General features: G+C 38.8%; 2 protein-coding genes across 4 annotated transcripts; one reads left to right on the top strand and one right to left on the bottom strand.

Moving 5' to 3' along the window:
* The first annotated feature begins 1,301 nt into the window (after positions 1 to 1,301).
* MED23 (mediator complex subunit 23) lies at positions 1,302 to 64,015 on the top strand. Of its 3 annotated transcripts, XM_010592320.3 has the most exons (30): positions 1,302 to 1,500; positions 1,817 to 1,848; positions 2,009 to 2,096; positions 5,872 to 5,996; positions 7,001 to 7,112; positions 8,912 to 9,010; positions 9,740 to 9,841; positions 10,275 to 10,344; positions 12,468 to 12,580; positions 16,547 to 16,642; positions 17,186 to 17,203; positions 22,751 to 22,951; positions 24,485 to 24,628; positions 26,441 to 26,586; positions 28,375 to 28,620; positions 30,475 to 30,617; positions 31,581 to 31,755; positions 32,413 to 32,576; positions 34,920 to 35,044; positions 38,182 to 38,387; positions 38,479 to 38,659; positions 39,592 to 39,762; positions 40,120 to 40,336; positions 45,958 to 46,194; positions 50,504 to 50,669; positions 51,630 to 51,702; positions 52,913 to 53,127; positions 53,782 to 53,902; positions 54,616 to 54,747; positions 56,523 to 64,015. In XM_010592320.3, the coding sequence occupies exons 1-30, from the start codon at positions 1,453 to 1,455 to the stop codon at positions 56,688 to 56,690; spliced, it is 4,134 nt and encodes a 1,377-aa protein (XP_010590622.2). In that variant the 5' UTR covers positions 1,302 to 1,452; the 3' UTR covers positions 56,691 to 64,015. The 3 variants fall into 3 exon arrangements, with proteins under 3 accessions (XP_010590622.2, XP_003404184.3, XP_023412832.2); XM_003404136.4 differs by lacking the exon at positions 17,186 to 17,203; XM_023557064.2 differs by lacking the exons at positions 16,547 to 16,642; positions 17,186 to 17,203.
* A 2,289-nt stretch (positions 64,016 to 66,304) lies between these two features.
* ARG1 (arginase 1) lies at positions 66,305 to 82,253 on the bottom strand. Its single transcript, XM_023547162.2, has 10 exons — positions 82,226 to 82,253; positions 81,024 to 81,118; positions 76,563 to 76,635; positions 74,621 to 74,632; positions 73,598 to 73,784; positions 72,239 to 72,398; positions 70,464 to 70,558; positions 67,351 to 67,455; positions 66,971 to 67,107; positions 66,305 to 66,471 (listed from the first exon to the last, which is right to left on the bottom strand). The coding sequence occupies exons 1-10, from the start codon at positions 82,251 to 82,253 to the stop codon at positions 66,305 to 66,307; spliced, it is 1,059 nt and encodes a 352-aa protein (XP_023402930.1).
* Positions 82,254 to 121,896: the final 39,643 nt, after the last annotated feature.

Genomic DNA, 121,896 nt, shown 5'->3' with positions numbered 1-121,896 from the left:
ACAATTAAGTGCTCTGGAGCTCCCATTCTTTGCAATGTTCTCCATAATTTGTTACAATCCATACAGTCGAATGCCTTTGCATAGTCAATAAAACACAAGTAAATATCTTTCTGATATTCTCTACTTTCAGTCATGATCTGCCTGACGTCAGCAATGATATCCTTAGTTCCACGTCCTCTTCTGAATCTGTCTTGAATTCCCTGGCAGTTTCCTGTGGATGTGCTGCTTCAGCCACTTTTGAATGATCTTCAGCAAAATTTTACTTGTACGATAAATGGAAACCCTGGTGGTGTAGTAGTTGAGTTTGGCTGCTAACCAAAAGGTTGGCATTTCGAATCCACCAGGTGCTCCTTGGAAAGTCTCTGGGGCAGTTCTAATCTGTACTATAGGGTTGCTATGACTCAGAATCAACTCGACAGCAATGGGTTTTTTACGGGTGAAATTAACGCTGTTGTTTGATAATTTCTGCATTCTGTTGGATCATCTTTCTTTGAAATCGGCATAAATATGGATCTCTTCCAGTAAGTTGGCCAGGTAGCGGTCTTCCAAATTTCTTGGCTTAGACAAGTGAGCACTTCCAGTTCTCCATCCATTTGTTGAAACATCTCAGTTGGTATTCTGTCCATTCCTGGAGGCTTGTTTTTCACCAATGCCTTCAGTGCAACTTGGATCTCTTCCTTCATACCATAGGTTCCTGATTATATGCTACCTCCCGATATCGTTTAAAGTCAACCAATTCTTTCTGGTATAGTGTTATTAGTACTTAAAAAATGGTAAATATTTTTATTATTAGATGACTATAACTAAAAAGGTAGATTTTATTCTTTGATGGTTCGAATTAAAATTCAGTAGTGATGCATTCATATGTCCTTTTTGTCTGGCACTCTGTTAGGCCACCTCGGTCACCATACTTAAAAAGTCATGGTACCTGTGAAGAGAAGTGTTGTTTCACCTCAGGGCTCTAGGCTGCACCAGAAGGCCAGGTGCTCACAGAAAGCTGGTTGGTCCAGGCCGTGGCAGAAGTTGTTTTCTGCGGGCTGCAGCCCCTAGGCTCTATACCTTCTCCCCAGTCTAAGAGTTTTAGGAAGCAACTCCTATTCCAGCCAGAGGGTGGCGGCCTGCAGCCGACAACGCTTCTGGGTGTCTTGGGCTTGAGTATCCGCTTGAGGGCGCGCTCGCGAGCAGCCCTTCTGCACAAGCGGAACTATCTGGCGGGCCTCCTGGTTTGGGGGGGGGTTCTGTAATCGGCGCGTACCCACCTCTCCGGGCTTCCGTGCAGCCTCCAGTTGTGTGCGGGGCCCTGGAGAAGACGTTTCCGGCTCGGTGCTTGGAGAGGAAAGTGACGCGGGTGAGAGCCGCGGTTTCTTCCGGGCGTCTCCGCCCCTTTGGCCCTCCGTTCCCGAGGCTCGGGCCAGACCCCGGCCGCGCTGGGACCCACAGGAAGGTGGGGCGATGGTGCAGATGGAGACACAACTGCAGAGCATTTTTGAGGAGGTGGTGGTGAGTGGAACTAGTCGGGGTCCCGGGCGATGCAGCGGGAGAGGCGGGGGCAGCGGATCAATTAGGTCGGCCTGGGCAGCCGCCTCCTCCGTCCTCGTTGCGACGCGGTGTGAGTGTGCAGGCGTTGGTGGTTCTCAGGCTGGTGTCACGCTCAGGGTCGCCTTTGAAATCCCCAGCTCTCTGGTGACAGGCGGCGGGTGCCGGTAGTTTCTGCACGTTGCCCATTGAGATGCTTGTACTGTGTCGTTAGGGGTACCACCCCCTCCATTTTTTATTTGTTTACGTGTGTCTTTTTTTTTTTTTAATTGTTTTACAGAAAACGGAAATTATAGAAGAGGCGTTCCCTGGGTGAGTATAATGCATGGCAGATTTTTATGTTTTTACGTGAGGGTGTCTTTGTAAGACAAGTTTTTCTTGGGTTCTGTAAAATCGACTGTTCTAGTTATGATGGATTGACTTTTTAAAGCTAGTGGCAAATAATATAATTTTGGTTTTTTTGTTTGTTTAGCATGTTTATGGATACCCCTGAAGATGAAAAAACAAAACTTATAAGCTGTTTGGGGGCCTTCAGACAGTTTTGGGCTGGTCTTTCTCAGGTAAGCACTGCATTTTTAATATATTCAGCTGATGATTTGGGGGTTTCCTCCCCCGTTTTATTTTTTACATTTACTTTGATGGTATTGTTAAGTTTTTTTCTGGAAAAGGGAAATCAAATCGTTATATTTTTTCTCTTATTTGTCTCTTTTGGTTTCCATTTGTTTTAATTTGTGTACTTCCCAGTGGAAATCTGTATTGAGAAGTCATGATGACAGCACAGTGTGGGATGTCTTTATGATGCTTTTTAAAAAGTTCCTATGTTAGATTATGTAAGACATTTTCATCCTATTCTGATTTATTTGGTGACTTGCAAACAGCTGTGTTAGGCATTGTAAAGAATATAACTTTCACTCATTTATGGATAAGAGGAACTGGCACAGTATTGAAACAAAGACTATCATGAAGATACAATAATCCTATAGTAAAGATACAAAGATACTACAATATAGATACAAAGAAATTATAATAGGGATACATGCATAGTATAATAAAAAATGGGGAGAAGAGCAGTAAAACTTAGTTAACAATCACCAGAAAATGTATCCATGAAAAAGACAAAATGTTTGATACTTAAAGAGGTCATGTTGGAGTAGTGCATTACGGGTAGGGAGATGAGAACTGTTTGCAGTTGAGCTGCTGCTGGTAAAACATGCCACTCAGACATAGATCACGCAGTGGCCGTACGTTAACTTTTTGTTTGTTTTAATTGTCTTCTTATAGATAATACAAGCATGTGGTTCAAAATACAAAGGAGTAGATCCAAAGAATAGTTTCTTCGCATCTCTTTTAGATTGATCCCCTGTTCTTTTTCCTGTCTGCAGTCATTGTCCCCAGTTTAATAATTTATGAATATAGAATCATTTTATAGGGTGGTCATATACTGTGGACACTGCTAATTACCAGCTTGGCTTCCCCCTTTAATGATAAATTAATGTTTATTATTAATAGATATTTAATAATATTCATTGTTATTAACGAATAATTTTTAATAATGACAATAAATTCTCTTTTTGCCAAGGCTTAATATTCCATTGTATGTCTGCACCTTTATTTAACTGGTCTCCTACAGACTGACATTTAGGTTGCTTCTTTCTTTTTCCACTTTAAACAATGCTAGAATGAATGATAGTATGCACAGGACATAGGATAAATTTCTGGAAGTGGTATTGCTGGCTTAAAGGTTATGTCTGTTTATAATTTTTATGGAAATTGCCAAATACCAGTTTCTACCTGGTTAACAATGTCTGAGGAGCCCTGATGATGCAGTGGTTAAGTGCTCGGCTGCTAACTAGAAGGCCTGGCAGTTCGAACTTACCAGCCACTCTGAGGTAGAAAGATGTGGCACTCTGCTTCTGTGAAGATTTCAGCCTTGGAAACCCTATGGGGCAGTTCTACTCTATCCTATAGGGTCAGTATGAGTTGGAGTGGACTTGACAGCAACGAGTTTAGCAATGCACGAGAGCCCTCAGCCCAGCAATTCAGTAGAGACAAGTTCTGAGAACCACTAGTAGAGCAGTAATTCTTAAAATGTATCATATGTAAGAATCACTGGGAATCTTGTTAAGAACGTAAGTTCTTATTCAGTATATCTGGAGTGGAAATAACAAATTCACAGAAGGAGTTTAAACCAGAATGAACCATTTTGAAGCCCTGAAGTGCAGTTAATAATAACTGCCTTCAGCAGTTATTAAAACTATTTGGACAATGTACAGCACAACTTGATCAAGACAAGGTCACAGAAGCTTCACAGACAAATGCAAACTCCTTGAGGGACCGAACTGTGGGGCCACGAGCTGGGGACCACAGTCCTGGGGGATATCTGGCTCAACTGGCGTTATATAGTTTATAAAGAAAATGTTCTACATCCTGCTTTGGTGAGTAGCATCTAGGATTGTGAAAACTTGTGAGCAGCCGTCTAAGATACTCCGCTGGTTCCACCCCATCTGGAGCAGGGGAGAATGAAGAAAACCAAAGATACAAGGTAAAGATTAGTCTAAAGGACTGATATATCCAACTACCACAGCCTGCACCAGACTAAGTCCAGCACAACTAGATGGTGCCAGGCTACCACCTCTGATCTCTCTGACAGGGATCACAATAGAGGGTTCTAGGCAGTGCGGGAAAAAAATGTAGAACAAAAATCAAATTCACAAAAAAAAGACCAGACTTACGGGTCTGACAGAGGCTGGAGGAACCCTGAGACTATTGCCCCCAGACACCCTTTTAACTCAGAACCGAAGTCACGCCCAAAGTTCACCCTTAAGCCAAAGGTTACACAGGTCTAGAAAACAAAGAACACGTATGAGGAATATGCTTCTTAGCTCAGTCATGTAATTGAGACCAAATGGGCAACACTTGCCCAAAAGCAAAGACAAGAATGTAGGAAGAGATAGAAAAACAGGATGAATGGAAACGGGGAACCCGGAGTGGAGAAGGGGAGGGTGTTGACGCATCACAGGGCTTGCAACCAATGTCACATCAATTTGTGTATAAATTGTTGAATAAGAAACTAATTTGCTCTGTAAACTTTCACCTAAAGCACTCGCACGCACACACACAAATTATGTAAAAATATATATATATAAAACATACACACAAGAACATTCTATGAGTTAAAGTATGGCTGTTGTTTTCAAGAAATTTGCCTTCTAAAGGAGGAGCCGAGAAGTAGGTAAATATTTTGAAATCAGTGTTAGCATGCAGTAGTACAGGTACATCTGAGGGACAGTGGCAGTGCACAGAGCAGGATCTACAGGCTCCTCCTGGGAGCATCCCAGGAAACAAGTGTTGATACGGGCAGGTAATATTTTGGAGTAGATTTAAAGCTTTGCAAGTCTAAACATTTGATATGTCATTGGATTCGTAACTGATTGGGCTCTTAGGAATCAGATTCACTGTAAGTCCTCATGAGGCTGTTGTACCAACCTCTGATGGATATTTTTCCCCAGTGACGGGAATATTTATACCTGCCATTAAGACTGCTGCTTTATAGAAAACCAAATTTACAATCAGTGTTGACTAGCTCAGAAAGCTTGAGATGCTTTTGAGTTTCCTTCCTCCTACAATATGGATCTTTGTGATTTGAGTCATTTCCTGCTTGCTCCCATCATTCAGTTGAATTCTTTCTCCCCATAAGACCACCACTTTCAGTTCATGCAGATTTTATTGGTACTACTAGTTAAGTTCCAGTTTGCTCTCACATTCAAAGCTTGATTTAATTTCCAAGTGGCTCCTTCCAAAAGTATTACCTGCAGGTAAGTACTCTCATCCGTTGTATGCGTTTTTACCAATTTTGACTTTTGGAAGGCAGCCTTCCCTATTCTAGAGCACTTTACTTTAGCTTCCTATATACTTTTCACAGGGTGTGTTATGTCATTCACATAGTCCAACAAATTCCAGTACTATCCAAGAAAGGAGCATATTAAAAAAAATTAAGGAACTTTTGAAAAAGTTTTTCACTGCATTTTCTTCCTACTTGTTTATACAATATGTGTTATAGTTTTCTATTGGCTTTGAGTATGTTAATAAAATCTTACTCCTTGTAAGGAGTCTCAAGGTCCTATGTAATAAAAATGGTGCAGTTTTGATCTGTATAATTGTATAACTGAAATACCAAGTCTGAATTTTTTGTTTTGCCTTTTATTTTCACCCACTGATGCTTTTGATGGAACATTTAATTTATAGTCTTTATGTGCTCTCAGGTATAGTATTAGCCATTTGTTAAATCCAAGTATCACAGTAAATCCCAAATATAATCATTTTCTAATTTTCCAGGAGTCTCATGAACAGTGCATCCAGTGGATTGTTAAATTTGTTCATGGCCAGCATAGTCCTAAAAGAATTTCTTTTCTTTATGACTGCTTAGCAATGGCAGTTGAGACTGGTCTTCTTCCACCCAGGTATGTTTAATGGTGGATCTGAGCAATCCAAAGAGTTTTCCTTTATATGAATGTTTCAAATTGATTGAGGTGGCAGTTATAAAAGGATAAAGAAATGAGGAAGGAAGTTAGGCTCATCAGTTATTTCTTCATAATAGTTTAGGTTGTAGTTTCTAGGGTGCAATATTCTTAGAATTGTGTACTTATAAGCTGAAAACCAGGTAGGCTCAGCCTTTCAGCTGAGGGGCTGAGATCACTCATTTTGATGAGCTTGTTCCAGTTATTTCAGCTGCATAATGAATTACCCCAACTCTTCCTGGCTTTAAACAATAACAGTCACTTTATTATTATCTTTGATGGTTACGGTGGTTGACTGGGCTTAGTAGGCAGTTTTTTGTCAGGATGTCTTATTGATTGCAAGCAGATGGTGGCTGTGGCTGGAGTTGTGATAAAGGCGTCCCCACTTATACATCTGGTGATGCCTGGTTGTCATCTGGGACTGCAGCTGGCCTGGACTTCCTCATAGCATGGTGGATTCCAAGAGCAGGTATTCAGAAGAAGGCTAGGCGGAAGCTGTATCACCTTTTATTACTTTGCCCTGGAAGTCCTAGAGTGTTATTTTACCAGTCTTAGGCCTGCCCAGATTTAAAAGGAAAGAACATTGACACCCCACCCCCACCCCCTGTGGGAGTAGTGCCAATGTCACATTTCAGAAGAGCATGTGGGATGAAAAATCTTTGTGTCACTGTTTTGGAAATATACAGTCTGCCACAAACTGACGTACTTGGTAAACATTTAACCAGTAGCCTTTGGTAGGCTTCCTTCTAGTAAAAATATAATGAATATTACATAGCTCTACTTTGTGTTTAATCTTTCATATAGATAATATAAAATGCTATGCATACAGTTTTAAAATTATCTTTGAGTAATAATGTACTTTCATGAAAAATACTTGCTATGACGAATATAGCACCCAGAGTATTAAAATTCTCTTCATAATTGGATTGGGTATTCCTTTTTTCTAGGATGGTGTGTGAATCCCTGATAAACTCTGATACTCTTGAATGGGAAAGAACACAGCTTTGGGCGTTAACATTTAAACTGGTTCGGAAAATAATTGGGGGAGTGGATTACAAGGTATTTTTTTCTAATTATAAAAAGTGATCTCTTTCAGACATGATTAATATTTCAGTGTATATATCGTATTTTCAGGTAAGAGAAATGAAGTGGAAGCAATTTGAAAACTTGTGTTTTTGTTGTATATTTCTTAAGGGGACTTAAAAGAGGTTCCCACAACTTCTCTTCCCTTCCCTCTTTCTTAAAAATGCAGGTAGCTAATGTATTTTTATGATGAATAGGGGAAGCACAAAGCAGAATCTGTGTTCCTTCATGCCACGGGTGTTATGATGGTGGGATCCCTTCTATATGACACATGAAAGAGCACAGGGCAGGGGTACGTGGAAACTGAGAAGGGATGTAGGCGTCAACTGATGAAGGGAACTAAGTCCTGCCTCACACCTACCTTGATCTTCCTTGGATTGGGCCAGCCTTAACAAGTGTCTTTTGCACTCTGCTCTCCAACAAAAACAACGTGTGTTCTCTAGTGTCTTATGAAACAGCTTAGCAGCTCAGTGCTGCAGAGCCTCTGTGCTTTATGTCTTCTGCATTCTCTGTAATCTGAAACGACTTAACAGATAATGCACTAATAGATAATTATTGATTTGAATCATGATTTAACACAAAATTAATCCTAAGAAGCGTTTTCTAATTGTTTTTTCTTTATCATACTTTAATTTCTTAGCAGTTTACTCTGCAATCTTTACCTTCTCATTTACTTGTATGGTTATTTATGATTCTTCCTCATTTCTTCCATGTATGTTTTGTCTGTCTTTTTTATAAAACTGGTTGCAGTTTATAGTCATTAAATTCATATTGAATGAAATTTTGTCTGTATATATCAGATTCTGCTCTGACGTAATGCAACTGGTAGTAGGTACTCCACTAACTGAATAGCTTTGTTGGATAATCTTGCGAAGGGGGGGATAAAATTAAAACATGCCAAAGGGCGTGAACAGAAAGGATCATCTGCCAGAAAGTTTTTTGTTTTTTTATGATTATGCATGTTTTCAGAGCATTTTTAAGTCTTGTTCAAATATATTCCTGTCCTTAAGCAGAAGTTAAGCTTTTTTTGATCCTTGTAACATTAGAAAAGTAACAAAGAGTGTAGAAAGCTTACTTTTCACTTTTAAATGACTTTGTTCATCCATATTATGTAACATTCTTTAGAATTCTGTTTTGGAACGTGGCTCTTTTCATGGGTTAATGTTACAGACTTAAGTATTAACTCTGATTCAGAAAAAATTAAAGGGGCGATCTTGAAGGTAACTTTTTTGCCTAAGTGCATAACCCAAAAACCTTTTGATTATGCACAACTAGGAAGTAAATGGAAACCCTGGTGGTGTAATGGGTTAAGAACTACATCTGCTAACCAAAAAGCATTCTTGGTTCAGTGGTAGAATTCTCGCCTTCCATGTGGGACACCCAGGGTTAATTCCTGGCCAGTACACCTCATGTGCAGCCACTGCCCACCTATTGTTGGTGGACTGCATGTTGCCGTGATGCTGAGCAGGTTTCAGCAGAGCTTCCAGACTAAGACAGAGTAGAAAAAGGGCCTAGCAATCTACTTCCTAAAATCAGCCAGTGTAAATCCTATAGATCACAACAGCCTTGTCTGCAACAGAACACAGGGAAAGCATAGGATCGAGAAGTGTTTCATCCCGTTGTGCAAGGGGCTGACATGATTGGGAGCCGACTTGACTGCAGCTAACAACAGCAGAACAGATAAATCATATTTTCAGTATTAGGGCATATCTTGATGTTAAAACCAGCACAGGGATGTTACTTAGTTTTAATCTATGTCTTTCTTCTTACATCAGGGTGTTCGAGATCTCTTAAAGGTGATTTTGGAGAAAATCTTGACGATTCCTAATACGGTGAGCTCAGCTGTTGTACAGCAGCTTCTGGCAGCAAGAGAGGTAATTTAAACATGTCTGATATTCATTGATCTTTAAAAAACTCTAGTTTTGTTTAGTTCTGTGTTTAAATTTCGGGTAGTTTATGGAATGGTCTGTTTATTTCTACAAAAGTCACTTTTGTAGGGAATTTTAAACTGATTATAGTTTTTAAATATGAAAACAGCAGTATAGGTATTGAAATATTTTAAACCATTACAAGACAGCAACCAATGGACCACATGAAAGATCTTCATGCTTTGTAGCTCATGCTGCAAGAATAGTTACTCTGGGCTGTTACTCTCCTCCCAGGTCTACCAATTTTTAACATATATTTCAAGGCTCTTTACTAACCATCAGTAATCCATTCCACTGTTTATTAATATTAATTTTTAGAGGTTCTTTACATATGAATGAATTGCCTTATGCCATATTTTAAGATCAGTGCATCCATGAAATAATGTCTGTACTTTTTAGTAGCCCTTTGGTTGTAGCTGTTGTTGTATTTAAAGGACTTATATACAAGATGAAAAAAAAAAAACCAAAACTCATTGCCATCGAGTCAGTCCCGAATCATAGCAACACTATAAGACAGAGTAGAACTGCCCCATGGAGTTTCCAAGAAGTGGCTGGTGGATTTGAACTGCCGAACTTTTGATTACCAGCGGAACTGAACTCTTAACCACTGCACTACAGGGCTCCATATACAGGACCAGTCAAGAATGATAATGTTACCCTTTTATTTTTTCATAGGTTATAGCATATATCTTGGAAAGAAATGCCTGTTTGTTACCAGCTTATTTTGCAGTCACTGAGATTAGGAAACTATATCCTGAAGGAAAGCTTCCACATTGGGTAAATTTTGTATTTTCTAAAATTTTTAATTGAAATTTAATCAAAAATAGTTAGAGTAATTTATTTTTGTGTGATTTTTAAGTCATGGTCACTATTTTCCTTAAATAAGATATATTTTTTTAATCATTATGATGTATTTCTTTAATTCCTCTGCTGTCCCACTGAAACAGTTTATATAGCATGTAATAAAATACACATAGCTTCATCAAATAGCTAAGGATATGATGGCATAGCTTGGGTTAATTCAGGGATGGCTGAACTGGTAAGAAATTGTTTGAAAAAAAGCAAAAGGGAACAAATCTTTGAATAGTTATCAAGTGTTAGGTACTGTACTAAAATCTTTACATGTATTATCTAATTTTATGTAAATGGTTATTGTGTTCCTAGAAATCTTGAGTTTATTTTTATATTTATTTGCTTGTCTTTTTTTTAGTTACTTGGAAACCTGGTATCAGACTTTGTGGATACCTTCAGGCCCACAGCAAGAATAAACTCCATTTGTGGTAGGATTATAATTTAAAATATACTAAATGGTACCTGATTTTTAACGGTTGTAGAAATGGCTTGCTATTGGTGTCCGACCTCCTGCAGCCCCACAAAGGAGAAAACCAAGATCAACAGCCCAAGGCTGATTCCTATGAGGCGAAGGTCAGACATGCCTCCTCTCTTGGCCATCTTTAACAACTCTGACACCAGCTGTCCCTCCCAGAGCACTCTGCTTCTCAGCTGGGATCGATAATTCATTGCAGTGGCCACACAGAACTCACAGACCATACTGACAAGTATGGGGCTTATTAGAGAAGTAACAGATTATAATTCAGGCTCACAATACTCAAGGATACAGTTCTTCCATCAGGACAGCCTTTTCCCAACCATGCTTGCAGGCATACCTCTCCCTGGCCCTCAGACTCTGCACAAAGGCACTCAGCTTTCTCTGCCCCTTGGCCAGGTTAGCCCACCGTGCTGTCTTCTGCTGCCAGGTCTCTGCTGCAGGGTCTTTCCTTCTGGTTTCTCATTCCTTGGTGGTGGCAGGCTCTTCCTCTCTGCGCTGGAATTGGCTCTTTGAAGGCAAAACTGACCAATCGCCTTTGTAGGCCACAATTACCCCATCACACAGTCATCTAGGTGGGAGTTACAAGACCATGGCTAGAAAGGCCGCACACAAAAATAATGGGATTGCACAGCAGCGATCTATTAAAGATGAAGGATGGTCTCTTAAAGTCTTGGTGGCTTGTCATTTTAGTAACTTTCTAGGAGCTTAATAATAGCCTTTTCCCTTGTTTTTAGGTATCTTGTGTGGTGAGTATAGGGAGGGAAAATTAGCTGTCTGGATTGTGTCTGGGCTTCAAGTAGAAGCATTCTAGAAAGTGCTGTTCCTGGTCATTAGGAAGACCATTTAATGCAGTTGGTAAACAACCATGGAATCTCTAGTTAATCGAAGTCTCAACAAACCTGTCTCTTTGTGGCCATGGTACATGAGAGTACCAGGCTCCTTCAGCCCATTTTAATTGACACCTTTGTTCTTTTTTTCATTTATTTTGTTTTCCATTTTGTCATGGTTTATTAGATTCTCTAAATTTTCTTGGAAAAATAAGCATGTAATTTGGCAGTTTTTACAATGCCCACACGTACTCATGAATTATTTCTAAAAGTCATGGTGGCCTCAGAACTGTCTTAAAATATAGACCATTATTTATTCATTGATCAGATGTTGAGTGCCTTATGAACCAGGTGCTGTTCTAGATACTGGAAATACAAAAATAAGCTAGACAGAATTCTCAGGCTTCTAGCTTTTGTAACTGTGTAGATATGATGTCATTTAATGGATTGTGGAAGTGAAGCAGGTTTAAGAAGAAAGATGATGAGTTCAGTTTGAGACATGTTGAATTTGAGATGCTTATGGGATGTCCAGGAAACTCTGGTGGCGTAGTGGTTAAGAGCTACAGCTACTAACCAAAAGGTCAGCAGTGTGAATCCACCGTGCACTCCTTGGAAACCCTAGGGGGCAGTTCTACTCTCTCTTATAGGATCGCTATGAGTCGGAATAGACTCGACAGCAATGAGGTTTTTTTTTTTTTTTTTTTTGGCTTATGAGACATCCCAAGTAGTAATATTTGTTAGGCAATTGGATATGTGAGCTGATCCTCATAGGCTACATCTAAGGCATCTAGGGGGATCCTGCCTGTAGTTAATCATCTTGACCCTAGACCAGGGGTCTGCATACTTTTTCTGTAAAGGGCCATATTGTAAATATTTTTGGCTTTGTGGGTATACAGTCTTTTGTAACTACTCAGCTCAGCTGTTTAGTGCAAAAACAGTTGTGTTCCAATAAAACTTTACAAAAACAGGCGGTTGGCTGGATTTCGCCCACAGATTACAGTTTACTGACCCCTGCCCTAGATACTTGGACAAAATGGAAACATTTTTGAGTTTGAAAGGCCTATGTAAATTGGTCCCTAACCATCTGAACTAAAAATAATCAAAGAAAACTCCCAGTCTTCTGTCTTGTGTCTACCTCATCATTCACTCTACAAATATTCAAAGACTATCCATGCTGAAACAGGCATGATGTGTTCACTGTGTTCATATTTATTTAAAAAATTTTATTTTTTTTTAATGCATACAGGTCGCTGCAGTCTTCTGCCAGTTGTAAATAACTCAGGCGCCATTTGTAACTCATGGAAATTGGACCCTGCAACTCTTCGTTTTCCTTTGAAAGGCCTTTTGCCATATGATAAGGTATATTGCTAATAACAACAACAATTTAGTTCATCTGACAGTATTCACTCTGAATTATAAAATGTGTGATGCCAAATTTTATCTTCATAGTCTAAGGAAGTAAATTTTTTTTTTAAGTCCTTAACCAATTTTTTTTTTATTTATTTTGTTATTATTGTTGAAAATATACACAGCAAAACATACACCGATCCAGCCATTTCCACATGTACAATTCATTGACATTGATTACATTTTTTGAGTTGTACAACCATTCTCACCCTCCTTTTCAGAGTTGTTCTCTTCCATTAATGTAGACTGACTGCCCACTAAGGTTCCTGTCTAATCTTTTAAGTTACTGTCGTCACTTTGGTCCCAGATAGATAGTTCTTAAAAGAGCGTAATGCTCAAGGCACGCAGACATTTTACACTAGTTACACTAAACTATTGTTTTAAGAAGACTTAAGGGGATATTTTTGGTTTAAGTTTTAAAGATTATCTCAGGGGAGTAGTTCCAGGGGTTCACCCGGTCCCAAATCTCCAGAAAGTCTGGAGTCCATGAGAATTTGAAATTCTCTTCTGTATTTTCTCCTTTTTGATCAGGATTTTTCTATGGAAACTTTGGTCAAAATGTTCAGTAATGGTAGCCAGGCACCATCCAGTTCTGGTCTTATGGCAAAGGAGGCAGTTGTTCGTGGAGGCAGTTAGCCACACATTCCATATCCTCCTCGTATTGACTCTCCTTCCTCTGTTGTACCAGGCAAAGAGACTATTTGCCATGCCTTGGATGGCCACTTGCAAGCTTTTAAGAGCCCAGGCAGTTTGCAAGGAACTAAGAGGTAGAACAGAGGCACTAAACATGTTATTAGGTCATTTAACTGGGTTGTCCCATGAAACCATGACCCTAAATCTCCAAACCAAAGAACTAAATACCGTGAGGTTTTTATTTGTATGTAAGCAGTCTCAGCAGCTATTCCTTTTTTTTTTTGTCGTTGTAAATATATCTATCGCACAACTTTTACCAAGTCAGCTTTTTATAGTATACAACTTATTGACATCGATTATAATAATTGGCTGTAAATATTTAATATTTAATGAATGGTAGTTTACGGTTTATCATGTTATTCCAGTATTCAGGTATACCCAGTAGTTTGTGATATGGCAGGTGTTTACGCCCCAGTAGCTAGTTCACCTCTGGCAAAGCACTCGGAGATAGAAAACTGAATTTTTAAATTAATTCCTTGTTTTTGTGCTTCCTTTTTTACATGCAAGAACTGAAAATGTATATATGGTATACTTAAAATTTGAAGAAAGAGTAGATTAAAAAAAAAGTGGGGGAGGGGATTAAAAAGTGGAGTAGAAAATTCTCAAAGGAAAAATCTTGAAATATCAGTAAAATTAAATGTGGTATAAACATAAACCTATAAAGAAAATTGATAGCTTCATGATATTCTCTTGGGAGTGGGCTGGTGAGCAGGGAATGGAGAATGATAGATACTTTTCATGTAATTTTTTTTTTTTTTTTTTTTTTTTTTGGCAAAAATGTACAGAATGATTAGGTAACGCATCCCAAACTGAGAATGGTGAGATAGTGAAACTGATGTGACAGTTCTGGACTTTCAGGGTGCTACTCAGCAAAACTTTAGGATATAAAAAAGGTCGGAAACTGAATGGAATTTGCATTTGCCGTGTTAGCAACGATAATGAAAACAGCTAACTTATTGTGCACTTACTATGTGCCAGGTACTATTCCAAGCTCTTTATTTTACAATAATTCTTAACTACGGTCTATTATCTCTGTTACATAAATGATGGAACTGAGACACAGAGTAGTGTAGTAACTTGACTGAGGTCCCACATTTAGGAAGTGGTAGAGCCAGGATTTTAACTCTAGAATCTATACTCTTAACCCTTGTCACCTGTCCTCTCTAAATTTGGAAATAAGTGTTTATGTTTACACTGTATGAGAGTGATTGGAAACTACCTCCATTCCTCTTTGATTAGAATTCTGAGCAGAAAATTCTTTTCTTTTCTTACAGTGATGCTTAAGACTTCAGTGTGACTGTAGCTGACATCATTTCTCAGTTCATTCTGAAGGGAGGAGGGCTTGCTTTTTCAGATCACTGAAATTCTGATATGCCCTTTAAGGGATACCACTTCTAAATTGTTGTAATAGTCTTGCTGATTTGACTGAAACTTTTTTTGACCTAGTTGCTCTTGTTGCAACTGCCCAGTAAGTCAACTCTACCTATAAAAATTTCTACATACAGCATGTACTTTGGTTGCTCTGCTTTAAAATGTCCCGAAGGAATACTTTAATACTAGTGCCGACGTTCTGGTACTGGGATGAAATAAGAGAGACTGGTGGTGCAGTTGTTAAGCACTTGGCTGCTAATGGAAAGGTTGGCAGTTCGAACCCACCAGCTCACTGTGCAGAAGACAGACATGGCACTCTGCTCCCATAAAGATTTCTGCCTTGGAAACCGTATGGGGCAGTTCTGCTCCGCCCTACAGGGTTGCGATGAGTCTGAAGCAACTCAGCGGCAGTGGGGTTTTGGTATAGCCTGATAGAAATCAGGTGTTTTATTGTGTGTGTATGTTTTTACAGTAAAGAAATTTACCACAGTTATTAATTATTCCTAAGGCTTTTACCTCACAATTGCAATTGTACTATCTTTTATAATTTCAAAAATCAGTACATTAAGTGATTTTATATACATATATGTGCATATGTGCATGTGTATATGTGTGTCTGCTAGTGTATATGCGTGTACATATCTATGGAAAGTGCACTGGAGATACGGGGAATTGGAAGATCTCGGCTCCAGATTCATCTTCACTGTTAACCTTTGTATGACCTTGTGCAAGACCGTTCATGTCACTTTTATTACTTAGTAATTAAGGGGAATGAGCAGATTAACTGTAAGCACTAAAATCCTAATTTTTTTTCCCTACGACATAAGAGGCAATTAAAAAAAAAAAGCTAATATTATGCAAATGGTACTTGAAATAAACTTTCCATTGACTACATCAACATGGTGTGTCTTCAACAGCATAGATGGAAGTGAAACGACGTGCCCTGGGATACTTCAGATGATTCAAAAGCTGTCTAGAATGCCTATAAGAGTTAGAATGAACTAGAATAAATTCTTTCTAAATATGTTTTAGTAAGTATTTAGATACTAATATTTTAAAATGAGTATATTTAAAATCTGGACAAACTAAATTAACAAATATAAAGAGGCATATGACGATTTCATCTGCTTCTCTTAAAGTTTATATATTCAAGAGCCAAAAAGCTCTTTATGAGAATCTTACTAGGGAAAGGGGATCTATCGACTTATAATTGCTTATAACGTAATAGTGCTTTTGTTGGACATATTCAATAACTTTTCAGGCTGTCATTTGGAAAAGGGCTGTAAACTCTGAGATTTTGGTTTTCAATACAGCTTTATAGTATCATTTATTATAAACTTAATTTGCTTGCTAGAAATTGTACACTTAGATGCCTAGAAACTCTTCTAGAAAATTTACTGTCAAGGTATAACAGAAAGGAAGCAAAGACCCTGTTAATGATGCTTCTTTATGTCTAAGAAACAGTATTACATAGGACAAAATTTGTGTAAGTTGACATCATGAGGCTCTACAGTTAAAAAAAAAAACTTTAATCTTTTGTATTTTCAGGAGAGTAGAGTGGAAAGCACACTGGAGATGGGGGGGTTGGAAGGTCTCTGGCTTCGTCTTCACTGGTACCCTCTGTGTCACCTTGGGCAAGCTCCTTCACCTCATTTTCATCACTTATTAAATGAGGGGTTTGAGCAAATTTAACTGAGCACTAAAATCCTATGGTTTTTTTTCCCCTCACTAGATACTGCCTACTATGTGAAGGTAACAGGTGCCTTTAGAGGATTTTTTAATCCCAGTTTCAAATAATTTGAATTAACATTTATCTTGATCTTGAAGCAATAATTTTCTTTATTTTCTTTAAAGGATCTGTTTGAACCACAGACTGCTTTGTTGAGATATGTATTGGAGCAGCCTTATTCCAGGGATATGGTCTGCAATATGCTAGGTTTAAATAAGCAGGTACTGTATTGTGCTGGAAACCTAGTGAATTCTGCATAGAATCTGCACTCTTCCTTTCTCCTTTCTTTGCTATAGCTAACTGAGCAAAACAGTTAAGAACTATTGGGTGATTTTTTTTTTTTAATATTTGGTTTATAAACACTGTATTGTTCCTATCATTTATATATTGCTTTAAAAATATTTAAATTAAAAAGGAAGTATTTTAAAAGTTGGTTTATTTTGCATTGCTTTTTTTTCTATAAGGCCAGTTTCAAGAATACCTTTTGCCAGAGAAACCTACACATGACTTAACCATAATTTTTGACTTTTTTTTGTTTGTATGTTTGGGTGTCTATTTTTGTAACCCCTGGTATCTTCAGCGTGGCCTCATTGCTGATTTTTGTTTGGTGTTTGTTTGTTTTTAGTGGTTTAACATGTGGGAGGGTTTGTGCTGACTCTGGGTTCCTTGAGGCTGGCCTCATAGTCACTGTTTTGTCTTTTCTTTTTTTCTTCCTTTATTTTTGTTCTGTCCTGTCTTGTCCTGCCCATCCTCCAATGCTCTAGACCTTGAACATTGCTCAGGTATGTTCACAACCTTACTGTTGTATTGTGACTAACGATACGCTGGCCGCTTTGTAGCCACTGATTCCATTTAGAGAATACGTGTATGGTCGGGGCTTGAAATTGGCAGGACCATGCTGAGACCAAGGCCACTAAAACAAATTTCTTCTTGGGATATGAGAGTTATTTTTGCTGGATTGTTTTTGTTTTTATTTTTTTGGTGTTTTTTTTTTTTTTTTTAATTTTTTTTTTTTTTTTTTTGAACAAAGAGACAACACCTGGCACTCAATAAAGCCTGTCATTTTTTGATGGGTTGTTTTTCCTCCCCACTCCATTTTCTGTTTTTCATATATTAGGGCTAAAGCTAGCCTGCTGGAATTTTCAGAGATGGAAAGATTTGTGGTGGCCTTTTTATCTTTCCAGACTATAAAAACAAATAAATCAATAACAACGACAAAAATACTTATGTTGCTTTGCCTTAAAACAGAACAAATTTTAAAAAAAGGAAAGAAAAAACCGCTTGAATAGATATATGCTGCTTTTAAAAGTTGGAGTGGTAAACTTTATACAGGGAACACTTTTTTGGAAACATGGGGATTGACTAAGAAATGTCACACTCTTAGGTGGCCCCACACCTATTTGACAAACACCCTTCTTGTCAGTCTTTGCCACAAGTGTTCTCCTCCTAGATAGAGCTCCTCTCATGGAAGCTCACCTATGGTGGGAGAAAAACACTGTGGCTGCACTTTGTAAACCAAACTCTTATACAGTCCCAAGTCTGTTTCTAGGACTTTTCACCTTTGAGCTTTTAAGCAAAATAATGGTTCCAATTATTTTTGTTAAAAATTTTTGAGCCCAACATATTAAAATAAACCAGCTTTTCTTTTTTAAAAAGACATTCTTGTCTAGGTTATATAAATAGCGTTACTGTTTGCAATACTATAGTGAAGGTTGTGCCAGTGCTTCCATTTATAAAGCCCTATTTTTAAGGACATATAGCTTGGCCATAAAACTTGCTCAGTGTTGAAACTTTGCATGCCAAACCTCACCCTAGTAGCAGTATCTCTTATTATTTTAAGTTTTTTCTTCTGAAAAGTTCACCAAGTTTCCTTGTTTGGACAAGCCTTTGTACATGTGAAATTGAAACTGCTTCATGCTACAGTATCTGACAGTTGCCTCATACAGTCTGTCAATTTAGCCAGGTCATTTAATTCTGATCAACTTTCACTTGAGTTAGAGGTAAGTATTCAGTTTGAAAAAAATCCTTCATGCTGTCTTAAAAGTAGTTTTTGCAGTGAGCTTTAAACTTTAAGTCATACTTGACTCAATGTTCTTACAGTTTGGTGGCTAAACGTATTCATGGTCATCTGAGCTGCATGTTCCTTCCCCCAGATACCTTTAGCTTTTTTCTTTTGGGGGACAGCTTTACTCAAACTAGAAACTGACAAAACAATTCAAAGAAGAGCATATCTGATCTGATCATTTCAATAACAAGTTTCAACCTAAAAAAAGTTTATGACTAAGACATAATTCCATAAAAAATAAAGTTTATAATGGAAATGCTGACAGAACATTATTAATATTGGTCCCACTGTAGTGTAAACATTGTCAAAAATTCACATTCCATCGGTAATTGTTTTGATAGCAAAGTCTGTAGTGAAGTGCCTTGTAGTTTAAAGATAATATGCTCGATTGACTGGATATGTTATTTTTATTTCCTGGAATGTAGAGTAGAAAATGAGAACACACAGTACAAGAAGCATATGATTAAAAATAACTAAGTCATCTTATTACATCTTTTATCATTACAGAACTATATCCTGCACTATACTTTCTGTACTTCTTCTAGCAATGCAATAATTTACTTAAAAGCTTGAAACTTTTTAAGAGCTGTGCATATTACATTTTCCAGTAGGAATTGGGCTGTAATTTATCCTATAATTGGTCACATTCAGAAGGTCATAAATAGCCCAGTTCTGTGACCAGTAAGGTGGAGGAGTGTTAGACTTAAACACACAGTGGGAAAAAATCTTATTTTGTTACACAGATTTTGTGTTCTTTCTTCTGAGTAAAAGTATTACAAAACAGATACACTCCTTGAACTCTTGTAGTAGATGAACTCTGGTTACCCTGAGACAATAAAGTACTAAGCTGATGACTCAGTTTATCAGTGAAAGGCATCTTTGAAAGTGGTATTAACTGGCTTAGTGCTTTAGTTCTTATTGGCAGCCTTCTCGGCTAAAGCAGAAAATAGAATAAATGACAGAGAAAGGGATTTTCCTTCCCAGTGTGTCATAAATAGGGTATTGCTTTAAAATTGATTTCTAGCACTGAAATAAAAAATTTAAATGAATTTAAGCCCACCTAAATTAGTACGGAGCCCTGGTGGTGAAGTGAACAGTATAGGAGCCCTGGTGGCAAAGTGGTTAAGAGCTTGGCTGCTAACCAAAAAGTCGGCAATTCAAATCCACCAGCTGCTCCTTGGAAATCCTGTGGGACAGTTCTCCTCTATCCTTAGGGTTGCTGTGACTTGGAATCGACTTGACAGCAACGAGTTTGGAAGTACAGTATAAGGAGCCCTGGTGGCACAGTGGTTAAGTGCTTGGCTCCTAACCGAAAGGTCAATGGTTCGAACCCGCCAGCTGCTCCATGGGGAGAAAGATGTGGCAGTCTGCTTCTATAAAGAAGTATAGCCTTGGAAACCCTGTGGGGCAATTCTTCTCTGTCCTACAGGGTCATTCACTATGAGTCAGAATTATCAGTAGGTTTGACTTGGCAGCAGTAGGTTTGGTTTTCTTGGGTTTAAGTACCTTGTGCTAAAATATCACTGCAAAAGCAGTGCCAGAACTGATAAGTGAAAAGTGTCTGATGTCACTTAGTATAGGATGTGGGTTACTAAGAGTGAAAAGCATTATCATTTGCTATTTGAAGTAGTGGAGGGAAAGTATTAAGAAGTATGTGTGGGGATAATGCTAATGTTCCTATTAATGACTTGTACCTGATTTTTAGCTTTTATTAAAGCTGAAAACTTAAGGTAAGGTTCCAGTGCAGTTTTTGCCGTTATGTAGGAATTGAATTATTAAAATATCATATTTAGATATTTTTATTGTTAAAACAAGTTTTAACTAAAGATACGTCTAAATGATGTAGACTAACAAATTCGACTATATATGCCTAACTAAGGATACATTTATATGTGATGTAAACTAACAAAGTTGTCTATGTATGCCTGTATTTTGTAGCCTTAAATTTACTAAATCTCTCAGAAACCTAAATGTGAATAGCCACAGAGACAGTACCCATTGGCTTATGGAGTTAGCCTAGTGATTGCTTATTTATTAACCTTTATTTCAGATCACTAAACTGCTTTACAGATTTTCATTTGTTCCACCTTGTAAAATAATCTTATGTGGAGGGAGTCTAAATTTTAATGTCCCTGTCTTTTACAAATTGAAAACTAAAGCAAAACTTAGAGTAAAATAGTTAGCAACACAGATATTTTATATTTAAGACTTTTCTTTCTCTCTTGGTACTGTGATAATTGGCGACAAAGCAACATATTTAAGCTATCTGTAAAGTTGGTTGGAGAACTAACCTTGGCTTTAACCAAAGTCACCTCAGAAATTTGGAATTAATTCTGATAAATGTTCTGCTGCCCTCAGACATGAAGGCATTAGGCACCATAGAGCATCCTGGCTGATTTAATACTTTGTAGAAAATTTGGGGGTAATTTTGAGTCATTGCATATATTGAAAGTTCATCAGCTTTAACTGTAAATTTCCTGGTGCGTGCTTTGTAAAAATCTCAACATATTTTGGCTTACCTCTTAGTCATTACACCCCTCAAAAAATGTAGGTGAAAATCCATTTAAAATAATAATAACTGACACTAAAAAGGGAAACTCCAAAGTGACTCAGGTGCTAAAAACCAATTTTATTTAGTTTGCTCTTTTTTCCTGAAGCAGATTGATAGAAGACCATTGTGGATGGAGGAATAGATGGCAGATTCGTTAGTTTCCAAACTAGAAACAAATAGCCATCACTAGTGAAAAATTCCTACTGGAAATCCTGGCTTTACTTCTTTTCACAAATTTTTCTGACTCTTGTATACTTTGAATGATCTCACTCTCAATTTGTGTTGTCTGACACATTTCTTAGGTTGCTGGTGGTTGGCAGAACTAGTGAATTTCAAGCCCTGTACAAAGTAGTTTTGCATGCTGATTTAAGAAATAGTCTGTAGTGTTGTCTGTTGCACTTTGCTCTGCTTCATAATGATAATTACATTTGGAGGAAAAAAAAATGTAGTCTCTCAACTGGCGGTGTTAATATTGCTATCTGTAAACCTGTAATGTGGTTGAACTGTGATCATGGCATTGTGTTTTTGGAAAAAAATATGAAATAACCATTGATGCTTCCTGTTTTGGTTAGATGTTTGTTTTATTTGCATGCATTAATAAAGTGCAGCTATATTGAAGCTTTACAAGTTTGAAGCTGGCAAAGAGCATGCAAAAGAGGGGATGCTGTTCATTATGTTTTATTTTTCAAAATTCGTCCCCATTTTGCATTTTTTCCCTAAATTTGGAGAAATCATATCCCTTTTTCATGGCAAAAGACTAAATAATCATAAAGTCTAGGGGGAAAATGTATTAGTATTCACTAGAAAGGCTTCCAACTGCCTGGCTACTAAGTCATACAGCTTTATAAAGGGAATATGAAAATGGCTTAAAATACGACTTAACATTTCTTTTGTCAAAAATATACTTTGTAAAATCACTTTAAAAAGCACAGATCTTTTTGCCTCTAGAAAGGGAAGTTGCATTTTCATTTTTAGTGTTTAAACTCAATTCTTTTTCTTGTTTTAGATTTGAAAATAGTCTAATTTTAAATTAAAGCTGCATTATGTTTGGCCTCCAAGAGGGAAGAGTAGAGGTTCACTGGGAGATCAGTCCCCCCATCCACCCACCCACCCAAAGGAAGTTTTCATTTCAGAATTGGGAGTATTATGGTCGATACCACAGATTGAAAAACAAAGTGGAATAATCTGGCGGCTGTCTAGGAATACCTCTGTATGTAAAGTTAGTGTAAGCTTGTTGTGTTTACTATAAAATAAATAGATTCACACACTCTTTTATTTGCTCTCCTATCACAGTATTTGATCCCTGGAAATCCAAGGTTTTCATGTTTTGAGTTAGATTGCAAAAATTAATACTGCCAGATTTGTTTTATATACCTTTTAAAGTGTTACCATTTTTCAAAGGATAAATAACAAAATTTTCTACTGTGCATTGCCCTTTGTCAAAGTGATACAATAATATCTGGAGTGGAAGTCAAAAGTAATGGAAAGTTTGTTTTGTGAGAGAGCTGAAAAAATAATTTTTTTAATGAAACTCATCCTCCATGATAATGTAACATGATGCAGCTTTAATGGACTAAGCCCAACTTTAACTTCTTAAGTTCAACTTCATTCCATGCTTCCCAGCCTCTTGTTACAATGAATACTCATTAACTGGTAACTTCTGAAACTAACCGGGAGGCTTTTGGAATACTGTATTTAATCTCTGCCTTACAGCACAAGCAGCGCTGCCCTGTGCTGGAGGACCAGCTGGTGGATCTGGTGGTTTATGCTATGGAGCGATCGGAGACTGAGGAGAAGTTCGACGATGGGGGAACAAGCCAGCTCCTGTGGCAGCATCTCTCGAGTCAGCTCATTTTCTTTGTGCTTTTCCAGTTTGCAAGTTTTCCACATATGGTTCTTTCTCTTCATCAGAAGGTATGTACTAACTCTTTTAGTCAGAGCCACTTCCCTTGTTGATCAGTATGTTTTAGACTGGTATGGGCGTTGCCTACTGATTTCATTCTGACAGTGCCAGAGGTTCTGATCCTTTATTTCTGTTCAGTGCTTTTATGGTTTCTTATATTTTCACTCTCTTGTCACTGTAAAAACAGGATTCATTCATTCATTCTGCATACTCATAGCGCAAGAACCAGAGGATACAAGATGAAAAGCCGCTATGTGTACCCTCAGGGAACTCTATACTAGAGGGAAGATATATTTATAAACAATTTGATTAAAATAAAACCGTCGCCATAGTGGCAGTCCATTTCCCTGCAACAGAAACGGAGGGAAATAATTTCTATCAAAGAAATCAGGGGAGTCTCTGAGTGACGCAGATGTTTAAGTGCTTGACACTAGTGGAAGTGTTGGCAGTTTGAAGCTACCCAGAGGCACCTTGGAAGACAGACCTGGTGATCTGCTTCCAAAAGGTCACAGCTTTGAAAACCCTATGGAGTGGTTTTACTCTGAACACATGGGGTCATCATGAGTCGGAATCAACCTGAGGGCAGCTAACAACAACAACAAAGAAATCAGGCATGGTTTTATCAAAAAGATCTGTAAGCTAATATTTGAAGGACGAATAGAAGTTTGCCAAGGGGGAAAAACAGGAATGCATTTCCTAGCAGTAAGATCGTTTGGGAAAGAATAGAGGTCAGTGACAACTAGGATAAAAAATATAAAGGGAAGAGCCTTGGTGAGCTGAGGAAGGCAGGAAGAGACAGAACTTTCTCCTGTTAGGTGTTTGCTCCAAGGAGTTTAGATTTTCTTTTGGAGGCAGTGAGGAGAGATGACATCATCATATGTAAGTTGGAAAAATCACTGCAAATGCTCGTGTGTGGGAAGATGGCAGTGTGGAGACAGATAGAGGCAACACCAGAGGATATTAAGGATATTAGTAAGGGAGACACTGCCATGGTCCAGGTCAAAAATGCTGAAGATCTAAACTAGGGCCATGAGGAGGAGCCAGATACCAATTATGCCAAAGATGTTAATATAGGCCTTGGCACTGACCGATTATAGAGGAAGTGACTCAGTTTTCTGCTTTGGCAGTGAATGAATAGGTGAATCCAAAAAAGGGAATACAAGTGGAAGACATGATAAGCAATGCTTGAGAATTTAAAAAATGCTTTTAGAATAATAAAATATCGCCTGTGTTTTGATGAAATATTTTTGGTAAAAATGATTCCATATTAAACTTGATTCTCATACATACATGATCCATTTAATTATGTTCTAAAACACTGAATTTTTTATATGTATAGCTATTTTGGGGGACAGAGAGGAAGTATATATATATATATATATACACACACACACACACACATTGAGACCATGTAGTAACTAAATGCCAAAATTAGATGTCGACTTTCTGAGAGCAGAAACAAGGGTTTCTCTCTTTTTTGACTTTCCTGCATTCTTCTTTTTTGACTAGCCATATACAGATGTGTATTTAAACATCTTTTACAGTTAGCAGGGCGAGGACTTATTAAAGGCCGAGATCATCTGATGTGGGTTCTGCTGCAGTTCATTTCTGGAAGTATTCAGAAAAATGCACTGGCTGATTTTCTTCCTGTTATGAAGCTTTTTGACCTTCTGTACCCAGAGAAAGAAGTAAGTTTTATTGAATAGTTGAACAATGGGTTGAGTGAATTATGTTTAATTTATGTTTAAGGGTTTTCTTGTGAATTTGTGAAAAGAGCACTGGATTTGGAGGCTGGAAACCTGAGTGCTTTTCCCTTCTTCTGTAAATAACCATCGTCAGGGGATGGACTTTCAGTCTTTGTTGACATTTGTTTCCTTTTATGGAAAATGAGGAAATTGAACTAGGTTGTTTCTAAAGTTTATCGTGAGTCACAACTGAACATTTGTATAGAAGCTCTTTCTCTGCATTCTGAGTAGATCTACAGTTTCAAAAAAAGCATGAAAGCCGTTTTAATCTATATATGGCATTGAATGACCAAACAACAATGGTGTCTGCCAGTTTTTGCCAGTTGAGTCTCAGCATATCCCCTCAGTCTCTCATTGTATAAGATGCTTGAGTAAAATGTGATATGTTTTGATAATTGATATTTTTAACAAACATTTTATTATGGAAATTTTTAAACATAATAAAAAAAGAGTGACTAGAATAGTAAACCCCATATACCCATCACCAAGAAATGTTCTTGTTTCTTCCATCCTCATCTTTTTTTATTAATGATGGACAATTTAATGCAAATTCTAGACACCATGTCATTTCACCAATCAATATTCAATTTGCTTAATGATAGTTATTTAGATTGTATATTTCTTCAATTTTTTTTTTTAATAACTTTTATTAAGCTTCAAGTGAACGTTTACAAATCCAATCAGTCTGTCACATATAAGTTAACATACATCTCACTCCCTACTCCCACTTGCTCTCCCCCTCTTGAGTCAGCCCTTTCAGTCTCTCCTTTCTTGACAATTTTGCCGGCTTCCCTCTCTCTCTATCCTCCCATCCCCCCTCCAGACAAGAGTTGCCAACACAATCTCAAGTGTCCACCTGATATAATTAGCTCACTCTTCATCAGCGTCTCTCTCCCACCCGCTGACCAGTCCTATTTCTTCAATTTTTATGTATTCTTGAAAAGCATGTATGAGGCTTTTAGAAATTCCATAAATTTTTAGTACATCTTTCACATTCAGTAAGATTTCCCAATAATGTGATTAATTTTAAAACAATAGCATAAGTATGAAGGAAGTTTGTCTTTTTTTTTTTTAAATGAAAGAGTTATGGCAGAATTTGTGTATTAGTAACCTTTTTTTTGTTTGTTTTCAAACCTAATCCAGGTTGCTTCAGATTCTTAAATACTAATCAGTAGAAAAGAGATGAGTAGGTTTTTTATGTAGGAAGATTTTTTGAAGGTGTTGAATTAAGGAATTTGAAATAAGTGTTGCTAGTTTTTTCCAAGAGATTTAAAAGAATAAATCATTGATCTGGGATAATTTAGGTAAAAAACTCTCAGCGACTTAACCTTAGCATTTCTCTGCAAAATGAGTCGTGGCATTCCTCGATATGATGAATATTTGAACATCTGTATTGCTTCATTATTTTTTATAAAAGATGATGTCTTTTTCAATATACATTATTGACCATTTTGGAAAAGTTTGCCATTAAAAAATTATTTTTGTTAGCAAATACTCTGTGATAGCAGGAAAAGCTTGACTAAGCACCTGTGAATTTCTTTTAGTCTCTTTCCAAGTAAAAACATGGCTTTATAATTGTATCAATATTTTATGGGTGTTAGACCTTCTGATAAAAAAAAAAAAAAAAATGCATTGTTAAATAGTCAAAGAACCGCTGGGATGAAATTAATATAGGATATTTTAAAAAGATATATATCGGAAATAGATTAATATAATTCTTCTGTTTTTTATAATATGCAAGTTGTTATTTTTCAGTGTATCCCGGTTCCTGATATTAACAAACCCCAGTCAACTCATGCCTTTGCAATGACTTGTATTTGGATTCATCTCAATAGAAAAGCCCAAAACGACAACTCCAAGCTACAGATTCCAATACCTCATTCCTTAAGGCTCCACCATGAGTAAGTTATTTATAGCTTCACAGTTAATTTCATTGTTCAATAGATAGGAATTGTAATCTAATGTTGATCATAGTATTAGTGTGAAGTTGGAGAATACCCCTACTCCCACTGGGAATGAGGGTAAATATTTAATGTGTATACTGTAGCAAGAGAAAACTGACCAACTATTACCTGCATCAGAAAACATCTAGAAGATTAACCCAGTGTGTGTATGTGTATGTTTATCTGTTTTTTTGTTTTAATTTCAGGGCTGATCTTTATCTTTACATGTTGTACTTTAATTAAAGTTATTACTTCCCAAGAGTATGTAAAAATGTTTTGAAATTTCTTAAGTGTTTGGGATTTGAGCATGATTTTACTGAGATACCTTTTACTCCTTGGGCTGCCAGAATTGACTGAGCTGATCTGGCTGGCATATTCCCTTTCATCTCCTCCAAAGTTCTGACTTTGGAGGAACAGGGCATCAGAATTGGAGGAAGTCTCGTTAACAACCTGTGTTATGCAGATGACACAGCCTTGCTTGCTGAAAGTGAAGAGGACTCAAAGCACTTAGTGATGAAAATCAAAGACTACAGCCTTCAGTAGTAGTCAAGAAATTAGATGACATATTTTATTGAACAGATTTGCTGCGAAAGACCTCTTTAAAGTGTTAAAAAGCAAAAATGTCCTTTTAAGGACTAAGGTGCACCTAACCCAAGCCATGATGTTTTCAGTTGCCTCATATGGATGCAAGAGCTGGACAATGAATAAGGAAGACCGAAGAAGAATTGATGCCTTTGAATTATGGTGTTGCCAAAGAATATTGACTATACCATGGGCTGCCGGAAGAACGAACAAATCTGTCTTGGAAGAGGTAGAGCAGAATGCTCTTTAGAACCAAGGATGGTGAAACTTGGACTCACATACTTTGGACATATCAGGAGGGACTAGTCCCTGGAGAAGGACATTGTGCTTGGTAAAGTATACAGTCAGTGAAAAAGAGGAAGACCTTCAACAAGATGGATTGATACAGTGGCTGTAACAATAGGCTCAAGCATAACAACAATTGTGAGGATGGCTCAGGACGAGGCAGTGTCTCGTTCTGTTGTACATAGGGTGTCTATGACTTGATGGCACCTAACAACAACAAAGTTGTGACTACTCGAAGAAGATGCTCTTCTCAGATAGACCCAAGCTTCAGTCAAAGGTGCTGGAAATAGTTGAACTTCCCTTCTAGGCTTCCAAAAAAGACTGCCAAATCTGTTCGTAGGAGACTCTAGAGTGTATTTTACAGCTAGGTGCATTTTTTTTTTAATACTTACGTTTATTTAAAAATATATATATATATATTGTGTATTTTAGGGAGTCTAGAATATACAGATAAACCCAAGGAAAATGATAGCTTCACATTTCATTTGGCCTTCATTTATGAGACACCCACTTAGGATCATCTTTTCACAGTGACATCTGTAATTAAGGCATATTGTTGTGCTTAAAGAGATAGATAATAAATAGAAACCTAGTCCATGTTTTTGTGAATTTTTTCTTCATTCTCTGAACAGTAACCTGATAGAACGTTGCATATATAGTATATACTTACCAAATACTCATTACTGTTAACTTGTCTTAACTTTCTTCTGCAATGCTACCCCCATCTGTATATAAGTTTCCACTCTACATTTTGGGCAGAAACTATTAATACCTTTAAGAATAAATATAGTATTAGCATAAATTTATAATTTAAAAAATGCGAGTTCACTTTATGGAAATAATTTGTATTTTTTCTGTTTAATGAACTGGAATTTTTAGGTTCCTACAGCAGAGCCTGAGAAATAAGAGTTTACAGATGAATGACTATAAGATTGCCCTGTTGTGTAATGCATATTCCACAAATTCAGAATGTTTTACATTGCCCATGGGGGCTCTGGTAGAAACTATTTATGGAAATGGAATTATGAGGATACCTCTCCCTGGAACGAGCTGTTTGGCTTCAGGATCTATTACTCCCTTACCAATGAACCTTCTGGATTCACTGACAGTTCATGCCAAAATGAGGTATGTCCTTTTGATTTAGTTGGTATTAGTGTTGGTATTAGTGTAGCCTGGCCCTTGATGTCATGATTTTGCATGTATATTATATGGCTAGGTGCATGTTTTGAAATAATTACGTTTATTTTGTTATAAAAATGAATATTATTATAGTGATAATTGCGATAATCCCTCCATGAGAGACAGATTGTAAAATTTTTCGTCTATATCCTGAATATCTTTTCCTTTGTGTAAGTATATAAATATATATGTTTTGTTTTGATTTTTACCAAAGTAGACATACACTGTGATACTGTGTTGCTTACGTATGGAGGCACTTTTAGATTTGAACATTATGGTTTCTAAAAGAAAGAAAAAGTCTCTGTTGAGTGTGATTCTAGAATCTCAAGTGCCTCTAGGGACCAAGCTGGTAATATAAATTAACAAAGCCTGGTGCTGACTGAGGGTCCAGGCTCACATGCCCATGGCAGCCTGTGTGTGTACAGAGGACTGAGGCCACCTGGGGCGTGCAGGGCTCATCATCTCATGCTGCCGCTTTAGCTCATTTCTGTGACATAGGAATGTGGCCTAGTGCAGCTAGATCTTCTGACTTTTTTCAAGAAGGGCTGTGTCTTAGTCATCTAGTGCTGCCATAACAGAAATACCACCAGTGGATGGCTTTAACAGAGAAATTTATTCTCTCACAGTCTGGTAGGTTACAAGTCCAGATTCAGGGCATCAGCTCCAGGGGAAGCCTTTCTCTGTTTTTTGGCTTTGGAGGAAGGTCCTTGTCCTCAATCTTCCCCTGGTTGGGAAGCTTCTCAGACGCAGGGACCCCATGACCAAAGGATGTGCTCTGCTCCTGGTGCTGCTTTCTTGGTGGTATGAGGTCCCCAACTCTCTGCTTGCTTCCCTTTCCTTTTTATCTCTTCAGAGATAAAAGGTGGTACAGGCCACACCCCAAGGAAATTCCCTTTACCTTGGCTCAGGGAGGTGACCTGAGTAAGAGTGGTGTTATACAATCCCACTCTAATCCTCTCAATATAAAATTACAGTCACAAAATGGAGGACAACCACACAATACGGGGAATCACGGCCTAACCAAGTTGATTACACACATTTTTGGGGGAACACAATTCAATCCATGAGAGGCTGGAAATCCAGATATTTTATTTCTAGTCTTCCCGCTTTTAAGTATGGCTTAAACTTTAAAACACTGTGTGGGGCAAAGAATGGATCTTTGGGCCTCGAGGTAGGGCATCAGTTCTAGAAGAGCCACACTCCTTTTCAAATGGTAAACACTGAGAATTACATGTATGCTTTACTTGCATGCATGACAGATCTGAGGAAAGCCATGTCGGAACCTAACATTTATGCCTTTGCAATGATTTAAGTAATTCTGTGACTTAAGTTATTTAATATCTCAAATGGTTTAAGTTACATATATGAAAAAGAAAGACTAAAATCACTCAAATATGTCTATGAGTTGTACTCACATTTTGTTTTTCCATGAGCAGACAGATCCTGGTACACATTTAAAGTACCATAAAAACCAGAATTAACCATATTTTTATGAAAATAACATGTGTATTACATATGTTTTGCCAACTGCACAACCGCCTTGCACATTATTTTCCTAGGTGATGGCGCGTTATACGTGCGGGTGTATTGTTTACGTGGGCGTGTTCTTTGTGAAAAAATATGGTAGTATAGCGCCTCACCAGCAAGTTTACTGCTCTGTTGAAATACGTTAACTGCATCAGGTTCATTTTAGCCATTTAAGTTCGGATTTATACTGAATAACTTAGCCATAAGTAGAGTAACCCCTGTATCTATGCTAAAAATATGGATTTTTATTTTCTCCCTTTTATTTCTTCTCAGCCTTATTCACAGCATTGCAACTAGGGTGATAAAACTTGCTCATGCAAAGTCCAGTGTGGCCTTGGCTCCAGCCCTAGTAGAAACTTACAGTCGTTTATTGGTCTATATGGAAATAGAATCTTTGGGCATCAAAGGATTTATCAGTAAGACAAATTTTCTGGTGTTTGTAACTGTTAACCTGTTCATTAATTCAATATGTACTCATCTAATCACTGCCAGCGTGGAACTTACGTGCTAATGAGGAGGACAGACAATAAACTAAGTAAATAAGTGAAATATGTAGTATGTCAGAGGGTGATAAGTGTTATAGAAAAAATAAAGCAAAAAAGAGCAGTAGGAAGCGTGAGAATCAGGGGAGTGAGTTCTCTGGGTAAGAAAAGGGCACTGTGCTAGGTTCTGAGGCTGCAGTGAGCAGCATAGATGTGGTCCCGTTTGCCTCCTCTGCTGTGTGTCTGCTACTGGTTCACCCCAGGGCCCCAGTGGTCTCCTCTGTGGGTACTGACTGGCAGTAGAGAAAGACTATTTCTCCACTGCAGAAGACACATTATAATGTCTGTTGTGTATTTTGCGGTTTTAAACAAAGGATTCTAACATGCAAGTGCTTCTCTGATTCATGATAACTCTTACTTTTCACCAATACAGTATAATTTTAATTTTAACCACAATTACTCAGTCTCCTGGATAATTGGGAGTTGAATAAAACTTTCTTTGAAGGGAGGAGAGAACACGGGTAGGTGTGATGCAACTTTTTTATGTTAAAAAGGGATCCTCATATTTCAAACAATTGGGAACATTCACTGTATAACAATAATTTAAAAGATAACTGAGAAGTGAGGAAAGGTAATTTTTTTTATATCTCGCCTCTTGTTTTATTTTTCCAGATGAACTTGAGTATTACTTTGTCAAGTTTTATGAAAAAACAAAGCGCAAACTTGGCATTATAATTAGAATCTGTATTTTTTTCTTATATATAAAGCAGAAATTATGGAGAGTGTATTTCACGGTTAAATCTCTGCATACATTTTACTCAGTGTGACTTTTCTTCAAATATCTTTTAATGGATAGCTTTCAGTAATTTTAATTTTTAAATTGTCTTGTTTCTCAAGGTCAGCTTTTGCCAACTGTTTTCAAGTCTCACGCATGGGGGATCTTACACACACTTCTCGAGATGTTTAGCTACCGGATGCATCACATTCAGCCTCATTACAGAGTTCAGCTCCTGAGTCATCTTCATACTTTGGCTGCAGTGGCACAAACAAACCAGAACCAGCTTCATCTTTGGTAAGCCCATTGAAGACTGCCTCTCCATAAGATTATTAGAAATTCTGTTGGCATTGGGGAACTTAATCTTTTACCTCAAAATTTGCTTCTTTGTCATACAAACCCCTGTATTTCTGGAGTTGTTCTTTTCTTCTTTTCCCAGTAAAGAAGAAATGTAGTCCAGTTTTTTAAACAGAAACTGATTAAGATAGTTGAGTCCTTGCCTCAAGATCTTTGGACTGAGAATTAGTACATCCAAGGCCTTTGTCATTATATTCTAACTTAGCCCTTGACAGAGCTGCTAGATTTCAGTAAATGTCAGATTATGATTAAGTATCCTCTCATTTTAATTTTACTCTAAGTAAAAATATATTCAGATAAAACAGTGAACTTTTTGAAATCTTATATATCCAGGTGAAAATTTTGAGTTCTTCAGGCTACAACTTACCTTTTTCAAATGTGTAAAATGTCAGATCTCACTATAATATTTGATACCTCAGGATTTTAATGCAAGTTAACAAATCTCATTCTCACACAAAAGAAGCAGGTTTGTTTTTTTCTTTTTAGTTTGCTTGCTTTTTTTCCATTGTTAACCTGGAATTGAATTTAATTCAGTAATTCTGAAATTTTATATGCAGCTTAACTTTTTCATGTTTCTTTTGTCCTTCTGCCTTACAGTGTCGAGAGCACTGCACTCAGGCTTATAACAGCGTTAGGTAGCTCAGAGGTACAGCCACAGTTTACACGCTTTCTTAGCGATCCCAAAACAGTGCTGTCAGCGGAATCTGAAGAACTGAACCGAGCCTTGATATTGACCTTAGCTAGAGCAACGCATGTGACAGGTACGTCAACATGTGGCCTACAACAACAAATAAATATGAATTAAAGTTTGCCGTAATTCTACCGATTACTAAAATGATGCTGTGCTAAAAAATAGTTTTCACTTGTTCAAGAAAAGCCAGTTACTGTTTTGATACCTTCACCATTTCAGTTGTTAATGTAGGTTCTCCTTGGAGACTAAATGTGAGCATCAGCTTTCAGCCATCTTACGTAACTTTAGAGTAGTGGTTCTCAAACCTTTGGTCTCAGGACTGCTTTACATCCTTAAAAAAATATATATTTGGCATTCTCAAAAAGTTCTCATTTATATTGGTTATATCTATCAATATTTATTGTACCAGAAATTATAAAAAAGAGGTTTTTAAAATATTTATTAATTTATTTAAAAATAACAAATCATTACATATTAACATAAATACTGTTATGAAAAGATATATATTTTCCAAAACAAAACATTAGTGCCAAAGGTGCCACTGTTTTACGTTTACATCTATTTAATGTCGGTCTTAATAGAAGATAGCTGGATTCTCATATCTGCATCTATGTTTAATCTGTAGCAATGTGTTCTTTTAGTTGAAGTAAGAAAATATGACTGTACAGATATGAGGTTGGAAAAAGGGATATTTTAATAATCTTTTCAGATAATTGTGAATATTTTTTTATTTTACACCAAAATTAGACAAGTCATATTTTCTTAAAGGTTAGTTGCAATGTGGAATCTGAAACCTCATCGATGAACATTTGTACTGTTACATTAAAATCCATCAATCTGTGTTGTACATTTAATGGATTGTTCATCCATGTGTGAATTTTATAATGTCATAAATTGATCATTTGGAAAATATTTGTTCACTGAGTTACGTAGCTCTTACAAATGTTCACATATTTCGTTATACAGTATCAGAAAATTGGATTTTTTAATATCATTACAAGTTTCATTTGGAAAGCCTTTAAGTTTTGGAAAGCTATCAAGCTCATAACGGATACCAGTTTTCCAAATTCTGATTTTCACATGGAAGCTCAAATTTTATCATTGGTAGCAGATACCGTCATTTGTTTTCTTTGAAGTGACAGGCATTACATTAATTTTCAAAAAACATTTGCTAACTACCCAGTCTAAATAACTGTAGATTTCTGTCAGATTTTCTTTCAAGTAAAATTGGAATTTCATGAAAAAAGCAGCTAATTCAGTTTACAACCTAAACAATCACAAAAATTCTTTGCCTCGAGACACGTACTTCAGTGTGTAGCTAAAATGCTTGCTTCTCATTTTGTCATACAGAATATTAAAAAGAAATGTGCTCAAGGGTTGAGATTTGATAATTTTTTACTGCTGCATCAAGGACATTCTTAAGTGAAATTGTCACCCCCCCCCCTTCCCCAACCCTCAAGAGAGTGAAACAATGAAGAATACAATGACTGTTTAGTTTGGTGCCACTGTTAGATTTGTGCTGAGGGCCAGCAGGTTAACCCACCATTGCTCTTGAACCATCACTGCACATATCAGCACAGTAAAAACGCCTGTGATATCTTAGTATTTATATAGCTTTGATCTCACTGACCCCTTGAGGGGATCCCGGGGAACCCCAAAGGTCCACAGACCACACTTTGAGAACTCCCTTTTAAAGAAATAGGCGAATTTAGTAATCTCAAATACATTTGTGTAAACTATCTTGTTTTACCTAAATAAATAAGTGGAAACCCTGGTGGCGTAGCGGTTAAGTGCTACGGCTGCTAACCAAGAGGTCAGCAGTTCGAATCTGCTAGGCGCTCCTTGAAAACTCTATGGTGCAGTTCTACTCTGTTCTGTAGGGTCGCTATGAGTCAGAATCGACTCGACGACAGTGGGTTTGGTTTTGGGTTAAATAAATAAGCCTTTTTAATTTAGAGATTTAGATTTATACTTGTAGTCTATAGATGTGTGATGACTATGGTACTTTCAGATTCCAGAAAAGATATCTACTTTGGTAACTCTATTCCTTTGGGTTAATAAAGTCCTAGTAAATCATATGCAGAGCAAACTTTTAAAGAGCAGTAGTGGTGGACCTGTGTCACTGTTATGTCACTGGTACTCTGTAACCTTAAAAAAAAAAAGAGAGAGAGAGATTCCAGATGCCTTTTATCTTCTTTTCACTAATTATGCTTACATTTATTTACTAATATGATAATGCAAATCGCTCCTAAATTAAGAAAACTTAGGTCCCAAACTGAATAAAACTGTTAAGCCATGAACGCACAGTGAGATTCCCTTGAGTGTATGTAATTGTGATTTTCACTATGATATCTTTTATGAATTTTAGGTGTGATCATTTGTATCTAGAGTACATCTGTTTGTTTCTGTTTAGATTTTTTTACAGGGTCTGATTCAATTCAGGGAACTTGGTGTAAAGACATACTTCAGACCATCATGAGTTTTACTCCTCATAATTGGGCTTCACACACCCTAAGCTGCTTTCCAGGCCCACTACAGGTAATTTGGTCTTGCATTATATATTGAATACTACATATGAAATCCTTCTGTCCATTCACAGTGGCAGTTATTCTAGAGAATTAGTTTTGGTGACATCTGAAACAAAATTAGCATTGATTTCTTCTTTTTTTTTTTAATCTATGTAACTCTAAAAATCTCTTGAGTTGTTCCTTGCTCTCCTCTAGGCCTGGATATGTTTCTAAATAATTAATTATCATGGCTTCATCTTAATAGTTAACAGTGTTAGATTCTTGTGAACATTAACACATTACCAGAAAAGCTCTTGCTCTGTAACAGAACTGAAATAGGGAGAAATCTAATTTACTATATTTTTTTGCAATTAATCTACCTGTGTAAATAACATGCTTACACATATAATGTGTGGAAATGATGAAGTAAAACAGTTCTGGCATAATGCGTGCATTGTTTGCATAAAAATATGGTAATATAACTTCAGAGTATATATATGCTAAAGTTAACTGAATATTTGAAGACAAAAAGTTACACAGAGAGAAAGACTATAAACTTTGCTTTTATAATATGGAAAAAGGAAAATCTAATTTGTCTTCTTCCCTAGGAAAGTTTATCACTTACCCTAAGAAACAAGAGATTTCCCCATTTCTTTACTCATTCTACATTTCAGAGAAAGTGTAAGGCATGATGCGCCTCTGTTTTTCATAACTTCTGATAGGGCTAGAGCAGTGATTATCAAACTCAGGCACACCAGAAATGGGACTTCATGAAAATTAGAAACTTTGTCCATCAAAAGATTTACCAAGAAAGTGAGAAAACAAGCTACCAACTGGGAGAATATCTTTAGAAACCATATATCCAATAAGAATCTAATAACCAAAATATATACAAAATGTCAACAACTTAACAAAAGGGCAAATAACCCTATCACAAAATGGGCAAAGGACTTGGACAGACCACCAAAGATGAAATTCAGATGGCCACCAAACATGTGAAAAAGTGCTCATCGTCATTAGATATCACAGAGCTGCAAATCAAAACCACAGTGGGATACCATTTCACTCCCACTAGGATGACTAAGATTAAAAAAAAAAAAAGGAAATAGAAAGTAACAAATATTGGTGAGGATGTGGGGAAATTAAAACCCTTATCGATGCTGGTGGGAATGCAAAATGGTATAGCCATAGTGGAAAACAGTGTGACAGTTCCTCAAAAAACTATAAAAACAGAAGTACCATATAACCCAGCAATTCCACTCCTAGGTGAATACACAAAAGACTTGAAAGCAGAGACTCAAACAGAGACTTACGTACCAATGTTCATTGCAGCACTATTCACAGTAGCCAAAAAGTGGAGACAGCCTAAATGGCCATGAACAGATAAATGGATAAACAAAATGTGGTACATATATGCAATGGAATACTACTCAGCCAGTAGCAGAAATGAAGCCTTGAAATGGGCTGCAATATGGATGCAGCTTGAAGACATTATGCTGAGTGAAATAAGTCAATCACAAAAGGACAAATATTGGATGACCTCACTTACATAAAAAGACAAGAAAAGGCAAATGTATGGAGACCAAAATTTATTAGTGATTACAAGGGGTGGAAGGGAGAGGGAATGGGGAGAACTGTGATGGAAAAATCGCATTAAGGGTAGGGTTGCAGAGCTGATTGTTGTAATTGCCATCTGCAAGTTGTATACCTGTAAAAAGTTGAGTTGGCAAAAGTCATGTGATATGTTTACAATAATGACCAAAAAAAAAAAGTAGCTGCTGAGGCTGCTTATATACAACCAAACACCTCATGGGATTTGGTTCCTTGGTTTGGAGGTTTAGGGTCATGGTTTCATGGGATATCCCAGTTAATTGGCCTAATAACATGCTTAATGCTTCTGGTGTACCTCCTAGGTCATTGTGTAGTGCCTTGGGTTTTAAAAGCTTGCAAGCGGCCATCTAGGGCACAACAATTGGTTTGTATTTACCTAGGCCAACAGAGAAAGTAGAGTCAGGAATGGGAGGAATATATGGAATGTGTGGCTAATTTCCTCTCTGTACAACTACTTCCTTTGTCATGAGACCAGAAGAACTGGATGGTGCCTAGCTTCCATTACTGAACATTTTGATCAAAGATTCCATAGAAGAATCCTGATGAAAAGGGGAAAAATGCAGAAAGGAACTTCAAATTCTCATGGACTCTGGACATTCTGGAGATACAGAGGGTGGATGAACCCCAGAAACTATTACCCTGAGGTTATATTTAAACCTTAAACCAAAAATATCGCCTGAAGTCTTCTTAAAACCAAATAGTTTAGCGTAACTAGTATAAAATGTCTGTCTGCCCTGAGCATTATGCTCAAACTGACAACAGCAATTTGAGAGATTATGTTAATGAGGGTGAACATCTCAGAAAAGGAAAGTGAGAATGGTTGCACAACTCAAACGATGTAATCAATGTCACTAAATTATACCTGTAGGAACTGTTGAATTGGTGTACATTTTGCTGTGTATATTCTCAACAGTAACAAAAAAGAAATAAAATATAGTTAAAAAAAGAGAAATCACCTCTCAGCAAAAGGAGAAAAAAACTTCCTATTTTATTTCTGCTGTTAAACTACTGCAAATACTATTCTTGCTTTTAAAAAAAAAAAAAAAAAAAACTTACATCAGAATCACCTGGAGAGTTTGTTAAAATACAGATTTCTGGGCCCAAGTCGCAGAGCTGCTGATTCAGTAGGTCTGGGGTGGAGTCTGATAATTTGCACTCTTAACAAGTCCCGGGCACTGCTCATCTTCAACCACACTCAGAACTACTGGATTAGGGTAATGAATTTTCCTCATAGAGATACTAAAATATTTAACCAAAGGGTACATAACTTTTTTTCTTTAATGTTAGCAAAAGTATCAACATTTTATTGACGAAACTGAAATAAGCTTGCTTGAAATTTCTCTCTAGGTAATGTAGGAAAAGGACTCTTAGAGATAGTTTAGTTGAACCTATATAATTTTCCAGATAAAGAAACTTATGCCTTGATTGCTGAGTTAACTGTTCATGGTCACCTGCAGTTTATTAGTGTCAGAGCCAAGTCTAGAACTGGTTTCTTAACTCTATATCCAGTGCTCTTTTTATTAAACCATTGAAATAAAATTCTGGTTTTCCTTTTAGGCATTCTTCAAACAGAATAATGTACCTCAGGAAAGCCGTTTTAATCTGAAAAAGAATGTGGAGGAGGAGTACAGGAAGTGGAAGTCCATGAGCAATGAAAATGACATCATTACCTACTTTTCTAAGCAAGGCTCACCACCCCTCTTCCTTTGTCTTCTCTGGAAAATGCTCTTGGAAACAGATCATATTAATCAGATTGGCTATAGGTGAGCCAGAAAAACCTAGATTTGCATTCTTTTTGGTAAATTGTTATATTCATACAGCAATAGAATTTATTTTTTACTTTCTGCTATTCAGAGTATTAGAGAGAATTGGAGCCAGGGCGTTGGTAGCCCATGTGAGAACGTTTGCAGATTTCTTGGTATATGAGTTCTCTACGTCAGCTGGGGGTCAGCAACTCAACAAATGCATTGAGATTCTTAATGACATGGTATGGAAGTACAACATTGTTACATTGGACAGATTAATTCTCTGCCTGGTAAGAATAAATAAAGTTTTAAGCTTTGTCCTTCTCTTTTGCATCAAAGCGTGTGACTGATAGGCCTTGTGCTGATCTACTGTATATTGCTTCTGAATATTTAATGGATTTATATAAGTATTGTTATCACTTCCCTAAGGAACTAGATATTTCCCCATTTCTTATACTCATTTATTCAGTAAATATTAAATATCTACTATGTTCTGTGCACAGAAGGTACAGAGGTAAATACGATAGACTTTAAAAGTGTGAGCAGTTAGACCCCCTGAGTTGATTCTCAAAGGCTCCTGGCAGGCAGTAGTAAAATGCCACTGTGTTTCTTTCTTGAGTGCCAGCATAACCCTTTTGTTCACTTTGGTAGCCATAATCATAAACTGAATGTTTCTCATAGCCTCCCAATATCCCCCAAATGTTTTTTCTCTTGACTTCGATGTCTATTTCAGGCAAAATTTTAAGACACAACTAGGCTAGAAAATGCTGCATGTTTTTTAAAACTATGGTGGTGATATTTGGGGGTTGTAGTTGTACAGCACAAATATAAAGGTGATTGTAATCTAGTAGGTGAAATAAAGTAAGCCTGTAAACCAAAAAAACAAAAGAATAAGATAAGGTTGTAGGGAAAATATTGCCAGACATCAATGAGAAGTCACATCCATCTTGGTGATGGATCTTGAAGGATGGATTAAATTTCAAAAAAATGAAGACTCATATTCCAGGTAGAAGGAATACTGAGGGCCAGAAAAAGACAAGAAAGAGCCAGATATGATTGAGGACTGCTGAACAGTTGGTTTGGGATAGACTAGACATATAAGGAAACAATAATAGTGGGATTTTACTGTATTAAAATTTAGACTATAAAGCGGCAGAGAATAGCCTGAGCCATGCTTTTGCTCAGGTTGGGCATTTTCATATGATCTTTCTGTTCTTCCAAGGCCATGCGTAGCCATGAAGGAAATGAAGCCCAAGTTTGTTATTTCATAATTCAGTTGCTGTTACTCAAGCCAAATGATTTCAGAAATCGAGTAAGTGACTTTGTGAAGGAAAATTCCCCAGAGCACTGGCTACAGAACGACTGGCATACCAAGCACATGAATTATCACAAGGTACGTTCTAGTTAGTGCTCCAAATAATCCTTTTTAAGCCATACTTAGGTATTTGGCTAATTGATAGGTAGGTTTTGTAGTTCTGCTATTTTCTCTCTGGTCTGTATGGAAGTGAATTAACTCACTAAACTTCTTCAAGATTTCAGAGTTGCCCTGATGTTATGAATATATTGAAACTGCAGTTTCAGTAGACATGGGTACATATAATGCAAAATAAATGGGAGTGTAATAAGGTATAATTAAAAACGTTTTCTTATGAAAACTAAATTTGTAAAGGATATTTTCAAGTTTATTTAGTTCTTATTTAAGAGAAGGAAAAAGATGCCTTAAACATTTGCTATCTCCTCACTTCCGCAGAAATATCCAGAGAAGCTGTATTTTGAGGGCCTGGCGGAACAGGTTGATCCTCCTATACAGATCCAGTCTCCCTATCTGCCCATCTATTTTGGAAATGTGTGTCTCCGATTCCTTCCAGTATTTGATATAGTTATCCACAGATTTTTAGAGTTGCTTCCAGTATCCAAATCACTGGAAACTCTACTGGATCACCTAGGCGGCTTGTATAAATTTCATGGTGAGCTTCTTTGAATTTTAATCTAATAACTTCATAAACAAAAGTAAATTAGGCATAACTGTGTGGTGGTAATGGTTCTAAAGGCTTTGTTTTTTAAATAAGGGTGTTTTGAAGGTAAGCGCTGTTGGGTGATGCCATGAAGTATAAATTTTATGTTGCTGTCGAGTCGAGTCTGATTCATGGCAAAGTATAAAATTCAAAACATGAACATGTAAATAGACTGCAGCAAAACTACTAACTAGCAAAAGTAAGTGTTATGCAAGAGATGCCTTAATTTACATGATGTTATTGTTAGGTACCAACAAGTTTACAACTTGTAGTGACCCCATGTGACAAAGTAGAACTGCCTCATAGAGTTTTCCAGGCTGTAATCAAGTAATTACCAAGATGCATTGATAATTAATGGTGATTGGAATGCACAAGTTGGAAACAGAGAAAGATCAGTAGTTGAAAAATATGGCCGTGGTGATAGGAATGATGCCGGAGTTCACATGATATGATAGAAATTTTGCAAGACCAATGACTTCTTCATTGCAGATATCTTTTATCAACAACATGAATGGTAACTATACACATGGACCTCACCAGATAGAATACACAGGAATGAAATCCATTACATCTGTGGAAAGAGACGATGGAGAGGCTCTCTATCATCAGTCAGAACAAGGCCATGGACCAATTGCAGAACAGACCATCAGTTACTCATATGCAAGTTCAAGCTGAAGCTAAAGAAAATTAAAGCAAGCCCACAAGAGCCAAAGTATGACCCTGAGTAAACCCCACCTGAATTTAGAGACCATTTCAAGAATAGATTGACCCACTAAACACTGATAACGGAAGACCAGACGAGTTGTGGGATGACATCAAAGAAATCATATATGAAGAAAGCAAGAGGTCATTAAGAAGACAGGCAAGAAAGACCAAAATGGATGTCAGAAGAGACTCTGAAACTTGCTCTTGAATGTAGAGTAGCTAAAGCAAAGGGACAAAATGATGAAGAGCTGAACAGAAGATTTCCAAGGGTGGCTCGAAAAGACAAAGTATTATAATGAAATATGCAAAGACTTGGAGCTAGAAAACCAAAAGGGAAGAAGATGCTCAACATTTCTCAAGCTGAAATAACTGAAGAAAAATTCAAGCCTCGAGTTGCACTATTGAAGGATTCCACAGGGAAAATGTTGAAACGATACAGGAAGCATCAGAAGAAGATGGAAGGAATACACAGAGTCGCTGTACCAAAAAGAATTGGTCAACATTTAACCATTTCAAGAGGTAGCATATGATCAAGAACTGATGTTATTTAAGGAAGAAGTCCAAGCTGCAGTGAAGGCATTGGCAAAAAACAAGGCTCCAGAAATTGACAGAATACCAATTGAGATGTTTCAATGAACGGATGCAGTGCTGGAGGTGCTGACTTGTCTGTGTCAAGAAATTTGGAAGACAGCTTCCTGGCCAACTGACTGGAAGAGATCCATACTTGTGCCCATCCATAGAAAGGTGATCCAACCGAATGCAGAAATTATCAAACAGTATAATTAATATCATGTGCAAATAAAATTTTACTGAAAATCATTCAAAAGCAGTTGCAGCAGTACATCGACAGGAGACTGCCAGTTCAAGCCAGATTCAAAAGAGGATGTGGAACAAGGGATGTCATTGCTGATGCCAGACGGATCTTGGCTGAAAGCAGAGAATATCCAAGAGATATTTGTTGTTGTTGTTAGGTGTCATCGAGTCGGTTCTGACTCATAGCAACAGAAGAAAACACTGTCCAGTCCTGTACCATTTTCATGATGATTGTTATGCATGAGCCCATTATTGCAGGCACCGTGTCAGTCCATCTCGTTGAAGGCCTTCCTCTTTTTCACCAACCCTCTACTCTACCAAGCATGCTGTCCTTCTCTAGGGACAATCCCTCCTAATAACATGTCCAAAGTATGTGAGACAAAGTCTCACAATCATGGCTTCTAAGGAGCATTCTGCCTGTACTTCTTTGAAGAGAGATTTGGAAGATGTTTACCTGTGTTTTTTGACTATGCAAAGGCATTTAACAAATCGTGGATAACATTGCAAAGAATGGGAATTCCAGAACATTTAGTTGTGCTCATGAGAAACCTGTACTTAGACTAAGAGGCAGTTTTTTCAAATAGGACAAAGGGATACTGCATAGTTTAAAGTCAAGAAAGGTGTCAGTCAGGGTTGTATCCTTTCGCCATACTTAATCAGTATGCTGAGCAAATGATCCAAGAAGCTAGACTATATGAATAAGAATATAGCAACAGGATTGGAGGAAGACTTACTAACAACCTGCAATATGCAGATGACACAACCTTATTTGCTGACAGTGAAGAGGACTTGAAGCACTTACTGATGAAGATCAAAGACCGCAGCCTTCAGTATGGATTGCAGAAATCTTCACAGTGGGACCAATAAGCAACATCATGATAAACAGAGAAAGTATTGAATTGTCAAGTATTTAATTTTACTCGGATCCACAATCAAAAAGGCCTCTTTAAAGTGTTAAAAACCAAAGATGTCACTTTGAGGGCTAAGGTGTTCCTGACCCAAGCTGTAGTATTTTCACTTGCTTCATATGCATGTGAAAGTTGGACGGTGACTAAGGAAGACCAAAGAAGAATTGATGCCATTGGCAAAGAATATTGAATATACCATGGACTTCCAGAAGAACAAACAAATCTGTCCTGGAATAAGTACAGCTAGAATGCTCCTTAGAAGCAAGGGTGGTGAGACTTCATCTCATGGACTTTGGACATGTTGTCAGGAGAGACCAGTCCCTGGAGAAGGACATCATGCTTGATAAGGTAGAAAACCAAACCAATGCCATCAAGTCGATTCCAACTCATAGCAACCCTATAGGACAGAGTATAGAACTTCCGCATACGGTAGAACTGCTGACTTTTGGTTAGCAGCCAAGCTCTTAACCACTGAGCCACCAGGACTCTTTAGCAAAAAAATGGAGGACCCTCAATTAGATGGATTGACACAGTGGCTGCAACAATGGACTCAACCATAACAACGATCATGAGGATGATGAAGGACCAGGCAGTGTCTGGTTTTGTTGTACATAGGGTCGATGTGGGTCGGAGCTGACTTGGTAGCACCTAACAACCGCAATCTTTATGGGACCAGAGCACCAGGTTTTACTGCCGAGGAGCCACTGGGTGGGTTCGAGCTGTCAGCCTATGTTGACAGCTTAATTGTTGTGCCACCAGGCCTCCTTTAACTTACTTTGTGTGTGATTAATTCCCAGATGTGTACAGCAGTTCCCAGGTTACAAACGAGATCCATTCCTAACTGTTTCTTTCTATAAGTTGAGTTTGTAGGTGAGTTGGAACAGGTGCATATGGCTCTTACTTAATCTTACTTTAGTGCAAGAAAAGGCTTAAAGCCCTTCAGTGATTTAAAAGCTGCATTTGCAGCGAGTGAAAGTGATTGTGATGAAGAATTTGTTGTGAATAGGGGTTGGTCAAGTAATTTCAAAATGAAGGCAAATTTACATAACATTCAAGGGCAAGTAGGAGTTGTCCATAAGCTGGACATTCATAACCTGGGTACTGCCTGTATAGAAGTAAGAAAGTGTAAGGTCGAAACAGAGTGGTACTACTGTGAACCACATGAGCCTGGGCAGGCTTCCTGGAGGGGTAGGTTGAATTGTGATGCATGTGATTTATTTAAGCAGAAAGGAGAATAGATTATAGTAGGCAGACTGGATCAGTTGGGAAAATCATGGAAATAAGAAAAAACAAGACATATTTGAAGAGCAGTGTCCTTGGTGGGCTGAGCCAAGAATTCATAACAGAGTGTTCTAGAAATAAGGCTAGAAAGGGATATTGTACGATCACCTCAAAGGCTAGACTGAGATATTTTTATTTTTTAACCTGCGGATAATGAGGAGTCAACTGGAAGTTATTGAATAAGGTCATGGTGACGTTGGAAATGAGGAAGAAGGGACAAATGGTCAAGGAAGGAGGGGTAAGACTTGATTGACTGGTTGTGGGGAAAATGATGAAAGAAAGAAATCAAAGATAACTTTAAAGTTTTAAGCATGATAACTGGGAGGATGATGGGGTCAGTGAGAAAGTGTGGAAGTCCTGAACAGCCACTGTGTGGGGACAAAGGTATTTGTCTGGTGGGCAGTTCTTATTCTCAGTCCTTAATCTACGGTGTCTCTGTCCTAGGTATGAATTGACTGTTTTGTATTTTCTTTTTTAATAGGGTTTATTTTTTAGAGAAGTTTTAGCTTTATAGAAAAATTGTGCAGAAAATGGAGTTCCCATATACCTCCTCTCCACACTGCACGCAGTTTCACCTATCAATAACATCTTGCATTAGCATGGTACATGTGTTACAATCGATGAACCATACTAACATTATTATCACCTGAAGTCTGTAGTTTACCTGAGAGTTCACGCTGTGTTGTACAGCCTGTGGGTACTAACAGAAGCATAATGTCAAGTATCCACCAGTACAGCAGCATACAAAATAGTTTCACTGCCCCAGAAATACCACATTCCACCTATCATCACCTATCTTGTCATTTCCGCAAACCCCTCTCATGACTGATTTATTTCTGTCTGTAGTTTTGCCTTTTCGAAAATGTCATACAGTTGGAATCATAGTATGTAGCCTTTTCAGACTCCCTTCTTTCACATAGCAGTAGCATTTAACAATCCTCCGTGTCTTTTCATAGCTTGATAGCCGATTTCTTTTTATCACTGAATAATACTCAGCACTCCATTGCATAGATGTACCACAGTTTATCCATTCACCTACTGAAGAACATCTTGGTTGCTTCCAGTTTTTAGCAATTATGAATAAAGCTTCTATAAACATTCTTGTGTAGGTTTTGTGTAGATGTAAGCTTTCAACTTATTGGGAAATACCTTAGGAGTGCTGTGAATTGGGTTTTGATACTGTAGAACAGATAAGTTCAAGTGAGCATTCCTATAAAAAATATTTCCCTTTTGAATTAGATAATATATGTACCCACTACAAAATAATGCACTGTGAATAGTTATTCAGTCCCATCCCTGTCCTCTGGCTAGCCAGTTTTTCTCTCTGTAGAACAACCAGTGTTACCAGTTTCTCATGTATCCTTCCTTCAATATTCTTAGTTGTTTTTTTAACAAATAAAATATTCACATTATATTCTGTATGTTGTGTTTTCTACTTGAATAATGTATTACAGTTGATCATATCAGTGCATAAAGAGCTGCCTCATACATACCATAATTCGCTTAACCATTCCTGGTTTTGACCATTTAGGTTGTTTCTAACCTTTTGCCAGTATTAACAGGGCTGCAGCAACATTCCTTGCATATACGTCATTTTTGTAAAATAACTTTCCAGAAGTGGAATTGCTAGTTCAAAAAATATGATGAACATCCTTTTGAAATGTGAAATACAACCTGTCTACATTATTAGAAGCTTTATACCTTATCCTAAGATAAAAATATTCATTGTGTGCAATTACCTAGAGTGTGAAAGTAGTTTTATAATCTTCTGAGTTATTCTTTGGTAATCTTGAAAACGGAGGATTAGTTTTTCAAAATTGTCAGTATTCAGATAAACATTGTACTGATTTATTTTCTTCTTGGCAGATCGTCCAGTGACTTATTTGTATAATACACTGCACTATTACGAAATGCACCTGCGAGAGCGCCCAACTCTCAAACGTAAACTTGTCCACGCAATCATTGGGTCACTCAAGGATAATCGACCACAGGGCTGGTGTCTAAGTGACACTTACCTGAAGAGTGCTATGAATGCACGAGAAGACAATCCTTGGATCCCAGATGACTCTTACTATTGCAGATTGATTGGGAGACTAGTAGATAATATCCTTTCTTCGTTATTTTCCGTCCTGTAAAAACAGCATGGGGCAGTGTCTGACCTCCAAGTTCACAAGGGGGAAGGAGAACCAGTCAACAGCCCAAGGCTGATTGCTGTGAGGCGGAGGTCAGACATGCCTTCCCTCTCAGCCATCCTTACTGACTCTGACACCAACCAGCCCTTCCATAGCACTCTCTACAGGGTTCGATAATTTATTGCAATGTCCACACAGAACTCACAGACCATACTCAAGATTATGGGGTTCATTAGGGATGTGACACGTTACAATTCAAGCTGAGGAATACTCAAGGATACAGTTCTTCCATCAGGACAGCCTGATGGAACATCCTTTTGAAAGGTGATGCCATGCTTATAGGTATGCCTCTCCCTGGTCTTCAGACTCTCCCCAAAGGTACTTAGCTTTCTAGCTCCATGGGCCAGGAACCCACTGTGCCATCTCCTGCAGGTCTCTCCTTCCTTGGTAGTGGTGGTCTCTTCTCTTTCCCACCTCTGAGTGGATCATTTCAAGCCCAGTGGAATAACAAATCTGACCAATCCCTTTGGTGGGTCAAAGTTACCATATCTGCGCAGTCCCACCCAATCACTGGGGTGGAAGTTAGAAGATCATGGGAGAAAGGCCACACAAAAGTGATCCATCACACCACACATATTCATCAGAAATAACTATTTTGATTTTTTGAGAACATGTTATTTTCAAGGTAGTATTTTTTATATGTTCCAAGACTTCAGCTTTTTTAAAGGTTATTTTTAATCTGTAAAGGTTTTTTTTTTCCGCCTCAACTTTGCCAAATTAATAGGCAGAAAATACCCTTGTTAAGTGTCTGTTTCTTTGCTAACTAGAGAGGTTGAATTTTTTGAGTATTTCTTAAACTTTTCAAAATTTCTTCTTTGAACCAGCTGTTCTTAATCTCTGCATGTTTTTTGTTTTATTTTTCCTGTGGGTATTCGTGACTTCCTTACCTATTCATCTGAGTTTTTTAATGTATTAGGATATAATCCTTTGTTGGTGGTGGTAGATATTTATTCCTTCAATTCGTTGTTTGCTTTTTAATTTCATGATTAAGACATGGATGTTTGACCTTGTCATTGTACAACTATCAGTGTTTTAAGATATTTTTTCATTGTTTTTATAACTGGAGAAATCTTTCCTCATTCTCAGATTGGATGGACATATGCTATTTTTTTTTTTTCTTTTTTCCAAATTTAACTGAAAATTTTGTTGTGCATGGTATAAGGCATTGAGAATCTAGCTTTATTCCCCCTACTGCAGTGACAATGGTAACCAGTTGCCATCCAGGAAATTCTGACTCATGGCAAGCCCATGTGTGTCAGAGTAGAACTGTGCTCCATAGGGTTTTCAATGTTGATTTTTCAGAAACAGATCTCCAGGCCTTTTTTTCTAGGCACCTCTGGGTGGACTAGAACCTCCAACCTTTTGGTTAGCAGCAGCTCAGCACATTAACCATTTGCACCACCCAGAAACTCGTAATAATAATAATAGCTTATATTTGTTGAGTGCTTGTTTTGTATAAGGCATTATATGAAGCACTTTACATTCCTCGATGAGTTAGTTTTTATGCCAAGGTCAGAAAGCTAGTAAATGGTTGGACTGCAACACAACCTTAGATGTGTCTGATACCAAAGCCTGTACATTTAACCACACACTCTATTATTTCTCTGGTGTCATTTATTGAATACCCTTGCTATTTTTCACTCATTTGAGCTCTCAATCGTATCTTCTTTCTTGTATATATTAGGGTCTCTTTTTTTTTTTCTTTAATTGTACTTTAGATGAGGACTTACAGAAGAAACTAGTTTCTCATTAAACAACTAATACACATATTGTTTGTGACATTCATTGCCAACCACACAACATGTCAACACTCTCTCCTTCTTGACCTTGGGTTCCCCATTACCAGCTTTCCTGTCCCTTCCTGCCTTCTAGTCTTTGCCCCTGGACTGGCATGCCCATTTAGTCTCATTTTGTTTTATGGGCCTGTCTAATCTTTGGCTGAAGGGTGAACTTCAGGAGTGACTTCATTACTGAGCTATGAGGGTATCGGGGGCCACACGGGGTTTCTGTCAGACCAGTAAGTCTGGTCTTTTTTTAATGTGTGTGTGAGTTAGAATTTTGTTCTACATTTTTCTTCAGCTCTGCCCAGGACCCTCTATTGTGGTCCCTGTCAGAGCAGTTGGTGGTGGTATCCGGACAGTCTAGTTGTGCTAAACTCAATCTGGTGGAGGCTGTGTTGGTTGTGGTCCATTAGTCCTTTGAACTAATCTTTCCCATGTATCTTTGATTTTCTTCATTCTCCTTGCTCTAGACAGGGTGAGACCTGTGAGATGGCTGCTGCCAAGGTTTTTAAGACTCCACACGCTACTCACCAAAGTAAAATGTAGAACATTTTCTTTATAAACTATGGTATGCCAGTTGAGCTAGATTTTTCCAGAGACTATGGTTCCCATACCCGTCAGCCCAGTAGTTTGGTCCCTCAGGGAGTTTGGATGTGTCTGTTAAGCTTCCATGATCTTGCCTTCATCAAGTTGTGCCTGCTTCCCCAGTATTGTGTACTGTCCTGCCCTTCACCAAAGTTACCACTTACGTATTGCCTATTTAGTGTTTTTCCCTCCCACTCCTCCTCTCCCTCATAACCATCAAAGATTGTTTCTTTTTGTATGTAAACCGTTTCATGAGTTTTTATAGTAGCAATCTCATACAGTATTTGTCCTTTTGTGATTGACTTATTTTACTCAGCATAATACCTTCTAGATTCATCCATGTTGTGAGAGGCTTCACAGATTCGTCATTGTTTGTTTTAATCATTGTGTAGCATTGTATTGTGTGTATGTGCCATAGTTTGTCCGTTCACCTGTTGATGGGCACCTAGCTTGTTTCCATCTTTTTGCTATTGTGAACAATACTGCAGTGAACATAGGTGTGTGTACGTCTATTTGTGTGACAGCTCTTATTTCTCTAGGATATATTCCTAGGAGTAGGATTGCTATATCATATGGTATTTCTATTTCTACCTTTTTAAGGAAGTACAATATTGTTTTCCAAAATTATTGCACCATTTTGCATTTCCACCAGCAACGCATGAATTCCAGTCTCCCCGCGTTCTCTCTAACATTATTTCCTGGTTTTTTGATTCGTGCAAGTAATGCTAGAGCGAGATGGTATCTCATTGTGGTTTTGATTCGCATTTCTGTAATGGCTAGTGATCTCAAAGAGCATTTCCTTATGTATCTGTTAGCCACTTGAATGTCTTCTTTGGTGAGGTGTCTGTTCTTATCCTTTGCCCATTTTTTAACTGGATTACTTGTCTTTTGGTTGTAGAAGTATTGGATTTTCGTATAGAGTGTAGAGATTAGACCTTTGTTGGATTTGTCATAGCCAAAATTTTTTTCACAGTCTGTAGGTTCTCTTTTTACTCTTCTTGTGAAGTTTTGGTGAGCGTAAGTGTTTAATTTTTAGAAGATGCCAGTTATCTTGCTTATCTTCTGGTGTTTGTGTATTGCTAGTTATGGTTTGTATCCTTGAATGCCATTTACTTCTGTAAAGGTTTTGAAATCTTAAATTAGCAGCATCATGCCAGATAGGCTGAAATTCACTGTTAATATTTCTATTTAAAAATGAACTTTCTTCTTTTGTAGCACATGCATTTGTTTGCTACTGGGGAACATAGAATCTTATTTTGAATAAATTATTGAATATTTTTAAAAATATTAATAAAATAGACAATTAAAAAATCTTAATTTTTCTCTTTTAGTGAAAAACACTGCTACAGTGACTAGTATTTTTCTTTTCTTCATTTTTGATTTCATGTTTTATGTTATCTGCGCACTATACTTAATGTCTACACCGTACCACTATTTACTTGACAAAGAAATTTATTTCCTGAAATATAAGACTTGCTCATTATGAAGTAGTCTTCTTATTAACTTCCTGTAGCTATTAAGAGAAACAGTCTGATGAAGCCTGGGGATACCTTGACTGCATCTGTAGGTATTGTAATGCCACAGTTATAAGAGCCCACCATTTATAACTTGTGACTGATCAGATGGTTGCCACCAATACATTTCAGTCATGTCAAGCTTATTTATATTTGATTTATATTATTTGCCTCTTAATCTGTCTGACCTTAGGCAGATCACTTCCTTGGGGCTCATAATCAGATAAAGTGATAATCAAATCAGATACTTACATGTGAAATATTTTGAAAACTATAAAGCACTTTACAAATGTGAGCCATTAATCTCAAAATAACTAGTTATTGCTTTAATTGTGTGTACCTATGGCTGGCAAATCTCCTGGCCCATTCCCAAACTGTGACTGGAGATTCAACGAGTTTCCCAACCCGGCTGCCCATGCTCTGCATGTTACTTGTGTGGAGCTCATGGCCTTGGCTGTTTCAGGCAAAGATGTTGGAAATGCCCTTCTAAATGTTGTCCTGAAAAGGTATGTATCCTGTTTCATGAAATAAGATTCACTGATTACCTGTAAAGAGAATGAAATTTTTTGGGGAGCTACTAGACCGATACGCGTTGTATAGTAACTGTCTTCTGGTTCTAGACTTAGTCTTGGTAATGTAGGTGTAAATAGGCCCTGGCAGAGTCAAAAGGCTTGGGTTTGTTTCCACTTCTACTCTTTATTAGATGTCTGACATTTAATTTAGAAATAATATTAACTTGTCACTAAAGATAGTCTTTCAAGATTCCTTTTGTAAATGTCAGAATAAAGTAGGGGATAATGGTGGAGGAAGTATAAATGGGCGGAAATAGTCTTTTCAGCCTAGAAACTATTGTTAAAGAATATAACCAAATACATATATATATATATATATATATAGGAGCCCTGGTGATTCAGTGGTTAGATGCTCAGCTGCTAACTGAAAGGTTGGTGGTTTGAACCCACGCAGTGGCTCTGTGGGAAACCTGTGATCTGCTTCCATAAAGATTACAGCCTTTGAAACCCAGTGGAGCAGTTCTACTCTGTCACATGGAGTTACTATGAGTCAAAAATCAACTCGTTGGCACTGTTACAACAACACCACATCAATCACAGTGGTTAAGAAAGGTCAGCAGTTTGAATTCACCAGCTGCTCTTTGGAAATCCTGTGGGGCAGTTCTACTCTGTTATATAGGGTCACTGTGAGTTGGAATCAACTCAGTGGCAGTTAGTGGGTTTCAGATATATGTGTGTATATATGCGTGTATGTATGTATGTATGTATATGTATATTCACACAAACATACTTACTGAACTTTTGTGTATTGACTTTTTATTCAATAAGAACCCACTTCAATTTTATTGAAGCAGATCAGTAGTCATTACTTATGTTCTCAAAATAAGATCCATTGTGAACCATATAAAATATTTTCATAATTTCACGTTTTTATTCTTTTTTCCTCACTTGTAGTCAGCCTTTAGTGCCAAGAGAGAACATTACGGCATGGATGAATGCAATTGGATTGATCATCACTGCCCTACCAGTGAGTTAATAATTGTACTTTGTACTTAGTAATGAAATACAGATGTGTCCTGTAAGCAGAAAGAATAAGATGCATATAGGATACCTTTCTATAAGACATCATACTAATTAATGACTGTTTCGTATTTTTAAAGTCTGTCATAATATTGGAGCCCTGGTGGCATAGTGGTTAAGAGCTTGACTGCCAGCAAAAAGGTTGGCTGTTCTACGTTGTCCTTAAGGGTTGCTACGAGTAAGTTGGAATCGACTCTTCAGGAATGGGTTTTTACGGGTCACAATATTATTGCATGAAAATCTACAATGCCTATTTTCTTGCCTTTCTGCATTACAGCTTAATATATATATTTTATTTACAGATTCCTGCACCCTCTGGTCCCACCTTACTTATCCAACCTTAGTTTTTACATCATTAATCTGATATATTTTTGGGTACTTAGAGCCTGTGCTCATGCAAGTGCTTATTGAGACATGTTCAAGGCACTTCTGGTATGTTAGGGAAGAGGACACAATGCCAGAGCCTTCTTTCTTCCCTCAACTTCTCTAAATCCTACTCATTCTTTGCCAGCGTGGGGCCTGACTTCTGTGACACATTTGAAGTCTCCCTCCTATGACCTCTCCTCTTGTGTATAGCTGCACCACACAGCTTAATAAATTAGTTATCACCTGTGGTTTGGTGCGTGCTAATTGTTTCTCCCCAGTTAAAGTCAGTTCTACAAACATCAAGCAGATTTTATTCTAATGTAAAAAATGAAATTTAACTTATTAGTTTTATCTGTTGTGATATCTTTAAATTTCAATACTGCTTGTCTAACTCAGTGTTCTCCAAATTTGATTACACAGTCCTGTTTGTAATTTTTCTCTTACACACCCCTAAAAAATATTATTTATTTCTAAATTATACATGTGTAAAGTACCATCTGTATGGAAAATATTGATAAAGTCTATTATATAGTAAATATTAGGTACCAAATGATCTGGACAGATACAAGTATGGAGTCTCTAACTCACAGACAGTTCTCTCCAGGTTATTATTGACTTGGTTTGACCAATTATGAAACTGCCCAACTGTATTTCAAAATCTCCGTGCCCACAAAGACACAAGTTGGATAAGTAGAAAACTTGAAAGACAGAGAAATCATTAATTTTGGGGGCTTTGGGGTTGAATACTGGATGAGTGATATTTTTCAGCAGGCTTTCCTCTGGTTTTAAAGGAACCATATTGGATTGTCCTTCATGATCGAATTGTGCATGTTATCAGCAGTCCCAGCTTGACATCTGAGACAGAATGGGTTGGCTATCCCTTCCGCCTCTTTGATTTCACTGCTTGTCATCAGTCCTACTCCGAGATGAGCTGTAGCTATACGTTAGCTCTAGCACATGCTGTGTGGCACCATTCTAGCATTGGGCAACTTTCTCTCATTCCAAAGTAAGTTTTATGATTTGTTTAAGAAATTTTACTTTTGTTTCTGTTTTTTAATCTCATTTACATATGAAGTAATATGCCCCAATTCGTTAGAGCAATTTGCAAAGTAAGAATGTTTTAGTAGATTTTCTGGTTAATCATAAAGCTTCTTGTATTTCAGAATTATTTGAAAAAAAAATTTATTTGTATGTGCAAGTAATAATCTGGTATCTAGTTTTCTGTTATAGTTACAGGATGCTTAGTCAAATGCATGCTTTTTCCAGAATGTATCTCAAAAGTTGCTTTGAAGAACTGATATTAACCTATTTTCTGATTATTTTTCTTGACCAAAAAATTGATATTAATTAGATTGAAATTTCCTGAGAATGACATTTATATTGTATTAGTTATTTTCTTTTTACTTCAGATAATTCGCTTTTTGTCATTTAGTAGTTACTGATAAGAATGACTTCTAAATGTAAAGTAATTTATCTCAGCAAACAATTAAAATAGGGCCAGTGAAAGATGTAAGAATTGTTATTGTTACTAAAATCAAAATGAACTGTAGAAAAATTATTACAAGTTTTGTAAATACTTAGGCAGGCTATACTAACAAAATTCAAATAATTCAACTGATTTCAAGTCACAAGAGTTTTTTTTAATATATTCAAATTTTAGATTTCTCACCGAAGTACTTCTTCCTATAGTGAAGACTGAATTCCAGTTGCTTTACGTATACCATCTTGTAGGACCGTTTTTACAAAGATTTCAGCAAGAGAGAACTCGATGTATGATAGAGGTAAAATACTCTGGGTCTTTTGTGATAAGATTAAGTTCTAAAGGATCTATTTCGGTTTCTATCCCAGTGTGTTTTCAAACTACAGCTCACAAGCATTAGTAGTGAAGTAAGATCCAAGATAAATTTTAGAGGACATAGTGTGCTTATAGTGAGGTTGGTGTGGGATGGTTTTGAATTGAAGATGCAGGAGAAAATATCTCATCAAGTGTAGGTTTCAGAGAGAACCTTAAGGATGGAGAAGGGCGTTTGGGAGCCTACAGTGCAGAATAGTTGCTTAAAATCATGAGATAGATGAAGTCAGCCACCCATAACAAGGTCATAGAGGAGAAACTGAGCCAGAAATAGAACCTTACAGCATGAGCTATCAAATGGAACTAAGAAGGTACAATCCAAAGGATCCTTGAGAGTGCAGCTATAACCATGGTTTCTGGAAAGGTGATTATGTAGCTCCTAATTTTAAGAGAAATTACTAATTATGAAGAGAAATTCTATTTAAGCCCTATTAGAAGCACCGTGTAGCGCTATGGATTCCATTATAAATGCAGGGCGTATCACATCTTCCGTGTGCAAAAAGATACATATGATCTGTAACAGTTCCTTTGACAAACTTGTTATCCCCTTGTGCTAGTGTTGTAACAGAGTCTAGCTGCATCACCCTGAATTATCCAATGATTTTTAACCATTTAAGTAATTTCACATTATGTGTTAAACAGATTGGTGTGGCATTTTATGACATGCTGCTGAATGTAGACCAGTGTAGCGCCCATTTAAATTACATGGATCCCATCTGTGACTTCTTATATCATATGAAGTATATGTTTACCGGTGACAGCGTAAAAGAGCAGGTAAGTTCAATTTATTTGACTATTTTTAAGTGTTATTTAGAAAATTTGAACACATGATTATGGACTTTTTTGTTTGGGTGAGCTTTTGTTTTTTTTTTTTTTTTTTGGTAAGGGGAAATGGTTGATACCAGACTCTTTTAGCTACATGGACATACTGTTCTGGATATAATATTTAAATAAATTCATGTTATAATTTCTCATACTTTTCTCCCTTGGTATCTGTAGCAAGGCATGTGAAAAAGACCCACAGAGTTAATTGACAGTGATCTCATTAGGAAGAAACACTGTGGTGTGGCCACTAAAAAGACCAGCGAGCTATCGAGTTGTGAATAAAGGAGATCCTTCTTTTCCCCTCAGTGGTTAGGGTAGACTATAGGGACAGTGGACAAATTGCAGCATGACTGGAGGACAGAAACCAGGATGGTCAAGATAGTAACTCATGAAAAGCATTTGAAAAATCAGGAAGTGCTTACTCTGAAGAAGAAAAGTTTTAGGGAATTGTTCATGTCCTCCCTATTTGAAGAGTTGCCATATGGAATATACTAGATTTGCTCTGTGTCACCTCACAGGGCATGTGAATTCTGGTGAAGTTAAAGGGAGGCACGCTCTGACTCAGCATATAAAGAGACACTTCCTAATAGAGCTGTCTGAAAGTAGAAAGGATCTCCTTGGATCATACCCAAGCTTCCTAACTGTAGCAAACAGAATCTGGGCTGTTACAGAGGGGTGGGGCAGGGTAGATAGATGAAGTTTTGTGCCCTCTTCCATTCATATTTTATGTTACTTCTTCATGTAAGGGGAAAGGGAGCTAAATTGATACATCAATCCTAGTCTACTGGGTTCTTCCCTTGGAGCTGGGAATATTGGGTGGAGAAGATGTTGACTCCTTTATGCTTCAACAAGATTGTCAAAGAGAGTTGAATGGGAACCAATAAAGAAATGACTTGTTTAGTATTGCATTTGGGCCTAAGAAACTTTGACTCAAAGGTAAACAGAAAGGAAAAACTATTAATGGATTGATCTCTCCTGGTAAGGTCAAAGAGTATTTTAGTAAAACTAAGAAAATTGTGAAACTGGTTGAGGTACTTATTTCCTTAAAGTACTTTAAATAAGACTAGATCTAATATTAATTTGCTATAATTTCAGGTTTAAATCAAAACAAAAAAAATTTAGCCTAGTAGATAAATGTTGCTGATGTGAGTTATTCAAAGAACTTTAAAATGTAGTCATACCTCATGCCTCTGTGAAGATGGCATTTTAAGAGGATGATTAACTTGTCGGATGTGTAAAATTTTTGACATGTTTATTAGTTTTTGGTAGTGGGATGACTAATTAACTAGATAAAAGGATAGGTTTTTGTAAGAGTACATATGCACATATATATACGTACATACAAACCCTATAGGACAGAATAGAACTGCCCTGTAGAGTTTCCAAGGAGCACCTGGTGGATTTGAACTGCCAGCCTTTTAGGTAGCAGCTGTAGCACTTAACCACTATGCCACCAGCGTTTCTAATCCATATGCACACACATAGAAATATATATATATATATATATATATATATATATATATATATATGCCTAGATATATGTAAAGAGAGAAAAAGAGAAATAATTGTATCTTTTGTTAAGACATAAAACATGTAGAGAAACTTCTCGTCCACCCTACTCTACTCCCCGGTTAATGTCTCAGGATATGTGTAAATCACTTCTTTAAAGGGGGGAAGTTGAAATACTCTGGTTAAAATATTTTTAATGTGTTTTCGTTTCTTAGGTAGAGAAGATCATCTGTAATTTAAAACCAGCTTTAAAGCTTCGTCTTCGATTTATCACCCACATTAGCAAGATGGAACCAGCCGCAGTGCCTCCACAAGGCTTGAATAGTGGGTCTCCAGCACCACAGCCTAATCAGGTGCCGGTGTCTTTACCTGTAACACAGTGAAGCTGGGGCATAATGTGGCGAAAATGGAAATATACCCATCTTTGCAAGTGGACTTAGATCTATGAAATCTGAACGTGATCACACTACATAATGATGTAGCAGAAGCAGCAATGACGTTCAGATTGTTTTATTTTGATTCAATAGTGAATCTATTGAAACCTTATAACTCCCTAGCTGTATTTTTGTCTCTAAGAGATCAAGTCAGCTACAGTCTGTTCATATCCGTAACAATTTATTAGAGCTACATAATGTTATCCATGATCAAATCACTTTTACTAGGCATTCTTAATCGTCCTACTTTAGCCATTGTTTTGTTTTTATTTTTTTATTAATGACAGATTCAGTATTTAAATACCTTTTTTAAAAGTACCACAACATGTACAACAGTTAGTTATTAAAACTCTTTTATATATAAATCTGTTTTGGTGTGTCTGGGATGCTTACCAGATAAAGGACTCTAGATTTCATTGCACTGTGGGAGCAAATGTGGTTTCCTATTCTTTCTTAAATGGCTTAAATTTTTTATTGTAACCTTCCAAGTAAATGATCTAATGTTTCTGTCAAGGTAGATTGGCAATATTTTGCCTTTGCTGTGGACTTGAACGTACTTTAGGAAATGAGTTGGAGGCCATGTAAGAAAATAACATCTCTGGAAATGTATAAACTTAAATAAAGCCAGGCTTAAATGATTGAATCTTCAATCTCTGTTTTTAAAAATAAATTAATTGCTGTTCTAGGTTGACACTTTCACCTGTCAAATAATGTGATTTTTTGACTATTTATAATCTTAAAACTTTTAAAAAATGTATTTTTAACTATTGTGCTCATTTTAGTTCTTTAGGGTTTATTAGATTTTGAGAGACATACTGTTAATTTAGGGAAGATTGGAAAATAGTAAAAATCCGTTGAATGAATAAACTATATGATTTCTTTCATACTTAATTTGAATGAGTGTCTGCTGGCTGGATTACAACATAGAACTGTGCTGTATCCATAGGTCAGACACACCACAGTTGATGACTAGGCATAGACTTAGCAGTTAATATATTTTTTTAATTAGTTAAGTTTAACCAACTATACTTCAGATTATTTCCAAATATATTCCTCCTAAAAACCTTTACCCTTTGCCATCAAGTTGATTGTGACTCACAGCGACCCTGTAAGATAGAGTAGAGCTGCCTCATAGGGTTTCTAAGGAGGTGCTGGTGGATTTGAACTGCCGACCTTTCGGTTAGCAGCCATAGTTCTTTAAACACCATGCCACCAGGGCTCCATATTCCTCCTAGACCTTTATTTTCTTTATAGGTCATATTATTGCAATCACTCAGGATAAATCTTTATTTGCCAGACAAGCCCTGCTTGAAATTTATATAATGTCATAAGTAATTTTTTCAGACTAACCATATTCTCAAAATTCTCCAGAAGCTTTATGCTTCAAATGATTTCAAGAATTATTCTCAACATAGTCTCAATATATTCTTGTGCCTCAAGAGGAATATATAGCTTTGAAATCCTAGAATGGGAATAATTATGACACTGATAATTTGTTGTTGTTAGGTGCCACCTGGTCGGTTCCGACTCATAGTGGCCTTCTGTACAACAAAATGAAACATGCGCCATCTACACAGCCATTGTCATGCTTAAGCCCATTGTCGCAGCCACTGTGTTAGTCCATCTCATTAAGGGTCTTCCTCCTTTTTGCTGACCCTCTTCTTTACCAGGCGTGATGTCCTTCTCCAGGGACATACCCCTCCTGGTAACATCTTCAAAGTATGTGAGAGGAAGCCTCACCATCCTTGCTTCTAAAGAGCATTCTGGCTGTACTTCCAAGACAGAGTTGTTCATTCTTCTGGCAGTTCATGGTGTTTTCAATATTCTTCACCAACAGCATAATTCAAAGTCATCAATTCTTCTTCTGTCTTCCTTATTCATTGTCCAGCTTTCACATACCTATGAGGCAATTAAAAATACCATGACTTGGGTCAGTCACACCTTACTCTTCAAGATGACATCTTTGCTTTTCAACACTTCAAAGAAGTCTTTTGCCACACATTTGCCCAGTACAGTGCATCTTTTGATTTCTTGACTGCTGCTCCCATGGGCATTGATTGTGGATCCAAGTAAAATGAAATCCTTGACAACTTTAATATTTTCTGTTTTTCATCATGTTGCTTATTGGTCCAGTTGTGAAGATTTTTGTTTTCTTTATGTTGAGGTGTAGTCCATACTGAAGGCTGTGGTCTTTGATCTTCATCAGTTAAGTACTTCAGGTCCTCTTTGATTTCAGCGAGCAAGATTGTATCATCTGTGTATCACAGGTTGTTAATGAGTCTTCCTCCAATCCTGATGCCCTGTTCTTCTTCATATAGTCCACCTTCTTAGATTATTTGCCCAGCACACAGATTGAATAAGTATGGTGAAAGATTACAACCCTGTAATCCACACCTTTCTTGACTTCAATCCACACAGTATCCCTTTGTCCTATTCGAACAACTGCCTCTTGGTTTATGTACAGGTTCCTCATGAGCACAGTTAAGTGTTCTGGAATTCCCATTCTTCGCAATATTATCCATGATTTGTTATGATCCACACAGCCGAATGCCTTTTCATAGTTAATAAAACACAGTTAAACATCTTTCTGATGTTCTCTGCTTTAGCCATGATCCATCTGGCATCAGCAATGATATCCCTTGTTCCATGTCCTCTTCTGAATCTCCCTTGAATTTCTGGCAGTTCTCTGTTGATGTACTGCTGCAACTGCTTTTGAATGATCGTCAGCAAAATTTACTTGTGTGTAATATTAATGATACTGTTTGATAATTTCTGCATTCTGTTGGATCACCTTCTTTGGAATAGGCACAAATATGGATCTCTTTTCCAGTCATTTAGCCAGGTAGCTGTCTTCCAAGTTTCTTGGAAGATATCCATTTGTTGAATCATCTCAGTTGGTATTCCATCAATTCCTGGAATGTTGTTTTTCACCAGTGCCTTCAGTGCAGCTTGGACCTCTCCCTTCAGTACCATCAGTTCTTGATCATATGCTACCTCCTGAAATAATTGAATGTCAATCTATTCTTTTTGGTACAGTGACTGTCTGTATGCCTTCCACCTTCTTTTGATGCTCCTGCAGCATTAATATTTTTCCTGTAGAATCCTTCAATATTGCAACTCAAGGCTTGAATTTTTTCTTCAGTTCTTTCATCTTGAGAAATGCCAAGCATGTTTATCTTAGGCTGAGTTCTCTAGAGAAACAAAACCAGTAAAACATATAAATATGCAAAGAGATAGATTTATACCAAGGAAATGGCTCACGTGGTTGTAGAGGCTGGGATGTCCCAAGTCTGTCAGTCAGGAAAGAGGCATCTTGTGATTCACATAGCTGTAGGGGCTGGTGGACCCAAGATCGGTAGGTCAGAGAGCAGGGCTCTTGCTCACAGACTGAAAAGATGGACAAATCCCACAGGTAAGCTGCTAGCTCAATAGTGAGTGGTGCCACTCCCATTTCCACCCTTTGATTCCTGGACCTATGAATCATGGCTGTGGGAGAAGCACCACCATGTATTGGACAATGGTTTAGAGCATATACAGCCTCCTGGAGAGCATTGCCCCAACCCTGCAAGGTATTGCCACCTAGCTGGCACCGTAATCGTGTCTTTAGGAGGCCATTCCATTGTTCTATCAAAGCAGCCGCTTCAGGATGATGGGGAACATGGTAAAACCAGTGAATTCCGTAAGCATGGACACATTGCCATACCTCATTTGCTGTGAAGTGAGTCACTTGATCTGAGGCGATGCTATGTGGGATACCATGACGGTGAATAAGGCATTCTGTAAATCCACAGATGGTAATTTTGGCAGAAGCAAGCAGGGAAGGCAAATCCATATCCAGAGTGTCTATTCTAGTAAGAGCGAAGTGCTGCCCTTTCCATATCCAGTACAATCAACTTGCCACCAGGTTGCTGGCTGATCACCTCGAGGGATGGTGCCATATCTGGGACTCAGTGTTGGTCTTTGCTGCTGGCAGAGTGGGCACTCAGCAGTGGCTGTAGCCAAGTCAGCCTTGGAGTGGAAGTCCATGTTGCTGAGCCCATGTATAACCACCATTCCTGCGACCATGGCCACTTTGTTCACGAGCCCATTGAGCAATGACAGGAGTTGCTATGAAAAGAGGATGACTGGTTTTCACAGAATGTCTTCCTATCCATTTGATTGTAAAATCCTCCTCTGCTGAGGTCATCCTTTGGTGAGCATTCACATGAGACACAAATATCTCCACTTCAGAGAGGTCTATCCACATACCTCCTTGTCTCCAATTTTCCAATCGTGTTCCCTTCATCCAGCCAAACCATTGGCTATAGCCCATGAATCAGTATACAGTTGCACATCTGGCCGTTTATCCTTCCAAGCAAAGTGAGCAACCAGGTACACTGCTCGAAGTTTTGCCCATTGGAAGGATTTCCTTTCTTCACTGTCTTTCAGGGAAGTCCTAGAAAGGGGCTATAGTGCTGCTGCTGTCCACTTTCGACTGGTGCCTGCATATCGCACAGAACCATCCGTAAACCAGGCACCAGTTTTCCTCAGTCAACTGATCATAAGGAACTCCCCATGAGGCCATAGGTGCTGACTGGGAGATGGAAGGTAATGTGACAGAAGTGGATACCATGGGCATTTGAGCCACTTCCTCATGCAGCTTACTTGTGCCTTCAGGTCCTGCTCGAGCCTGATCTCGTATATACCACTTCCATTTAATGAGGGAGTGCTGCTGTGCACGTCCAACTTTATGACTCTGGGTCAGACAACAACCAGTTCATGATGGGCAGTTCAGGCCGCATGGTGATTTGGTGTCCCATAGTTAAGTGTTCAGTCTCTACTAAGGCCCAGTAACAAGCCAGTAGGAGAGTAGTTATCTGCAGAGGATGGCAGGGCTTTGCTCCAAAATCCTAAGGGTCTACACTGTGATTCACCAATAGAGGCCTGCCAAAGACTCCAAACAGCATTTCTATCTGCCAGGGACACTTCAAGCACCACTGGATCAGCTGGATCATATGGCCCAAGTGGCAGAGCAGCTTGCACAGCAGCCTGAACCTGTTGCAGAGCCTTCTCTTGTCCTGGGCCCCATTCAAAACTAGCAGCTTTTCAAGTCACTTAATAAATAGGCTGAAGTAGCACACCCAGATGAGAAATATGTTGCCTCTAAAACTTTTTTTAAAATCCAAAGAGGCCCTCTAGGTGTTGTGCTTCCTTTTTAGTTGTGGGAGGAGCTGGAAGGAATAATTTATCCTTCACTTAAGAAGGAATATCTCAACATGCCCCAAACCACTGGACCCCTAGAAATTCCACTGAGGTGGAAGGCACCTGAATTTTTGTAGGATTAATTTCCCGCCCTCTGGCACACAAATGTTTTACCAGTAAGTGCAGAGTCACTGACACTTCTTCCTTACTAGGTCCAATCAGCGCACAATCTCAACCATGTTCTTCCCTTTTGGTTTTCTTTCTCTAGATCTTTGCACCAAAAACCCAAAAACCAAACCCAGTGCCGTCTAGTAGCTTCTGACTCATAGCGACCCTATAGGACAGAGTAGAACTGTCCCATAGAGTTTCCAAGGAGTGCCTGGTGGATTCGAACTGCCGACCCTTTGGTTAGCAGCCATAGCACTTAACCACTACGCCACCAGGGTTTCTGTCGTTATAATACTTTAGTTTGTCTTCTCGAACCACCCTTCGAAATCTGTTCAGTTCTTTTATTTCATCATTTCTTCCTTTCACTTTAGGTTCTCTACGTTCAAGGGCAAGTTTAAGAGTCTTCTGATATCAATTTTGGTCTTTTTTTTTCTTGTCTTTTTAACGACCTCTGGCTTTCTTCACATATGATCTCTTTGATATCATTCCACAACTCATCTAGTCTTCTTTCATTAGTGTTCAACGCATCACATCTATTCTTGAGATGGACTCTAAATTCAGGTGGGATATACTCAAGGTTGTACTTTCGCTCTTGTGGACTTGGTCTAATTTTCTTGAACTTCAGTTTGAGCTTGCATGTGAGCAATTGATCTGTTCCATGCTAGGTCCCTAGCCTTGTTCTGACTGATGATATTGACCTTTTCCATCATCTCTTTCCACAGATATAGTTGACTTGATTCCTGTGTATTCCATCTGGTAAGATCCACGTGTATAGTCACTGTTTATATTGTTGAAAAAAGGTATTTGTAATGAAGAAGTCGTCGGTCTCACAAAATTCTATCATGCAATCTCCGGTGTTGTTTCTATCACTAAGGCCATATTTTCCAACTACCAATTCTTTGTTTTCAACTTTCGCATTCCAACCACCAGTAATTATCAACGTCTTGATTCCATGTTTAATCAGTTTCAGACTGCACAAGTTGGTAAAAATCTCCAGTTTCTTCATCTTTGCCTTTAGTGGTTGGTGCATAAATTTCAATAATAGTTCTATCAACTGGGCTTCCCTGTAGGTGTATGGATATTATCCTGTCACGGTCAGTGTTGTATTTCAGGATAGATATAGAAATGTTCTTTTTGATGATGAGTGCAACACTATTCCTCTTCCATTTGTCATTCCCTGCATAGTAGACTATATGATTATCTGATTCAACATGGCCAATAGTAGTCCATTTGAGTTCACTAGTGCTGAAGATATCAATCTTTAGGCATTCCGTTTCATTTTTGATGACTTCCAATTTTCCTAGATTCATATCTTGTACATTCCACACTCAGTTATTAATGGATGTTTGTAGCTGTTTCTTCTCATTTTGAGTCATGCCACATAAGCAGTTAAAGGTCCTGAAAGCTTGACTCCATCCACATCATTAAGGTCTACTCTACTTTGAAGAGGCAGCCCTTTCCCAGTCACATTTTGAGTGTCTTCCAACCTGAGAGGCTCATCTTTCAGCACTCTTATCAGACAGTGTTTCACTGCTATTCATAAGGTTTTTACTGGCCAGTATTTTCAAGAGTAAACTGCCAGGTCATTCTCCCTAGTCTGTCTTAGTCTGGAAGCTCTGCTGAAACCTGTCCACCAAGGGTGACCCTGCTGATGTTTGAAATACTAGCGGAAAACCTTCCAGGATCACAGCAACACGCAAGCCACCACAATACGACAAACAGACATGTGGTGGTAATATACAAATAGGAAATCAACATTATCACTTCCTTGGGATGTATGCATTCATGAATAAAAACTAAACCCATTGCCATTAAGTCGATTCCAACTCATAGCGACCCTATAGGACAGGGTAGAACTCCCTCATAGAGTTTTCAATGGTGTAAATCTTGATGGAAGCTGAATGACTGCCACATCTTTCTCCTGCAGGGCACCTGGTGGGTTCAAACCACTTTTTTTTTTTTTTTTTCTGGTTAGCAGCTGAGCACTCTAACCGCTGTGCCACCAAGGCTCCTATATACATTTCAATTATTAAAAATTTAATTTTTCCTCTTGCTTAAAAAAATGGAAATATAATTTTTTTAGAATAAGCTTTTCAAAGAGTTATTAGCAAGAGACATTAATAGAGACAAACTTTATTCAGTTTTAGGATACAGCTGAGAAAAAAAAATGCCCTTTACATTCATTACATCCTATCCTAAAAAATTTTTTTCTTTTTAAAAATCAATAGCGGCTTTAGAGTAGCTCTGTCAAACAGCACTTTCTGCAGTTATGGAAATGTTCTGTAAGTGTGATGTCCAATGCTACATGTGGTTCTTGAGCACTTGAAGTATGGCTAGTGCAACTGAGGGATTGGATTTTTTACTTTATTAAGCTTTAAATAACTACATGTGGCTACAGTACTGGACAGTGTAGTTCTAGAGTAAGATCCACCACAATTGCTCTTATCTAAAAGTTATTCAATAAAACATTTCTCTTTCAAAGACCGTAGTGGCAACAGGTTTAACATTCTGGGTTACATGTGAAAAATCAGATGATAGTATAGCTGTTAGACAATAGCAATAAAAATCATTTCAGGGAGCGTACTTCATCATGTTTCCTTGGGTTCTTATCTAGGTTTTGGGGGGTGGAGTTTGCTTCCCTTTTGATTGTAATTTGCTCTCATTTATTTTTCCACTTTCCTCACTATATTCCAGAACCAACATTAATTTTTAGGGTATTTAAGAATTTGAGCTAAAGAAAGATGCTGAAATTGCAGTTAGCAAAGGTTAGGACATTTGGAAGACAAAGATAATTTTAGGCTGAAATCCTAATCTGAAATAGTAGATCTTGGAAACAAAATAGCAGTTTGGTTTCTCTGGCTCTTGAATAGGTTTTTGAGGATATCTTCTAGCTCCCAAGAAGCTGAGTATCAGCCACATTTAGAATATCAACCAATATCTGTTTAAAGCTTAAAAATAGTAAAATGTGGCCATCTAACATTAATGAGCTTGGTGATTACCCAAATCTTATGATGATTTGGTGTTATGAGTTGAATTGTGTCCACCAAAAATGAGTATCAACTTAGCTAGGCCATGATTCCCAGTATTATTGGTTGTCTACCGTTTTGTGATCTGATGTGATTTTCCTATGTGTTGTAAATCCTAATTTCTGCCTGTGTTTAATGAAATGAAGTTAGGTTATGTTAAAGAGGATTAGGGTGGGATGCAACACCCTTATGCAGGTTACAGCCCTGATCTGATGTAAGGGGAGTTTCACTGGAGTGTGGCCTGCATAACCTTTTATCTTACAAGAGACAAAAGGAGAGAGAAGCAAGGAGAGAGATGAGACCTCATACCACCAAGAAAGAAGAGCCAGGAGTGGAGTGTGTCCTTTGGACCCAGGGTCCCTGAGCTGAGAAGCTCCTAGACCAGGGGAAGGTTGATGACAAGGATCTTCCCCCAGAGCTGACAGAGAGAGAAAACCTTCCTCTGGAGCTGGTGCCCTAAATTCAGACTTCTAGCCTCCTGAACTGTGCCAGAATAAATTTTTTGTTAAAGCCATCCACTTGTGGTATTTCTGATATGGCAGCACTAGATAACTAAGACAACCATTTTGCAGATGAAGAAACCAGAGCTAGAGAATTTAAATTGCTTCTTTAAGATCTTCCAACGTTTTAGGAATGATTTCACTGCAGCTTTTTAAATCGTCATGGTAGTTTAAGTAGGATGTACATATGCTTGTGTGTATGTGTGTATATATGTATATACATATAATATGCATGTATTGGGAACATATAACATGTAAACACAATAGAATCTTACAAAGAGTTTATTGCAAAAGTCACATCTTTTGAACAACATGGATATACGGTACCTTTTCAGGTGGGGTAGCTTTGTCTCTTGATATCAGGAATCTCACTCTGTGGGGTTTATATAAGTGTCTGCAAATTTGCAATTGGAAATTAATATATACTTTTATTTCCAAAGATAAATCTTTTCCCAAAATGGGCACTATAAACTTTATAATTTTACAAAGGTTTGAATTTCCAAATCTTGAATTTCACACCAAGGGCCAAGTCAGTTTATACAGTTTGTACTAATTATATAGTATTTCCTAAGGCAAAACGTTTTTCTGAAAAGAACAGTCTTTGGGCGGATAACTGTAGGCTTAAGTAAATTATTACATTGGCTAATTATGTCATTAGCTGTAAGATTTTTATATGATGTTTCCATATCTACTTAGGTGAGCTAAGATAGTTAGTATCTTTATGATTGCCCTCTCGAGCAACTCCAAAACAAGCCAAGGTTATTGCTACTGCTGTGTTCACCGTTCGAGTAACTTCTTCTGGTGTCTTCCCCAGGGATGGGTTCACTTCCATTATATCTAATCCTGAGAGTAGCCCTACAACAACAAATGGTAACATTGTAGTTTATAAAATAGTTGACATTTTTCATTCAGTACACATTGACTTGAAAGACTATGCAGGAATGGAAAGATGTAGTAACCAACTGAAAGCACTTTAGTTACTGCATCATGTGATGGGTGCTTTTTTTTTTTTTTATGGTTCAGTTTGTTTGCTTTTTATTTTTTTTAATAAGTTTTATTAAGCTTCAAGTGAACGTTTACAAATCCAATCAGTCTGTCACATATAAGTTTACATACATCTCACTCCCTACTCCCACTTGCTCTCCCCCTCTTGAGTCAGCCCTTTCAGTCTCTCCTTTCTTGACAATTTTGCCGGCTTCCCTCTCTCTCTATCCTCCCATCCCCCCTCCAGACAAGAGTTGCGTGATGGGTGCTTTTGAAGTGTCGTTAGGCACATGGTTTTCAAATCAGGAAGATAGAGATACATATTGTCGAGTGAATGCTTTCTGCTTCATTCCTCTAGAATTTTACCTACCTGTTTTGTAAATTTCCTCTGTAATGTGGAGACCTTCTCTGTAAGACAGACCTCCTGGGACTGGTGTGCCAGTAGCTGGTGTGAAAAATGGGTCCAGTCCATCAACATCAAAACTCAGATGAATTGGCCTTTTCTTTCTTTTAAGAGGTGGGAAAGGAATTCAGTTTAAAGGTGATGATTTAACGTTTCGTAGGTCAGTATAATTCTTACCCTGTTTTATAAAAAGTAACAACCCAGTGAAGTTCCATGATTTTACTTAAAGCCTTTATTAATAAATTTTTTTTGTTTTTTTTAGTGCGAGTAGCAAGCACTCAATAATACGTAATGTTACACACGTGTGCGTGCACACACACACACACACACACACACAAACATCATACCTTCCTAGTAGATAGCTGAGTGTTTCTTCCATCACCTTGCCAATTCCCAGTTTATCCACTTCACTCATTGAAAAGTATTTAATACCCAAGGTTTTCAAAATGTAGCTATGAAAGAAGAGACATTAAGATAATACACAGTTAACGAGGAGACTGACTCTATACCCTTGGTTTTTATTTTATTTTTATATATAACAAAAATTTGCCATTGTAATCATTTTTTTATTGTGGTAAAATATATATAACAAAAAATTTTGTCATTTTAGTCATTTTCACTTGTACTATTTAGTGGCATTAATTACCTTCGCTATGCTGTGCAGCCATCATCACTGTTTCCAGATTTTTTCATCATCCTTGACAGAAACTCAGTACCCCTTTAGCAATAGCTCCCCACTTCCGCCTCTCACCCACCCTCAGTAATAAACTTTTGTCTCTGTGCATTTGCCAATTCTAGATTTTTCATATAACTAGGGTAACAAAGTATGTGTCCTTTTGTGACTGACTTATTTTACTTAGCATGTTTTCAAGGTTCATCCATGTTGTAGCATGTACCAGGGCAACGTTTCTTTTTATAACTGAGTAATATTCCATTTTGTGCCTGTACTGCATTTTTTTTTTTATCCATTCATCTGTTGATGGGCATTAGGTGGTTTCCACCTTTTGGTTATTGTAAATAACACTGCAATGAACATTTGAATACCAGGTTTCTCTTTGTGTCCCTGTTTTCAATTCTTTTGGGTATATACGTAGGTGTGAAATTTCTTGGTCATATAGTAATACTATGTTTAACTTTTTGAGGAACCGCCAAACTTTTCCATAGCGGCTGCACCATTTTACAATCTCACCTGCAAAGGCTGAGTTTGTAATTTCTCCACATTCTCACCAACACTTGTTATTTTCCAATAATAGCCATCCTAGTGGGAGTGAAGTGGTTTCTCATTGTGATTTTAATTTGCATTTCCCTGATGACTAATGGTGTGGGACATCTTTTCATGTACTGATTGACCATTTGTATATCTTTATAAAAATGTCTATTCAAGTCTCTTGCCCATTTTTTGATTAGGTTGTCTTTTGGTGTAGGTCATTTTAATCATTTTTAAGAGTGCAAATTGTTGGTAGCTGCCGTCGAGTCGGTTCCAACTCATAGCGACCCTGTGCACAACAGAACGAAACACTGCCCGGTCCTGCGCCATCCTTACAATTGTTATGCTTGAGCTCATTGTTGCAGCCACTGTGTCAGTCCACCTCGTTGAGGGTCTTCCTCTTTTCCACTGACCCTGTACTCTGCCAAGCATGATGTCCTTCTCCAGAGACTGACCCCTCCTGACGACATGTCCAAAGTGTGTAAGATGCAGTCTCGCCATCCTTGCCTCTAAGGAGCATTCTGGCCACACTTCTTCCAAGACAGATTTGTTCATCCTTTTGGCAGTCCATGGTATATTCAATATTCGCCAGCACCACAATTCAAAGGCGTCAACTCTTCTTTGGTCTTCTTTATTCATTGTCCAGCTTTCACATGCATATAATGGATTGAAAACACCATGGCTTGAGTCAGGCGCACCTTAGTCTTCAGGGTGACATCTTTGCTCTGCAACACTTTGAAGAGGTCCTTTGCAGCAGATTTGCCCAATGCAATGTGTCTTTTGATTTCTTGACTGCTGCTTCCATGGCTGTTGATTGTGGATCCAAGTAAAATGAAATCCTTGACAACTTCAATCTTTTCTCCATTTATCATGATGGTACTCATTGGTCCAGTTGTGAGGATTTTTATTTTCTTTATGTTGAGGTGTAATCCATACTGAAGGCTGTGGTCTTTGATCTTCATTAGTAAGTGCTTCAAGTCCTCTTCACTTTCAGCAGGCAAGGTTGTGTCATCTGCATAACACAGGTTGTTAATAAGTCTTCCTCCAATCCTGATGCCCTGTTCTCCTTCATATAGTCCAGCTTCTCGTATCATCTGTTCAGCATACAGATTAAATAGGTATGGTGAAAGAATACAACCCTGACACGTGCCTTTCCTGACTTTAAACCAATCAGTATCCCCTTGTTCTGTCCAAACAACTGCCTCTTGATCTATGTAAAGGTTCCTCATGAGCACAATTAAGTGTCCTGGAATTCCCATTCTTTGGAGTGTTATCCATAGTTTGTTATGATCCACACAGTCGAATCCCTTTGCATAATCAATAAAACACAGGTAAACATCCTTCTGGTATTCTCTGCTTTCAGCCAGGATCCGTCTGACATCAGCAATGATATCCCTGGTTCCACGTCCTCTTCTGAAACTGGCTTGTATTTCTGACAGTTCCCTGTCGATACACTGCTGCAGCCGTTTTTGAATGATCTTCAGCAAAATTTTGCTTGCGTGTGGGATTAATGATGTTGTTCTATAATTTCCACATTCGGTTGGATCACCTTTCTTGGGAATAGGCATAAATATGGATCTCTTCCAATCAGTTGGCCAGGAAGCTGTCTTCCATATTTCTTGGCATAGACGAGTGAGCACCTCCAGCGCTGCATCTGTTTGTTGAAAGATCTCAATTGATATTCCATCAATTCCTGGAGCCTTGTTATTCGCCAATGCCTTCAGAGTAGCTTGGACTTCTTCCTTCAGTACCATTGGTTCCTGATCATATGCCACCTCTTGAAATGGTTGAATATCGACCAGTTCTTTTTGATATAATGACTCTGTGTATTCCTTCCGTCTTCTTTTGATGCTTCATGTGTCATTTAATATTTTCCCCATGGAATCCTTCACTATTGCAACTCAAGGCTTGAATTTTTTCTTCAGTTCTTTCAGCTTGAGAAGCGCCATTAATTATATTCATCACATTGTGCTACGATCACCACCATCCATTTCCAAAAGTTCCATCACCTCGAAAAGAAACTCAGCACCCCTTCAGCAATAACTCCCCACTTCCCCCAGCCCCTTGTAAGCACTAATAAACTTTCTATCTTATTTATTTTAAAGAAAAGTTCAATGTGGTAAATATATAAAATATTTAGGTTTTATGAATTCTATATGTGTATTGCTATTCTGTTAGGTTTGACCAGTAACACATACCTAGCACATAAAAGGAAAAAAAGTGAAAGTAAATCACATCAAGGAATAAACTTACTGTTCACCAGGGTCCACATCTCTCAGGCCAATATATACAATGTCTTTAGCAGATATGCAGGGAGTCACCCAGGAGAGTCCTGGTACATCAGGAATCTAAAATTGCAATGTTTCCATTTGGTTATATATGCTCCTCTATAGTCAATCTTCGAGAGTCCCTGAATAGCACAAATGGTTAAGCACTCAACTATAAGCCAAAAGGTTGGTGGTTTGAACACACCCAAAGGTGGCTCAGAAGACAGGCCTGGTGATCTGCTTCCTTGAAAACTTTCTGGAGCGGTTCTACTCTGCACACATGGAGTTGCCATGAGTTGAGATTGACTCAACGGCAACCAACCACAACAAGAGTAAACCTTTTAAAATTAGGAAGACAGGTTGGGTTGCGTTATCTTATATTTAGAATGTAAGAATGTGCATATATCTTAAATTTAGAGGAAATCATTTAAAAGTCACAAAATAAAGAAGGGGATATTTGCCTTCCCATGTGGTACCTTCGATTGTCTTGGCCTTACACACCCTCATCCAGGGGCCCTGACCTACCCTCAGCCGTTTATCGGAGTTTACCTGCTCTGTGCCCCACTGAGCCCTGCTGTCTCAGGACTCTTCTTTAAGAAATCAGTGTGCTTCTATTACTTTGATAGCTCCCTTGTCTTTCTCAGTAAGGGACTTGATCCAAAGAATGATCTAGGGTAACTAAGGGAAATTTATGACCAGATGGACCTTTGACTGTTCCTCACACCATAATGTGATATCTGCTTTGTCCTGGAGCTGAGTTTAGTTGTTCTCATGTGCTAGGTAGACATTTTCCAAGTTTATAAATGCATCACTTGGTCTTCAATGCAAAAAATATTACTCCTAAGCATTTAACATAAGGAGATATGAATCCCCAAGTATCATCATAAGAGCTAATACAATGCAGCTGTTACATAAAACAATAAAAGTTTGGAGCTATAATGTTAAAGTTTAATCTGGAATTTCATCTTACATATTTCCGAAGTTTCTAGAGATCAAAGAGATAGTTCTTCCTCCTATGACTGAGAGATGCACTTTTCATAGAACAATAATATAAAAATATAGATCATTACAATCCTACATTTAAAAACTCCATTTTGAAAAGTCCCTATAATGTGTAATATGTATTTATTTTTAATTAATTTGTAAGAGTAAGAGGTTGTGGGGTATGTTGTAAAGAGGTAGGAGTTAGGAGACCTGGTTCTGGGTCTTCCCTTGCTATATGCTTGCCGTATGATCCCAACAAAGTGCTTAATCTCTGAGTGGATAACTTCTTTATGAAGGAGTATTCTCACTGAGTCCCTGCATGGTGCAAACAGTTGACATGCTTGGCTGCTAACTGAAAGATTGGAGGTTTGAGTCCAACTGGAGGCACCTCAGAAGAAAGGCTGCCATCTACTTCCCCAAAAATCAGCCACTGAAAACCCTATGAAGCACAGTTCTCTGACATTCGTGGGCTTGCCATGAGTGGGAGTCGATTCGATGGCAATTGGTAGTAGTAGTAGGACTTTACCTACTAAAAAGGGTCGTTCTAAGAACCAAAAGAGAAGATGTATACAAATTCAGTTTGTAAACTACCAAGTAAGATAAAGGTGGAGAGCCTCGCCCATTTTTATCAGCCTATCCTTTACTTGTTGGCTGAGGAGAAAACGGTTTGAGGTTGCAGCAAGAATAAAATGGCATAGGGGTTCCTATTTCCCTTCCACCACATGAACTTCTGCTAAAGATTAGTCTTTTGTAATAAAAAATCAACCAGCCTTTTACCTGGCTCTTTAGTTCTTTCAGGAGAAAAGACACAGGTTGTCCATGCAAGTTCCCACTTGGGGTTGTGAGTGGAGTGTTGATATCGGTGTGGGCATCCACCCAAATGACGCAGAGATCAGGGTGGACTTTGGCATGGCCAAAGATGCTTCCAATCGCTAAACTAGGGAGGAAGAAAAGTTTGTGTGAACATCGGGTTTGCAATGTCTCTACACACATCATACAATATATTAACTCATCCAGTGTGTCTGCTGCTTGGTTTTTTCCTTTAAGTCAAAGTGGCTGCTATTTCTGATAGGTTGAAAATGGATATGCCAATTAAACAATCTTAACAACCAAGTATAGCTTATTACACTTAATACTTACTAGCAAGTTATACTGATATAATTACTAAAAATCATTTTTATCCCCAACCCGCCTTCTAAATAAAATATTAGCCAAAACAAAATAATGATAATATGCGTGTGTAAAAACACTAGTCATGTCAGCAATTGCCTCACACGAAACACTGTTCAATTCTCTGGATCTAGTTCTTGTGAAAATTATACAGCAATAAAGAAATGACACTTATGATCCTTATGCATACCAAGAAGTAACATAAGGAAATTTGTACTGTGATTAAGAGCAAAACATACGATATAACACATACATACACACATATATAACACACACACACACACACACAGACATTTTAAACACATTCATGTAACAAGAAAAAAAAAATGCCAGAAAGGAAATATGCCAGAGCCAAAATGCTTATAAAAGTTTTAAGAGAAGTACAATTTACGTAGATAGAGATATTATACATATATATCCTCACACCTGTGCCAAATACTTGAATAAATTGAGTTAGGCTGTATAGTAAGATATAACGGTGATAACCTTCTGATTTTAAAATAAGTACATTTCAAAAATGTTATAATTATTACTTTTATAATGGAAAACATACTTTTAAATTGTTGACCTAAATGAGTGGTTTATATTATGAGCAATCAGGTATAATAAACTCTGAATTTCCTTGGTGCTTAATGCTTATTTATTTAGAAATGTAAGACTGTGCCAAGTATTTTACTGAAATTCATCCGTATTTTCTTTTATTTTCTGCTATAATAGATTAAAATAAAGATATAGCAAGACTTCAAATAGAGCTAAGTATATACTTCCATAATGAAATACTCAATAAAATTAAAAGGAAAAATGCAGAAAATTTGGTAAAAAACATGTCCTTTGGGACTAAGATAAGCGGAAGATGGAAGATATTGATTGGTGCCATTCCTTCCACATGTTCTCTCTTCTCGTGGTCTTGCCATACTTCCTTTATACCGTTTGTACCAGACCCCACAGACAACCATTAAATAAGACCTGTGATCTCCGCCGAGTACCAAGCTGGTTCGCCCATTCTTCTTGACTTCTGCCACCACACTAGCCAGCTGCTCGTTAGCTTTTCCCACCGACCTTGGATTCTTCACAGTTTGAAAGGGACTGTCACTAGGGACATCAGCAAAGATCAGGTCCCCATAATCTTTCACATCATACTCTAAAATTAAAAGTTTCAGGATACTAAGTTTAAAAGATACAGATTATAAAACTGTGTGTAGGATGATTCCAATTCACAAAATAAACATATTTTCAAAGATATAAGCAAAGAAGAAGTCTGGAAAGACTGTGAACATCATGAAGGTAGAAACCGTGTCTGTGTTTGCCTGCCATCATCCCACCAGCGCCTCACACAGTGCCTAACACTTCTTGAATCCATTCAGTTAGCTAGACACTAAGAGGTACCAGCGTTGACCTTCTGATTTGGACCTAATGAGTGTCTATCTCTCTTTCTCTCTCTACCCTGCTTACTTTCTCTCTCCCCTTACATGCTTTCTAATTTCTATTATAAGTAGTGTTTTGTTTTTGTAATAAGTACATAAGAATATTTATATGCTTAAACCCAGAAGAAAATACACCAGCGTTTTCTAAATTTTCTGACTCTGTCATAACAGTCCTTGGTTTTAACCTGGTCTGTCACCTGCTGAAGCAGCTCAGCTTCCTCCCTTTGTCCACTGTACCTGCCTCATAGTGTTGTTGAGAGAATTAGATAAGAATATGGGCTTACCGCTGAGCCTAACACTTAAGAGAGCTGAGGATATGAAGGCTCTTTTTTTTTTAATAAGGAAAAAAAATTCAAGTCACCCAAAATTCTTATGGACCCTGGTGTGCTTCCTAAAAAGCATTGCATTAGACTTCAAAAGTACGGTTTCGTGTAAAACCATGACATGGGGTCAGGTCAGTGTTCTGTAGGTAACTTGACTCTTTATTATGTGTTATATTTATGTGTCTGTGATTCAGTAACACTTTCAGGAGATTTAACCTTATATAAAATGTTTTTTATCAAATTATGTTTGGTAACTGAGGGAATCAGCCCATTTATTCAACCAAGCTTTCTGTTGTCTATTGGGTGTTTTGTTGAGGTATACTTTTTATTTGTTAAAATTCACCGATTTTAAGTGTACAGGAAATAGCTAGAATCTTGCAACCACCACCACAATCAAATCTGAGAACACTTCCATTAACCCCCAAATTTCCTCCTATCGCTTTGCAATAAATCCCCATCTCTACCCTTGCCCCAGGCAGCCACTGATTTGCTTTCTGTTACTATACTTCTGTCTTTTCTAGAGCTTCATACACCTAGAATTGCACAGTGTATAACCCTTTGTGTCCAGCCTCTCTCCACATGGCATGTCTGTTCCTTTCTATTGCTGAGCACCACCCCATCATAAGGATGCACCGCACTTTGTTTATCTATCGCCAGTTCCTGTTGTTTTCGTTTTTTCACTATTATAAATAATGCTGCTACAAACATCCAAGTACAAGCCTTTGTGTGGACCTACGTTTTCACTTCTCGAGTAAATACCTGGGAGTAGAATTGCTGGGTCAAAAGGTAAATGCATGTTTAGCTATTTAAGAAACTGCCAAACTGTTTCCCAACGTGGCTGTATCACTTTGCATTTCTACCACCAGTAAACAAAGGTTCCAATTGTCCCATATCTTCACCAACACTTCAGAGGGTTTTATATATAGAGATAACGTATGCTTAAGTTTATAGTTTAAAAATACGTGTTATATTTCATTTGCAGGTTTATGTGTGTGTGTATAAACACACACACACTATGCAAATACTTGGCATTATTATTATTACTGTAATTCTTTTTTTTCTTTCACAAATAAGAGTCCTTTTACTAGTAGTGGAAACCCTGGTGGTGTAGTAGTTAAGTGCTACAGCTGCTAACCGAAAGGTTGGCAGTTTGAATCCATCAGGCTCTTGTTGAAAACTCTATAAGGGCAGTTCTACCCTGTCCTATAGGGTCGCTATGAGTCGGAATCGACTCGATGGTAATGGGTTTTGGGTTTTTACTAGTAGTAGGAGATCCTGGGTGGCACAAATGAGTGAGCACTTGACTACCAGCCAAAAGTTCAGCTGTTCGAATCTACCCAGAGGCACCTCAGAAGACAAGCCTGGCAATCTGCTTCTGAAAGGTCACAGCCTTGAAAAACCTCACGGTTTTCTACTCTGCACATATAGGGTGGCCATGAGCAGTGTCGGATTACCCAATAAGCGAGATAAGCATGGGCTTACTTGTTCTTGCTTACTAATCTGTAGTGAACAATTTCATATTTTTTTTTTTTCGCCACATCACAGATTCTGCTTCTAGGTATGGCTGGCATCTGTCTCTCTCCCAACCCTACAGCACCTTCCTACAGAATCAAAGCCTCTTTTCAAATTTACATCCCTGACAGGGATGGAGCGCCCAGTAAGCAAGGTAAGCACAGGCTTACTTGTGCTTACTTACTAATCTGTAGTGAACAATTTCACAAGTTTTCACCACATTTGATATACGGTAAGCCTTGCTTATTGGGTAATCCACCCCCGGCCATGAGTCAGATCGACTTGACAACAAAAAACAACTTGCTAGTAGCGTACTTCCTGCAGTCCCTTGCCTTCTGTTTTCAACCACCCCAACCCCACTCCCTCTCAGCTTCCCTGTCCTCGGCCCCAGCACTACACACGGAGATTCTCTAAGACGACACTTTGTCTGGAGAACAAAATATCTGAGTGAGGATATTTGTTCTCATCCCAAGGAATATTCATCCAGAAATTTCTTCTGAGCATTCTCCCCATGTGTTATTTATTTTATAAAATATGTTACTAAGATTACTACCAGTGCAGCAACTCTCTAGTGTAAATGTCACTCCAGACCCACCCCAATTTAGTAAGCTCCTGCTCCTTTCCACCAAAGTCCACAGGAAATCAAGCTGATTCTTTAAACTAAAAAATTACCTTGTTCTTTAAGTTTCTCAAGGAGACCAGCCTTTCTCAACACAGTAGGGCCTTCTTCCACCCCTCCTAGTGGCTGAAAAATAAAAAAAATCCAGATGTTATCCTGACTATCATATGTCTACAACAGAAACCCTTTTCATTATTTAATCAAAGAGTCAGTATCATTTTTTGAGCTCCTACAGTGCCAGGAATTTACATTATCTCATTTAATCTTCACAGCAAGGTAGATTGAACTACTCCTATATCAAACATGAAGAACTAGAATCAGAAAGTTGATGTAATTTTTCTAAAGGCACACAATAAAAAGTGGCAGAGTGTAAGTGTACATCCAGGACCCTTTAGATTCCAAAGTCTGCCTCCCTTCTTCCCATCACACCATGTTATCAATATGTTGTTGTGTTAGGTAACGTCTAGTCAATTTGAACTCATAGTGACCGCATATGACAGAGTAGAACGTCCCTTTAGAGTTTTCTAGGTTGTACTCTTTATGGGATATAGGGGCTGCAGCAGTATATTGACATGAAATTCAAGCCAAATGGAACCTGGGATATCATTGCTGATGTCAGATAGATCCTAGTTGAAAGCAGAGAATACCAGAAAGATGTTTACCTGTGTTTTATTGACTATGCAAAGGTATTCGGCTGTGTGGATCATAAAAATTATGAATAACATTGCAAAGAATGGGAATTCCAGAATGCTTAATTGTGCTCGTGAGGAATCTGTACATAGATCAAGAGGCAGTCGTTCAAATAGAACAAGGGTATACTGTGTGGTTTAAAGTCAGGAAAGATAAGTGTCAGGCTTGTATCTTTTCACCACACTTAAATTCAATCCGTGTGCTGAACAAATAATCTGAGAAACTGGACTATATGAAGAACGGTGCATCAGGATTGAAAGACGACCCATTGACAACTTGCCTTACGCAAATGACACAACCTTGCTTGATGAAAGTGAAGAGGACTTGAAGCTCTTACTGATGAAGATCAGAGACCACAGCCTTCAGTATGGATTATATCTCAACATAAAGAAAACAAAAATCTTCACAACTGGAACAATGAGTAACATCATGATAAACTGAGAAAAGACTGAAGTTGTCAAGGATTTCATTTTACTTAGATCCACAATCAACAGCCATGGAAGCAGCAGTCAAGAAATCAAAAGCTGCACTGCATTGGGCAAATCTGGTGCAAAGAACCTCTTTAAAGTGCTTTTAAAAACAAAGACGTCACCTTAAAGGCTAAGGTGTGCCTGACCCAAGTCATGGTATTTTCAACTGCCTCATATGCATGTGAAGATCCAAGAATTGACACCTTTGAATTGTGGTGTTGGCAAAAAATATTGAATATACCATGTACTGCCTAAAGAACGAACAAATCTGCCTTGAAACAAGAACAATCAGAATGCTCCTGAGAAGCAAGGATACTGATTGTCTCACATACTTTGGACATGTTATCAGGAAGGATCAGTTCCTGGAGAAAGGACATCATGCTTGGCAGTCAGCAAAAAAGAGGAAGACCCTCAACGAGATAGATGGGCATAGTGGCTGCAACAATGGGCTCAAGCATAACAACGATTGTGAGGATGAGGCAGGATCGGGCAGTGTTTTGTTATATTGTACATAGGGTCGCTGTGAGTCAGAACTGACTCGATAGCACCTAACAGCAACAATCTTTACGGGAGCAGATCACCACGTCTTCTTCCACAGAGCCACTTGTAGATTAGAACTACCAGCCTATCGGTTAGCAGCCAAACAACCACTGCACCACCAGAGCTCCTCATTGTCAACATAGCTAACACACATTTTGTGAGAAAGCACTATAATAAATGCAGATATAAAGATGGAAAGGAGCGGGCTTCTGTCTTTGATTAATGCATAAGCTAATAGTGGACCTGGCATTTAAACTAGAGTACATTGATAATTGCTTCAGTATAGATACAAGATGCCCTGGTAACAAGAGCAGGCTGCTTCCCACTCTGTCAGGGCAGGATTGTGTCAAGCAAGGCTGCATGGAACAGGCGGCGTGTGAGCTGAGTCTTGCAACATAAGTAAACATTCACCAGGAAAACAGGAATGGGTAACGGAAAAAAAAAATTGCAAGCCAAGAAGCAGCCTGGGCAAAGGCATGAGAAAGAGCATGGCACAAGAGGGGCCTGTGTGCAGGTCAACAGGGCAGTAAGTTCAGGCTCCTGGGAAGAAATGGGCAACAGGGAAAATCATTACCAGCAAGCTGAAACCATAACCAAAGACCAACCCAGTAAATTCAAGTTTTGAGATGCTTACTCACAGTGGAGAGAAATATCTACCCTGGCAGGAAGTCTTCTCCAGTCTCCTGGCTGACTGGAGGTCTAAAGAAGCAGCTCTTTTGTGTATCTTTCTGATTCTAATTTCTGACAAGGCTTTTAGATCCAGAAAGTTACTTGCCGTTGTCAGATGAGAAGATGTTCCAAAAGACACATGCAGGCCTCCCTAAGATTGGGGCTGTGGTACCCAACTAAGATCTTTCTTCTCGATTCCAATGACCGGATAACTTGCCCCAGGTGCCAGGCAAATCTTTGATCTCACGTTTCCAACCCTGGCAGCAAAGAACCCCCTTGTACCCTCCCTGAGGCATTTTGTTCCTTTACTGATTCCCTTTTGCCGTGAACCCCCGCTACCCTAAGTAGAGCATCTTCTTTAAGCCCCAATAAGGTGCTGCTTTGGCTCAGATTCTGCCTTTGGTTTTGTTTGCCATTATTAGATTACATTTCTAAGTTCTTTAAGTGTGTAGTTGTTGTTGGTAACTGCCCTTGTGTCAGCCCCCAACTCATGACAACCCCGTGTGCATGGAAATGAAACGCTGCCCAGTCCTATGTCATCCCCATGATTGATTGCGGATTGGACTATTGTGATTTGCAAGGTTTCATTGGCTGAGTTTTGGAAGTAGATGGCCAGCCCTTTCTCCTAATCTGGAAGACCGTCTGAAATCTGTTCAGCATCACAGCTACTTGGGAGGCTCCACCGACAGATGGGTGGTGGCTATGCATGAGGCGCATTGGCCTGAAATTAAGCCCACATCTCCCAAATAGAAGGTGAGAATTCTACCACTGACCCACCACTGCCCCCTCTTTAAAGCACTATTTTTGTAGCGTAGGGCTAACATTTAGTAGATATTCCAAAACTGCCAGTTTGATCAAACTCCTTGACCTTTCCACCCTCTCTCTTTCAAACTTTAGAACAAATTTTAATGACCCCTCACTGACAATATATTTTTGTTCTAACATAGTCCTTGAATTTCCCACAGTAACATTTTCTACGATTTTTTTTTTTTTTTAATTGTTTCAGACTACTTCTCCTGATGGTCTTCTCTCATTGCTTGGTTTATCTGCTTACTTTGGAAATTGCTTTGTCAGCTCAACTGACATTCTAAACTGGTTTCCAAACCCTAACTCTCCTGCCTGGCAACAAGTGTAAGGCTCACTATGGAGTCAGGCCCTCTGAAGAAGCATCAGAGTTAGGAGCGCAGGCTTTGAAGTCAGATAGTCCTGGGTCTGCTACTGACCGTGTGACCCTGAGCAAATTATTAAGCCTCTCTGGGCATTAGTTAACTAAACTATAAAAGAATAATACCTACCTCAGTGTTTGCTGCCACCACTGTTTCCCAGCCCCACTGACTTACAAAAGGATGAGGCAGGGGATGGAGTTCTTTTTCAGGAAACCACTAGCATCAACCTTCTGGCCATCTGCCCTCTTATCCACGCACTCCACCCCCTTGCCCACTTATCTCATTTTAGATGGGGAGAACTACTTGCATGTTAGCAATTTTTTCCCTATCCTATGGCTTAGTGTTAGGAGCCCTGGTGGTTCAATGGTTAAGCACTCATCTTCTAATCAAAAGGTTGGAGGTTCAAACCCACTCAGCAGCTCTGTGGGAAAAAGACCTGGCGATCTGCTCCTGTAAAGATTACAGCCTAGAAAATCCTATGGAGCAGTTCTGCTCTGTCACATCAGGTTGCCATGGGCCAAAAATCCACTCAATGGCACCTAACAACAATGATGGCTTAGTGTAGAAAAATTTCTCCCAGTCTTTCCTATTCTGGGACAACAGGCTTCATTCTCATGGCCGTGTTTTAATGGGGGAAGAGCTGTAAGTAGAAAAAGAAAAATTAGTGAGAATGGAAAATGCATATTAGGCTATATTTCAAAATGCTATCCCTTACAGTTACTGTTAGGAGTCCCTGGATAGTACAAACGGTTAAGTGCTCAGCTACTAACTGAAAGTTTGGCAGTTTGAATCCACCCAGAGAAGACTTGGAAGAAACGCCTGGCTATGTACTTCTGAAAGATGACAGCCATTGAAAACCACATGAAGCACAGCTCTACTCTGAAACACATGTGGTCACCACGAGTTGGAATAGACGCTACAGCAACTGGTTTACAGTGGTTATTATGGGGCAATGGTGGTTCCGTGACAGAACTCTCACCTTCCTCGTGGGCGACTTGGGCTCAATTCCCAGGCAATGCACGTCAGCCACAGCCACCACTGGCCTGTCAGTGGAGGCTTGTGTGTTGCTCTGATCTGAACAGGTTCAGCAGAGCATCCAGACTAAGATGAAATAGGAAGAAAAACCTGGGGATCTACTTCTAAAAAATCAGTCAATGAAAACTCTGAGATGAGACCATCCCAAGGATCTAATCCAAAACTGATCATGGGCAGCATTTCATTCTGTGCCAAGAGTTGGGGGACTGGCTCAACAGCAGCTAACAACAATAACGGAGGCTGTTACTGTCAGCATTAGGTCTTGTGCTGAGATACAAGGCCCAGAGCGTGTTGGGTCTATGCCCTCACTTCCTTTCTTCCCTTTGTCAATTATTTCCTTATCTTCTTTTTTTTTTTTTTTTGACAATTATTTCAATCCTGTATTTATTATAACCTATTTTTTTTTTTATTCCAAGAACAGGTGAGATTATTATGGTTTTCGCAATTAACTCCAGCACTGAAAGAAACATTTCTGTGTCATCAAAATGTCCTGTGTCCTGGGAGAGACTTCTGAAGCAATGAAGCACTATTTACTGAGCCCAAATGCAGTTTGGGCCTCTAACCTCTGATCTCTGCCAATTTGTTTTGCAATAAAAAGCCAGATTGCACAGCAAGAGTTCAAAACTTAGAGAGGTAAATGCTGCTCAGGTGGGCAAAGAGAACCCTGACAGTCCCAGAGAACGCTCCGCTGAAACAACAGCAAAAATCCATCTCAGGGATTGCAACTCACACTTTGTCTTCTGTTTGCTTTATTATTTATTTTCATTTTTAGCACAAGACCCATATTGATATCTAAAGTTTTCTGGAATCTTTACATTTACCCAGAGTGAATTTGTCCAGGTGGGTTAAAAAAAAAAAAAAAAGGACTGTATATTTAAATCTCACTGGCATGGTTTTGATTCACAGCTGGGTGAATCCGTGAGTTTCATAAACCCATGAATCCTTTCAATGTTACCAGCTGGCAGTAGGATTTTCTATCTATTTCTTATTTTCTCCTTAAAGAGAAGTATATCAAGGATTCTACTGAGTCCATAAACTACCAGTTTTATAGAACCATTAAAACCTTAAAATAATCTGAGTCATTTACAAAGTTGTAGGAAGCAATGATACCTAGGCTATCCAAGTCAAAAGAAGTCTGAAAGTTACCTCCAATGCATGAAAATTTTCCAGGCATGATGACATACCTAAACATTGTTTTCTTAAAATTCTCCCTCCCTCTACACACACACAGGCAGCAACATCAAAAGCAACAACAGCAACGAAATCTAAAGCAGTAGCTGCAACATGGAATTCCATTTCAATTCAGAGAAAAATGCTTTCTCTTAAAAAACATAAGGAAAAATCTGGGAGATTCAAATAAAATTGGTTTTGGTCATGATCAAGAGCCGCATGAATAAATGGGTTTGTGGCTATAATTATGCAATGTTGCAAAATGTTAAAAGGACTTTAAATATACATATTCATGCTCCCCCCCCCCACCTCCCCACCCCCGGCCACCCACAGGACCAAATTGTATCTGGGATCTAAAGGAACAAGACAATAACAACTTAGTAATTTTAAAGTGCAAACTTTTCAAACACATTCCCATTACTAAGAGCCTGGCTTTTCCCTCACCTGTCCCTTTGAGAAAGGAGCTCCGATGATCCCTATGGATTTTGACTTGGAACTCATGCTCCGGCACGTCTCTTCACGGCGCCCGAGTTCTCCAGTTGTCACCCTCTGCAGCTCTCAGTGACAGAAGGCACACATTTTTTTCCATTTATAATTGGGTTGAATCTGTTTACCTTTATTCTAATAAGGGAGACTGGCTCCACCTACTGAAGAACGGTGCAAGTCAACAGAAAGCCTCGAAAAATTACTCATACAGGGAATAACCGTGATTCCTCTCAGTCTAAGTCTCTAAGTCACTCTTATTCACTTTGCCAATTCACACCTTTTTTCAAAAGCTAGCTGGGCAACATTAATCTTTTTAGGCCATTAACAATATGTGCTGTTTCTTGAGAAGTACCATGACTCTGTGCAACCACGGGGCAGGGCACAAATCCTCTCAAGGCGTCTGGGTCCTTCCGTATAAAATAATACCTAGGACTGGCAAGATGGTCTCTTGGCTTACTTCCAGTCCTAAAGCCCTGAGTGAAGTTTTCATACACCAGGATAAATGTTTAATCCATGAGAGAGATTTCATACACCAGCGGGGTAGAGTCTCAGAGAAAGAATATGACCTCTTCTTCTAATTATTACTTGAAGAAAAAAATTAATTGCCTAATTAATAACCCAGAGGTATTGACATGTCAATTTTGAAATATGGTGTGCAGGAAAACACCAGTTCTTGGAATCGTCCTCAAGGTACGGAAATAATAACAGCTTTCATAGAGTTTTCATCACTGGCCAGATGCTGTTCTATGTTTATTGCCTCATTTAATCCTTGTACCCGTCTTATGATAAGCCTCGTTATTAGCGCCGTTTTACTGATGAAGAAGCTGAAGCTCAGAGACGTTGTCAGAGTTCACATACAGGTTGTAGGTCACATGTGTGATTCTTAGGTATTCTGAATCCACCTCATCACTGTGCTTTACAGTCTCACCACCTGTGAGGTGTATCTATTGTGTGCCCCTGAAGGTTGTTTATCATCATGATACTTCCAACTTTAAATTTTTATGATTGTAATTAAAAAGGAAAATTCACTTAGTAGAAACAGATGCCTTCCTCCTGTCAATGGGAGAGAATATTGTGGAGCATATAAATTCTATATGGGCAGAGAATTTTGTTTGCTGTATCCCAAGTGCCTAGAACAGTGCTTCATATGTGGAAGGCCCTCAATAAATATTTATTGAATGAAAGAATGAGGAAACCAAGATTCACTGGTACATTTTTAGGCTCACCTTCCAAATAGGCTCCCTATCTTTTACTTGTGGATTTGTTTGTATAGCCTACATATTTACATGTGGTATTCCTTGCACATCCTAGATATTAGCCTCTTATGGTGTTCACGGAAACCCTGGTGGCATAGTGGTTAAATACTACGGCTGCAAACCAAAGAGTTGGCAGTTTGAATCCACCAGGCGCTCCTTGGAAACTCTATTGGGCAGTTCTACTCTGTCCTACAGGGTCACTATGAGTTGGAATGACTCGACGGCACTGGGTTTGGTTTTTGGTTTTTTGTTGTTTTTGTGGTGTTCATATTGCAAAGGTCTTTTCCCAAAATGTCAGTAATTTGATAACTTTGTATATATAATCATTTAAAATACTTTATTTTGAAACAGACAATGGAATAATTTCCCTCTTCAGTTTTGTGCTTTGGAAAGTTTCATTTAAGTCCATCCCCACCTTCAAATCACAAATGCCTATTTCTACATTTTCTTCTATATGCTTTAGGGCTTATCTTTTAACAGTTAGGTCTTTAGCCCATTTCTAGATCATCTTTGCCTGTTGTGTAAGTTTCCCAATTTTATTTTTTCCTATGTGGTTCATAAGTTTGTTCAACAACATCCCTTGAGCATTTCAAACATCTTGCCATTTATTTGAGGTGCTGTTATCAGTTGCCGTCAAGTCAGTTCCAACTCATGGTGACCCCATGTGTGCAGAGTAGAACTGTGTGATAGGGTTTTCAAGGCTGTGATTTTTTGGAAGCAGCTTGCCAGGCCTGTCTTCCTAAGTGCCTCTGGGTGTGTTCGAATTGCCAACCTTTCAGCTAGTAGTTGAGTGCTTAACCGTTTGTGCCACCCAGGGACTCCATCTGAGGTGCTACCACTATCGTATACCAAGTTTCCCTACTTACATGGGTCTGTTGATGAGCCCTTTTTCTGTTCCATTGTCTTATTTAGCTGTGGCTGCACCAGGGCCACCCTGTTTTATTATTATGACTTTATGTCATATCTCATCATTGGACAATGGTAATATTTTTTATTCTTTTTCAAAACTGATTTAGCTATACATGGACCTCTATTTTTCTATATATATATTAGAAAAAGTTGTTGAATTCCTAAAATAAAAACAATCCTGCTAGAATTTTTACTAAATTTATAGATTATAGAGATTTGTCATTTTTGTCTTTGAAAAAGTCTAACATCCTGAAAGTTCTTCCTATACCAAGCTTGGTTTGCCTTTCTGTCATTTGACCCATTGGTCACAAACCTTGGATCCAAATGAAACATACTAACTCCTGGCTGTCAAGGAATCCCCGGGTAGCATAAGCAGTCAAATGCTCAGCTACTAACCAAAGGGTTGGCAGTTCAAATACATTCAGAGGTGCCTCAGAAGAAAGGTCTGGCAGTCTACTTCTGAAAGATCATAGCCATTGAAAGCCTTATGGAGTACAGTTCTACTCTGAAACTCATGCAGTTGCCGTGAGTCAGAATTGACTCTCAAGGGCAACTGGGTCTGGCTCTTGTCTGCCATGTTTTCTTGGGTCCTCTATTGTTTAGCCCCACTATCCCCAAGCACCTCATCAGTTCCTTGTATTACACGGTTACTACTCTCCTTCACTACCACCATATGTCAGTTTGTCATACTGTCGTGGCTTGCATGTTGCTATGATGCTAGAAGTTGTGCTACCAGTATTTCAAATACCAACAGAGCCACCCATAGTGGACAGGTTTCAACAGCCTAAGAAAAACTAGGAAGAAAGGACTGATAATTTACTTCCAAAAATTAGCCAATGAAAACCCTATGGATCACAACAGAATATTGTCCAATATAGTGCTGGAAGGTGAGTACCCTAGGTTGTTTGGCACTCAGATACACAGTGATGGCCAAAATGGACTTGAGCAAGCCAAAAATTGTGACGATGGTGCAGAACCAGGCAATATTTCCTTTTGTTGTACATAAGGTCACCATGAGTCATAGCCAGCTCTACTGCAGCTAACAACAACTCTTTCAGGTCACTATCCAGGTCACACTCTTCAAAATATTTTCCATCTTGCCTATGCCCCCTTTGAGTGGTACATCCAGAACCAAATGCATACCTCCAGATGTAGACAGAGCCATCTGGCCTATCAAATGCAAATTTGGTAATGAACAATTTCTCCAAGTCACTGAAAAAAAAGTTGAACAGGGGCAGCATTCATGGAAGAGAGCTCCTTGACATTCCACTGGAAACTTCAACCAAGATTAGTTAACTCCATTAATTAATCATCAGCCTCCAGGTATAGCTGTTGAAACAGTTCCCAACTCAACTACTCCATCTCGTTTATAAGGAAAGCTGTCAGGTGTCTCAATAAAATCTAGCTACACTTTGCCAACTTTTGTCATCAACCAGTCCAACATCCCTGTCAAAGGTGATGGGGTGAAACTAATAGATCCTATTCTCGATGAACTCCATACTCGCTCTAGTTTTTGCTGCTTCCTTTTTGTTGTGATCTTTTCAATCTCCAAAATGGTCATCTCAGAACTTCTAAATAAAGGGAATAATGAGTATGTTGCTTATGACAGCCTACCTAAGAAAGGCCAACACTCTAATTTCTACAATGCAATTCTTTATTTTAGGAGACATATACTGAGTTTTCAAAAGTCCTTCTCTTAACTCTACAGGCTTCTCAAGTTTTTTTTTTTCTATCCTATCTGGTCTTTTCCCTGGCACTGGACCACATTTTATTTGACCTTGATCTGAAGTCTCTAGAATGAGATATGCTACATAAAAAAAACATAGTAGGATATTAATGAATGTTTTTAAAATAATGACAAGAGGATGAATAAATAAGTTGCATGATGAGAAAGACCACAACATGGTGTGTTTCTCTCTCTAAGACTCCAAACTATGCCCATTTGTGCAGTAACTTTTTATCAGCCAGCTGGCAGACAAGCCTCTTTTCAGATGAAGCCCAGAACTTCTAGCACTTTTATAGATGACTTAAAAATACACAAAATCCAAAGGACTAAATCTCTAATGGAGTGATCTGAGGGAACAATTTTGTTTGGTTAGTAAGGATAGGTTGCTCCTAGGACACTATGAATTTATGGATGTATTCAAACTGGAAAGATCTCTGAATATGTTATCTAGTTATACGTCAAGGCAGGAACTCTCATAACCATACAGAGTGAGCAGCTGCAAAAAGAAGCTTCAGTCTGAGTGTGGCTCATGTCATTTTCTGGCTATGCCTTTGTAGCCCTCTCTTCTTGCTTTCCCATCTCTCTCTTTACCCACTTCAAGTGTGGAAGCTGTAAGAAACAAAGTGCCAAAGAGCAGTGTCATTGATCTTTCTGTGAGCATAGGGAGCATGAGACAGCACTACTCTGGGACCAGGTGACAAAAGGTAACCCCCCAAAGGTGAGCTCCATCCACTTTGGTGCCCTGAGAACTGCAAACATATTACTCAGTGCCCAGCAGAACCCTGAACTTGGTGTTAGGGTGAGATACTTAAGGCTCATTTTGAAGGTGCAGCTACAGACACCCAAAGAGAAGTCTAAAAATAGGGGAGAAATAAGAGGGTGTAAATCACAGGGTAGGTTCCTAAGAAAACATGAATTACCTCTGGGTATTCCTGGAAATAGTTGTGGGGATTTAATGTCTTACACTGGTGGGTGAGGGTAGGAGCCAGAGAAATACTGTAAAAGACCATTATACTCCAAGGTAAATGTGGCCTGGATGCAAGATTATAGGTGTGTGGCCCTCAAGGTAGAATGGTTTGTCTAAGTCCTACGGCTGAGGCCAGAACTGGAAATGGAATCCACATTTCCTGCATCTCTCTGATGCTATACTTCCTCATGCTATCTCTCCAAGTCAGCAAGGCTTCTTCATTCTTGTAAATAAAATAGTCAGCCTTTAGCTTTCAAAAGATTGGATGGACTTTCAGAGTCTTTCAGAAACTAAACCTGGTGAGTGGTGAACCATACACTCAAACCAAAAACTATCAAAGAATCCACAGAAAACTAACCATGCTCTCTACCCAAACCCAGAAAGTCAAACCAAGTTTATATATTTTATTCTTCAGTGCTTTATTTCTTTTTATTTGCCTGTTAAATAATGGATACCCTCAAAGTTCAACTTCTCTGGAAAATTAAAATGAATTTAAAAGGAAATTTTCTTTTTTTACTTAGGACTTTTAGTGTATCTATATATGAGTCAGAATCGACTCAATGACAGTGATTTTTTTAATTGTTGCTAGGTATCAATTTACTATAGCTATTAAAGCTTTGGGAACTAATTTGTCAAAGTTCCATTACAGCATTTCTGGAGGAAAGTGGGTTTTTGTCTAGGTGCTTTTAAGATTCTTCTCTTTGACTTTGGACTTCTGTACTTCAAATGTGATGTATCTAGGTGTGGGTTTCTATTTATCCTTCTTGGATTTGTTAGGCTTCTTCAATCTATCAATTAGTGTCTTTTATCAATTTTTATAAGTTCCCAAGTAAAATACAGAAGGAAGTTTAATTTGCGATCTTTCCAGTGACATTTCCCAGAAGAGAGAGTCCACAAGATATCTACTGTATGTGTAGACACTTCGGAGATGTGGGCTGAGGACACGTTAGCAAGGAGGCCTGGCACCCTAATCTCCAGAGTCAAGAAAAGCAAATTGGCGTCACCTCTGATACCATGAAATATCTTCACTTTGCAGAGTGTAGCACTTCTAAGGCTGCTATTCAATTTTTTTTTAAGCCTATGTACTGTAAATCTGTGGAGGGAAAACAGAGCTCTTCTGAAGTACTTAAGTGCATACCTCTACTCTATGGGTGGTCTGGAACATACCTATTCTACTCATCTAGATTCCTTAGTGAATAATCAATCAATAAGTATTTACTAAATAACCATTACATTAAATACTTGTTTTTATGCTCTTTGCTATATGAGGTCACAGACTGCATACACTTGTCATGTTGTTGCTGTTGTTTTTCGGTGCCGTCGAGTCGGCCCTGACTCATAGCCACCCTATCCACAACAGAATGAAACACTGCCCGGTCCTGTGCCATCCCCACAATCGTTGTTATGCTTGAGACCACTGTTGCAGCAACTGAGGGTTTTCCTCTTTTCCACTGACCCTGTACTTTGCCAAGCATGATGTCCTTCTCCAGGGACTGATCCCTCTTGACAAAATGTCCAAAGTATGTAAGATGCAGTCTTACTTCTAAGGAGCGTTTCGGCTGTACTTCTTCCTAGATAGATGAGTTCATTCTTCTGGCAGTCCATGGTATATTCAATATTCCTCTCCAACACTGCAATTCAAAGACGCCAGTTCTTCTTCAGTCTTCCTTATTCATTGTCCAGCTTTCACATGCATAAAATGCAATTGAAAATACCATGGTTTGAGTCAGGCACACCTTAGTCTTCAAGGTGACATCTTTGCTTTTCAACACTTTAAAGAGGTCCTTTGCAGCAGATTTACCCAATGCAATGCATCTTTTAATTTCTTGACTGCTGCTTCCATGGATGTTGATGTTCTCTTAGTCTCCTTTTAATCCGGTACCCAAAATCCACTGTCGTCAAGTCGATTCAGACTCATAGTGACCCTGTAGGACAGAGCAGAACCACCCCGTAGGGTTTCCAAGGCTGTAAATCTTTATGGAAGCAGACTGCCACATCTTTCTCCCACAGAGCAACTGGTGGCTTCGAACCCCCAACCTTTCAGTTCACAGTTGAGCGTTTAACCACTGCACCACCAGGGCTCCTCTAATCTGGCACAGTTCCTTAGTTTTATCTTCTGTGATCTTGAGATTTTTTAAAAATCTCTCAATTTAGACTTGTCTGGTGTTTCCTTTAAGTTCATACTTGGAGTTTTTGCAAGACTGCTACAAAAGTTATATTGTGCACATTTCAGTTTATCACATTAGAGACCTGTGATGTTGATTTGTGCCATCACTGTCAATGTTAATTTTAATCACTTGGTTAAAGTAGTATCTGCCAGGTTTCTCCACTATAAAGTCACCATTTTTTTGTAATTAAGAAATACTTTTGTAGGTAGATACATTAATATTACATAATTATTCTGTTTCTTATCATGCTTTGACCCACTGAGTTCATCATTCATTGATGATTCTTGACTAAAATAATTGTTTCGTGGTGTTTGTCAAATGCTGATTGTCTATCTTTTTTACATGTGTTAGTTGGAATTTTACTCTAAGGAAGAACTTTTATTTATATATTCAATTATTCATCTTACCATGAATTCATGGATTTTTTTTTACTCTATGAGTTATAATTTATTGCTATCATTATTTATTTTGTTGTTCAGATTGTCTCAGATTTGGTCAAGCTTTCAAGTCAACTGTTACTGTTGTTGTTAGTTGCCATCGATTCGGTTCCTACTCATAGTGACCGTATGTACAACTGAACCAAACACAGCCCGGTCCTGTGCCATCTTCACAATTGTTGTTATGCTTAAGCCCATTGTTGCAGCTGCTGTATCAATCCATCTTACTGAAGGGGCTTCTTCTTTTTTGATGACTCTCTTCTTTAGCAAGCATGATGTCCTTCTCCAGGGACTGATCCCACCTGATGACATGTCCAAAGTATGTGAGATATAGTCTCAGCATTCTGGCTTCTAAGGAACGTTCTGTCTGTACATCTTCCAAGACAGATTTGTTTGTTCTTTTGGCAGTCTATGGTATATTCTATAGTCTTCGCCAACACCACAATTCAAAGGCCTCAATTCTCCTTCGGCCTTCCTTATTCATTGTCCAGCTATCACATGTATGTGAGGTGATTGAAAATACCATGGTTGGGTCAGACACACCTTAGTCCTCAAGGTGACATCTTTGTTTTTCAACACTTTGAAGAGGTCTTTTGCAGCAGATTTGAACAATGCAATGCGTTCTTTGATTTCTTAACTGCTGCTTCTGGGGTGTTGATTGAGGATCCAAGTAAAATGAAGTCCTTAACAACTTCAATGTTTTCTTCGTTTATGGCGATGTTGCTTCTTGGTCTAGTTGTGAGGATTTTTGTTTTCTTTATTTTTTTTTTTTTATGTTGAGGTGTAATCCACATTGAAGGCTGTAGTCTTTGATCTTTGTCAGTAAATGCTTCAAGTCTCCTTTCATCAAACAATGTTCTGTTATCTGCATATTGCAGTTTGTTAATGAGTCTTCCTTCAATCCTGATGCCTCGTTCTCCTCCAAACAGTCCAGCTTCTCAAATTATTTACTCAGCATAGAGATTGAATAGGTATGGTGAAAAGATACAACCCTGACGCACACCCTTCCTGATGTTAAACCACACAGTATCACCTCTTTCTATTCTAACAACTGCCTCATGAGCAAAATTAAGTGTTCTAAAATTCCCGTTCTTCAAAATGTTGTTCATAATTTGTTATGATCTACACTGTCTAATATCTTTGCATAGCCAATGAAACATAGGTAAACATCTTTCTGGTATTCTCCACTTTCAGCCAGAATCCATCTGACATCAGCAATGGTATCCCTGATTCTACTCCCGCCTCTAAATCCTGTTTGAATTTCTGTCATTTCCCTGTGGATAGACTGTTGTAGCTGCTATTGAACGATCTTCAGCAAAATTTTACATGTGTGTGATAGTAATAATATTGTTCGATAATTTCTGCAAGTTGACTATCTTTTTTACGTAAGTCCCACATTTAGTGAGCAGTTCCTTACTTTCTTGCACTACAGGGTATCCCAGATTGATCTAGTACTTTCATCTTATACTTTCTTTGCCCCAGCCCTGGAGCTAGACTTTTCTCTAAGGTGTTCTGGATCCGGAAACCAAGATTTGTACGCCAGATGTGTTCATTGGCACTCAGAGAGCATTGCTTTTGGCTCGTTCAGCAAACAGAGCTAGGGAATACACCTGTGTCCCTGTGAGTCAAAATCAACTGAATGTCATCCAACAACAACAACAACACACACATGTCTTCCTATTTCTATCTGTCTGAAAATATATTAAAAACCACAAGTTCTTACTGACCCATCTAATAGCACAGGATTCATCCTAACCTTCCGCCTTTCCTTGTTGGTAGCACCTTTCTCTAATAGTGAGAAATCTAGTTTTCATTACACAGTATTTATTTGCCATGTGTATTTCTTCTATAAGGAGCCCTGGTAGCACAGTGAGTAAGAGCTCTGCTGATAACCGAGAGGTCACCAGTTCAAACTCACCAGCTGCTCTGAGGGAAAGATGTGGCAATCTGCTTCCGTAAAGATTACAGCCTTGGACACCCTGTGGGGGCACTTCTCTATGAGGCAGAATTGACATGATGGCAATGGTTTTTTTGGATTGTATTTCTTCTATGAACACCTCACCAGGTCCTTTATCCATCTTCTTCTTCTTCTTTTTTTTTTATTTTAATGATTTTGGAAATCCCTTTACATGAAGACTATTAGTCTTTGGTGCTCAAATATGTTGCAAATGTATGGTTTTTCTTTACTTTTTTTACTTAAAATATTTTTTTCCTTAGTTTTGGTTGTGAAATTAAATTCACCAATGGGCATTTACTTTCTTAAAAGTAAGCATAAACTGGAGAAAAGGGATGAAAGCAATGAGCACTGGCCAGCTTCGCCTTAATGCCTCCTGCTTGTGAGTAACTGGATTTAATGGATTTCACTTTACGTGTAAGCCCAATTCCTCCCTTTGATTCAGAAGGAGCAGCTGCCATATAAATAGAGAAAAGCCACACGCAATAACAAACAGCTCATCATCCACACTAACTTGCAGGAAGGCCAATCTGACTGAAAAATCTAAATTATGAATGCATTTAGTAAGAAAATGCTGCTGTTATTTTCAGATAGAATAGTAACTAGAGGATGGATAAAGTGGAGAATCATTGTTTAGGTAGCAACGAGTTTTTGTCTATGAGATGGAATATTTGGCAAGGGATATTGGTGCTGGTTGTACAACATGATTAATGTGATTGGTTTTATTGAATCATACATGTGAAAAATGTTAAAATTGCAAATGTTATCCATAATTTTACAACTTTTTTTTTAAAAAAAATAAGGTAGGCTCAGAGAAAAAACTGGTCTACAGAACCAGTTGCCTGCACAAACCATGGCCTCATCTATCCAGAGGCCAGAAGAACTGGAGGGTGCCTGGCTACCATTACCAACTGTTCTGACTAGGGACTCAATGGATAGTCCCAGATAGAATAGGAGAAAATTTTAGAACAAAACTCTAATTCTTAAACAAAATAAAAAAGCCAGGCTTATTGGACCAGTAGAGACTAGAGGAACCTCCGAGAATATTACCTGAGATATCCTTTAAATTTTGAGCTGAAACTACTCCCAGAGGTCACCTTTCAGCTAAATAACAGATTGGTTCATAAAATAAACAATATTACCCATGAGTTTTGTACTCCTCTTTAAAATTAAAAAAAATATATATATTACCTATATGAGACCAGGAGCCCTAATGACAAAGTAGTTAAGAGCTCATCCGCTAACCAAAAAGTCGGCAGTTTGAATCCACCAGCCCAGCTCCTTGGAAACCCTGTGGGACAATTCTAGTCTGTCGCTACGAGTCAGAATCAACTTGACAGCAACAGGTTTGTATGAGACCAAACAGTAAATATTCACCCTGAAACAAAGATGAGAAAGTCAGGCAGGCAGGGAAGCAGGACTAATGGAAGTGAAACAACAAGAATGGAAATAATGAGAATGTTAACAAAATGTGGAAAAATGCAACCAATATCATTGAATAATATGTATAAAAATTGTTAAATGGGAACCAGATTTGCTGCGTAAACTTTCACCAAAAATTTCAATAAAATGTCTTCTAAAAAGTAAGATTGATGGGTGATTAGAGGAATGAATGAACGGGTAGATATGTGATAAAGCAAGTATAAATGGATAGATATGTGATAAAGGTGCCGTGAGATCGATTCCAACTTGTAGTGATTCTGTAGAACAGAGGAGAACTGCTGTGTAGGTTTTCCAGTGAGTGATTGGTGGATTCGAACTGCTGACCTTTTGGTTAACAGACGAGCTCTTAACAACTGAGCCACCAGGACTCCAAAGCAAGTACTGTAAAATGTTAATTACAGAATCTAAAAAAAAAATTAGCAACTAGGATTGCTGACTTTTTGAAGTAATATGTATAATTGATACATCAAATATAAATAAACGATGCTGCTAAAGTGCTACAGCTTTTTAAAATATATTAACTACCTTAACCATTCTCATAAATACCATGTTGTTTATACTATTAATATATTTTCTTTCTATCAATTGATCAACTCTAAACAAGCCCAGAACATAACTCTAAATCTTAAGTGGGAAATAAATAAACGTGTTTTATATATATATATGAAACCTGGTGAGAGTGAATAATATGTTGAGACAATCAATCCATATTTCTTATTTTCTTGCATTCCTTTTTCCTTTTACCCCATTCACGAGAGAGCCAACTTGGTGCTCTTTGCCTTGGTGGAGAAAAGTAGCAGAGCAGAGGGTAGGATAAGGTTGTGAAACTTCTGTTTTATATATGCGTAATATACACATACATGTATAAAATAAGCAACTAATTGCTGATTTGTATATTTAGTTGTGCCAGTTGGATTTTTCAAAGTAGTTTATTTAACATCACTTTTGCTTTTTAATTATTAATAAAAAAAAGTCTGTCATAAATGTTGTGATGGACCTTATATAAAAATTCTTGATAGTTATCATTTGACCTTTGCACACACATGTTAGTTAGGGGTTTTGTTCCCTTAATGTTGTTGAGGTGAGAACTTGTTGCAGAAAGTGGGTGGAAATAATAATAATAAGGCTACGACACAACTTCTACATACCTCATTTGATGTTAACAATTAAGAGATGATTGTGAAATGCATAAATAAGCATTAAGCAATTGATAAACGCTAAATAACTGGTTTGCGTAGCCCTGTGCGTTAGCAGGATTGGAAGGCCGGTGTTCTGCAATTGAAGGGAGCACTAAGTGATGTGCAAATAATTACAAGTCCGTTGAGTTGGTTCCCCTGAGTCAGAACTGACTCCATGGCGCCTGACAACAACAAAGTAATCTATAGTCTGACAGTAGCTTTGGAAAATACTTGAAAAGATCATTCTTGAGAAGCATGTAATATTTGAACTCTGATGTTCGCCAGCTTTCCAGCTTTATCACTATGAAAAAGCAAATGAGAAGAAAACATAATTATATACAGGTGAGGGTGGAGCCCTGGTGCTACAGTGGTTAAGAGCTCAGCTACTAACCAAAAAGTTGGTAGTTTGAATCCACCACCTGCTCCTTTGAAGCCCTATGGGGCAGTTCCACTCAGTCTTATTGGGTCTTTATGAGTCAGAATTGACCCAAAAGCAACTTTTTTTTTTTTTGATCTGGTGAGAGTGAATAATACTTTGAGACAATCAATCCATATTTCTTACTTTCTTGTATTTCCTTTTACCCCATTCAACAGAGAACCAACTTGGTGCTCTTTGCCTTGGTGGAGAGAAGTAGCAGAGCAGAGGGTAGGACAAGGTTGTGAAACTTCAGTCTTTCATTCATTCCTAAAGTCCTGGAGTGAAGAGAGGATTTTGGATGCAGGTAGAAGAAATGAGGATTTGGGTCTAAATAAAGTATTTTTTGTCAAAAACATGAAAGGAAAAGAGTTTTCTCCTGAAAAAAAAAAAAAAGGGGAGAAGAAACTACGAATCCGGATGTGTGGAGGCCACCAGAACAGGGGAGGCGTTGGTCCCTAGAGCAGAAAGACAAGATCTTTGCTTCTTGGGAAGACAGGTCTTCTCTTCTCTCTACCCCATACCCCATGTAACAGTTCTGGTGGGCATGGCAGTAAGGTATGTCTCAGCAGATAGATGGGAAGGTAGGAACTTCAGAAAGACTTCTACTCCCAGTCATGGCCTGGCAGCAACTGAGGACCACCAGGCCTACAGGGACTGCCAGACTGGTTTGTGGACATCTCAGTGGCACCTGCATGTCCCACCAACTAGATGGGGCTTCATTCACACTGAAAACTGGCCCCACCCAGGACAAGGGTGTGGGAGGAAAACTGCAAGGACCTGAAAATGTTTCCTGGCAGGTAGAAGAGAGGCCATGACATAGAAATTAAAATGAGTCTTGAGACATAAAGGATATTATATTTTTGCAAATTTGATATAGTAAACTGTACTGCTGAAAATTATTTTATTTTTTAATAGAAAAACTAATCACTTTTATTATAAAAAATAAAATCAGGACTACCCAAGGAAATCTAAAAAATATACTCCCTATTTACTGTAACAGGGAATTCTGCTAAAATTTGAAAATTTATGTATCAGCCAGTCACTGATGCTTCTAAACTCCATTCTCTTCTGGAGTCAATGGTGTAGCTAAGGGCAGGGGAGAGGGAAGCTGCACCAAGGAGAGACACAAGGAGACATGAAAGTAGTAGTGATGCTCAGCAGGAGGGGTCTTTGAGATTCTCTGTTGGACCTAGATCAATAATCTTGGGTTTACTTGATGATCCTGCCATTTTGCTTATAAATGATCAGTGTAATTTAGAGGTACCATTATTGAAATGAGAAACCCTGGTAGTGTAATGGTTAAGAACTATGACTGCTAACCAAAAGGCTGGCTGTTCGAATCTACCAGGTGCTCCTTGGAAACTCTAGGGGGCAGTTCTACTCTGTCCTGTAGGGTGTCTATGAGTTGGAATCGACTTGATGGCAGTGGGTTTGGGGTTTTTTGTTGTTGTTGTTGTTATTATTGAAATGAGATCTGAGTCTAAAATACAAAAATTTAATAATTTTATAAAAATGAACTTACAATAATCCCTGGCTGTTATTTTGAAGATAACAGGTTGGATTTTCTGATTGGCTTGGCTTGGCTCGTCTCAACTGGGTTGAGCAATAAGCAGCTTTATTGTTCTCTAAATTGGCTCTGCTTAGACAATCTCATTTTCTGAGTATAAGAATCCAATTTTGGTCAAATTTCTTATCTACCTAGGTTTCAGAAGTAATTCTCTCTCTCTCTCTCTCAATGCCCAAATTGAAAAGAAGTGCAAGAATTTTCAAATCCTTACACCCAGTTAAATTAGTACCTTGATCTATTTGACATCTAACAGTCATACACAGTGCTTCTGGTATAAGAGGGAAAATTATTTTCCTCAACTTCACGGTGTAGATGTGACTCTTAAACATTTTGTGGATTTCAAACCTTATTATCTTTTAAGATCTGAGGTCAGGCAGCAAAATCTAATTTTGCATTGAAACTGGAATACATCTTTCAATCTGGAGCAATTTTTTAAAAATAATTCTTCGAACATTTACAAGAGCTTGTTAATGACAACATATGACAAGTTCACAGAGGGCTTTGTTAAGAAGAGGAGGAACACTCTATGATGTCTCCTGCTTCAAGAAGCTTCCCAATCAGCCCTTGATGCTCTCAACTCCAGTTGCTCTAAACTTGCAGAGCCCTTATGTCCAAAACAATATCACTTAATGATAGCACATTGTTCTAGAAGTTTCATCCTAATCCCCTTTGTATTATGGTGCCATGTTTTTGTTTCTTTTTTTCCCCACCAAGAGCATTTGGTAGATGCTCAAATAAATACTTGCTGAACTGCACTGGTTAAAAAAAATTTAGGGGGAAATTATTAGAGTCATACTTGGAACATTTAGTCTAAGCAAAGGTCTGGTGGTCAATCATTTACAAAATTTTAGCAAATATGATAATAACCTCTGTCATTTGCTTGATGTTTTACAGTGTACAATGCAATTTCAAGTTATTTATGTCATTTAATCTTTGGTCATATATTTCCACTTTTCGAAATGGAAATGGGTTCAGAAAGGCTATGCTGCCAAGACCTGATTATAACTGGTAAAGTCAAATTTGATCAGTTATTATTTCACTGAATAATGTCAAAATATTTTGCCCTCTTTGGTTACACTTTTACCCCCACACAAATGTTACAAGCTGAACCTTTGTAAAATCCTGCATGTATTTAAAAACAATTTGGTCCAAAAGTAGTCCAGAAGATTGTTGTTTGAACAACACTCTGATTTTATGTGCAGGTATCTTTATCAACCAAGGCAGAATGGCCCATCAGGCTGAAATCTTGGTTTACCCTTTGATTTTATTAATATCAATTCCACCATTTGTTGGGTTGAACTTAAAGGATTTGCCTGGGGCCTCCTTCAATCAGCAACATTTCATACCTGCATGTATTGATAGATGATAGATCAAAATTTAGACAATGTACCCATCCTGATTTTAGGCTTTATTAAAGTTTCAAGCCAAAATCTAAGAAAGCAACATCCTTGGGCACTGTTGTTTTGAATCACTGCAGACTGATCTCCTTGGGTTACTTTTTAGCATTATGAAGCTGGCTTTTTGAAAGACACAAAAAGAAGCACCCTTATGAAATCTGCATTTTCTTTGGGGATATTATTGAGATCATTGTATACCTTATCTTTAAGTGTTCCCTATACGGAGCACTGGTGGCACAGTTGCTAAGAACACGGCTGCTAACCAAAAAAAGGTCAGCAGTTCGAGTCCACCAGCCACTCCTTGGAAACCCTATGGGGCAGTTCTACTCTGTCCTATATGGCCGCTATGAGTCAGAATCGATTAGACAGCAATGGGTTTATTATACAAAATTCAGAGTAATTTCTTTAAAAAAATTGAGTGCTATAAATTCTTTGCCTGAGAAACTTTTTAATTTTCTTCTTTTAGGCAATGAATACTATGTAACTGACTTTTCTTTTGGGCCATGGTTTCCAGGAAACTCAAAGGCAAATTCGTGTCCCACCTATAGTTGAATGTTGCACGGTATTGCCTGAGTATTTTTAGGGGCAGTGTGTGTGTGTGTGTATGTGTGTGGGAGGGTGTATTTGTGTGTCTGTGTGTCTGTGTATATACTCCACTTCATTTTTATCTTGTCCTGGTTTTTAATTTATTTTTTGCTATTATATTTTATGTGTTTTATGAAAAAAAAAAAACCCAAAAACCAAACCCGTTGCCATCAAGTCGATTCTGACTCATAGCAAGCCTATAGGACAAAGTAAAACTGCCCCCATAGAGTTTCCAAGAGTGCATCGTAATATTCTTTGTAGTCTCAAACCATGGCAAAAAAGTAAATAAGCAATTAAAGAGTAAATTTAAAATATATTAATATACTTTTTCTTGAAATACCATGGCTGACTTATTTACATCTGTTGAAAAAAGAGATCCTGAATTACTCATAAGAGACTATGAAAAATAGGGACTAAGGAATAGCCTCAAAGCCCCAAGGATATAAAAATACAACTTTTGTTAAGGATAAGTTTTTTTCTCAAGTGGATGGATCTGGTCACTACTGTTTTCAGATTCAGGAGTGTCCCTTGCTCACCACTGCTTTCCCTTTTCACTGAGGTCTTGCTTCTGAGCATGGTTCTTCCAGAGTTCCAGATTTTTTGCCAACAAGGAAGTTGGAAGCAGTGCTGTGAACAGTATCTACTGTGTAATGTCCATAGACTTGACTGTCAAACTCTATTACACCAAGGAAGGCTTATGGTACTGGGAGGAGTGGCTATTGTCTTCAGTGTTTTTAGACAATTGTCTGCAAGTCCGAGGTCTGATGCTTACTATTCTGTATGGACAGAAATAAGTAAGCCCCACTGAGTAAGACATATATTGTTTTAGTATTAGTTAAAAGCTGTTTTAAGTTTATTAAAGCTAATCCTCCTAGAGAAGGCTTAGGGAAAATTATACTTAAAACATTTATATAGTAGATGCTTATAAATGTACTGCTGGTTGGTTTTTCTAAAGGAATCCAAGATGAAAAGGGTAAAAGAAAGTGGGCAAGCAGTGACCTCTTTACTCATTACAACTTGAGGAATCATCTCCTATTCATTCATTCACTCATTCAACACATATATATTGAGTACACACTTTGTATCAGGCGTCTTCTACCCTATTTCCAGCAGGAAAGACAATGGATACATATAAACCAATAGCTTATTACACCAAATGCCAAAAGAAGGTGTTAGGAACCTGCGGTGTTTTATAAAACAGGCATACTTTCACAGAAGTTGTACATCCAGGCATGATTATCTCCAATGAGAGTGACTGGGGACATTTATCATTTTAATTAGTCAACATTTGGTTATTCGTTGGATGATTCATCAGGTTCCTTATAATTTTTCTTTTTCTTCCAATTGATAGACCAAAATAATATTTTCTTCTGATTAAAAATGGATGTGTCATTTGTAAAATATTAAAAAATATCAAAAAAATAAAGAAGACAATGAGCATTACTCAGAACCCTACCTTCCACACATAAATACTGCTAATATTCTGCTAAATTACCTTCTAATATTTTACATATTTACGTATTTGGTTCATTGGAATGATACTGTATCACAATATTATATCTTGCTTTTTCTCTTAGAATTATTTTGTGAACATTTCCCATATTATAAAAATTCTTTGAAAAATGTTTCAAAAGAGATACCAATATTTTATCAAGTGATAGTACCATGATTAATTTGAATGATGAATATTTAGAATGTTTCACCACTCATTTTATTAAAAATACTGTTAGACTTCAAAAGTTATTTCAACATCCGGTTTCCCAGAACTGCACAAACAATATGCAAGTGAATGTCATTGGCATTTGATACAACAGCTGCTGAATTCAGGGATCTTTCTTTTTATTTGTACTAAGAACTTGAATTCCAGAATGAATGGATATTGTAGGGTTTAAAAACTCTAACCTTCTTCAAAGGCACCTGGTAATAACAAGCCAACCTTTATTTGTGGGTGGAGAAAGCAGTATTTTTAACAAGTAATATAACCTCTTTCTTAAACATCCTGTCACTTCCACAATAGCATGAAGCATAAACCCAACATTTAAAGGGCATGGATATGGTGAGAAAACAACAATGTGGGCCAAGATTATTCTATTGTTTTTGCTTAACATTTTTTTCTTTTCCCTAAACTGGTCATTTTATTTATTTGTTTGTTTTTTCTATTTTTTTTCTTATGATGAAATGCATTTCTATACTCCACCAGGATAAAGCTGAAAGTTTACAAAAAGGAGCATTAGGTGTTTAGGCAAATGTCAGCTATGTGTCATTACAGATACAGAAATGATCATTTACAATGTGAGGAGGTGAAACAGGATTATAAATAGAATGCAGAACTGTTTAGTTGTGTGTCTGTCACATGTAAACCTGAACAAGCCAATTAACCACATAGGGCCAAAGAACTTCATGTCTTCCTTAGGAGCTTGTAGAGTGTTTCTTTAGGCTTCTAAGAGATTAAGTGGATAGATGTGGAAGCTCTTTAGAATAAAGGCTTTACATCTATTTGTTTATACCTGGGGAACACATTATGACTATTTCATTATAAGCCAAACAACCCAAACCAAACAAAACCCACTACCATCGAGCTGATTCTGACTCATAGTGACTTTATAAAGGACAGAGTAAAACTGCCTCATACGATTTCCAAGGCTGTAAACTGTTACAGACAGAAGCAGACTGCCACATCTTTCTCCTGGGAAGTAGCCGGTGGCTTCAAACAGCCTACCTTTTGGTTCACAGCTGAGCACTTTAACCACCATGCCACCAAGGCTCCTTATAAACCAAATAAACCCTTAGAAATGTGCAATACTTTAAGACTCCTGGTGTTGTGAAGTAACAAGTGGGTTCCAGAACTCTCTCTTCCATTGTCATACCAGGTTCATATCACTGAGCAAAGATTTGGCAGATGTCTCTTTATTCCTATCAACGCAAAGACATATCACATTAATGAGGCCCTAAGTGGATAGTTTCATGCCTAATATGTGGTGAATTTTTCTTCCACTTACCAAAGAAAGCAGATAACTCAGATCAGTATTTTACTCTGTTACTTGGATACAGTACTAGATGATAGTATGGATGTGTTAGCCCATTCTACAGGCTCTCATGCAACAGCCAAGATAAATCCAATATTGGATGAGAGCATTTTACCTGCTGAAAAGAGAAGCAGCTTTCATAGGTACTAGAGACAGGAAGATGACCTCTTTGCAGCTAGTTTCTCAAACATTTTATATGCTTAGTTGTAAGGGGAGTTTGCAGTTCTGTGGTATGAGTCTTTCTCCATTTATGGAAGCATGATATGAATATCAGGATTTTATGTGTCATAATAGGATACAAGATAGTGTAATATGCTGAAAAGTCCATAGATGCTAGAATCAGAAAGATCTAGGTATGAACCCTCAGTACGTGACCTTGGACAATCAACTATAAAGTGTGAATAATAATTACAAATTTGAATGGTTTTGTGAAGTATATGTTGACTAATACATGTAATATGTCCAGTGATCAGCTATAATAAATGCTCCATAAAATGATGGCTATTATTATTCTCTTTTAAATAACAGTTATATATTCAGTCATTTAATAAAAATCATTCTGTTGGGCCGGGCAGTGTCTTTGATCTAACTTGAGTGATTCTGTGAAAATATCCCAGAGGACAGTGACTTGCAAAAAATTGTTTCTCATGGGAATTGAAGCCTCGAAACACTTCAAAGCAAAGATTTCTCCATTAGTTGTGAAATAGATGTGTCTTTCAGAAACTGTTAGCAGAGCAGCTGATCAGTAACAAAAATTGATCTATTTGTTAAAAAAAAAAAAATCTATTTGTTACTAAGGACAAAATTAGAAGTTTAAAACCTCCACCCCAAGAATGGATTTCCTATCCTCTCGTTTCATCCAAACCATTCAGAAATTATACTTTGTAATTTTCACCTGAAAAAAAAACAACAACAAAAAAAACTCTAAAAGAAATTGATGTTCATCAACTAGAGAGCAGGATTTGAGACTTCTGCTCTTGAGCAATAAATAAGTTGCAGGTATGGAGGCAGTTAGAACATAGCCCCCAGTGTCAGGGCTGCTTCTTCAGTCTGGACAACTTTAAAGCCCTAGCCTAGTTAGTGCCACTATGCATGCTGGGAGCCATAGATACATGCACGTGGGTAACTGATGTTCTTCCTTTCAGGGCTATAAATGTTTATCAGGAACCAGAAAGCACATTTCTAGTGTTTAAGCCAGTGGGTCCTAACCATGCCTGCATGTAAAAATTTCCTGGAGAGCTTTTTAAAACACCAATAATTGAGTTCCTACATAAGACCAAATAAATCAGAGCCTCCTGGTTAGGGCCAGAGCACGGCGTTTTTTAAAACTTCTTGAAATATTTCTCCTCGGTAGCCAAGGTTGAGAACTATTGGTTTAGGCCAGTGTATCCCGAACTTTAGCTTGCATCAGAACCTCCTGGAGGACTTGTTAAAACACAGGTCGCTGCCCCTCCCCCACATCTAACCTAGTGCTTTTGCATATGCTCTAAAATTATTTGCCGAAACATATTTCCAGATTTGTGCTTGAAAAGAATAAACTTCTAGAACAGGGTTTATTGACCAGTACTCATGGATGAGCAGAACTGACTCAGTGGCAGCAGGTTTGGTTTTTTGGTTTTATGGATGAGCTTTGGAGGTTCTTGCTTCCCGAAATCGTCTACAATAGTACCTGATATGAACATATATACACCTTCCAAGGGACAGGCTTTTCCTTTGATTAGATTCTTCAGGGAGTCCATACATAAAAATGTTACAATCAACTCTTATAGGAATTAAATGTTTTTTCTTTAGGCTTTTGTTTTCATTGTTGTTACTTGTAGTCAAGTCAATTCTGACTCTTATGCGCAGAGTAGAACTGCTCCATAGGGTTCTCAAGGCTGTGACCTTTTGGAAGCAGATCGCCAGGCCTGTCTCCCACAGTGCATCTGGGTGGGTTCAAACCACCAACCTTTTGGCTAGTAGTCAAGCACTTGAGTTTATGCCACCCAGGAAATCCTTGTCTTCATTAACAGAGTGGAAAAAGAGTCTTCAGCCTTTTTTTTATTTTTCCAAAAACATAAATTTCAGCATTAACCGCATTTCATTTTGTTAAAAATAATAACTCTGTCACCAAAAACCCTAGCCTTTTCACCTCAGAGCCTTTCTGCAAACCAAGGTCTATCGTTGAGGAATGCATTTATACTCAGTTTACTTTGAACAGTATTGCAGTTTGAAAAATAAAAGGTAAGACTGCCAGCTGATTTTTAAAATGCAGCATACAAACTTTATTAAACAAACAGGTAAACTCAAACAGGCACTTATATTAAGAGAAAAACTGACTAGTAATTTTATCTTAAACACCTTATAGTAACCTCCTTGCGTTTATATTTAACTGAGCTCTGTGGGTCTGTTGCTGTGAAGACTACAGCTCACACACAGGTATAGATGAACGATTCATACATTTTTAAAGTATTCTTATGCCACCATACATACATATATACATGAAATCTGAAAAAGATTTACTTGACGATTCCTAGATGCAATGCTTCAAGTCCTCTTTACTGTGAAGAGGACTTGAAGCACTTACTAATGAAGATCAAAGACCACAGCCTTCAGTATGGATTACACCTCAATATAAAGAAAACAAAAATCCTCACAACTGGAACAATGAGCAACATCATCATCATAAACAGAGAAAAGATCAAAGTTGTCAAGGATTTCATTTTACTTGGATCCACAATCAACAGCCATGGAAGCAGCAGTCAAGAAATCAAAAGACACATTGCATTGGGCAAATCTGCTGCAAAGGACCTCTTCAACGTGTTGAAGAGCAAAGATGTCACCCTGAGGACTAAGGTGCGTCCGACCCAAGCCATGGTATTTTCGATCGCATCGTGTGCATGTGAAAGCTGGACAATGAATAAGGAAGACCAAAGAAGAGTTGACGCCTTTGAATTGTGGTGTTGGTGAAGAATATTGAATATACCATGGACTGCCAAAAGAACAAACAAATCTCTCTTGGAAGAAGTGCAGCCAGAAAGCTCCTTAGAGGCAAGGATGGCGAGACTGTGTCTTACATACTTTGGACATGTTGTCAGGAGGGATCAGTCCCTGGAGAAGGACATCATGCTTGGCAGAGTACAGGGTCAGTGGAAAAGAGGAACACCCTCAACGAGGTGGATTGACACAGTGGCTGCAAAAATGAGCTCAAGCAAAACAACAATAGTGAGGATGGTGCAGGACCGGGCAGTGTTTCGTTCTGTTGTGCGTAGGGTCCCTATGAGTTGGAACCGACTTGACGGCACCTAACAACAACAACAAGATGGACTGCATTCTTGTTGATCTCCTGGGTCTTGTCATCTCACACACTCAGGCCTTGCTCAGAAGAGGCACACAATGATTCATTGAAAGTTGAATGAAATCGATAATATACATTACTGAATTCTGAAAAAGCATACAAGATATATCATTGAAGTATCATCTTTATCCTGCTATGAAGAGTTTACAAAGGTTTTTTTATCATTATTTTTTCAAAGAAATAATGCGCTTTTATTTTTTTTCCTTCCACCCAGCCAATTCCTGCCCTTTGAGACCCAAAGATTCATCTTCTCCAAAACAGAATTCTCTTGCTAATGTACCCCCTTTTAACAAGTATATAACAATGATTACTTTAAAAAATATTCTATTCATTTAAGAGGTTACATTTTTGAAAATAATGTCTGGCTCTTATAAACTGATTAAAAAAATCATAATACTGTGTTGGATACACATGTGAGTGTTATACTGGTATGTCAGGTGAAGGGAAATAGTAAGTGTCATAATCACGGTTAAGAACAGAATTGTGATGGTCTTGAGAAGAACCCCTATCAAAAGCCATCCCCCCAATACAGTTATTTTTTTCTATTCCAGGCACTTCTCGAATTCATACAAAACTTAATTTAGAGAAATTATTTCCTGAACACTCTGTTCCATAGGGAGCCCTGGTGGCGCAGTGTGAGCACTCTGTTCCATAGGGAGCCCCAGTGGCGCAGTGGTAATCATTTGGCTGCTAACCAAAAGATCAGCAGTTCAAATCCACCAGCCGCTCCTTGGAAACCCTAATAGGACAGCTCTACTCTGCACTGTAGGGTCACTATGAGTCGGAATCAACTCCAAAGCAAGGGTTTTTGTTTTTTTTTTCTGTTCCATAGAGGGTCCAGCCAAGATCCTATTGATTACTGTTAGCCCAGCAGCACCTATGCACTGGGGCAGCAAGTAAAACAGTGGCAATCTATGCCTCTTGCAGTTCTCTCTTTCTTTTTATCTCTCTCTGTAGATGTGTGGAAATTTTCCCTTAAATGGAACCATTCTCTGCATAGACTCCCATGACTTTTTTATTTTTAACTTGACGATATATCATAAATATTTTTCTATGTTAAAAAAAAGAAATTCTTTATCTTTTTGAAAAACTAAAGAGTGTTCCATTGTATGAATATATTATAGTTGTTTTGTGTTTTTTTAAACCACTCCCCTGTTGATGAACATTTACATTGTTTTCATTCTTTCCCTGTGATAAACATAGCAATCAGCATCCTTGTAAGTACAGCTTCAGGCCCTTGTCTTTCAAGGGATTAGCATACCTATCACTATAGTTTCCTACCTTAGCCCCAGCAGTCAAAAGTTCTAGCTGTTACTACGATGAGATATTACTGGCACAAAAAAAAAAAAAAAAAAAACACAGAAAATAACAGTTGTTGGAGAGGTTTCAGGGAGATTGGAACTCTTAAGCACTGCTGGTGGGCATGCAAAATATACAACCATTTTGGAAAATGATATGGCACTTCTTTAAAAAGCTAAAAATAGAAATACCATAGGATCCAGCAATCCCATTCCTAGGAATGTATATTAGAGGAATCAGAGCTGTCACACTAACAGACATATGCACACCCATGTTCATTGCAGCATGATTCATAATAGCAAAAAGATGGAAACAACCTAATGCCCATCAACAGGTGAATGGATAAACAAAGTATGGTACATACATACAATGGACAATAAAGAACAGTGATGCATGTGTGAAGCATTTCACAAGGTGGATGAATCTGGAGGGCATTATGCTGAGTGAAAGAAATCAATCACAAAAGGACAAATACAGTGCGAGACTATTATAAAAACACATGAAAATATACAGAGAAAGGAACAATCTTTGATGAATACAAGGGAGGGAAGGGGTGGGTAAGGGAAAACACTAGACAATACATAGATGATGACTTTGGTGAAGGGTAAGACTACACAATACTGGGAAATCAGCACAACTTAACCTAGGCAAAGTCATAGAAACTTCAAACACACATCCAAACTCCTGAGGGACTGAGTTACTTGGCTGAGGGCTGGGGACCATGGTCTCTGGGAACATTTAGCTCAATTGGCATAACATAGTTTATAAAAATGTTCTACATCCTACTTTGGTGAGTAATGGCTAGGGTCTTAATAGTTTGTGAGTGGCCATCTATGATACTCCATTGGTCCCACCCCATCTGGAGCAAAGGAGAATGAAGGAAACCAAAGACACAAGGGAAAGATTAGTCTAAAGGACTAATGGGCAACAATTAACATAGCCTCTACCAGTCTGAGTCCAGCCAATTAGATGGTGTCTGGCTACCACCACTGACTGTTCTGACAGGAATCAAAATAAAGGGTCCAAGAGAGAGCTGGAGAAAAATGTAGAACAAAATTCAAACTCACAAAAAAAGTCCAGACTTACTGGTCTGACAGAGACTGGAGAAACCCTGAGAGTATTGCTCCTGGACACCCTTTTAACTCAGTACTGAAGTCACTCCTAAGGTTCAGCCAAGGATTGGACAGGCCCATAAAATCAACAATAATACACATAGCTCAACCACATATTTGAGACTAAATGGACACACCAGCCCAGGAACAAGGATGAGAAGAAAGGAAGGGACAGGAAAACTGGAAGAATGGAAATGGAGAGCCCAGGTCGAGAAAGGGAGAGTGTTGACATGTTGTAGGATTGGCAACCAATGTCACAAAACAGTATATGGATTAATTGTCTAATGAAAAACTTATTTTCTCTGTAGACCTTCATCTATAGCTCAAAAAAAAAAGAAAAAACTAAAAAAAAAAAAGTTCTAGGTTTTTTTTTTTTTATCATCTACTAGCTGTGGAAACTTGGGGAAATTACTTCAGTTTTCCCATTTTGTGAAGTGGAAATACTAATCGCTGCCCTGCCCCTCTCACATAGCTGCTGCTGTTAGGAAGCAATGGATGTGAACATACTTTGAAACCTGTCAGCGCTAGACAAATGGAAGATGTTGTTATTCTGTTGGTGTTTAGTATTTTCTTTCTCATACAGAGCATACACTCATTTTTGTTTATTTTTTAATTGATTCCCCAGGATACGTAATTTTTTCCTGTATGCTCAGTAAATCCTTATTGAATGAAAGTCTGTGACTGGATTCTACCAGTTTTGATTCCATGTCGCCTGGGGCACTAGTTGAAAAGGTAGATTCTGGGACATCTCCCTCCCTTGACCTAGTGAATTAGAATCAGTGTGTAACAGGGAGAGTAGAGAGGACCTGGCTTCTGCCTTTGTCTGAAACTTGCCATGTGATTTGGATGCAGATGAAAATTTGAGAACCACTGGACTAGGTTGACGTTGGCGTTGCTAGTCCTCATTTAAAGCTCCTAGGGGAGTCCCTGGGTAATGCAAACAGTTAATGCTCTGGGCTGCTAACCAAAAGGTTGGAGGTTCAGTTCCACCCAGAAGTTCTTCAGAAAAAAGGCCTGAGATCTACTTCTGAAAAATCAGCCACTGAAAACATTAGGGTGCACAGTTCTACTCTGACACAGTCAGGATTGACTTGATGCAGTTGGTTTCTGGTTGAATAGGAAAAGGTAATGTTATTTCCTTGACTGAAGGATAAGCAAGTTTAATACAGGAAAATGTCCACATCTTACTGCCTCAGATTCCATCACAGAGACTTTTGAGATCCATCGCATAATGGAATGGGCGTACTACCCAAACAGACTACAAACTTCTTGGAATTCTATTTCCCAAGAGGGGCTTCAGCTTCCTCGCCAAGTTTTAGGGTCACATGAATTTGGATGAATAAAATATTACATGCCATGGCTTTTAACAGTCAGACTGAACATGGGCCATGCAAAATGTCCCTGTGGAAACAGAAAACTAGGCCAGTCATTTCTAGTAATGGAGGCCATGAATAACGCACAGAAAATACATTCTCTTTTCGTGTACTTCTTACCTTGCTAATATTTGCAACCACGTTAGAAAGTAGAAAATGCAGGGAAAACAAGAGAGGGCATACCTGAAAAATGAATAAAAATATCAAGCCTAGCATGTTCAACAAATCAGTCATTACTTTTTCTTACAGAGTGTTTTATGATTACATCAGGGAATGATGAAGAAAACCTACTTCTCCAAAGATCAAGTGATTTTGATAAGAATAGCCCACACTCAGAAGGTTTGTGTAAAAATGGTGGTGTGGGGGCATCAGGCCTCCTCATCTAACTTCACAAGGTCGGAGGAGACTCATTATCTGCAACAACAGTCCAAGGTTGATTGCCATGAGGTGGTCAGACACACCTTCACCCTCAACCTTTTTACCAATTCTGACACCAGCCATCTTTCCTAAGGCACTCTCTACTTCTCTGCTGGGTTTGGTAATTTGTCACAATGGTCACACAGAACACACAGACCATACTCACAGTTATGGGGCTTATTAAGGAAGTCATACTGTTGTTAGGAGCCATCAAATCAGTTCTGACTCATAGCAGCCTTGCATACAACAGATGGTCCTGAGCCATCCTCACAATCATTGTTATGCTTGAGCCCATTGCTGCAGCTACTGTGTCACTCCGTCTCATTGAGGGTCTTCCTCTTCTTCACTGACCCTCTACTTTACTAAGCATGATGTCCTTCTCCAGGGACTCATGCCTCCTGATACCCTGCCCAAAGTATGTGAGTGGTAGTCTTCCCATCCTGGCTTCTAAGGAACATTCTGGCTATATTTCTTCCAAAACAGATTTGTACATTCTTTTGGCAGTCCCTGGTATATTCAATATTCTTTGCCAACACCATAATTCAAAAGCATCATTTCTTCTTGGGTCTTCCTTATTTATTGTCCAGCTTTCGCATGCTTATGAGGCAATCGAAAACACCATGGCTTGGGTCAGGCACACCTTAGTCTTCAAGTTGACATCAATTGCTTTTTAACACTTTGAAGAGGTCTTTTGCAAGATTCATCCAATGCAATGTATCATTTAATTTCTTTACTGTTGCTTCCGTGAGTGTTGATTGTGGATCCAAGTAAAATGAAATCCTTGGCAACTTCCATCTTTTCTCCATTTATCATGATGTTGCTTATTGGTCCAGTTGTAAGGATTTTTGCTTTCTTTATGTTGAGGTGTAATCCATACTGAAGGTAGTAGTCTTCAGTCATCAGTAAGTGCTTCAAGCCCTTTTAGCTTTCAGCAAGCAAAGTTGTATCATCTGCATATCTCAGATTGTTAAAGAGTCTTCCTCCAATCCTGGTGCCCTGTTCTTCTTCTTGTAGTCCAGCTTCTGGGATTATTTGCTCAGCATTCAGATCAAGTAAGTATGGTCAAAGGATACAACCCTGAGACACATCTTTCCTGACTTTAAACCACACAGTATCCCCTTGTTTTGTTAGAACTACTGCCTCTTGATCTATGTACACTTTCCTCATGAGCACAATTAAGTGTTCTGGAATTCCCTTTCTTTACAATGTTATCCATAATGTGTTATGATCCACACAGACAAACATCTTTGCATAGTCAATAATACACAGATAAATATCTTTGTGGTATTCTCTACTTTCAGCCAGGATACATCTGACATCACCAATGATACCCCTGCTTCCACTTCCTCTTCTGAGTCTGGTTTGAACTTCTGGCAGTTCCCTGTCAATGTACTGCTGCAACCGCTTTTGAATGATCTTTAGCAAAATTTTGCATCATGGGATTTAATGATAATGTTTGATAATTTCCACATTCAGTTGGGTCAATTATAACAGGTCCATGGTATATTCAATATACCTCAGATAAAAGTATCCAAGACCTCCGCTGAGCTATAGGAGAGCAAAAGAGAAGGAGAACATGACGTCCCAGGTTACTAGCCTTGTGCAGGCCATATCAGGTTTTTCCCAGGTTCTCTCTGAGGGTTTGGCCATACCTGGATAACCAAGCCTTCTCACTCTGCATCAAGAATGACTCAGGATATAATTCTTCAATCAGGGCAGCCTCTTCTTAGCCATGCCCGCAGGCAGGCCTTTCTCTGGCCTTCAGACCCTCGGCCCAGCCTCTGCCCTGCTCAGGCAAGTGTTACAACGCTCTTTAGCTCCGCCAGTAAGTGCCCAGAGTCACCCCACTTCCCCAGAAAGCCTCCACCTGAAGGTGCTCAGCTCTCTCATTCATGGGTTAGCAAGCCTAACACCACCAAGTACCCAGAGGCACCCCACTTCACCAGCAAGCCTCCTGCTTGAAGGTGCTCTGTTCTCTTGCTCTATAAGTCAGCACACCCATGGTATCCACCTTGCTCTGTGGACCAGAAATCCCAGTGTGTCATCTCATGCCAGTCTCCTGCTTCTGTTGCCACTATTTCTCTGTTGCCACTTCTCACCATCTTGCGCCATCTCTGGTGTTACAGCGCTCTCTTTCTCCTGGGTCTACGAGGTTCTCAGCACAAGAACTCCAGTTCCAAAGAAAGCGCTCTGCTCCTGTGCATTCTTGATGGTAGTGAGGTCCCCCTTTCCACCTCTGGGATGGCTCATTTTAAGGCTAGTGGGGTGGCAAAACTGACCAATCCCCTCATTAGGGTTCAATACTCTTTATTTGCATGGCCCCACCCCCCAAGCTTGCCATGCATCTTATTGTATTATTAGCAAGCCGTTCAATCCCCTTGGTGGGCCACAAGCACCTTATTTGCACAAAAAACCCCAAACCTGTTGCCATTGGGTCAATTCTGACTCACAGCAACCCTATAAGATAGAGTAGAACTTCCCCATAGGGTTTTCAAGGAGCAGCTGGTGGATTGGAAATGCCAACCATTTGGTTAGTAGCTGAGTGCTTAACCACCATGCCACCAGGGCTCCATAGTATTTGCATAGTCCCACTCAATCTTTTGGTGAGGGTTACAAGACCATGGCTAGAAAGGCCATATAAAAAGAATCCATCCCACCACAGTTTGCTGTGTTAAGTACTTTACATGTATTTCTCATTAAACATCATTGTTTTGCCAAGTTATCAATGACAAAAAAGTGTTTAATAAAAATGAATGTGGAATAAAGCCAAGAAAACATGACGAGAACTTGGTATTCTCTAGGCTAACAGGTGAGGCTGGAAGCCCTGGTTTGTCCTGTTATTAACTTCAGCTCTATGACGTCATTGGCCAGGCAACTTCATTGTTTAAGGTTACAGTTTGGTGAGCCATGAGATGAAACTGCTTAGAGAAGCGCAAGACAGTCCTCTTGGGAAAGAAAAACAAACAAGTTTGGAACATCTAGTGCTGTTTCACATTTTCACCTGTGACACTGAGGACAGAGTTGCGAACATTCCCATTAGAGTAGAGAAGAATAGATGTCATTCGGTTAACATTTTAAAATTGTTCCCTGTTTGCACAGTACATGATATAACGCATCTTGTAGAAGTTGTATTTCCCGTCTCAAAGGAGTTTACAATATACTGTGGGGAAAATATTTTTATTTATAAATATGTATGTTAATCATAAAATGCAACTGGAGCCCTGCAGATTTGTAGGTATGCATCAGGAGACGAAAACCAAGGAAATGGGGCTCACTGAGCTAGTCATGGGGCCCTAAACTTAGAGGGGTCCCAATCTTAAGGAGAGGGTTGGCATAGAGGAAGAGCCAGGGAAAGGTATCCAAGACCACCACTGAGCTATAGGAGAGCAAAAGAGAAGGAGAACATGAAGTCCCAGGTAACTGGCCTTGTCCAGGCCATGTCTGGTTTTACCCAGATTTTCTCTGGGGGTTTGGCAATGTCTGGATAACAAAACCTTCTCACTCTGCACCACAAAACTCTTAGAAACACTTCTTCCTACTCCCTCTTCATGAATCTACACAGCCTCACTATATCTTCTTCAACGTGGAGAGCCGCAGAGGAGTCACCAGTGACAAATGGGATGCCCTGGCTTCTTGAAATGCAATGTTCGATGTTTTTCCCAACTCTGGCTCCCCCAGGGGTCTGAGAGTGCCCAAGGCAGTGCTATGGATTACTGCACTGATGATCTCTGTTACTCTTTCCAGTGGCCTCTGGTAACTGGCAAGTGCTTTACTACAGGGGTTGGCTGGGAGGGCACCTATTTATTGATGATAACAGTGCTAATAACAAGAGCAACAACAACTTTATTTCGAACTGCCCACATATGAGGCAGTGTGCCAAGCGATGCATGACAAAGATCATGGTATCAGGGGAAACAAAGGTCAGTCATGTGGTCACTTCTCTGCTGACACTTTCTGGTGATGAGAATTATTCCTTTAGGCCCTTGTTGGCTGCTTCTGCTGTGCTCCTCTGCGCTTGGGTGGCCAGTTCCACAAAGCTCTCTCTGCACCTGGCCACATCACCTCCAGGCTTCCTCAGGTCCTTGGCCCACTCTCAGTGCATCTCCTTTAGAAGTGGGGAGAGAAACACAAACCCTTTGTTATGCCATCGTGCATTCTTCTCAGCACTATGATTTTGGCATAAACTTTAGGCTCTGAGTTCTCCAGGCTTTGCTTTTGATATTCTAAGGTAACATCTTTGGACTCCTAAAAACCAACTCACCAGGGATCCAGAGCAAGGTGGTGGAATGAACAACTGCAAGCTCCTGTTCCCCTACAAAAACACCAAACAAACCCAAGTAGAAACTGTAGAAAAAGATGTGATGTATGACATAATCGGGAAGGGAAGGGGTGCTATACAGAGAATTTTTGTATGTAACTGAAGTTAAGTTGATATTAATTTAAACCCAGTTATTATAAGCTTAGAATGTTAAATGTAATCCCACTATAACCACAAAGAAACTAAAAATTACACCCAAAAGGAAATAAGAAGGGGATCAAAATGGTTCACTACAAAAAATCAACACAAGAGTAAGTAATATTGGAAGAAATGAGAAACAAAAAAGATGTAAGAAGAGGATATACACATGGTTAACAAATACATATAAAGATGCTTGACATCATTAGTTATTAGGTAAATGCAAATCAAAGCCACTATGAGATACCAATTCACACTGCTAGGATGGCTCTTGTTGTTAGTTGCCAGGGAATTGATTCTGATTCATGGCAACTCCTCCACAGCTCTCCATGTAAAATGAACTCCTTGACAACTTCAATTTTTTCTCCATTTAGCATGATGTTGCACGCATCCTGCCGATGTACTGCTGTATCTGCTTTTGAATGATCTTCAGCAAAATTTTACTTGTGTGTGATATTAATGATACTGTTTGATAATTTCCACATTCTTTAGGATCACCTTTCTTGGAAAGGACACAAATATGGATCTCTTCCAGTCAGTTGGCCAGGTAGCTGTCTTTCAAACTTCTTGGCATAGACCAGTGAGTGCTTTCAACTCTGCATCCTCTTGTTGAAACATCTTAATCACTGTCTTAGGCTGGGTTCTCTAGAGAAGCAAAACCAGTAATGGATATAAATATATACATAGAGATTTATATCAAGGAAACAGCTCATGCAATTGTAGGGGTTGAAACGTCCCAAGTCCTTGGATCAGGGTAGAGGCCTTTCCCAATTCACAGAGCCGCAGAAGCTGGTGAACCCTAGATGAGCAGGTTGGAAAGCAGGACTCCTGCTCACAGGCTGTGATGGTTGAGGAATCCCCAAGGTCGGCAAGCAATACCTCAAGGTTTTTCCTGAGTCACATAGCTGCATGGGCTGGCGAACCCAAGATAGGCAGGTCAGGGACTGTCTTAGTCATGTAGTGCTGCTATAACAGAAATACAATTGGATGGCTTTAACAAAGAGAAGTTTATTTTCTCACAGTCCAGTAGGCTGCAAGTCCAAATTCAGGGTGTCATCTCCAGTGAGAAGGCTTTTTCTCTCCGTTGTCTTTGGAGGAAGGTCCTTGTCATCGATCTTCCCGTGGTTGAGGAGCTCCTCAGGCACAGGGACACCATGTCCAAGGGACACACTCTCCTCCTGATGCTGCTTTCTTGGTAGTATGAGGTCCCCCTGTCTCTCTGTTCACTTCTTGCTTTTATATCTCAAGAGCTTTCCTCAAGACACAATCCAATCCTGTAGGTTGAGTCCTGCCTCACTAACACAACTGCCACCCATCCTCCCACATTAACATCACAGAGGCAGGATTTACAACATATAGGAAAATCACATAATGCCGGGAATTACAGCCCAGCCCAGTTGATACACACATTTTTGGGGGAACATAATGCAATCCATGACAGGGAGCAGGACTCTTGCTTGCAAGCCAAGAAGATGGATGAATCCCAAGATGGACAGGTAAGATGCTAGCTCAAGTCCCAAGAACCAGAGGTCAGACAAGAGATAGCTGCTGGATTCAGAACAAGCCAACAAATTTTGCAAGGCTAGTGGAAGGAAGTAGGTGGCAGAAGGCAGAGAGATGAAGGCCGAGGGGGTGGTGAGCCCCCACAGGCCACACCCCCACCGGTACCACTCAGCAGATTCCATCATGGAAGTGATCACATATCAAATTTCAGCAGGGAAGTGATCACATTATACAACTGCCAAAACACTGAGAATCACGGCCCAGCCAAGTTGACACACAATCTTAACCATCTCTTGTCAACTTGGCATCTGTACACATCTCTCCAAACCATACATAATCTCTGAATAAATGCAATTACAAAGTTATACTTGTGCCTAACATGATACAACTAACACAAGTAAACCAAGAATGCACTAGCCTGTTTACATCTTTTATTTTATAAGTGAAGAAAACAAAAGTATCTGGTGCACACATACAAAGCAGAAATACTCATAACAATTACATTCCTCATTTCTGCAACCGGTCGTGTGGCCATAACCGGTATTTAGAACTACCTTCTTCCACCACCCATTCCGCATTCCCTTTGCCCTCAGCAAGCACTTCAGCTGATCGTGGTTCTTTGCCTGGTAGGGTGACCCAAACCTTCATTCCTGAAGAGTCTGGGCCATTTGTAGTCATGTTAGAGTTGGGTTGCTATAGTTTTCCATTACCTTTAATCGTAGGACATGGTAGTACTAAGAGACGCCCTAAGGGATCTCTTGCATTTCAGACATACTCTTCTTTACCTCTATTATGTAATATTATCCAGTTTCCTCTTGGTAGTCTGGGTCAGTCACACCAGCCAGTATGGTAACTCCCTTTTTGCCTGTTGATCCAGAGGCATAAGAAGCCCAAAGTGGCCAGGTGGCTTTCTTAGCTTCCAGTTCAATGGAATCAGTGAAACATCCTCAGGTGGAAGCATTGCTCCCTTTGGGACTAAGATCTCTAAGTCTGCAGAGCATAACATCCCTGGGACAGGAAGCAAAAATCTTGCCAGTGAGTCACTAGGGGTAATAGTGACTGCCACTCCCATTTCCACCCCTTGATTCCTGGACCCATGAATCCTTGGTGTGGGAAAAACAGCACCATATATTAGACCCTGGTTTAGAGCATAAACAGCCTCCTGGAGAACATTGCCCCAACCCTGCAAGGTATTGCCACCTAGCTGGCACCATAATTGTGTCTTTAGAAGACCATTCCGTCTTTCTATCAAGCCAGCTATTGCAGGATGATGGGAAACATGATAAGATCAGTGAATTCTATGAGCATGGGCCCACTGCCACACTTCATTTGCTGTGAAGTGAGTCCCTTGAGCAGAGGAAATGCGGTCTGGGATACCATGACAGTGGATAAGGCATTCTGTAAGTCCACAGATGGTAGTTTTGGCAGAAGTATGGCATGCAGGGAAGGCAAATCCATATCCAGAGTGTCTATTCCAGTAAGGACAAAACACTGCACTTTCCATAATAGAAGTGGCCCAATGTAATCAACTTGCCACCAAGTTGCTGGCTGGTTACCTCCAGGGATGGTGCCATGTAGGGGACTCAGTGTTGGTCTCTGCTGCTGGCAGATTGTGTACTCAGCAGTGGCTGTAGCCAAGTCAGCCTTGGTGAATGGAAGTCTATGTTATGGGCTCGTGCATAACCTCCATCCCTGCCACCATGGCCACTTTGTTCATGAGCCCATTGGGCAATGACAGGAGTAGTTAGGGAAAGAGGATTAGTGGTTTCCACAGAACATGTCATCCTATCCACTTGATTGTTAAAATTACCCTCTGCTGAGATCACCTTTTGGTGAGCATTCACATGAAACACAAAAATCTTTTCTTTGGCCCATTCAGAGAGGTCTATCCCCATATCTCTTTCCCATAAATCCTTGTCTCCAATTTTCCAATCATGTCCCTTCCAAGCCCCCAACCATCCAGCCAAATCATTGGCTATAGCCCATGAACCAGTATACAATTGCACATCTGGCCATTTATCCTTCCAAACAAAGTGAACAGCCAGGTGCACTGTTTGCAGTTCTACCCATTGGGAGGATTTCCCTTCACCACTGCTCTTCAGGGAGGTCCCAGAAAGGGACTATAGTGCTGCTGCTGCCCACTGTTGAGTGGTGCCTGCATATCACAAAGAACCATCTGTAAAACAGGCACAAGTTTTCTTTTCTTCAGACAACTGATCATGAGAAACTCCCCCTGAGGCCATAGGTGCAGACTGGGAGATGGAATGTAATATGTTAAGAGTGGAAACCATAGGCATTTGGGTCACTTCCTCATGCAATTACTTGTGCCTTCAGGTCCCACTCAGACCCGATCTCGTATATACCACTTCCGTTTAATGATGGAGTGCTGCTGTGCAAGTCCAGCTTTATGACTGTGTGGGTCAGACAACACCCAGTTCATGATAAGCAGTTCAGGCTGCATGGTGACTTGGTGTCCCATACTTAAGCACTCACTCTCTGCTAAGGCCCAGTAACAAGCCAAAAATCTGTTTCTCAAAAGGAGAGTAGTTATCTGCAGAGGACGGCAGGGCTTTGCTCCAAAATCCTAAGGGTCTACACTGTAATTCACCAATTGGGGCCTGCCAAAGACTCCAAACAGCATCTCTATCTGCCACAGACACTTCGAGCACCACTGGATCAGCTGGATCATATGGCCCAAGTGGCAGAGCGGCTTTCACAGCAACTTGACTCTGTTGTAGACCCTTCTCTTGTTCTGGGCCCCACTCAAAATTAGTAGCTTTTCAACTCACTTGATAAATAGGCCAGAGGAGCACACCCAAATGAGGAATATGTTGCCTCCAAAATCCAAAGAGACCCACTAGGTGCTGTGTCTCCTTTTTAGTTGTGGGAGCTGCCAGATGCAATAACTTTTCCTTCACTTTAGAAGGAATGTGTCGATATGCCTGATACCACTGGACCCCCAGAAATTTCACCAAGGTGCTTGAATTTTTGCAGGATTAATTTCCCACCCTCTAGCATGCAAATCTTTGCCAGTAAGTCCAGAGTTAGTGACACTTCTTCCTTACTAGGTCCAATCAGTATAATGTCATCAATGTAATGGACCAGTGTGATGTCTTGTGGAAGGGAAAAAGGCAATCCATGTCCCTGTGGACTAAATTATGACATAGTGCTGGAAAGTTGATGTAGTTCTGAGGTGGGCAAGTGAAGGTGTATTGCTGGCTTTGCCAGCTGAAGGCAAACTGCTTCTGGTGGTCCTTTGAAATAGGTATGGCAAAAAAGACATTTGCCAGATCAATAGTTGCATACCAGGTACCAGGTGATGTATTGATCTGCTTAAGCAATGAAACTACATCTGGAATAGCAGCTGCAATCGAAGGCACTACCTGGATAAGTTTTCTATAATCTACTGTCATTCTCCAAGATCCATCTGTTTTTTGCACGGGCCAAATAGGAGATTCGAATGGGGATGTAGAGGGAATCACCACCCCTACATCCTTTAAGTCCTTGATGGTGGCAGTAATCTCTGCAGTCCCTCCAGGAATGCAGTATTGTTTTTGGTTTACTACTTTCCTAGGTAGGGGCAGTTCTAATGGTTTCCACTTGGCTTTTCCTACCATAATAGCCCTTACTCCATTTGTCAAGGATCCAATACAGGGGTTCTGTCAGTTGCTAAGTATATCTATTCCGATTATGCATTCTGAAACTGGGGACATCACTACAGGATGGGTTCAGGGACCCAGTGAACCTACTGTGAGACAGACATGAGCCAAAACTCCATTAATAACCTGATCTTCATATGCCCCTCTGACTGGTTAGCCACAGAGACGTTTTGGGTCTCCTGGAATTAGTGTCAGCTCAGAGCCAGTAATCTCCGAAAAGCCTGATTATTTCCTTTTCCCTAGTGAACAGTCACTCTCATAAAAGGCCATAGATTCCTTTGGGAAAGGTTGGGAGAGAAATTAACAGTATAAATTTTTGGAAGTGTATTGGAGTGTTTTGGAAGTGTTTTGGTCCTTCCTCAAGGGGATCCGGCCTCCCCTTTATTCAAGGGGTTGTGGGTCTTTAAACTCACTTAAGTCTGGGAATTGATTGAGAGGCCGTGACTCTCTATTCTGGTGATTTGAGTGAGACTGCTGTTCTCCTGACCTGGAATTCATCAATTTGTACAGATCAGGTAAATATTTAGTAGGTTTCCCACCTATTTCACTCCTAGGGACACCATGACTAAGTAGCCAATGCCATAAGTCCGTGCGAATCAGACCATTCTTTGACTCCACTGTCCATTACTGTAACCACGCCCACCTTGTCTTTGTTGATCTAGTGCAGCCACTTGACCCCTACTACCACGGGGTACAGCCCCATTGTAGCTAGGTGTCTTATTTCAGTTAGGGCGGTTCCCACTGTCAAATCTGATTTACATAAAATAGCAGTCGCAGCAGTCTTCAAGGATTCTGGAACTCCCTTCACAAATTTGTTCCTCAAAATTGTGGTAAAAGGTGTGTCTTCTGGGCATTCCATCTGTGGGTCTGTGGATCTAACCTGATAAATCCACCCTAGCATGCCAATTTCCCTAAGCCTTTGGATACCTTCTACAGTACACCAAGGCAGGCCTGGTACTTCAACTTGGTTTTGGGCCACTCTGTAATTCATGCTTCAACAACCCAGCCAAACAAACGATTAGATCATTTCCTAACTTCTCGATCTGAAACACTGAAAGAAGAATCTGTGCTTAGTGCACCCATATCAATAAACTCAGACTGATCCATCTTTATGTTCTTTGCACCACTATCCCACACCCTTGATATCCGTAGGTTTCCGTCTGTACATGTTAGAAAAGTCAAGCAGTTCTTTTGAATTGTAGCATACCTCCTCCTGGGTCACACTTTGTACTTCACCTTTTGGGGTTTTCTGCAACTTAAGTCTAGTCATAGGTCTAGAACCCAGAATTGGTAGTGTGGAATTATTTTGAAAACATTCAAAACATTGTCTTGTAAAGCATCTACCTCAGGCAATACCACAGGCAATGACTCCAGCAAGGGCTCTTTAGAGGCAGCTGGGCTGGTGCTAATCTCGTTAGATGGGAGTGGAGGGGCTAATGGTTTTTCTGGGCAGGGTGGTGGAGCAGACAAACAGGAAATAATCTCTTCAGATGGGAGTGATTCTGCTGGCAGGAGTGATGCAACGGAATTTAGTGTCTCCAACTTCCTGATTATCTGCCCATACGTCCGTTCCCATTCCAAGTTTCAGGATCCCATTTCTTCCCAATCAATGCCCTCACTTTAAATTCAGACACCTCTCTAGGTTGGCAATTGAGCTGGCATTGTAATTCAGCCGCTCTGGGTTTGGCTTTCAGTAATATCAGGTCTGTTACTATAAGAAATAAGGCTTCTGTCAAAGCACCAGTGGAAGCTTTGAGGTCATTTATGTGGCACTTGAGCTTTGACTCTGAAGCCGTGAGTGCATCTCTTTCACCACTTTGTCTAGTGAAAGCAGGACCCATCGACCAACTTCCTTATATTTCCGATTCTGATAAAACCCTGGAAAGTTTTGTGTTCACCCAGAACCTTGCCTTTCACCAATGCCTGATCCACTGATGGTGACATTGTAGGTATTTTTATCACCACCTCATACCATGGACTAGCAGTGCCCTCTTTACTGTTGGAAGCAGAGTCATCAACATCTTTAAGACTAACCAGGCTTCAGAACCAATGTAGAAAATTCATCCTTACAATTTTATTTCTCTAGAACCACCCTCGGTACCAAATGTCTTAGGCTGGGTTCTCTAGAGAAGCAAAACCAGTAATGCATATAAATATATAGAGAGAGATTTATATCAAGGAAACAGCTCATGCAATTGTAGGGGTTGGAACGTCCCAAGTCCTTGGATCAGGGTAGAGGCCTTTCCCAATTCACAGAACCACAGAAGCTGGTGAACCCAAGATAAGCAGGTCAGAGAGCAGGACTCCTGCTAACAGGCTGTGAAGATCAAGAAATCCACAAGACTAGTAGGCAAGACCTCCAGGTTTCTCCTGAGTCACTTAGCTGCAGGGGCTGGTGGATGCAAGATAGGCAGGTCAGGGAGCAGGATTCTTGCTCACAAGCCATGAAGATCAATGAATCCCAAGATGGACAGTTAAGCTGCTAGCTCAAGTCCCAGGAACCAGAGCTGCTGGATCCAGAACAAGTCAACAACTTTCACAAAGCTAGCAGGAAGGAGGTAGGTGACAGAAGGCAGAGATGAAGGCTGAGGGGGTGGTGAGCCGCTACAGGCCCCACCCACACCAGTACCACTCAGCAGCTTCCATCATGGGGGTGATCACGTATCAAATTTCAACAAGGAAGTGATCATAGCATTATACAACTGCCAAAACACTGAGAATCATGGCCCAGTCAAGTTGACACACAATCTTAACCATCTCAATCTGTATTTTGTCAGTTCCTGGAGCCCGGTTTTTCACCAATGCCTTTAGTGCAGCTTGGACCTCTTTCTTCAGTAGCATTCGTTCTTGATCATATGCTACCTCTTGAAATGATTTAACGTTGACCACTTCTTTTTGTTACAGTGACTCTGCATAGTTCTTTCATCTGCTTTTGATGCTTCCTGCTTCAGTTAGTGTTTTCCTCTTAAAATCC

The sequence above is a fragment of the Loxodonta africana genome, chromosome 1 (genome assembly GCF_030014295.1).
Source record: "Loxodonta africana isolate mLoxAfr1 chromosome 1, mLoxAfr1.hap2, whole genome shotgun sequence".
Classification (NCBI taxonomy): domain Eukaryota; kingdom Metazoa; phylum Chordata; class Mammalia; order Proboscidea; family Elephantidae; genus Loxodonta; species Loxodonta africana.
The sequence above is the reverse complement of the archived record's forward strand: the minus strand, read 5'-3'. Positions and strand labels throughout refer to the sequence as shown.

What these genes read in the sequence shown, in the direction of transcription:
- MED23 (XM_010592320.3), top strand. Translation starts at nt 1,453, where the DNA reads ATGGTGCAGATGGAGACACAACTGCAGAGCATTTTTGAGGAGGTGGTG. An exon ending in TTGGGGGAGTGGATTACAAG is followed by an intron (nt 7,113 to 8,911) that starts GTATTTTTTTCT and finishes TTCTTACATCAG; the next exon opens with GGTGTTCGAGATCTCTTAAA. An exon ending in ACAGATTAATTCTCTGCCTG is followed by an intron (nt 38,660 to 39,591) that starts GTAAGAATAAAT and finishes TGTTCTTCCAAG; the next exon opens with GCCATGCGTAGCCATGAAGG.
- ARG1 (XM_023547162.2), bottom strand. Translation starts at nt 82,253, where the DNA reads ATGCCTGGAAAATTTTCATGCATTGGAG. An exon ending in TGAAAGAACTAAAGAGCCAG is followed by an intron (nt 70,559 to 72,238) that starts GTAAAAGGCTGG and finishes TTGCAATTTTAG; the next exon opens with ATTCCTGATGTACCAGGACT. An exon ending in AGAGGAAATTTACAAAACAG is followed by an intron (nt 66,472 to 66,970) that starts GTAGGTAAAATT and finishes TTGTTGTTGTAG; the next exon opens with GGCTACTCTCAGGATTAGAT.